General features: G+C 38.9%; 9 protein-coding genes across 25 annotated transcripts; 5 read left to right on the forward strand and 4 right to left on the reverse strand.

Moving 5' to 3' along the window:
* Window positions 1-1,977: 1,977 nt before the first annotated feature.
* Window positions 1,978-7,543, reverse strand: LOC135140834 (WD repeat-containing protein 19). The gene is made up of 15 exons (XM_064071535.1): window positions 7,042-7,543; window positions 6,786-6,940; window positions 6,516-6,737; window positions 6,259-6,469; window positions 5,924-6,210; window positions 5,633-5,876; window positions 5,236-5,481; window positions 4,911-5,183; window positions 4,712-4,859; window positions 4,453-4,660; window positions 4,025-4,405; window positions 2,752-3,974; window positions 2,398-2,693; window positions 2,273-2,349; window positions 1,978-2,226 (listed from the first exon to the last, which is right to left on the reverse strand). Exons 1-15 carry the CDS (start codon window positions 7,054-7,056, stop codon window positions 2,124-2,126), a joined length of 4,089 nt encoding a protein of 1,362 aa, XP_063927605.1. The 5' UTR covers window positions 7,057-7,543; the 3' UTR covers window positions 1,978-2,123.
* A 58-nt stretch (window positions 7,544-7,601) lies between these two features.
* On the forward strand, window positions 7,602-9,290 carry LOC135140837 (lipase 3-like). Its single transcript, XM_064071546.1, has 4 exons — window positions 7,602-7,958; window positions 8,005-8,194; window positions 8,259-9,007; window positions 9,060-9,290. Exons 1-4 carry the CDS (start codon window positions 7,833-7,835, stop codon window positions 9,228-9,230), a joined length of 1,236 nt encoding a protein of 411 aa, XP_063927616.1. The 5' UTR covers window positions 7,602-7,832; the 3' UTR covers window positions 9,231-9,290.
* Window positions 9,291-9,427: 137 nt separating this feature from the next.
* Window positions 9,428-24,454, forward strand: LOC135140836 (guanine nucleotide exchange factor for Rab-3A-like). 8 transcript variants are annotated; one of them, XM_064071537.1, is made up of 7 exons: window positions 9,428-9,538; window positions 16,423-16,589; window positions 17,479-17,943; window positions 21,425-21,960; window positions 22,109-22,208; window positions 22,261-22,327; window positions 24,181-24,454. In XM_064071537.1, the coding sequence occupies exons 2-7, from the start codon at window positions 16,470-16,472 to the stop codon at window positions 24,258-24,260; spliced, it is 1,368 nt and encodes a 455-aa protein (XP_063927607.1). In that variant the 5' UTR covers window positions 9,428-9,538; window positions 16,423-16,469; the 3' UTR covers window positions 24,261-24,454. The 8 variants fall into 8 exon arrangements, with proteins under 8 accessions (XP_063927607.1, XP_063927612.1, XP_063927613.1 ...); XM_064071542.1 differs by having other exon boundaries at window positions 16,423-16,526; XM_064071541.1 differs by lacking the exon at window positions 9,428-9,538 and adding an exon at window positions 9,953-10,085.
* Window positions 24,455-24,460: 6 nt separating this feature from the next.
* On the reverse strand, window positions 24,461-26,715 carry LOC135140835 (arginine--tRNA ligase, cytoplasmic). The gene is made up of 3 exons (XM_064071536.1): window positions 26,550-26,715; window positions 26,348-26,497; window positions 24,461-26,303 (listed from the first exon to the last, which is right to left on the reverse strand). The coding sequence occupies exons 1-3, from the start codon at window positions 26,601-26,603 to the stop codon at window positions 24,489-24,491; spliced, it is 2,019 nt and encodes a 672-aa protein (XP_063927606.1). The 5' UTR covers window positions 26,604-26,715; the 3' UTR covers window positions 24,461-24,488.
* Window positions 26,716-26,821: 106 nt separating this feature from the next.
* Window positions 26,822-71,875, reverse strand: Bap170 (Brahma associated protein 170kD). Of its 8 annotated transcripts, none has more exons than XM_064071837.1 (17): window positions 71,299-71,874; window positions 71,156-71,249; window positions 49,729-49,826; window positions 49,220-49,371; window positions 39,521-39,739; window positions 35,236-36,363; window positions 34,865-35,111; window positions 32,626-33,013; window positions 32,092-32,289; window positions 31,217-31,695; window positions 29,000-29,468; window positions 28,352-28,926; window positions 28,134-28,299; window positions 27,918-28,079; window positions 27,767-27,841; window positions 27,533-27,624; window positions 26,822-27,484 (listed from the first exon to the last, which is right to left on the reverse strand). In XM_064071837.1, exons 1-17 carry the CDS (start codon window positions 71,379-71,381, stop codon window positions 27,370-27,372), a joined length of 4,740 nt encoding a protein of 1,579 aa, XP_063927907.1. In that variant the 5' UTR covers window positions 71,382-71,874; the 3' UTR covers window positions 26,822-27,369. The 8 variants fall into 8 exon arrangements, with proteins under 8 accessions (XP_063927907.1, XP_063927908.1, XP_063927906.1 ...); XM_064071838.1 differs by having other exon boundaries at window positions 28,352-28,950; window positions 32,155-32,289; window positions 71,299-71,873; XM_064071836.1 differs by having other exon boundaries at window positions 28,352-28,935; window positions 71,299-71,873.
* Window positions 71,876-73,239: 1,364 nt separating this feature from the next.
* Window positions 73,240-74,692, forward strand: LOC135141035 (zinc finger protein 593 homolog). Of its 2 annotated transcripts, XM_064071849.1 has the most exons (5): window positions 73,245-73,357; window positions 73,417-73,661; window positions 73,716-73,822; window positions 73,873-74,337; window positions 74,387-74,692. In XM_064071849.1, exons 4-5 carry the CDS (start codon window positions 74,248-74,250, stop codon window positions 74,690-74,692), a joined length of 396 nt encoding a protein of 131 aa, XP_063927919.1. In that variant the 5' UTR covers window positions 73,245-73,357; window positions 73,417-73,661; window positions 73,716-73,822; window positions 73,873-74,247. The 2 variants fall into 2 exon arrangements, with proteins under 2 accessions (XP_063927918.1, XP_063927919.1); XM_064071848.1 differs by lacking the exon at window positions 74,387-74,692 and having other exon boundaries at window positions 73,240-73,357; window positions 73,873-74,136.
* LOC135141033 (serine--tRNA synthetase-like protein Slimp) lies at window positions 74,692-76,034 on the forward strand. The gene has a single exon (XM_064071846.1). It carries the CDS (start codon window positions 74,692-74,694, stop codon window positions 76,000-76,002), a length of 1,311 nt encoding a protein of 436 aa, XP_063927916.1. The 3' UTR covers window positions 76,003-76,034.
* LOC135141032 (dynein axonemal heavy chain 1-like) lies at window positions 75,969-105,152 on the reverse strand. 2 transcript variants are annotated; one of them, XM_064071845.1, is made up of 37 exons: window positions 104,853-105,152; window positions 104,688-104,795; window positions 104,473-104,636; window positions 103,966-104,295; window positions 103,672-103,795; window positions 103,486-103,618; window positions 103,217-103,437; window positions 102,527-103,170; window positions 102,108-102,477; window positions 101,000-102,054; window positions 100,821-100,953; window positions 100,545-100,772; window positions 99,767-100,087; window positions 98,558-99,557; window positions 98,211-98,321; window positions 98,068-98,159; window positions 85,823-85,977; window positions 85,455-85,773; window positions 84,551-84,764; window positions 84,011-84,498; window positions 83,667-83,829; window positions 83,416-83,576; window positions 83,137-83,361; window positions 82,865-83,098; window positions 82,330-82,492; window positions 81,895-82,273; window positions 81,745-81,847; window positions 81,449-81,698; window positions 79,329-81,103; window positions 79,085-79,280; window positions 78,478-78,671; window positions 78,276-78,430; window positions 77,263-78,214; window positions 76,920-77,188; window positions 76,644-76,870; window positions 76,417-76,598; window positions 75,969-76,372 (listed from the first exon to the last, which is right to left on the reverse strand). In XM_064071845.1, exons 1-37 carry the CDS (start codon window positions 104,877-104,879, stop codon window positions 76,028-76,030), a joined length of 12,210 nt encoding a protein of 4,069 aa, XP_063927915.1. In that variant the 5' UTR covers window positions 104,880-105,152; the 3' UTR covers window positions 75,969-76,027. The 2 variants fall into 2 exon arrangements, with proteins under 2 accessions (XP_063927915.1, XP_063927914.1); XM_064071844.1 differs by having other exon boundaries at window positions 77,263-78,229.
* Cnmar (CNMamide Receptor) lies at window positions 86,181-97,956 on the forward strand. Its single transcript, XM_064071847.1, has 6 exons — window positions 86,181-86,714; window positions 89,207-89,476; window positions 91,689-91,806; window positions 94,312-94,417; window positions 94,697-94,921; window positions 97,818-97,956. Coding segments are annotated over exons 1-6 (1,218 nt in total). The 5' UTR covers window positions 86,181-86,216; the 3' UTR covers window positions 97,819-97,956.
* Window positions 105,153-141,187: the final 36,035 nt, after the last annotated feature.

Raw genomic sequence — 141,187 nt, forward strand, 5'->3', positions numbered from 1 at the left:
AATAAAATGAAACCTCTGCTTGTAAACAGCGCGGTTCGTGCACGTAGGAAATAATTTTTTCGTTAATCTATCGAACAAAAGCACCCCCGCATTGTTTTCAATCAATTTATAAAATTAAATCATCGAGTTTTTTGTTCATTCGAAACTATACACGCTCATGAAGCGTGCACATAAAAGAGTCCATAAAATAATAAAATATTTAATTAATAACTTCGCTAATTGAAAACAACGGGGAAATAACGAAGCACGCTAAATCAAAATTGAAAATAATTGAAATAGTTTCTCATTCATTACAAGTAGATAGGTATTAAATTCTGACTCTGGAATTCTGCAATTTATCATTTTATGTACAGAGCAAGCAATAATTAAAGATAATTTAATTATTGCAAGCCACTCCGTTACCTAACCCGTCTTAATTCCGAGAAAAACGGTTGCTGCACAAAGGTGAAAAAAATCAAGTATCCTAAGCATCCCTCACCGCACAACCTACACACATATAACACGAGAACACTTCTCGAGCACCGGCTTAAATTATACCACTCAAGTATGTAGACCTTGGTATAACGCTGCACCCTTTACAACCCCAATTCCGTCGGATTCGTCGCTCCCGCGACGCGTTCTAAAGACGTACGTCGCAGACCACCGCCCGACTCACTTAATTTCGGTATGCCTTTAATTAATGAAATTAATTTGCACAAGTTTCCGATAACATCCGGAGCCAGAACGTGGGGACGACGGAGGATCCGGTGACGAAAAACCTCAGCAGCGGAAAAAAAATGACACAAATTAGATAACACAGCTACGACTATTATTATTAATGTTATTAATATTTCTACAATTAAGCGGAAAGCTTAATTTATATCGTCGTGATGAAAAATCAAAGTAAGTAATCACAAAAATTAATAGTTGACGTAGCTATTATGCACAACATATACATCCAACAGCTGTGTACTTATGTGTATGGAGATTAAATTAAAGACTGTCCAGTTTGTAACGGTTACAATTTAACTTTGGAAAAAACGTGCGAAGTTAATTGACGTTGAGAGGACGAACGAAATATTGTGAAGTAAAATAACGGGCCATAATTATAGATTCGTTACTTTCGGGCCAAGTTTGTCGTTGCGCAGTCCGGAAACTTAGCGGGCCCCGATCCATTTTTAATGACCCCGGAACGTTTCCGGGTAATGTGGGGCCGCGAAGGGATCGGCCATTTGCAAATCACGGATTAAGAGGAAACTTGGCAAGTTCGAATCCCGACGGTGTAATCTATCGGGAAGGCCCTCGGAGCGGCGTCGCGGCGCCCATTACCAACTCCTGGGAGTGACCCTCGGATATCTCAAGTCTTCCGACGCATTTATCATCGAATTATAAGAGGCCGCAACTTCGGAATTATGCTAATAGTAGGAGGAATCGAATCCGACACCCTCTCCCGGGACCATCGACTAACCAAATGGCGCCTAATTCTTTTCCGATAGATGCGGCGTGCGACCGCAATATTAAAATGAAATTAACCTCCCAGTTGCGGAAACGGAACGTCAAACACGCATTTTTCCAGTTAAATTTCCTATTTTAAACGGTCGGGGATGCATCTGGATGTCGGGAGGGAATCGGGAAATAAATTATTATTGGAGACGGGATTTCTATTTCGGATTTTATCGCTCATAACATCGCTCGGAAGTTGGACACGAATGTTTTCTGCCAAAACAGTCAACGGGGGCCAACGACTCAGGAGTTTACGCGACGGCAGTAAATGCTACTGCATGCATGAGAGGGTAACAAAATTCGAGACGCCCAAGGAGGCGTGCGAGATCAGATTAGTGTGTCTGATACAGAAACGTATTCGAGTAAAGTAGTCTCTTCTTATACTCATTATGGCAATAATCGGATGTCTCAGTTAGTGTTTTTTCCTCGAATTTTGAGGTAAGCAATGATACTTCACATGAATTTTTCTTGTTTATTCGCAATAAAAAACATATGAACTTTCTAAAATGTATATTTCCTTCTTTTAACAGCTATTGCACTACACAAGGACGGCACTGGTTACTTATGGACGGATCTATTCCCTAAAAACTAATTGTACTAAAATAAATAAATAAATAATACTCAAACAATGAGATCAATGATTATTCAACATTTAAGTATGGTTTAAAATCGTCGATTTTAGGCAATCTTCGAGAATCCACTTTTTCCGAACACATGGGGCAACTATCTTCGTTGTCGAGGATCCTACAACACAACCGTCACCTTAACAACCACACCTCGAACGACTTACTCAATAAACGCAGGCCTCAAAGCCGGGAAATCGCATTCCGGACACGCCGTCAAGTCAGTCGTCACGATATGGCGACCCTACGCAACAACAATCAGTCGCAACGCACCCACTTATCCCCTACATACCGTCACTATACAAAACGGGATGTTATTCTTGCAGTTGATACAATTCACTTCTGTTTCGGGGAGCAAATTCTCGCAGTACGGACATGGAGTCAGCGGTTCGACCGGATCCCCGACGTCACCGTCTTTGCCGCTCTTCGGAGGCTTCCTGACCACCGCTTCGATTTTCTTCGCGTATTTGGCGTCGACGTTTTTGCGATACTCGGGGTTCATCAACATCGTAGCGTACTTGAAGGCGGCGTGTTTGAGGCCGGCCCTGTGACACTCGATGACTGTTGAAGTCAAAATTGGAACGATATCTACAAACAAAAAAAAAAAAAAAATACCAACCGAAAGTGAAAGTTTGTTGTGGCTTACGCGACGGAAACTTCGAGATGTTGTTGGCAACCCTGATCAACATCCGCGCCCCTTTTAGGTGGTCGCCCCGCCGAACATGCAGTCGTACCAAAATGTAACTGTGCAAGAGCATGAGATTGGCTTGCATTTCGCTGGGGATTTTGATGCCGTTCTGTTTTAGTTCTTGGTACATGGCGAAAAGCACGTCATGCGCGTTGCGGTAGTTCCCGTTGATTTGTTCTTCGTTGGCTATGATCAGCGCCGACTTGGATGCTTCTTTGTATTGTTTGCGCGCCATGTATAGTCGGAATAGGTATTTAGGGTCTTTGGGTAAGCCGTCGGCTTCTCCCAGAAGAAACTCGATCAGTTGCGCTGACAAGGCTTCGTCTTTTGAAGAAGCCACTACGTCTATGGCTGCAGTGATGGCTTCGTTTTCTTTCGAGTTCGATTTAGCGGCTTTTAGTAGATGTTTCATGGCTTTTGCGTACTCTTTGGCGTGGAACCAATACGTGCCGGCTAGCAGACTGTTGCGTTCGTTCTCGAAATGCATGGCTACGCTGTTGAAGTCCTGCGGACGCAACTCATCCGGGGACAGTGTATTCAGAAGTATTTCTCCATAGAGTTGCATTTTTCCGTGTTTTCGCGCCAGATCGAACGCTTCGTCGTTGCATTTCGACAACACCAAGAATTTAATAGCGGACGTGTAGTCGTTCAATTTTTGGAAAAACTTCGCCACGAGTTTCGCCCCTTCCACACTTTTCGTTTCTTGGACGAGTTCCACCGCAATCTCGGGATTGTTCAAGTGTTCGAGTTGTAGTCGAATCACCGAATCGAAGTCCTTGGCCGTGTAATACGCCCCGACTGCCTCGTCATACCTACCTTCGTTCTCCTTAGCAACCGCGTATTGCAAATGAATCTTATTCGAAGATACTTTCGGTAAAATGTCGCCGACTTTCTGCCAGTTTCGCAATTTAATGTAAGCCATGGCTGCCCGATCGTAATTGTGACACTTCTCGAACAACATGGCGGCGTCGTTCAACAGTTTGTTCTTTTCGAGGATCTCCGCACACTCCCGTAGGAGTTGTTTGTTGTCTAACTCTAAAGCTATACTGATACCGTGGCGATGATTGTTACAGTGGAGAGCGGTTCTCGCTATCCCCGCTTTACAAATGTAGGTGTGTTCGCGGCTTAAGTTCTCCTGTAGACCTTTCTCGTAGTGGATGTGCGCTTCCGAGTAATTCCCGCTGCGGAAACACCGTCATCAAAAGAACACACAAAACGTGCTGGAAGTTACGTGAATTCGAGCTGTTGGGCGTACTCTCTCGAAATTAAGGCGATCTGCTCGGGCGCCATTTTTTTCGCCAGTTGTAGAGCTTGGTCCCACTGGAGCAGATCGCGGCGCATTTCAAGAGCGGCCACTGGGTAACTCGACTCCAGGAACCACTTCTGCGCTAAGTCGAAGTCCTCAAGGAACATGGAAACGTAGCCGCAGAGTAGCTTGGAATCTTCCACCCCGGAGATGCTCTCCAAAGACCACACCATCGAGACGTCCTCCAGCATTTTATAAACACGAATGGCCAAGTCGATTTCTAGGTGTTTTATGGCTTCGACGGCCAATTTTCGCCAGGAGTCGTCCGATTTAAGAACTTCGCATGTGTTCCACGCAGCGGAAAACCTAAGAAGTTATCACGGGATTTCCGTAAAACGAAAGTAGTTATTTACCTGTGCAAAGCTATCTGTTTGTGGAAGTTGGATTCTAGAATGGTGTGCTCCCGTTCGCTTATACCGGCTTGGTGCGAGTCGTGGGTGTTGAGCATAAGGCGACTGATTTGGCCGCCAGATGTCGCTGATATCACTTCGCCGGAGTACATTAAAAGCGGGGTCTGTTTGGAAACTAGAGAGGTTTGACCGATTTTCTCAACTGAGGGACCTTTCAATAAAATAGTGACTTTTTAATTGAATTTGGTGCGACATAACTAACCGTGGACTGAATATTTCACGTACACGTACGTAAAGATGTCGTGTTGGTCGTGAACTAAAAAAATATTGCGGTCGTTGATGTTGCTGTCCCACGTAGCTCCAGACACTTTATTGGGTAGGTTTGGTATGGCAACAACTTCATTTATCACCTTGAATACACTATATTACAGTACAAGTGGCGCCACCTATCACCTACTCACAGCATTGTAGACGTACCCCAGCCCCTTAATATCCACAAAAATGATCCGACTGCCCGCCGGATCGCTAAAAATATTCGTTATACCCACCGAGTGCGAGTACTCAGTCGCCACAGCCCACTCTTCCACGTGAAAATACACAATGTTTCCCATATCCGTCCCGTAGATTAAAAAGTCAGTCGTCAGAGCATGGCAAGTTATGAATAAATTCGGCGAATTCGCATCGGGAAACATGATGGTCTCGCGATCTTCGTGACAAACTTCGGGCTGTTCGATCTAAAAACACAGAACGAAAGTGTCGAGGAGTTGGCCCCATGCTACCATATACCATATGCAGCTGGAGTTTTCCCTCGAACAGAACCGACGCATATTCCGGGTTTAATTTAATACTAGTGACGCCCCCAAGGTACTGTCTATCTTTAAGCATCAAGGGAGCGTCGTCGGCCCCCGGCTGGGGCCGCGTCAAATCGTAAAACCACACTCTGTTGTTCATACCGGCCGCTATGTGATAAGGACCCACTGCGATAAAGCTCGGCTCCGTTTCCAAAGTGATAGCGATGGGCTTAAGCTTCGCCTAAAACGGCAAGAACGTCAAGCGGAAAGTTACGGACAATTTAATAAGAGTACTGTAGTGAACAAAACTGACAATGAATGTGCTCTCTGAAATCAACAGCTAGCCCCGCCCACCAAAGTCAGCTCCGCCCACTCTCACCAATCATAATTACTTTCTCAGACGAGTAATTGTACAAGCTTATCTCTGTCAAGCTCGACAGGATGGCTATCCTGGGGGCACAGACTGAGGTCAGTAGAGGCACGTGAGAGACGTATACATTCAACGAGCCGCCTCTGGTGCACACCGCAAACAACTGGCCATCAACACTCCAACTTATTCTCTCTAGACCGGCCTCCTGTGATAAAGACAGAACGCTAGAAGTTTCCTGAAGGTTACTCAAGTCGTGGATTTTAACGCTAAAAATTTTTAATCAAGTTTGGAAGTTTGACCGCCGATTTAATACTTGTTGTCGCCGCAAGAGGCCGCCTTTCCTATTTTTTCGCACACCGTAATGTCATTGAGTGTGCTTTTGTGGTTGCGTATTTGAAACAATTCCTGTCCCACTTCTTTGATGTGAGTGGAGATCGCTATGAAATACCCACCTGTGAAACCTATGAGAATGTAGCCGTCACCGAACCACTTATAAGTGACGAGGTTGCCGTAATGTTGTTGAAATGCGAGTTCTATAGGGTTGTCTGGATCTAGTAAATTGTATAGATAGAGGGTGCGTTTGCCTACAATGACGCTGACCTGTGGAAGAATCATTAGTGGTTGTAGAAACAATAATGTGATTATTACGGTGTTTTCGCCCCCCATTCGCTCATCGAGCTTCATTTCAGAAAAATGTATCTCAGAAGGTTCAGCCCTCAAATTGATCACTCTCAAAGTGTCTCCATCTAGGTTACTAATTGATATTGTTTTATCTTCGGAACCAAGGGCGAGTAAATTTTCGGTGTTCCACACCCCACAGGTTATTTTTTTGGTGTGTTTGCCTATAATAGGGGTGCGCCTAAAAATTTTGATCACTTATGGTTACACTGAAAGTGTGAGCTTACTTTGACGTGTTGTGATTATAAATAGAGACGTTGCCTTTGCAAGTCCCCACGGCCAACATTGGGGTAGTTTTCGCCCACACTAAACACGACATCTGGTCTTTTAATCGCACGTCAATTTGTATTTTTTTTTGAGTATTGGCGTCCCATAGAGTTAACTGGGGGGCTTGACAGATGACGGCTAAGAGATCGCCGTCCGAGTCCCACCCGAACCCAGTACACAGACTGCAACCGCGTTCGTTATTACGGAACTGCAAGCTCGTGGAAGCCTACCTTGGTAGTCTAATCCGGTCCTGTATTTGCCCATACCTATCAAAAATATTAACCATTGAATCTATTCCAGTTGTTGCTAGATACATTCCAGATCCTTTCTGCCATGCTATGTAAATATCACCGGTCCCATGGGGCTGTTCCAAGCGAAATAAAAGCTAGAAACGGGACGTTTTTAGGTTAGCCGGTGGATTGTGACTTCGGGGTGCGTTGTTGCGCTAATTTCGAGTTGTGAAGGAAAATTTAATGGTTGACGTACCTTTTCGCTCCCCATTTTTCGTAAAATCGATGATGTTAATTATTTATAATGCGATACAAACATTGTTGTTGTTATTGGAAAAGCATTTTGACAATGACAGCTGTCAAGCTTCAGGGTGGGCAACATTACGTAAGTTGGCGGCACTGATTAGCGACTTTTTACCCACGCCTTTCTAGGTGGTGTTGCTTTTTACATAATGGAATTCGAATTAGAATATTTCAACCATGGCATGGATTACAGATTTGGCTAGCAATGTTAATGAGTAAACGGATAAATGGGTTTTTTGACAACGACGGGTCAAGCTTCGGGTCGCAATTAATTCTTTATGTTGGCAGCCCTGCTGGATGATTTTTCGAAAAATCACCCGAATCAATATTTGAGTCATCGAGGTTGCTAATATTGACCAACAAACGAATAAGTGTTTGTTATTTAAAAATAAATGTAATTAAAGAGTGTTATTTTCCACTCATTCGCACACTATTATAAATGTATAAATATAAATATTCACGTTTCAATATACGCAGATCGTGTTCTTGTTTTTCAGTATCTTTGACTTTGCCCCTTGCATCATCGATTTTTAATAACACCGATAAGCGCAAGCTCCGGTTTGACTCATTTATTTATTATTCCCTCGTTAATAAAATCCCGCATGCGAATTAAACACAAGAGCACCCACAAAAACCTCATTAGCGATTCTAATTTCGAAACCCAGACCGTAACACTTCTCCTCCGATAATCTACGTAAAACCGTTTTTCGGCACCGAAGTTAGGTTATCCGAGAGCCGGCTGCGATGCACTTCCTCCTCGTTGTGCTGCTTCTGCCGGCCATCAAGTGCGAAATTATTCCGTCGAATTCCACTTGTTCTATAGAGTCGTTGGAAAAGTGCCCCTACAACCCCGACGCCGACTTGACCACGGTAAGCCACAATCTCACCATCGTTCACGTTCTCACCCCTTTGTCAGCCCCAAATCGCCAGACGCCACGGCTACCCAGCCGAGACCCATTTCGTGACGACCGACGATGGGTACATTCTTGGGATACATCGCATCCCGGGGCCTAAAACGGGGGTGAAAGGGGGACAGCCCGTGTTTTTGCAACATGGCCTCCTTTCGAGCAGCGCCGACTGGGTCACCGAGGGCAACAACTCGCTAGGTGCGCCTCGACTTTTATTATTATTATTATTATTATTTAATTTAATAAATGGTAACGGTAACAGCGTTCTTGTTGGCGGACGCCGGCTATGACGTCTGGATGGGTAACGCCCGCGGCAACACGTACTCCAAAGCCCACGTCAATCTGTCCGTCAATAGTGCACAGTTCTGGAACTTCAGTTGGCACGAAATGGGGATTCATGATTTACCGGCGGCCCTTTACTACGTTAGTAACACGACGAATAAACCCGGCGAAATTATCTACATTGGGCATTCCATGGGTACCACTATGTTTTTCGTTTGTTCGTCTATTAAGCCACAGGTTGTTAAAAACGTCAAGGTGATGGTAGCGCTGGCACCGGTGGCGTACATGACCCATGTGAAGTCGCCCATTAGGTATCTATCGCCTTTTGTCAACGACATTGAATGGTTGGCGAAGTATCTAGGTGTGAATCAGTTCCTACCCAATAATAAAATTATGAAGTTTTTGTCGTATGACTGTGATTTGTTGAAGATCGACGAAACTATATGTAAGGACGTTATTTTTTCGCTGTTCGGTTTCGACAAAGACGAATTTAATATGGCGCTTTTGCCGACCGTTTTGAACCATGATCCGGCGGGAACTTCCACGAAGACGGTTTTGCACTTTGCGCAGGAGATTAAAAATGAGGGGAAATTCCAACAGTATGACTACGGTCCCGAGGGAAATATGGTCAAATACGGAAGGTTGACACCGCCTGAGTACAAGCTACTTAACATCAAAGCGAAGATTTACATTATATATGCGCAAAATGATTGGCTGGCTAGTTATATTGTGAGTTGGTTTAGTGGAGGCATTTTTTTTTTGTTTAACTGATGTGTTTTAGGACGTCATTCGGCTGTCACACAACCTAACTAACAACATCGGGGTGTATAAAGTGCCCCTTGATGCTTTCAACCACGTGGACTTCCTTTTTGGCAAACACGCCGCCCAACTAGTCTATGCGCCACTTATGAAAGTTATCCAGAATTATACTGACGAAGTGGATGATCTTTAATTTAAAACTATACTGTCAGTTATGTTTTACTTACAATAAATAATAAATTATAAAGAATAAGTTTTAAAAAATGTGCACGTAGGCAAACAACAATACGCTAAGAGTCGATTCCTGTCGCGAAATTTGAATGTTTTGCTACTCGTTCCTAGATGGCGCCCCTCGTTCCACATGTCACATCCCGTGTTCCCATTGTAGTATATGTGTCAAACCGATCCAATCAGTATGCTCGTGCAGAAGCGTGTAAACCATAGAGTGTAAACATTCCATCGCAGTGTCCGCAGAGAAATCATTGTCTCATAATCCTCAAGGTAAGATCCACGTCTCTAACAAAAACCCGGTTGTGCTCAAACAAAATGCCCCTCGTTTTCTGTCAGCGCGTTTTTACAATTCGAAAATTGTCGAGCGCGATGACCTCCGTTGCGTGATTCCAATTTCTCCCTTAAAAACGCACAAGATAAGCAGATCTCCGTTTCCGCCGCCTCGCATTCCACCCGGATTAAAGCCCGACTCCCACTTGTGTAAAAATTCCTTGCATGCATGATTGTGGCGCACGTCACGGCTCCAAGGCCGGAAATTTCGGCCGAAAATAATTCGAAAAATCCAGCCGAGATCAATTTGCATCGGCCAAGGTTAGACGCTAGAAATTCGAAGAATCGTGTGTTTATTCGTAATGTTTACAAATAAACTTTGTTTGCGGATGATTATCAGAATGATGTTTTCCAGTTTCGGGGGATCGGGAGCTCGATCGTAATGCGATTTGGCGTCGGGGCGCGATAATGGGATTAGAGTGGATTTGGTGGGCTCGGGTCTAGTTGGAATTGAAAATTTTTGCTTTTGGAGTGGTTTAGAATAAAGGTGATTTTGTGGGAAAGACGGATGCATGGGTTCTTTGTGTTCGTGGTGTTACAATGAGGATGATTGACTTGGAGATAAAGGACGGGGTTATCAGTGATTTGTTGATTTAGAGTGAGTCAGTACGAGTTTCGTGTGAAAATAGTGGAGTTGACAAGGTACTATCTGGTAGCTTGGTACGAGTTTTTTTCATCGCGTTATTGCGGAAATGTTTGTAAATGTCAAGGTTGCATCCTGTTTCGATGCAACTTCGCGAGATGGAATCCTGGGATGCGGAGAGTGGAGGTCACACGTGGAGCTGGATTTTTCATACTGCAACTAGTGTTAAATGTTATTTAAATGTTACTTAAGATTTGGTTCAAATTAGTTCGGTAAATTCCTTATGCCGTCACCGCAATGTCGTCAATTGTTCGGTATCCTGTGTCGTAATAATTACAAATCCTAGCAACCGAAAAATGTCCAACCCGTAGTGGGGTATTATTCATCGAGCTGATTATGCGGAACACCATTATGCATACTCGCCACCCATCGGTTTCGTAGAAAATGACAGCTTGACTCGAGTCGATTAATGTATTTAGAAAAAAAAAGGAAGTTGGCAAGTTCTTATGTTATGACTCACGCAAATTACAAGAAAATGAGTGTCACTTTAATATTGATGCTTTTTTCTAAAAAAAAATGAACCGAAGAATTTGCATGCCATGTCGTCAGTACGTACATTCACTCGTTTCCAATATTTTAATTAAAAAGTGTGTTCGTTTCAATTAAATTTTCCTTTTTCGCTCGAAAGTGCATGACTTCCGTAATTAGCATTTTTTTTTTTATTTTTAAATTATACGTTTTCAAAATGTCGATTATTATTATTGGGCTTTGAATAGTTCGGTTTTTTTGGGGCCATTACATTTCGCAGTGAAGAGAAATTGTGTGATTTTGCACAGCTACAGCTCTTTTGCTTTCATGAATTTGCGATTCATCAATTGAAAGCGATGTTATAATTGAGCATTAACTCTCCCACCCGGATTCAATGGTATAATTTAAGGCTTTAATAACCTTTGTCCAGATAACAATATTGATTTTTGGGAAAGCTCATTGTAATTTTTGTAACGGATTTAAAATTACAAACGTTAGTTTGTCAAAGTCATTTAGATAAAAAATTGGCCGCAGGGGCGGGAATCGAGGGCAAATTTCAAGGAAAAAATGAACTATATTTAAAGTAGATAATCAACGGGAAAAATGTATTCTCAGTACATGCTTAACTTCAATTGTTTATGTTTATATTTCGACATTATTAATTATTAAGCTACAGTGGAGTAAACTGTCCCGAGTATTATTTTGGATGAGAATTTGGTTTTGCGATTTCAAAGCTAAAATGTTACAAAATTTTCATTTTTCCCCAAAATTCTGGATGCCTCGGGTAAAAACTCAACACGGATTCATAAACCACAAGTGAAGGGTGTCAGGAGAAAGCAATGAATGTCACATTGCTTAAAAATCGAGATATATAAAATGTAATCTTTGAAAATTTTTTTTTTTTAATTAACGCACATTATATTTTGATAGTTTACACAAAAATTGTTGAAGTCGAACAACACTTTATTTTGTATGAACATTGAACAAGAAACAAAAGGTTAACATAATAGAAATAGAAAATGAAATTTGAACGAAGTACCGACACGGTTGGGAAAAAACTGTGAATGTCCAGGTCCCTATTCTGTTCAGATATTTATCTATAGGAAAACGTCAAGATTGCACTGTTGTTCAATATAAAATGCACTTTTCGTCCAATAAAATGAGTGACCAAAAAGAAAACCCGGTAAAATGAGAATTTGAAAAATTGCAAATCAAAAATTAAAGAAATCTCCATTTTACAACATTAAAAAAAAATGCTCACTGAATTTGTGTAAAATTATTAATAATTAAAAAAACAATAAAAATGTGACATTAATTGTTTTCTCCCAACAGCCTTCAAGTGCATTTTATAAAATTTAAATAAAATGTACTACTGTAATGACTACTATCACCTGTCTAATAAAAGTCTGGACAATCAACAGACTGGTGTTTGAAAAGACGAAATTTTACTTCATTTAAATATATGTATATAATCTAGAATTTGGATTCGGGCATCGGCGTTCTGCTGTACAGCGGCTACTGGCGCCTTTGGAAAATTCCCGATTTTCAAATGGTTCCATCGGTCCTTGTACATGGTTTTTGAAGTAATTTGAAAGAATCTTCGAGACCCTTTCTGTTTTGTTTTTGCAGCAAGAATCTCGGGGACCTTTTTTGTTTTGTTTTTGAAGTAATTTGAAAGAATTTCGGAGTCCCGTAATCAACGGCGGATGGAGGAGACCGGTTGAACCAGCGCGGGAAAAATTTAGATCAGCCCCTGAAAAGCCGAAATTTACTTAATTTAAAAGTATATAAAATTTGGAATGGGGCGCCAGCGCTCTGATTTCCTGAAAAATTCCCGATTTCCAGATGCTCCAATCAGACGGATAAACGGACGGAAATGGGTGACTTATTGTATCGTACTGTAGAGGTCTTGACACGTCGAAAAAACATGAAACTAGCCTTTCGTCGGATGGATCCTTAGCTTACATTCGGGAAGTAAACACAGTTCTCTGGACTAGTGTATACTCAGAACATTATTATTGTTTCCGTTAAAATTCTATGGCGTGATTGAGGGATTGGACGTTGGATATGTGACAACTCGTTTTTAAGTTATTCTATTAATTATAACTGGAAATGTTGTCCTTGTCCTATATTGATCGATTGAATTGGATCGCCTTCTATAAATTCAGTACGTGTTTTCGTCGACAAGACGTTATAGAATTGTCGAAACTGAAAATGATGAGAGCAAATTTGCTCTATTTAAAAATAAATCTGTATAATTTCTGTAGAACAAAGAACTAAACCTACGAAGATATTCTGAGAAAGACCACTGTCCGCTAGTTTCCTTGAAAACGCAGATGTAAACATTATTAATACGAAAAGAGATAAGCGAAAGGAAGCTTTATCACATTTTCTTGAAGCCAGACTTTGGGTCAAACCTCTCCCCAGTTTCAATAAAATTAGCTTATTTGCATTTGAAAAAGTTTGTGACCTTGATGTGGCATAAAATGGCGGCTTATTCTACTTGTTGCCTATTTTTTCCTTCAATCGCGTGACATCTTATTCTATTAAGAACGACGATGGCCATATTAACAAATGCAGGAACCTTCAAATAACACCAATCTCATCGTTTAACATTCCAAAAGATCCATCTTCGTTTTAATCCACATCGTCTAAAGCATTTAAGTACATCGGCATTATACACCCAATACTTAATCACAGCATTTAAGCACTGTTATGTCATAATGGAATCCCCACTTTTTGCCATCACGCAGTGTAATTATCAAGGGGTATTCCCATAATTTTAGACATGCAAAAAACGGTAGATCTACCAAAACCCAAAATTATAGTTGAAACACTTCCTGCAACATCATTAGACTTTTCTCTTTTACGAATCTCCGAAAAAACGATCTCATAAAATTCGAAATTGTAGCCCTTCCCACACCAGACCTACAGTCATCCACAATGTGGGTTAATTGCGTCCGATGTGTCATCGCCAAACACTCCGACCGTGGCCTTCCTCGTCTTTATTACTTCATTATCACCACCGTTCCTCCAAATACCAAAGTTCACTCGAATTTCCCCCTGGACCTCCACCGACGCGTTACCATGGCTTCCATCTCGTGAACCTTCACGTGCCTGCTCCTCGCCATCATCATCACAATGCCTACCTTTCACTAATCGCCGGTACAGCGCTGTCAGTGCCAGGCACCGGATTCCGCTATCTAGGACAGCCGATTTTGCGTTACATAGCATTGGCGCGATAACAGATTCAAGGTACACGAGAAAAAAAAACATCCGATTAATTAAAACGTAATTCGATCCACCCCGAAACAAAAAAATATTCGCAATAGGAAACAGCAGCGGACCCGGTGCTCCCCCTTGCGCGTTGCCAAGCAACGGGCGTTCTTCGCATCCCGTGGAAAGCGCGAGACGCAGTGAGAGTCGAGCCGTGTTTGAGAGTGTACACTGTCCCGGAGCGCGTCTACTTCGATTGTATTTTCTTATACAGGGTGAGTGTCCAGAGGTCATAATAATGCCAGAAATGTGTGCTCGGATGATGGCGGACGTGCACGGAATGCGTTGATGGTGTCAGTGATTACAAAATTGTGCCCTTCCGGCCAATTCCTTGAGTTATAATAAATACACACGCCGGAGATAATCCAAATATTTTGCGCTGGGTTTATGAATTTTACAGAGCGATGTTTACTCGGCGGTTTACGATGGGGCTCGACGTGACCAGAAAATGAAAATTGGCATTCGAGGAGGAGAAAAGGCACAATTGCGGAATTCCATTCAACTTTTTTTTGTTTGGTTTATCAATTTTACAATGGTTGCGTTTTTCTCTTTCGTTGCGGCGTCACGCTCCATATTATCTATTACAAACGGCATTTTCACACCTTTTTGCCGTTTCACTATTAAATTGCGTTAGGTGTCTATTCGGGAGTCGGTTACGTAATATCCCGAAGGCACTCTTAACCTTTCCCAAATTTGTCGAATCGTTTCGAGTTTGTGAATTACGAGCCAATGCCGAGGTCGGGTTTAATGGAAAACGGGGGAGGTTGCCCTTTCGGGTGTTTTTTTTTTAAAGAGGATGGTTAAGGTCAACGGGGTCACAGCGACGCCACTGACATTTGTGTGTGCAGAATCTTGTCTCATTAGCGTTTTCATGCTGATGGAATTATTTACGTTGGAATTTTCACGGTCCGAAAGTTTGTTCACAAATAGTAATTTCGAGTGGATTCGAGTTTTGAAAGTTCGCCCATTTCCGTGCCAGATAAACAAAAATTAAAGAGCAGAAATAACATTATTGGTGGCTAAAGTCCAATGCAGATCACTGGCGTCCTTTGTATATGCGAATTTGTTCTAAGGTAAATATGTATGTACCAAAGTAATTACTGTTGTGAGTGTGTTTAGGTCGTTGGAACTCGTGAAAGGGGTGTATGGATTAGGGTCGTCTCAGTTTTTCTTTTTAGAAATTTGATAAATATTAATAGCGATAATTGATCACTTGGTCAGATGTTTGAACTACCATTCTCTTAGAGAAACTTTCTTTGGAAGTAGGTTGATGCCATTCGCGCAACTTCAGAGATATTCACAAGAAATGAAATAAATAAAATTTTGTAAATACATACATACAAGTACGTAGAAGTTCGCATCAAGGTTTATGAGCCGTCTTCATTTTTATTAATAGTCACTTTCATCTGGCGTCTATCAGGTGTATAATTTAGAAACTGATAAACCAAGGAATAATCCTTGAAATAATTATATTTTGACGTTTTCGTAGTGCCATTACTTGTCAATGGCGTATTTTGTTTCAAGAATTTCGGGTGTCAACATCTTTTTTGCACTCACCTTCATATCAAAGGACTACTCCCTTTTCTAACTGGTCTATTTGGTTATGACGCAGTAAACTAGAGAACTTTACAAATTTTGTCACAGAATTTCGTAAAACACAAGCTAGTTATATAAGGACTCCATGTTATATTGAAAGCCTGTATGTTTTTATATTTGAAATTTTCATTGAAATTAAATCCATACAGATTATCCAGAAGGTTTAAAATTCGATTAGATAAAATTAATCCTCAGCGATCGATTTTATCTGGACGTCCGGTCGTCGGTCTCCCTCGACGAAACCCTTCATCTGAAACTAGGTTGACATGATTCACGCAAACCTCTAAAATATTCACGTTCAAGAATACGACAAACATCCCAAAATCGTATTTCTGACGTCAGTCTGGTCTTTCCTATTATAGAATAATCAAGTCGCCTGAGTCGTTATCGCATTAATTATGAATAACAGCAAGTCCGCGTAAATAAAACCGTTACACGGTGGGCTAAGCCGGTCAAAAGTCGCTCCTTAAGGTCGGTAAGTGTAATTTTAAAAACAAGACTACGCAGAAAAACTGCTTCTTCGGGCAAAAAAAGAATCTGAGGCGTCCACAAACTCGAGTTTATGTTATCTTATTTTATGAGATCTTATAACCGCATTATGAACGTAAAAACTACTTCGAAAGTCCCCCTGTTTTTTTTTTATTTTTTAAATTATCCTTCACGTTTGTTATTTTTATCCAATTTTTCATTTGACGCAAACGAGAATCGCTATTTTCGTCCAGCTCAATGATGTGCGTCAGTTTTCTCCAACGTAGAAAAAGAATCCGTGTCGAAACAATTAAACCAAAACTATTAATTCCGAGTGAAATCTGCACAATCTCAGCGTGTTCTTTTCTTGCAGAGCTGGCCGGACAATGAAGTGACTTCCTCCATCGAGTCCGGTCGACGATGAAAGAAACGGCGGCGGTGGCGTCGCCCAGCTCGAAAAAGAGCCCCCTTAGCAAGGTACTCACTCACTTTTGGTCACCCGTTCACAGATTCACGACTCACGAAAATCGACAAGGTCCGGTAAATATTTACTCATAAACACATATTAGTTTACGAGTTGCAAACTGTTACCATATTTTGGTAAATTTCGGTAATTTCCACAGTATGTGTATTGTGAAACCTTGGAAAGCAAAACCGGCAGTGTAAATAACGGAAGGTATACTTTGGATTGTACTAAACTGAAGTGGTGAAGTTAGATCGAAGATAAACCGAAAAAGGGCGAATTCGAATTAGTTTCGTCGAAGCTAAAAAATGAGAACGGATTAATAGACCACGAGTACATAAACATTTTATTTTATAAAATTTTTAAATGACGTCAAATCGTTGGTGGAGATGATCACACAAATTTTGGTTCGCATTTTACCATCTACCAGGCACGGAAATGGGCGATCTACTTTTTCATACTTCAGAAGTTATTTGACGTCGATAAAAGATGAAATCGGCAATTAAATGGATCCTGTTACAATACTTCCCTATCTTTACGCTCGGAAAATAAAAACACCTTTTTTATTGAAACATTAAATTCCGTGGTAAAGGTTGCTCAGTTTTGTTTGAAAAATCAATTTTGTCGTGTGGGTAATTCCCACCTGTAAATAAATTCTTAGTAACATGTACAATGCATGTTCTTTAATGTTTGGCTAAAACCCTAATTAATATGTGGCTGACGTTTAATAAATACCGAAAATTAATGAGTCTTTTTTTGGATGAGAGATAAGCACCCAGTATTGACTGAAAATTTTCCATCCACTCGTTGCTGCTATATTTAGAAATTCTATTAAAAAAAATCCTGCAGAATTGTCCATTTTTGCTTGTTTTATGTATAGTGCACCAACGAAAATAGTGCTTTTGCGACTTTGACTCACCCGCATTTCATAAATATTTCGTTTCGTTATACTCACCTTATCTTTAGGGTCTCCTCATGGTCCCCAAAACCGCCGGCATCCTCAACCACCGCCGCGCCGGCTCGACCGGCACCACCGGCGACGAGTCCTACACCACCGACGAGGAGGACAACGTCGAGATCGACGAGCCCGACCTCCGGGTCACCTCCAACAAGCTCTTCAACCATGACAGCAGCGACTTCGGCTCGTTCTCGGACATCGCCACTATCACCGACAAGGTGATGCACCGGAACAGCTCGGACAGCTCGGTCTACAGCGACCTGGGGCTGGACAAGCTCGACAAGGGCGAGGACCAGGGTGACTGGGCCCGCCAGGTGGTGGGCGCCAAGGAGCAGACCTTCGCCCGCCTCCAGGACGAGCTGCGCGACGCCCACCAGGAGCTCAAGCTCAAAGACGAGGAGGTCGCCCGCCTCTCCAGGATACGGCAGGACGTCGAAGCCGAACTCGAGGACCTGACGGCGAGCCTCTTTCAGGTGAACTTTGAATCAAGTATGCGGATAATGAGCGGAACCGGTCGTTCACCCGCAAGGTTACACAGGAACGGACCGACGTGTGATCGTGTTTTGTTATTCACGAGTTCGCTCGACTTTCACCGGGGGATTTAAAGAGACGAGTTCACAATGGCGAAATTCGAAAGTCGGAGTTTTGGATTTTTCGGGTTCGGGGAAAGTGAAGATGGGCGAGGAATTGGGATTCTGGACTGAATTCGGTTATGTCATGGGGGATTTTTTTGTCGGGCTGGAGTTTGTCAGTGTTGCAAGTCGAAAGTTGGGTAAATCGCGCTACTCGACTTATTACATAGGTACGTACGTTGAACGAATGCTAAATAATCCGGCATTAGTGCTGCAATTTCACGTGCATAACAGAATTAAAATTACCTATAGTCCGTTTACCGAACAGATGGAGTGATCGCGTGGAGATCACGCACTTTTACAACTCCATCTGTTCGGTAAACGGAGCCGAGGGTCGTTTTCCCACGAAATTCGCGTCTAGAAAGCGAAGATGACATTGAGTATCGACACAAACAGAGTGGAAACCCCCCAATTAGGCGGTGGAGAAATTTAAGAATTTGATGGGTGCAATTGAGCGCGACGTCCGTTACCCTTGACACGGATCGGAAAATACCGATCATTTCCACTTTTCGACGCTATTTTCGTATAATACCCACAGGTGGGTCAAGTCGCGTTTCACCTTGGTCGTTATTATTATTCCTGCCATTGTTTCTCTTCATGATGTATTATCCATTGTTTTTTTCATTATAAATTTTTCTCTTATCGACTGGGTGACCGCGTTTCGTCGAGATAACGAGCCACTTTTCTAAATGTGTAATTAATTCGAAATTTCCGGCATTCAGGCCGTAGCTTTGTCGCTGGTTTAATTGCATGCATTACGCGAAATTTATTAGGCAAGACCGCCGCATGGCAGACAACGAGCGATATTTTTTTAATGCGATTGCGTAAACATAAAACATAATGTTTCGGCGTACGGTTAGTTCCCGAGTCGTAAAAATTTCTGCGTGTTAATTGTTGCAGTGTGAAGTGTCGGGCGTTTATGGTTTTGTGGAATTACACTTTATGATGGTCGTCGACATGCGAAATACTTTTCGTTTGTAGTAATGCTCCCGAGAAAATCAATAATGTGGCGTTCCGTGCAGAAGATACGATAACAATGTTTGTCTCGGAATGGGCACGTTCGAGTATATTGCATGATTGTGGAGAATGGCCACTGCGAAATTGCTTGTTTCCCGTGGATATTGCGGTTCCAGCCGGGGCATAAACCACAATCTGGACCACTTTACACTCCGAGAGAGAGAGAGGAAAAAAAAAAGATGGAGATTATTTCGACAAAACTTTCGTCGCTCCGAAAGTGTAGCCCAATATATCCCGCTTTCCTGAAAAATTATAAAAAAAAATTGCGATTTTTGTTTTCTGATAACCTCTATAACGTAAAAAAAAGTGGGGTAAATAACACTCCCGCAGTTCTTTAATTTTTCTTTTTTTTTCTTCCATTTTTCAGTTTTCGAACTTTTGAATTTCGTTTTTTTGATATTGTCAATTTTTCATTTCTTGAATTTTTCGGTTTTTCAATTTTTGGATTTTTCAATTTATCCGTTTTCTGTTTCAGATTTTTTAATTTTTCATTTGTTCACTTTGCATTTTTTTTAGTTTCCATTTTAAATATGTATCTAATAATTAGAATTTTAAAATTTGTTCACTTTTTCAATTTTACGATTTTCAATGTTTAATTTTTCAGTTTTTCGATTTGCTATTTTTCGTTTAGGTTTTTTATTGTCTAATTTTTTCAGTTATTGGAATTTTCAATTTTTCGGTTTGCGATTTTTCAATTTTTCGATTTTTTAATGTTCCAGATTTTCGATTTTCCAACTTTTGTATACATATTTCAGTTTTAGATTTTGCAACTGCAATTTTCCGATTTGCATTTTCACGAGTTTGAATTTTTTAATTATTCGTTTTTTTAGATATTGTCAATTTTTCGGTTTTTTAATTTTTGGATTTTTCAATTTATCGGTTTTCAGTTTTGGATGTTTTAATTTTTCGTTTTTTCAGTTTTAGATTTTTCAGTTTCTCGATTTTTCAATTTTTTGAAGGTAAATAAAACCAGATTTCTCTAAAAATTATAAAATTTGATTTTGCGAATTCTATTTTTTGATGATAAATTGTAAATTAAAATAAAGATATGCAGCATGTAATGTTAATAAAGTAAATGTAAAGAAGCCCACTACACGTTTGTCTCAATTTTTTTTCCGATTACAAAATTTTGAAATGTCATAAATTTCTTGGGAGGGGAGAAACGAATAAATTTTGATGAACGATTTACCGTGCTTACGATTACCTTAAAACATTTGCAAGATTTCAGAGGATACGCTTTTGCAGTTTCAAAGTTAAATTGTTGTTACACAATTTTGATTTTTTTTTCCAAAAATTTGGATGTAAAAACTCGACACGGATCCATAAACTACAAGTGGAAGAATATCTTATTTTATAAAATAAAAACAAATTCACCGTTGTAAATTTTGGATATGACGTCATCAAATTTTCAGTGGGGATTATTAGCCAATTTTTGGTTGGCGCTTTACCATCCACATGATTGTCGTAGATAGATTATATATCTAATAAAAATCAGACAGATAGACCAAGACAGTATACATTTTTTGTGTATTCGGTGCATGGCGAGCCAGCAAGTCATGCTCAGTTTCATTGAACCATTTTAATTATACAAATAATCAGGTAATTGTAAAAACACCTAGCGTAAAAATGCACCGTCAATACTTTCTTTTACTTTCAATAAATAAGTATAATTTCGTATGCACGCATTCATTGCGTAGAACATGCACTTATTACTAACTAGCGTATGAAATAAAAGCACACATAATTTTTCCGTCTTTAATAATAATTTCTGAGGCATAGAGACCCGCGCTTAGTGATTCACCCTGTATATTTATAAGTGTGACCCCTATCTATAGAAGACATAATGATCAAAGAATGTATCTCTCGACATTAAATTAATTACTACTTTTTTCCACGCAACAACGGACATTTTTCCTATCAGTTTAAACGATAAAATGTCGACAATGGGTGCTGCTCATGCATTATAATGGATTCTCGCACTAAAACAACAACACCCTCGAGTATACATACATACATACCCATGACGCGCCAACCTCTAACATTTACACGCTAATTTGATTAGTCGCGCAGCGTATCTGCAGCGGTTTAAACAAAAGATTATCATCTTCCTGTCCCCTCAGTCGAATTTCGTCGTTTAAACCCATTCGAATCCGATGGCAAACAAACCGTTGCCGCCCCTCCGGAAGGGGCTAAGCCGAAGTTTGCTCGAACTCAAAGCGGAAATCGAGAAAATTTCCACAGATTGGCGCGACATAGTAAGATAAAACCCTCCACCCGTCTCACTCTAACCCGCATTTCGTCGCAGGAAGCCCACAACATGGTCCGCGAAGCGAACGAGAAGCAAGCGGCTGCCGAGAAGTCCCTCAAAGAAAGCCAAATGAAAGTGGACGTGCTGACGGCGGAAGTGGCGGCTCTGAAGACGCTGGTTTTGACGTCGACGCCGAGCAGGCCGAACCCGCACCTGCACCCGCAGATCGACAGCCGCATGAAGGAGGAGAACAAGAAGCACCGCAGGTCGCCGAGCCACTTCAACCTGAAGTACGGGCGCGAGAATTCGCCGCCCGAGTCGCCGGTGAAGGAGGTGCACCATATTCCGTGCGAGGTCGAGAGCAAGGAGGGGCTGGAGGTGGACCCGAATTTCCACAGGGAGTTCCTGGCGTGGAGGCAGAAGCCGCGTTTGGATAAGGAGGATCCGTTCGTGAGGAGGGTCTACGAGGAGGATATAGATCTGTGTTTGGCTTTTAATAACGAGGAGCTGTCGAGGAGGGTGAAGGCGGCAGTGGAAACGGGGACGATACTCATTGAGGCTGTGGGGGACAGAACGAAGGCTATGTTTCCTAAGTAAGTGTTTGTTTTATTGGTCGTTGTTTGTAATTGGCTTTAAAGTTTTCGGATTACTTCGGGTTTTATAGATGGTAAAAATAATTGGAAATTTAATGAAGCCGGTTTTTTTATCGTTTTGAATATTATTGTTATTTTTTGTTTGCAGAAAATGCGCTTTACTCGAGGTGCCAAGGCTGTGTTTCTATCGAATGAATATTGGTGAGCCAGACAACTGGTACAGCATATCACAGATATGTAGGAATAGAGTAAGTGGATTATTATGTTTCAAGGTTGAGGGGTAACGATTTTGTTTTTCAGATAATTGCCGTTTGTGATTTTTTAAACTATCTCAAATACATCGAACGCGGTTTAGTGAAAAGTTCCGGTAAGTTGTTCTTTGGATTTTTTTTCAAGTTGTGAAGCTTTGTACAAATAGCTGCATCTACGCTTTGAACAAAGTCGGTTTGAAGATGGCGACCGATGATGATTGATCGCTCTTTAATGCGATAAGTGAAAAGCAAGGGGAAAGCATGGCACGTTTCTGTTTCATTCAGTTTTAAAGAGACGAACAATCAATACAAAGCATTCTGGAAAATGGGGGCTAAAAATTAAATATTTGTGTTCGAGGAAACCGCAGAAAACAGTGAAGTAACTGAACAATGTTTGTGTAACTTGATTCTAAACAAAAGTAATACATTGCTAAGCACTTGTAGTACGGAAGTCCTAGAATGCCGAGGCTAATAACTTTCGGAGACCCAAAAAGCGCGGCGTTTGTACATAAAGTTACATTAATTCGGAGTGTCACAGCTGAGAATTGAATGGTTGAAGCTGAATTTTTCGATTTTTCAATGTTCTGATTTTATAATTTGTTTCGATTTTTCGATTTGCAATTTTTCAAAATTTTGGTTTTTACTTCCTGAGCCACTCGGACGAATGGCCACTTACATATTTTCTCGACGTTTCATGACCCCTAGAGCACGAAAAAAGTATAGTCTCTGGTTTCCGTCCTAAATGTCTTTTTTTAATGTTAAATCTTCTCGGTGGCCCCAAATATATATTTTTAAGAAAGTGAAACCGTCTCGCGAGTCCCATTTGTCATTTTTTAACAATGTAAAACCTGTTCGGGGGTGCCAAACTTTTTTTTTTTAGAATGTGAAACCTCGGGACCCAACTGTCTGTTTTCAAAATGTAAAGCTTGGGGGCGGCAATGTGGAAGCTTCTCGGAGGCCCGACTGTCTTTTTTTTTTCAAATGTGAAACCTTTTCGGGGGTTCCAACTGTCTTTTTAAAAAATGTAAAACCTTGTCGGGGGTCCCAACTGTCTTTTTACGGTGAAACCTTTTTTCTATTACACTGTGACTAACACCTATATTGTTTTTTCTCCATAGAGATTTTCACGAAAAAGTAAAATTCCGCAAAATAAAATTTTATAATTTTTCATAGAAGTAGTATTTGTTGGGCTGTACTGTAGAAGCGAGGAAAGTTCTGTCGAAATAATTTTGGACCAATTTTTTCAATTTTAGACTTGAGTTTCTCGATTTTTCAATTTTTGGTTTCTTCAATTTTTTATTTGCAATTTTTCTAGTTTTCATTTTAATTACTTTTTAATAATCGTTAGAATTTTTAAGGTTTTTCTTTTTTACGATCTTAGAATTTTTTACTCCTAAATGGAGATTTTAAATTCTATTAATATACATACAAAATTTGACAACAATCGATCCATTAGTTTCGAAAATTATCTGTCTAATAAAAATCCGGATATACGGCAAACGGAAGACCTATTTCTTCCTATTCTAGGGGTCATAAACGTTCGATTACCGTACTTCTTTGCTTACACTCTGGTAGTAAAAATGAAAAATATGCGTTTCAACTTCGTGTTTGTATTCAAGTTCGGCAAGATCAACACAAACGGGCGATTCATTGTTGACGGAGACAATAAGTAATTTATAATTTGCGTAGATATGTATCTCGCGTCACTTACGCGTTCGAACCAACGAAGGACTTGAGATGTTTTAGCTGCGCGTCGTTGTGAGGTAACGATTACTGTTGCCAAGTCAATAGCAGAAAAAATCAACACACGACATTAATTACCGGAAATGTTTTCGCAGAAAACCCCAAGGATGCCATTAAAGCTCATTATGAAAGAAAGTCTGTTTTTGACTCACTTCCGGCATAACTGGGAATTTCTAGGTACATATAAGTAAATCACATAGCTTACAGTTGAATTTTTCTGTTCCAGCACATGACGTCTACTGGGAGATCATACGATTGCGAAAAGATATGGTTTTAGCAAGACTCGGACTGAACCTGAGCTCCTGACGTTAGTGTTTTCAACATAACGACGTGCCAACAAGATCTGACAACTCAAGCCAAAGACTTTATTTGTACATACAAGTAGTTGCTTTTCAGATATTATATTTTAGTCTTCCCCAGATTTTAACTGTAAATAGCAAACCCAAATGTATCTAAATGTTGACTCTTCTTTTTTAATAAATTCTATAAGAAAAAATAAACCATCGTAAAATACAAACAAGTTTATTTCAACAGTTACATCCTCGACACGGGTTTCAAACCCAAAATATCGAAACACTTCTTCATAACACGTGCCGTCGCCTCCGTTAACAGAATCCTCCCGTGATTCACTTTGACCACGTCTCCCGACGAATCTTTCTCGACGCAGTAACACGAATCGTAGAATTCCGTAAACGTGGTGGCTATTTCGTAAACGTACTCGCACAAGTGGTGCAGACACAAATCTTTCGTGACTTTGATTAGTTCTTCGGGGAACCGCAGCAGGACTTTCGTTAGTTTCCATTCCTTCTCGTGGTCAAGAGAAATCGAGTGGTTGTTAGCCAACTCCTCGATTTTCGCCTCGTCGAAGTTGGCTGTGCGCGCGATCGACTTTATCCTAGTGTAAGCGTACAATAAATACACAGCAGTGTTGCCTTTGTCCTCCAACATCTTGTCAAAACTGAAGACGTACTCGTGGTTACGATTGTGACTCAAATCTGAGTACTTGATGCAACCGTAGGCGACGGATTCTTGGGCACGCTGCAACTCCTCGGGACTCAACACCTCGTCGCGATTTTTCTCCTTGAGTTTGTCGAGGGCGCGTTTTAAACCTTCCTCGAGGAGGTCGATCAAGCGAACGGTGTCCCCAGATCGCGTTTTGAATTTTTTTTTGTCTTCGCCTAAAACCACACCAAATGGGACGTGGTCCACGCGAATTTTATCAGTGAGGAGTCCCGTTCGACGGGCACACTGGAACAAAATCTGGAAATGGGTGGCTTGGCCGGCATCCGTCACGTAGATAATCCAGTCGGCTTTTTCTTCCTGAATGCGTTGTTTTATCGTGGCTAAGTCTGAGGTGTCGTAGGTGTAACCACCGTCAGACTTCACCACAGTGAAAGGTATACTGCTAGCAGTTTTATCCCCCCACATCACCTTCCGACCTTCATCCTCCTCCAAATAACCCCCTTCTTCCAACTCTTTGACGACTTCGAGCATCCGAGTCTGGTAAAAGGATTCACCACGTTCGATTAACTTTATGTCCAACCGGTCGTAAATCACCTGGAATTCTTTACGCGACACGTCGCAGATTAATTGCCACGCTTTTGTGTAGTCAGGGTCGAACGACTGCAATTTAACAACACACGAATACGCCCGTTTTTTAAAATCTTCGTCTTCGTCGAACCGTTTTTTCGACTCTTTGTAAAAACTTTGCAGATCGGAGATGGGGGGCGAACGCTCCAAATAATCAGGAAACTTATCCTGAAGGTGCGCAATCAACATACCGAACTGAGTCCCCCAATCCCCCACATGGTTGATCCTCAAAACATCGTGCCCCAAAAACTCCAACAAGCGACAAATACTTTCCCCGATAATAGTGGACCGTAAATGTCCCACGTGCATCTCCTTCGCGATATTGGGCGACGAAAAATCTACCACGATCCGCGATTTCGTTCCTTCGGGAGCCCTAACCCCGTGCGAGAAAACCGTGGAGAGGTTGCGCAGCCCGAAACTTTTACTCACGTATACGTTAATGAACCCCGGCCCGGCTACTCCCAGTTTCTCGATTACCTCATGTGGGGCGACGTTTTCGAGAATTTTGTTCGCGACGTCGCGAGGAGTGATCTTTTTGCCCAACTGTTTGTAAATGTTGGCGATTTGCATGGCGGAGTTGCACTGGTAGTCGCCGAACTTTGGGTTGTTACCTAGGGTGATGACAACTGGCGGGTCTGTGATGTCCGGACAAGCTGATGCAATCGCCTGGCTGAACACCTCAGCCAGGATTTCCTGGATGTTTTGCATCCTGGTTGAGTCCCGTGGAGCTGGGGATGAATGGCTCAGGTTCGAAATCGCCTGGAATTGGGTGTTATTCACGTTTTGGTTACATTGTGACTTACTCTTTGCAAGATGGTGAGGCGGTGTTTGAGCTTCGTGTTTTCGGTGAAGAGTGTTTGCAAGTCGGGGTCGAGCGATGCGTCGACGGTTTTACTCTTGATGTTTTGTTGTAGTTGCAGGATTTGTTGTTTCAGGAGCGCGATTTGCTCCTCCTGCGAAAGGGCAATATGTGTGAGGAACTTAACCTAGTTTGGGTGGACTTACGGCATTCGTGGCCTCTTTGTTGTAAAAGTTGACCGTTTCGGTGGTGACACTCATTTTGGGGCGGTTTTTCGGCGACAGTTGCGTAATGTTACGCAAAAATACTGTTGTTTCACGTGTAAGGCTATGAATTTTCAAAAAATGGCCGCGGGGCTACTGTTGGCACGAAAGTTCCTAGACGTCACCAGACGCGCCAATTTTAAATTTTAATAGATAGAGCGTTATTCTGACTACGCCCAACTTGGAGATAATGCAAGGTGCAATAAATGAATAAGTCCACATTAAATGCATTTTATTTTCTTTTATAATAGTAAACATTTTACAGAGTTTTACTGGTAAGTTAAGATGTGGATATGCTAAGCACATGAAAATTAGTACCTCACACTTCTTCTCATGTTTAACACAAAATCAGTCAGCTAGAGATTCTGTACCTCACAGAACTTCGAAACAATACCGAGTTACAGTTTCAGATAATACTGATAAATAAACGATGTGCTTTATATATCACAAGTATGGACAAAACTAAATAATGATCATCCACCTTACATGTTTGGAATTATTTACAGTAGCTACAATTCGATCAAATTGAATAAATTGCACAGATAGAAAATTGTTTATTTACGACGATGACTGAAATCAAATTTGCATAGTTCAGAAGCTTGTTTACACTAGTAAATAATATAAAAATAACAATTATTAGGCTTTTAGTACCTATCAATCTAACATTTGTACACTTCCACTTAATAATTTACAGACAGTTGTTTTTCTATATTCACACACTTTCACTGGGCGTCCGTAAACACTACGTCCTTTTGCGTACAGGTCACCTGTGATTCGATCCTTCATTCATATCATACAAAACTTGTGCTATCGTCCTCGACGACTCTACGTTGCTAAGGGCTACATTCGCTAGATGAGGCTCATAGTGCTTTAAGTACCTTTAAAAACCACCAATCAGACCGCGCCTCGCTCCCCGCCGTACTCACCTTCTACAATTACTGCTGTAAATTACGAGATTCCTAAGTATTAGAGACGCTGTCAACCTTATGCTCTTCGTCACGGGGCCCTCATTGTCATCCTAAAACACCACCCAATCAAAACACCGTCCCCTCCACTTCCGAAACAACAAAAAAATCATGCAAATGGAGTACCATAGGCAAACATAACCTAACAAAATAAACAAATCCAAAACTACTCAAGCGCACGCACAAACACCTCACCTGCTCCACCACAGCGGGCCCAGGTCTGGGCGGCGGCGCAGACACACTCGGTGTGCCTTGCTTTACCGTAGCTTTCTGCGATTTACAAAACAATTGTCACCCATCGCCATTTTGTTGACACCAACGCATCACAAAAATTAAATATACTCACTTGCAACTCCTTGGGGTTGACGAACTCCAGGGCGTGTCGCTTGATGGCGTGCAGGGCGGCGTCGGGGGCGTAGCCCGGGTGCGTCGACGGTGCGGGCGGCGGCGGCTCCACTTTGCCCCCTTGCGACACCTGCTTCCGCCGCGTCAGACTCTGTTTCATAACCTAACAAAAACAACGTTATAGTCGGTTTAGCGAACAGATGGAGTGACCACTCACCTCCGTGTTGCAGTGTTTATCATGAAGATGTGTCATCAAAGAGAACCTTTTTCTCTTCATATTATCACAACGGTCCCATTGACAGACGATCTCTTCACTACCTTTAGGAACGTGCGCTTCGCAGACGTGCAAATACACCTGGTTGGCCGATTTGAACTTCGTGTCACTATGGAATGCACCAATGAAAATAGAGTCACCCTCGGCGACGAATCACTTACACGTTACAATCCCCCCACTCGCAAACGAAAGGAGTGGTTAAATCCCTCACGATCTTCGGCCGCACTTCCTCCTTTTTTTCCACGACTCCGTTGCTCGCCGTTTGCGTGACAGCCGTGGTTTTGATGACGGAACTCGCCGGAATGATGTTATTCGTTACCGTAGAGCTCTGTAATACCGGCCGGTGCACTTGCGTCACCACCACTTGTTGACCTTGCGGTAGTACGACCTTTTGGTGGTGCGTCGTCGACGACGGCTGCTGCTGAAGAATTATAATCGTCTTGGTACCGCTCCCTTGTTGCTGCGCCGTCTGCGCCACCAACACGGTCTGGGGTTGCCCGTGGACGACGGCCGTCTGCGGCTGCGCCACCATGTACGTCGGTTGGGCCCCACTGGTCTGCAGCAGGTACTGCCCCGGTTGCGTGGTACTCGCTACCAGTTGAACCTGCCCTTGCAGCCCCTGTGACAGCAAAATCTGCCCCGGGTTCTGCTGCAGCACCATCTGCGGCCTCGCTTGACCGGCGTTTTGTACTATCACGGGCTGACCGGTTTGGGTCTTCGGCTGCGACACTATAATCTGACGAGGCTGAGTCAGCAAAACCTGGCAAAATTCGACAATCACCATTTTCCCTCGTATGATCGACACCTACCTGTTGGTTGTTGTCCATGATGAGCTGTTGGACGGGGGCGGGCGGCGCCACGGGCGCTTGTTCGACAGGAGGTGGCGGCGCGGGCGCCACCGCCTCCTGCAGCAGCTGCTCCTCGTCTTCCCCTTCTAGGATGTCGGCCGCGATGTCGGCGAACAGTTTCGCTGCCGCCGTCGACACCGTCGCCGTGCCCTCGTCGCCGTTCGAACTCGACACAGAATCGGGGGCGGGCGAGTCCGCCCCCGCCGATCCGTTCACGTTCACTTTGGCCTTCTTCGGTTCGCTTTCGACAATCTCGTCGCTCGCGGGCCGCTTCAACGTCTTCTTTTCGTCTTCGTGGTTGTCCGTTTCGCGGCTAAGGGCCTTCTCGATGTGGTTCTCAACCAAGTCTAAGCGCAACTCTTTGCCGAGGGTGCCGTTCATCATCGGCGGCGGAGTCTTCTCGACCTTTTTCTCGAGCAGGTCGGCCAATCTGCGGACAAAAAATGAACAACATGAAAAGATGCGGGGTTTTGCAGCCGCGCAACTATCCCAGGTGTCTGCAAAATGGCGGAAAACAAAAAATCCTAAAAATCCATAAAATCTAGAATATTCATTGAAAAATCCAAAAATATCAAACATTAAAAAAAATAATAATAATTCAAGAAATGTAACTCAAAAAAGCGAAAAAACTACAAAATAATCCAAAAATAAAAAAAAAATCCAAAAAATTGAAAAACCCAAGAACACACAAAATCTAATTCTTAAAATTAAAAAATCAGAAAACAAAAAACACAGAAAATTAAAAAATAAAAAATACCCAAAAAACGCAAGAAACTGAAGAATACCATAACTCCAAAAATACTATAAACAATTGAATAAAACCAAAATTTCAAAAATTCTAGAATACGATAAAAAAAATAAAAAGTAAAAAAATTCGAAAATCAAAGATTCAAACGATCCGAAAAATCGAGAAATTCTAAAAATATAAAAAAAAAAACCAAATACATATTCCAAAAACTCATAAAATCGAAGAAACTCAAAAGATCCTATCTCAATTGTGATGATTTTTTTTAATTGTCGAGAGTCAAAGGAGCGGAATTTAATTGCAAAATCCTTATCATTTTTCTACAAGAAATTACCATATAAGACATGTTTTTGAGTATCCTGTTATTCAAAGAATACTATGTATATTAAGAAAGAATTAAAGCCAAAGATTAACCCACCCACAGCTGCTGTGATCTAAATAGTAATGAAGTTTTCATTCGTTGGTAGACCTAGGGGGGCAGCCTAATTGCAAAAATCCATATTTCCTTAAAAAAAATTACCATTTTAAACGTGTTTTTTGAGTTTCTAAGAATAAAAAAAAATCATTACAATTGAGACGGGGTGCGTGGGCGGGGTTTATATTTTGCCATTTTTTCTTAATGTACATAGTATTTTTTGAACAACATGATACTCAAAAACATGTTTTTAACTTCTTGTAAAGAAATAAGTATTTTGCATTTAAACTCCGCCCCTTGATTCACGGCGAATAAAAAAAAAATCATCACAATTGAGATAGGGCGGGTGGGCGGGCCTTACCTTTTGCCTTTTTATTTTAATGTATGTAGATTTATTTTCACAACATGAAACTTAAAACATGCTTAAAATGGAAAATTTGTATAAGGAAATATCGATTTTGCAATTAGGCTTCGCCCCATAATTGCAAAAATTCATATTTCCTGGTAAAAATTTACCATTTTAACCATGTTTTCAGTTACTTGTTGTGAAAAAATGGCTATGAATATTACGAAAAAAAAAAAAAAAATGCAAAATATAAGCCCCGCCCACTCACCCTATCACAATTCTGATGATTTTTTTATTCGTCGTAAGCTGAGGGGCGGAGCCTAATTGCAAAATCGATACTTTCCTACAAAAATTTACCATTTTAAACATGTTTTACCTTTCTTGTTGTGAAAAGAAGAATTTCTAATTGAAATGAAATTAAATGTGGTCATGGGCGAGAGAAATTTTAACTAAAAGTTTTATTACTAGTTATTTTGATAATGAATTTAGTTGCTAAACGTATCAAAAGAACCAATCATTATAACTCCACGAAGATGTGAAAAGGATTTTTTTTACTATTTTTCCCAGATTCCTCAGTTGATTGTTAAGAGCGTAGCGCCATTTTCCCAACACCCGCTATTTTTAAATTAATTTAATTTTAATTTAACACTAATAACTGCACGAAATACCTACCTCAAAGGTTTGTTCTTCAGTATCTCCCCGCCCACCTTCACCGAGTCCTTCGAATTGCTGTCCTCGTTCAACGGATTATCTAGATTAGGAATTCCATTCAACAGCCCTTCGAAACTCGTGAGGGAGTTATCCCCGTCTTCCGTCGACGAGATGCCCCCGATCCCTATAGTCCCCATCCCCGAACTCGAGGCCAACGAATTGTTACCGGTGGAGTCGCTGTCTTCGTTGTCTATCCTCGACGTCTTCTTCGCGTTGTTGCTCAAAGGGGCGAGCGGGGGTGGCGGCTGAGGCGGCTCTTTCTTCCCTTTCAGCATGTTGGTGAACTGGGTGGTCGACGAGACCGACGGGTCGCCGACTTCCCCGTCGGTAAACAACTGCCTAGCGCCGTTCAAACGGGACGCTTTTGTGTCGTTTTTCGTGGGGGTTTTGTTGGCGTCTGCGGTCTGCTGCGCGAGGAGTTTCTGCTGACGGGCGACCACCTGTAGAAGACGGGCTCATTCAAAGTCGAAAAGGGGCATCACCAAAGGTAGGATTTGCCTTTGTGATCCCGCTGAGAGTGACAACGCACTAATAAAAAACCGTATCGCTTGGAAATAGAAGTGTACATAATTGCACAAACCGGGTACCGCCTCGTCGTAAATAACAATTAAAAAAATTATTAACTACGAAACAGTAAGCATTTACGTTTATATTAGTAACAAAAAGTATAAAACACATGATTAAAACTGTTAGTAGTTTATTATACAACGACAAAAACATGCGATTGACGCAATTGAAAATCGCGTGCGAAAAATTTACAAAAACGTTTATGATCATCGCTTGGAAAGAAAGGAGAATATAGGGTCGGACCGTAGCTAAGTTGATTAGTGTGTTACCTGAGCTACATTTTGGCAGTCTGTTGCAGTCCTCATGCTCACTGTAGTCATGCAATCGTTTACCTTTGTGGCCAGTAAGCTTTTGATGAGGGACGTGTTGCTCTGACCTGCCTGATTATCTTTGCTTGAACCGGCTGTCGCCTGTCCCGAGGAGTTGCTGCCTAGTAAAGCTTGGCTCAAGTGAGGGTGCGCCATAACCTTAACACACAACACGAAAAGTCAACCCAAGCTACCACTTCACACCAAAATCAAAAGGGACGATCCGCGCAGTCCGGCTCCGAGCCCCCAAATCCCCACTTCTCGACACATCGGATTTCGTGGCTCGGAGCCTCACCAAGCGTTCGGCGCTCGAGGCTGCCGCTGCAGCCTCGAACGCCGCCCGCCGCCCCACAAACCCAAACTAATGCCTCTCATTGTTAGGGGAAGGTTAGAAAATTAAAGGAAGAAGAGCGGTAGAATGAAATGAAAAGTACGTCCGACAGACAGATCCCGTTCCGCCATTTTTTTTTCCGAAATGTCAAAAAAATCAATTACCTGACTTTTCATATCGCCTTTACTAGTGGGCGGCGTAGCATTGGCGTCCCTCTGTTTCGGGGGAGCACTCAGCTGCGCCTTGAGGATGGGTGAGGCAGGAGAGACGGGTGGGTTATTCGTGTCGTTGGAAGAATTACTATTGTCAGCCATGACCGTCAAACTAGATGCCGTTTGTGAGCTTGTTGTTGTCACATTTGATGGCTGCTTAGTTCGTCTGTTTGGTCCTTTACTGGGTGGTGTGGGCTGTGGTGGTGTGACGGGATTGGATGCCGGTTGGATATTAATAATGAGAGGTTGTGCTCGCACCTTTATGCCTTCGTAATACTGTGGCTCGTTCGCACTGGACGGCTTCATCGGGTTCGGGCCCACCGTCCCACCAAATACTGACCTGGAAGCGGAAACGCCGGGTTATTGGGACGGAGTCGCTGCTTGGCGGTGACGGCGCCACTGGGGGCGTCGGAGGCACCTCACACCATTTAAATGTGCTTAGGAGGCCATTTTAACACGTATTTCTAGGTTATCGAGCTCAGCTTTAACGCATTATATAAGTGGTGACCTGACCACTTCACTGACTTATTTCATCTACTGTAAAATGGGAAAATTCTGATTTGACAAGCGGTAGAAAATAAGATTTAAAACAAAGTAGGAGTGGCCCCACCCACCCATGCCTCTTCCGTTTTGATTACTCATTTTACTGGTTCTTAGACGAATGTTGGATTGTAAATTGACAAATAACAGAATCTAGGACCACTTTTTTTTTTTTAATAAAATTTTGTTTTTAGTTCAAAAACGACTCCTATCGTCAACGTTTACATTGAAGTACAAAAAAATTATATAATATAAAGCAGACACAATGAGATACAATTGTAGACACCACCCCTCTTCGTAATGGAATGACTTATTAAGGTGGAGTTTGTGCGAGTGGGAGGAGCATCCGTAATATTGAGTTTTACATATAATTCTCACGTCTGGTAAATTTATTTAACACCAGCTTAACAATTTTTAAGTACTTTGTAATGATCTATTTTCTCACCAACGATTTAGCAGATTTGTCTAAGATTCTAATAAAATGATAATGTTGTTATTAATTATCAATATTAACAGTAGTCATTAGAAACAAGTGTGGGGCGGGTAGGCGGGGATAGTGCTTGCAAAGAAGATTCTGTAGAAAAAAGTTAAAATTAGCTCGGCCCACTTCCTTTCTCCACTTTACTGACTTATTTCATCTACTGTAAAATGGGAATTGAATTCTGATTTGACAGGCGGTAGAAAATACGATTTAAAACAAAGTAAAAGTATCGATCGCCACCCACCCCTCCTCAGTTTTGATAACTATGTTTATTGGCTCTTAAACGAAAGTTTGATTGTAAATAGATGTTAATAGAATCTAGGACCAATTTTAATAAAATTTTGATATTTATTCAAAAACGACTTTGCCGTCAGCGTTTACATTGAAATAATTAAAAAACATATATAGTACACAGTGAGATATAATTGTAAACGCTATTCCTCATCTCCTGGTTAATCAAATTATTTATTAAGGTGGAGCTTGTGTCAGTGGGAGGAGCATCAGTTGTCATTATTAACAACAATAAGAGTAGTCACTAGAAACACGAGGGGGGGGGGGAGCTATTGCGAGCTTATAAGACTCTGTAAAAAAAAAACTAACCTTAGCTCCGCCCATCCCCTTTCATTATTTCACGGACTTACTTTATTGACTATATTCTATTAAATAGAAATTGAATTCTGATTTGACAAACGGTAAAATTTAAGATAGAAAACAATATCAAAAATCTTAATTTCAACAATGAATGACTTAATGTTAAAGCGAAGTTTCAACGACGTTAGCCATGAACTGCCTGCCATCTTCCAGGCGTCCTCTAGTGAGTGTTAATCATACTAACATCACCAATCTTATTCATTCCTATTTAACAAAATACGAACAAAACAAACCAATAAAAGTGAAGCTAAGAATCATTAATGTGCCGTTTTAACTAAAATGAGAACTGTCAAATTACAAACTAAACTAGAACTTCTAGGGTACATTACCTACCTCAAAATGGTACCAATATACAAAATAAAATTTCAAAACAAGCATTTCTAAAATTAGAATTAGAACTAAAGATCAATTCTAGAACGAATTATGATTATAACAGTATCATTATTCATTTTCTCCGTACGTAAGTATTTCGTACAAAACTGCCTCCACGCCGTCACCGCGCTCAACAACCAAACTCACCGTACGCATCTAGGAAAATGCAGTGGCGATATCACCCCCCTTCTCCCTATCTTCGAACACGAATTTAAGTAGTGTTTGTACAACTCCTGGTTATCCACCTTTCCGTTGGCACATGGCTCGTACGTCGCCCTCAACCACGCCAAAGCGAACTGCTCGTTTTCGTGTATTGCCTGCTGATGCGCGTGCTGCTGCTGAATGAGCTGCTGTGGAGTCATGGTCTGGGCTTGCGTCGTCACCGTCGTCGTAACTAAAGGAGAAAAACAGTCAGAGAGCACGCCGATAGACACATTCTTGAAAACAAAACGATCTTCGGAGAAATTAAATGCCGCAGGTTGCCAGCTAATCTTAAAAAAAATCACTTTTTCGCTTACCGGTGGCTGAGGAACTCGGCGATATGCTCAACAGTCTCTGCGGTGCGATCTGCACCGCCCTCACCGGTGTCGTCTGCACCAGCGACGTCTTTACGGCCGCCGCCATCGTCGACAGCACCGTGCTCGTCGTCGTCGTGGTCATCGTCGCGATGCTCGTCGTGCACGTGCTCGTCGTGGTCGCCGGCGTCGTCGTCTGTTGGGCCGTCGTCGCCGGCGTCGTGCTCGCGCCTCCCGGCAGCGTCTCCACCAGCTTCATCCCGATGCACGCTTTCGGTCCGTAACTCTTACCCTCCACCGTGACCAGCGACACCAGCGTGTCCACCACCCCGTGATTGCACACGATCAAGTTACACGAGCGCTCGCCGAGCGACGAGAGCGAGTACAAGCACTCCAGCGTGTAAATGAGTAACATCACGTCGTGAATAGTCAAAAAGGAACAAACTTTCTCGTAGACGTCGAGTTCCAGGTGGCGCAGCAGCGTGTCTTCGTTGGCCTCGTTCTGGCTGAGCTTGTTGAGCACCTCCAGCGAGGATATGCACAGCGCGCGATCCTCGCTCTTCAGTCCCTTGATGACGATCTTGAGCAGGATCGCCGCCAGTCGGTCGGTGGGGTAATCCTTGACGAGGAAGTCCATCGCGATGTTGCCGAGCATGTCCAGGCCGAGGTTCTTGAGGTAGCCCCATCGCGAGGACGAGCAGAGAAGGAGGAACCGGAGGAACGTCTTGTTCTGGAGGAGGATCGACACGTTCTCTTCGATGAAGCTGAGATTTCTTAGGATTGTCGTCACCTGGAGCACGCGCTGTCCGACGTACTCCTGGGTGCCGAGGCCGCGGCCGAGACAGAACAGTTCGCGGTCACTGGGGGTTAGTTTGAAACGTTTTTTGGTCGACGAGGAGTCTGTCGTTTCGGTTTCGTCACATTCGCACTCAGAGTCACTGCTTGCGCACCAGAGAGAGTTCGTGCTGGGCGACGGAGGTGATTCGAAGGATTCGGTTTTGACGGTGAGGGGGGCTTTTTCGTCCGTGAGATCCAGGAATTCTTTTGATTCGAGTATGTCCGACCAGAAGGTGTGGATCGGCTGCTTCCGGATGGTGGAGTAACAGTGGATGAAGAGGTGGCGGAGAGAGCCTAAAACGTATAATTTCAGTAACGCAAAAACAAAATTTGTCTCCAATAGCAACCAAGTCAATGTCGCAACTAATCAGTACGGCATTGATTTTTTTAAGTGTTTTATAAGGCCATTATCGCCCCTTGTTTACATATAGATTTCGCTGCGTCGTGTTTTCATTTTTAGTACAGAAGGACTAGAAGAAGGGCAGACTGTTTATTTAGAAGTCACCAACCTTGGATAACAATAGTGTTGTTATTAATCGGTTCACTGAAAAGCGATAACGATGTGGTTTGAGCATGGTAGGCTGATATAGGTCAGTGGTTGTCAATATTTGTAGGTACGCTGGTGCGTGTTCGTTCTTACGGTTTGTAAATACACCCAAGTTTCCTTTGTGTACAATTAGTTATGTGATACGTTTTAAAAGAGTAAAATAATTAACTTATGCAAATAAACGTACAGTGTGTAGGTTTAATGTACAGATAACCATATAGTGGTAGGTAGTAACAAAATGGTGGAAAACCACATTCAAAGAAAATAATTTGTTCACAATTTATTATATGTATATGTAATTTGAAAACCGTCATGATGCAGAAGTAAATTACAATACAAACAATTGACGTAATAGAATAAATAAGCGTCTTATTAATTTTATTTTTACTACTAGTACTCTGCCGAGTTTCAGGTTTTTGTTGCTTTTGCGATTGTTTGCTGTAAAAAATTGAGCATATCTTAACTCTGAAATCCTCCAGTAAACGAAGCATAAAAAAAATTATTAATACGACATAACAAGAACAAATAATTAATAAAAATTTGAAGTAATTTTAAACGTTTTGTATCAAACACGGTTCTTTTATTTTTGTGCAACTCAACCAGTTAATTGTTTTTACCCCTTTCAAGACATTTGTTTCTTTTTTGGTCTGTCGGTTTCAGTCAAATTGACAACTTTTTGCAATTTCCTGTTGTTTTTCTATTTCATCAATATCGACCTTGTCCTTTTAAATAATGTTTCTCTTCGCTTTTTATTTAATCTTATTGCAAAACTAAAAAAAATCCTAAACAATTAATACATTATCAAAAAAGAACACTTTTCATTCATTTTTCTCGATATTTTATTACTCCGACAGTACCAAAAATTGGTCTCCTGTTTCCGTCTGTCTGTTTTTTGTCTGTATCGATGTCGCAGATAATTTCCGAAACTATTGGACCAATCATGTAAAACGCTAAGCAAAATTGAGCTACCAGTATAAAAAAATTGTTTTTTTCGACAAATTTCCCCCGTCCTTGAAGTAACGCTCTATAATAAATCCCGCATTTTTAAAAAATCATAAAGTTTGGTTTTACGATTTTTGTTTTGCGATAACCTCTATACAGTAACTCCGAAATCTCGAAAATCGGAAAAGCCGAAAATCAAAAATCGAGAAACCAAAAAGTTGGAAAATCAAAAAATGGAAATGTAATATGTTCCCAAAATTTTCTGAAAAAATGGAGTGAGTCGTTCCTGATTTAATCAATAAAATAAATTGGCGCAACCATTAATTTTTTGGGGGTCACCTGTATAAGCATTTCTAAAAAATACATATGCAATGATAAATCATAAGTATAGACTTATCATATTTTAGATGGAATTCATTAGGCAAAAATTTTTTAAATTCGAATATCGAAAACTCGAAAAATAAAAAAAATTGGAGAAGTCTAAAAAAACTGAAGAAAGGAAAATTCGAGCAATCAAAAATTTGAAAACAAGACTTGAAAAATTGAAAAATCGGGAAATCGAAAAAGAAATAAACTGAAAATATCGAAAATATTGAAAATTCGATTAATCAAAGATTCTCAAAAATGGAAAAATTGAGAAATCTAAATTAAAATAATTGAAAACTCGAACATCTAAAAATCTAAAATTTGAAACATTGAAAAATCGGGAAATCGAAAAAGAAACAAATTTAAAATTCGAATACCGAAAAATCGTTTGATTAATCAAATGCATATTCGAAAAACCGAAAATTCGAAAATCTACACATCGAAAATCCGAAAAATAAAAAAATTTGAAAACAAGATTTCGGAAAAGCGAAAATTCCAAGAATCGAAATTTAGAAAAACAAAATATCGAAATTCGAATGATCGAAAAAGAAAAAATTGAACACTCTAAAAACTGAAGAATGGAAAATTCGAAAAATCGAAACAAATTGGCAATTCGACTATCGAAAAATCGAACATTCGAATAATGAAATAACCGAAAAACCGAAAATTCGAAAATACAAAAATCGAAAAACTGAAAAATCAAAAATTCGGAAAAAGAGATTTCGTCAAATCGAGAATTCTAGAAAATGGAGAAATTAAAAAAATCGGGAATTTCGAATCAAATACACATTCGAAAAATAGGGAAATTGAAAAGGGGAAAAATAAAATATGTAATTGAAAATTCGAAATGCGAAAAATGAACATTCTAAAATCGAAAAACCGAAAATCGGAAATTCGAAAAACAAATGTAATAAATACAATTTTGAATTTTTTGTTTCCAAAAATCTGGACTTCTAGGGTAAAAAGTCAACATGGATTCATAAATCACACATACAGAGCATGTAATTCTGTAAAATTTAAGGAACATTTTATTCGACAAAATTGTAAAATGACGTAAAACAAGATTTCAGAACATTCGGTTTTGCAGTTTCAACGTTAAATTGGAAAACATAATTTTGTTTTTTTTTTCCTCGAAAATCTGGATGCCTAGTGTAAGAGCTAAATACGGAGTCATAAGCCATAAGTGCAGGAGTATTTTAGTTTACAAAATTTGACAACAATTGCTTCGGAGATTATCTGTCTAATAAAAATCCGGACAGACAACCGACAGACAGACACGGAGATCTATTTTTTCGTACTTTAGATATCATGAAACGTCGAGCTTACGCTTACGCTCTTAAAGTAAAAATCCTGGCCCCACTTAATTTAAATTTTGAAATGCAAAAACACACCTCATTTTGAGTAAACTCTAAAACCCCAAACACGCCGCCCACAACCTCGCCAAAAATTCGTGTTTCGCTAAATCGGCGCGTCACTTTAACAAAAAGTAATTTCCTGCGCCAATTTTAGTACCAATCCTAAATCACCGCCTATAATTAAATCCCACCTCGAAATCCGCACTTCGGCGGCGCGTTCTCCTCCCGCGCCGATACTTACTATGACTGAAAACACCTGCATGTGCCAGAAGATAATCAATGATCCTCGGATGCTTGTCCAGTTTGAGCGTGTGCTTTCCGTCGTTCGAGAGCAGCGTGCACACGTTTATGGCGAAGTCCTGTTCGTTCGGTAGCGGCGATATCAGCGATAAGGCCAACCTGTCGTAGTCAGACGGTTTGTACAGGTTCGTCGACAAATGGTTGTACTCCCTATTAGCATCTGAAACCCACAAACAAGCCAAAAATCAATCGACTTTCCACGACGTCAACCAATCATCATAAATCAACAAAAAAAATCAATACGGACGCGGTCAGTCTGCGCGCATTCCGATATAATATCACCATATTTTCTCTCGCACAGTTGCACAAATGCAGCGCGCGAGAGAGGAGAGGAGAAAAAAAAACAACACAAACCGACACGAAACAAGGATCGTTTATCTCCCTCGAATCAATATTTCACCTGCACGTAAAAATGCGCAACATATCCACGTCGAGGCGTGTTCGCGGAGAAAGTCGGCTACTTTTATGAAAAAATTTTCGGGCTCCGGAATTCCCGGAAAAATCGCCGGCTCGGAATCGATACGCCGGCCGGCTGCTGCCGATAGATCCCTACCTCAAGTTATACCGCGAGTACAGGGGCGGGCTTGAGTTGTAGTAGTATCTAGTTGCCGACTATAATTAACGCTCTATACTATATAACTACTTCGTCACAGTATGCAACTAAGTAAACTCGATAATAATTACTCCGTTAATTACACGTCGACCGACGAGTTCCGCTGGCATAGTAACAAATTAAAAAATGTATATTCTAAATACTGTACTGCGCTGAAGAAAATAAAGTGCAAACTTCCTTGGCGACTGATTTTCAAAAATGTAAAGGCACCATTCCACGGTACGCGGTGCGGCACACGGCACGTTGTGTTTGGCGCTTTTCTAACACTATTTTAAGAGCACTAAAATCTGTTTTATCGTTTTGCATTACGCGACGACTTTTTTATTACAAATGAGGACAATTAGCTCGTTGCGTAACCGATCTAACCTGGAAACTACGTCGAATTATTGAGTTTTGCAATTTTTTCCTGGTTTCTGTTCGTTTATGTACCGCCATGTTTATTTAATTTTTAATACAAGATTATTGCCCAACCCATGTACCCACCCATATGTTACTCTGCGTATTTATTAAGGTGCAATATTTACGACTGCTCGTTACTTTAATAACAAATATAATAATAAATGACGTTATGTTGTATTACGGATCTAGAGAAAACGATAATTTATTGTGCACTCTCAAATCTTTCATTTGGAAAATTTAACTCAAACATATGCTAAGAAAAAAATTACATACATATATAAATGACAAACTTCGTGTAGATGTACAAAAGTCAATAGAACGGTTTTAGTAATCTCCATGTCAACGCCCATAAGTATAATAATCCTGTATGTTTCATATATCACTCAGGGACTAGTAAGAAAATTTTCTGATGAAAACCCAAAAATTACCTACAATGTTTATACCAGAGGTATTATGTAAAACCTCTATGAAAACCGAAACAAATTTTATTTTTGTAAAGTGTTTCTCTACGTAAAGATAAACCTTCATATCCAAAGCGACAGGAGAATTGGTCCAAAATTATTTACAGGCGTTTCTTTGCCCCTGAAGTATATTTCAAGAATTCCGGTAAAAAAAATCAACAAAAAAAGCGATTGAAAAAAAACTAAAAGCCACAAAAACCAACAGAGAAAAACGCTTTCACAAAAGAATATATAAACCATGACAAATAAAAAGGTCACCAAAAAGGTTCACGAAAAAATGCAACAAAACCTAAAAAAGTAGCCTAAAAAAAAAAAACGACCAAAGAGAAATTTGAAAAAAAGGGACAGAAAATTAAAAAAAAAAAAACCAACAAAAAGAAATGAAGACGAAATAGGGACGAAATAGGGACAAAAACGCGACCAAAAAAAGACGCCAAACACGGAAAAAAATCTTCAAAAACGAGATTAAAAAAAGCCACATAAAAGAGCCCATTAATGCTCCAAAAAAACGCCAATAAAGGGCTATAAAAAAAGGGGAACAAAGAATGGGACAAAAAGTGGCAAAAACAATTGAGAAAAAACACGCCTAAAAGGTAAGAAATGTCTAAAAAAAATCGACAAAAAACAAGGCGTCAAAATATACAAAAATATAACAAAAAATAACACCAAAGAAAGGCTCCCAAAAGGACAAAAAGCAACCAAAAGGCAATTTTAAAAGAATGGGATAGAAAACGTGAAAAAAATAACATAAAAAAAAAAAATGTTTCAAAGAGTTTAGACAGTACTTCTCTCGCTGTCGGGAACGTGACGACTGCAAGCCTATTATGTCTTTTTTCGTATTACATTTTTGTAATTCTTGATTTAATCAATAAAATTAATTGACTCAGTCATTAAATTTTTTCGGACACCTGTATAAGCAAATCTAAAAAATATGTATTAATGCAGTGATAAATCGCAAGTATAGACTCATCATTATTTACACATTTAAGCATTTTTTCAGAAAAATTTTGCGGTGGCGTCATCAAATTTTTAGGGAGGATGAGCAAATACATTTTGATCAAAATTTTACCATGCTTATGACAAATTTAAAACATCTTAAAGATTTCAAATCATTCGGTTTTGTAGTTCTTGATTAAATCGGTGAAATAAATCCACACTTTCATTAATTTTTTTTTTGAGTCACCCTGTACATGCAGATCCAAAAAATATGAGTGGAATGATAAATCACAACCACAGACTCATCATATTTTGTACATTTTAGACAGGATTTATTCCGCAAATTTTTGAGCTGACGTCATCATTTTTTTGGAGGGGATAAGTAAATATATTTTGATTAAAAATTTGCCATGCTTGTCATAACTGTAAAGCATCTGCAAGATTTCAAAGCATTCGGTTTTGCAGATTCAAAATTAAATTGCAAAATGTTGTTTCATTTTTTTGATTTTTTTTCCAAAAATCTGGACGTTTCGGGTAAAAACTCTATTCGGAGTCCTAAACTACATGTGTAGGACTATGTTATTTTATACAATTTGAACCCCATTTACTATGTACAATTTTGAACAGACGTCATCGCTTTAGTGGTGGGGATGATTCGACAAATTTCGGTTAGCGTTTTACCATCTACATGATATTCCTAATATAAATACAAAATTTCGCAACAATCGGTCCAGTACTTTCGGAGATTATTTGCTTAATAAAAATGCGGGACGGCAGATAGACGGATAGACAGACGGAAACGGGAGACCTATTTCTTCGTCCTTTAGGGGTCATGAAAGGCCGAGAAAACGTAAAGTAGAGAATCGGCCGACGGACTCGATTGCAATACATACTTCCTTTGCTTACGCTCGGGAAGTAAAAACACAAAAAGGAGCCAAAAAATTGCCATAAGAAAAAGCTGACAAAAAAAGGAGGATACAAAAAAACGAGAAAGGAAAATGCAAAAAAGTGCCCAAAAAATATTTTGAAGTTAAATAGTAAAATGTTTTACAAATTTGATTTTTGGTCCAAAAATGAATACGTCAAAGGCAAAAACAAAGGTCGATTCATAAACTGCAGTTGTTGGTTAATTTATAAATTTAAATAGGATTTATTTTGCAAGTTGTTTGTTTTGTTGAGCTGACCTGACTTGACCTAACCTGACTTGGCCGGAACTGACTTGATCCAACCAGAGACTTTTTCTGTCTCAAATAATATTATATTTTTTCTACGGTTTATACATAATTAATTTGTGGTGATTTTACCATAATAGCTTGCTACTTTTTGTACCAAATCTATTTTTGTTTGCCATAATTCTTTATGAATAATATTAACAGAAAATTTTCATTTTTGAAAAAGTTATCTAAAAATTCTTAAAAAATTCAGGGGCGTAGAACTCGACGCGCTGATTACAAAAATATAGCGTCATGGGTAAATATTTTCAAAATATTCGGTGTCAATGAGAATTTTTTGAAATTTCTAAAAATTTCAATACACCAATGGGCGATTCTGAAAAAACGGTTGGAGTTATCGAAGAAGTGACTTCTACGGCCCGAAATCTACAAGAAAACATTTTCAGTTAAATTACGAAAATCGTCGAAAATGGGTCTAATTTGCATACATTGTCGAAATTTTCATTTTTGAAATTTTCAAAAAATTCAGGGATTTGTAAAAATCAATACCTCAATTATTAAAGGAAATTTCAGAACACGGTTTTCAACACTGTTTTCAGCTTACAAAACTCCAGAAATAACGCCAGAATTTTTGTTGTGATATGTTTAAAGTATATTTTTAATATTTTTATATTATGTTGTATATTGTGATGATGTCGATGTTATATACAAGTATTTGTATTTATTTTCTGTACCTACATGATAAAGGAGAACAATCGCTCCGTTTAATAAATAAATTATAAAAAATTAACTATAAATTAAGAAAATATATAAATTACAGATATATCGTCGATTTTTTTGATAGAAACAATACACAGTAAAAAAAAAAGCTTGCGTCGTAGAAGTTGCTAACTTTTATTTTTACTATAGGTATCTCAGTCCCAACAAATAAAGTCACAAATTAACCAAAATTTCCATAAATAACCCAAATATTGATTTTTTACAATGCGTGATGCAAAAATTTCAACAAAATTAAAAAAAAAACTATATATGATAATAAATTGTTTAAAAAAAAAACCGCCCTCGCAGTTATGTAGCGGCAGTTATGTAGCGACAGTTATGGATAATAAAATTTTGTAACAATAATTGGTGTTAATAATGGAGATCGTCAAACGTAGCGACTTCTCTTACCTCGTGCTCATTTGAAAAAGCCATCAAGTTGGCCCTACTTTTTTGAAAGAAGAAAATATAACGGAAAACGCATGTGTTTTATTAATCCATACTGTTGTGTATAACTGACCTTTACGATTGGCAGCTGTGATCGATTAAATTTTAGTCCCTCCCACACACCCTCTTTTTTTCTTAAGAGAGTACCTCATTTGCCAAAATCAGTTTTATCTTAGCAATTACAAAAATATAGCCACGGACAAATATTTTCGAAATCTTCGGTTTGAAATTCGAATTTTTTGAAATTTCTAAAAATTTCGGTATTATATACAATGTGCGATTCTGGAAAAACGGTTGGAGTTATCACAGAAACGAAACCGAAAATGACTTCTGAGGCCAGAAATCTACAAGAAAATAAATTTAGTTAAATTTCGAAAATAGGTCGAAATTTGAATAAGGAATTTTTTTGTTTTAATTTCGATAGTTATGAGACCTTTTCCCTAGTGTCTATAAGTTTCCTATACACGTTTTAATGCCTCTGTCTTAGACACAGTCACGTCATAGGTCAGTTACTATGTAGATACTACTTTCACATTTTTCTTCAATAAAGAACTAGGGTCCCTTATTCAATTCATCCTGAATACAACCGGTACAAAACACACGCATCGTGGTCAAACTCCCCGCCTCAATCATCAAGCATCACCGCCTTCCAGCCTCCACATTCCCGCCGTACACACGCACATTTCAACCCATCGATAATCCTGACGTTGCGCACGTTCCGCGCTAATTTACGCTCTCGCATCTTAATTCTTCCCATCCACTCTATTTATAATCGCGCCGCGTTACCGCCCGTAGTACGCATAGGGGCCTGCTCCCCCCAGTCCCTCCCTGCCCGTTTCGGCTGTTCCGCCGCCTCTATCGATCACACACGCCACATTCGCGCCTGTGTATCCTCCGATTAGATTTGTCATCGCGCAAGCACCTACCTTTTTGCGCAATCACAACAAGCGACGATCGCATTGTTGATCCATAATTTGTCACGGCGGCGAACGCAACACGTGACGCCACCACAGGGAGGGGGGCGGCGCGGAAAATTACCGCACGCAACGGAAGCCCGGAATCAGCGGCCACACGTGCTCCCGACGCCGCCGCCGGAGACGAATTCGCCGCTCGGCGAGAGTTTCGCGGAATTCGGAATTGGATATTTTTATGGCATTCCTCGGCCTCGTGGTGGAGAATAAATTCGGTTTGGACGGAATACAAATATTACGAATGGTTGGGATCGCGGCTGGGTTGTGCATTACGCGGAAAGATAATAATAACCGTTAGGTGAGGGAGAGCGTATGGCGGTGGAAGGCGGCTGCCAACGGGAGGTGGCCTTGGGAATTTCTAATATTTTGCATATTTTCAAAGATATTTCGCTTTCGGTTTGAACTGTGAACTTTGGATTGTCGACGACTGGAACGAATTTATGCAAAAAGAGGCGTCTTTTGAACAAAAAAACTGCGAAAGCGGACACGGTTTACAGAAACAAGTACTCACGAGAGAGTTTCGTGAATTAATTTTAGCACTCATAAATCTCCTTGATGTTTATTTCCAACAATAAGAGAACTATTTTTGAAAAAAAAAAAAAAAAAAAGAAAAGTGCGACGGGAAACGTATTCCCGTCCTTTTCATTCAACCAGTTTCCATCTTATTACAGCAGTCGATGTTTTTAAGTTTTCCTTAGTAACAATAATAGCCGACAATAAGTCGTCCTCGTTAAAAATTTTGTCAAGGTTAATTGCATTTTCTATCTCGGACATTACATCACCAAAGGTTGTCGATTTGTCAAATAAAAAATCGTGTCCGAGTCCAAGTGGCAGTGACATTATTATTTTTAAAAAGCGGCAAATTAACTTTTCAAAAAGGTTAATTAATGCTCTCAAGCGCTGCATTTCTTTATTCTTATATAATTAAACGAAACGCTTGAGAAACAACAAATTACAAATGCTTTCTTCATTGTGCGTTTTTGTTGACGTAAACGCACAATTACGTTTGGTTCTCACAACTGTTTAAAAATTGGTCGGGATATTTAAGACACAACAGAAAAACCAGAAAAAACTAATTAATTATTTCCATTCAGGTTTTCACAGTCTATTCTTGGAGCTTGAAACAGTTGAAGATCGATTTTTTTACTAAAAGCACATCTGTTGCAAAAATAGCGTCCGTAGACCACGCGGGAAGTACTTTCCGAATGCGTGTTTTCGTAGGAACTCGGGGGGCTTCGTGCCGTAACTTACTCGTTGGTAAAGCGGTTATTCTAGACGAGACAAAGGTCTTATCGTAAATTAATAAAATTAAACAGATTGAAATTTCAAAGATATAATGCGTCAACGTAATCACAGGCCTCGCAGTTTTGACGCAATCTTTAAAGTTCGTAACACCGAGGGGTCGAATCGCTTATGATAAGATAAAAAAATTATCAACTTTTGTTGTTGCAAAAATATATTTTTATTATTTTTTAATTCCGAAAAGAATAATGACAATGCATTCATTATTTGATATGGTGATATATTCTGAAAAATAAAGGCAATAAAGGAAACGTCCGGAATGCTATGTATATGCATATAAAAGAACGAAAAGAGGCGACAAACAATCTTAAAAAAATGACGACTTGTTTACAATGACACTACTACTGTGACCTCGTGAAATTTTATCTGACAATAAAGATATTAAAAAAATTATAATAAAGAGAAACGTTAATAAAAATTGAATTTGCAAAACAAAGAAAAATAACAAAGCAACAGTAGATTTCACAACCAAGATTTTTTTAGTCAAATACGAGTTGGTTTGGTGCCACGCTGAAATACGAGATTTTAGTTGCAATGTACAAAAATAACGTTCTTAGTATACATAGATAATTTTCAAACTGATCGTGTAAAAAACAGACATTTCAAAATGAAAATATCACAGTATTTTGATTACCTAGAATTTTTTAAATTCTTTCATTAGCCTTGTAAAAATAACGCACCTGGATTCTCGTAAATTCCTTAAAAAAAAAACACGAATATTATTTCAAATTAATTATAAAACAAAACATGACGGGCCTCCAAGATTTTTCAATTTTTTCAAAAAGAGAGCGCCAAGAGCATCTAAGTCTTCCTAAAGCAAAACACCGGATTTCTCCAAGACTATTTCAAAAACAAAACTCCAGGGTTTCCTTCCAAAGTAAAAGTCTGGAATTCCCGAAAATTTTTTCAAACATAAAACACCAAGTTTTCCAAAAATTGTTCAAATTTGTTCTAAAACAAAACACCGGGACACCAAGATTTTTCCAAATTCTTCTGAAAACCAAACATGAGCCCCAAGATTTTTTATTTTTTAAGAAAGCTCCAATAGCGTCAACTCTTTGTAAAACAAAAGCCCAGATTCCGTCAAGATTTTTCCAAAAACGAAATTCCAAGATCTCCAAGATTTTTTCAAATTGCTTTAAAAACAGAAGACCGAAAGCCAAACAAATTTTTTCAAATTCTTGTAAAAATAAAACCCCAAGGCCCCTAAAACATTTTTAAAACTTTCAAAAATAAAGCACCAATTGTTCTAAAACAAAACACGCGAGACTTACAAGATTGTTTCAAATTCTCCCCAAAACAAATACCACGAACACCAAGATTTTTTCATATCCTTTTGAAAACCAAAGATGAGCCCCAAGATTTTTCAAATTTTGTTTGCAAAAAAAAAAAAAAAACACCAAGAGAGCTTATTTTTTCAATATTTCTTTAGATCTTATCATTTAACATTGAAAAATCGAAAAATTTTCAGAGCCAATAAGAATGAATGATGAAAACGCAATACGGGTGGGTGGGAGGGGCAGCTTTTCACGTTGTTTTAAATCTAAGATTCTACCGCTTGTTATAATAGAATTCAATTCACATTTTACAGTAAATAAAGTAAGTCAGTGAAATGGGGACAAGAAGTGGGCAGAGCTGAGTTTCGGTTTTTCAAAAAAAGAGTTTTATAAGCAAGCAGTAGCTCCGCCCACCGACCCCCTCTTCATTCAAATGGAAAAATTAAAAGATTAAAAAAAAATTGAAGACACGAAAAACTGAAAAATTTTTGTGAAAACTGCCACCCTAAAAAAAAAAGTAAACCCGACAATTTCCTAAAGATTTTCCGAACAATTTTTGCTGGATAAAATAATTTTTGACATTTAACAGTACGACGTTCTCCGAATAAATTTGAGTGTAAATGAAAATGTGTTACAAAAATACTAAAGGTAGAAAAAATTAGTTCTTATACCTACAACAATTTTTAACCAGACATTTCACAAATTGTAAACAGACGGTTTTTTTCCATACACCCTAGATCGGTCAGATGTCACTATAATGTCACGCGCGATCTTATAACTTTTTTAGGAATGTTCTAAATTGGAAATGCTAGACAGTTGCTGTTTTCACGATTATTACAAACACATTTTTTGTTTTTCCCTTTAATAGAAAATTCTAATTTTTGCTTATTGCCTCTGTAACCATTTTTTAAATAATTTTAAACGTATATAAATGTAAATTTTATTGAAACTTCAGCCACCACCACGATCGTTTTTGGATTATCAAACATCTTTCTTTCCTTTTTTAATGGGAACGAGGACTAGTTTAATATAAAACCCACGGTTTTAATAAAGTTCTCATTAACTGACAAACCCGTCACATTCTTAAGATTCCCAAAAATAAAATCACTGGATTAATTAAAAAAAAATCAAGAAAGTCATTGGCTTAAAAATTATACACAGTGTCTCTAAATGATTCTGGTATCAAGGGTGGTTGCGGAATTTATTTTAATTATTTTTCAAAGCCGCCCTTGATACCACGATAATTCATAGCCACGTTGTATAAAATATGTAGCACCCCGTAAATCCGCCGCCCCCAACTCACCTGCGATCACGTGCTGGTTGTAGTTATACGTGAGCGGCACCGAATGCAGCGCCCTCGCCGACCATCTCTTGTGCCTGCTCTCCTCGTCGTCGTCGCTGCCGCGGTCCGCCTCCTCCCCGAGGAAGTGCACCTTCTCCCACCGATCCAGGTACCTGTCGACACACAGAGAGACGCGGTGTGTTAGTGCTGTCCCGTCCCGCCACGGCGACGGCCTGGTGCATGCAGTCGGCGATAGTGAATCGAGTCACGGCGCGGGTCACGCCGGAACCGTCACTGACCTACGACACGCGGACACACAACAACACTCGGAACCACGTGAACGAGCGCACCACGTGAGCGGCGAGCGTCTCGCGGCGCCCGCCGTCACACCGATCCGCGGCGAGAGGTTGCTGCATGCCGTACTCGCTGGCAGATAGTCAGTAGGTGTTGGGCCGAAAGGGGGAAAAGAACGGCTCGCGGCCGCCGAGGCGGGAGATGCGGTGCACCAGGTCGACGGCGGTCACACTTACCGTAGGTAGATTTGTTTGAGGGCGACGCTGCCGTTGACGCAGTCTTTCGAGAGGCGGAGTTGCTCCAGGATTTCGGACCAGCCATTCTTTGAGTTTACCTGGAACGTTAACGGAGGGTTAAGGTTTCGAACGAGAAGATAAGGGTGAACGATGAAATCTTGGTGTGCGATAACGGGAAAATTCCAAAAAAAAATTCAAATAAATTGTTTGCATCTAGAATTAAAAAAAAAAAAAATTGAGTTAATAATAATCGAACCATGCCATTTGTTACTGTTATTAGGTTATTACATCTAGCAATAAAAACGAGTAAGATACGGAAAACGCTTTCAGTAGATCACATCTTATCAGCAATTGCTGATAAGAAAACGACTACAAAAACCGAAGGACGCCTATTTTTTGCTGAACCGTTTGCGAGATTTCATCAACTTTTTTCTAATCGAGCTGTGACGAAAGTATTCCTATTAACGTTAAACGATCTAATAAAAAAAGACAAAAAAAAGTTGACGTCACAGAAACAAAAACAATTTGTCCTAGCAGTCTTTCTTTCTCTCTAAATTCCACAGCCGGGTCTTCTATGTATTTTTTACGACTTCTATTCTATGTTATGTAGTTTATTTCATGGCTTTATGTTTATTAGATCAAAAGTAATATAACAGATCTTGTTTCATTCGTTGAATAAATTTTGAAGGTCGACTAGTGTTTGCTCTTAGAATCAGTAAAATACAGTTCGTTCCTCCCGCTTGAAGAATCCTAGGAGACCACGTTTCAACTTTTTCGCTCGCCGAAAGACTATGAACAGCTCGGGTTTTATTTTTTTGTAAGTGAATAATCTTAAGGGTCGATCGAATTGCCACTGCATAACTTTGCTCGTTTCTCTCGTCGATTAGATCGTGTTTCGACTTAGAAGTGCATAATCTAGCTCGTTTCGCGTGCTGAAACATAATTTTGAAAAATAACTTGTGTTGCATAAGTAACTCACTGTAATCGCGGGAAGAATCTTGAACACAGAATTGAGTTTTGGTTTAGAAATGAAATATAGCTCGCTTCGCTCGCTAAAAGAGCTTTCGGACGAACGATATAGTGTGTTTACGACTTTCAGTTGACTAGCATTACATGTTAATCCCTCATAAAGTTAAAATTAAAAAAAAAAAAAAAAACACAAAAAAACCCACAAAAAATCATTGACATTTGGTAGTTTTACGACAGAAGAAGGTCTTGCCAGGCAAGCGGATTTACTGCCCCCCCCCCCGACGAACTCGTAAAAATCATCACAAGTCGAAATTTTGTACATAAATGGTATAAATACATCATTCGGAGATAAAACTGAGTTAAACATCACAAAAAAAATTCGTCGAAGCTTGGTTCGACAGAACTTTCTTCGCCTCTGAACTGCAGCCGAATATATCTCACTTTTATAAAAAAATTATATATTTTATTTTTTTCGATTTTTGTTTCTGTTTTCTGATAACGTCTATATAAAGTCAAAACTAGTGGTCTAAATAAAACTAACGTAGATTTTTTTAACTTGAATTTTTCATTTTTTTTTGTTTCTTCAGTTTTTCGATTTGCAATTTCGTTTCGGTTTTTAATCTTCTTTATTTTTCAATTATTCGATTTTTCAACGTTTGGATTTTCGATTCTTTGTTTTTTCAGATTTTAATTTTTTCAGTTTTCTTGTTTCTTTAATTTTCAGATTTTGTAATTTTCCGCTTTAAAATTACTCGAGTTTTCAGTTTTTAATTTTTCAAGTCTTAAGTTTTTCATTTCTTCAAATTTTCGATTTGCAACTTTTGGTTTCGGCTATTTTCTTTATTTTTACATTTTGTCGATTTTTCAATGCTCCGATTTATCAATTTTTCGGTGTTCAATTATCGATTTTTCAACTTTTAGATTTTTTAATTTTTCGATTATCTAATTTTCGATTTTTCAATTTTTCGTTTCTCCCATTTTTGATCTTTCAATTTTTCGTTTCTGCCATTTTTGATTTTTACTTTACATATGTACCTAATAATAATTACAGTTTTTAAAATCTACAATTTTTCAATTTTACGACTTCTCCATTTTCAATTATTGGATTTTAAAACTTTCAATTCAATTTCTCAATATTTCATTTCTCAATTTTTGGGTTTCCCAATTTTTCGATTCGATTCGTTTTTTCTTCTTACCCGATTTTTAGTTTCTCTTTCAGTGTTTCGATTTTTCGTTTCTTCAGTTTTTCAATTTTCCACTTCTTCGATTTTTTCGTTTTTTCAATTTTTTGATTTTTCAATTATTGGATATTAAAAAAATTTTTCATTTATTCGATTTTTAAATTTTTCAATTTTTGATTTTTCAATTTCTCAATATTTAATTTTTCAGTTCTTCGATTTCCACTTTTTCAATTTGTTGAGATTTCCATTTTCAATTACATATTGGGTTTTAAAAAACTTTTTCATTTATTCGATTTTTCAATTTTTTGAATTTTGATTTTTCAATTTCTCAATATATATTTAATTTTTCAATTTTTGGGTTTTCCAATTTTTCGATTCGATTCGTTTTTTCTTCTTTCTCGAATTTTAGTTTTTCAGTGTTTCGATTTTTCAGTTCTTCAATTTTGTGATTTTTTGTTTTTTTTAGTTTTTCGATTTTTCAATTTTTTCCGATTTTCTAGTTTTTCGATTTTCAATTTTTCGACTTTTCAACTATTCGAAAACAAAAAAATGAAAAAATTGCAAAATTGAAGAATGAAAAATGAAAAAACGAAAAAGTATAAAATGAAAATTTTCAAAAAACTATAAATTGGAAATCGAGAACTTGAATTGAAGAAACGAAAAACTGAAAAATCGAATGATTAAAAATTGAGAAACTTAAAAATCGAAGTAACGAATTAAAGAAATCGGAAAATCGGATAATTGAGAAATCCAAAAACTGCAAAGTTTGAAAATTTTCAAAATTGGAAATTCGAGTAATTGAGAAATTGGAAATTCGAGGAATTGAAAAATTGGAAATTCGAGGAATTGAAAAATCGAAGATTGATAACTTGAGGAAAAAATTGTGAAAAGCAAACTTAAAAAATCGGAAAATTGAATAATAAAAATGAAGAACTTGAAAAATGCAGGAAACGGAAAATTGAAAAATCGAAAATTGAAAATTGAAAAAATGAAAAATTATGAAAAATCCAGATTTTTCGAAAAATTATCAAATTTGATTTTGCGAATTTTAGGATAATACTGGCAACAACAGAACCGTATTTTCAAATGTTCGGAAGAATGGAGTGAGCCCTTTAATCAAAACAATAAATTGCCTCATTCATTAATTTTTTGTAATCATCCTGTGTAAGTAATTGTAAAAACTATGAGTGCATTACTAAACCACAAGTATAGTCATAATACATATTTTGCATATTTTAAGGAGGATTTCTTTAGCAAAATTTTGAGATGACGTCATCAAGTTTTTGGAAGGAGATAAACAAATAAATTTTGATTAACGATTTACCATGCTTACGATAACCTTAAAACGTTTCCAAGATTTCAAGGCATTCGGTTTTGCACTTTCAAAGTTAAATGTTGTTATACAATTTGCATTTTTTTTCCAAAAATAAAAACAAATTTACTATTTTAATACTTTAGCATACACTCGTGAAGTAAAAACAAGCAAAATGTTCAGAAAACCCGATTATTGAACAAAATCGGTGAATTTTTAACGGTTTAAATGTGGTTTTGTGTTAATTTATTTCCACAAGGACTCCGCGTAGTTTTTCGACCGGTGCGAAATAAGGTTAAGCTGTTTATTTCAACTCTCAAATTACGAATCAAGATAAATAAATCCGAGACCTCAGATGTGTAACTAGGACCCGATTTATAGAAAGCGAAGTTAAAGTTAATTCGCGATTAACTTTTAACTGAGGCCCGTTGCTAGGAAACGTGCATGTTTCAACCAATCACGGGCTCATATTCCACATTTTAATTCTCTGTTAAACTAATCGAGGATTAAATATTTAACTCGCTGTTCTATAAACCGGCCCTAAATGTTATAAGTTCGTTTACCGGAGAGATGGAGTGATCACGTGCCTACAAAATGAGCGTCCAAGCTCACACGATAACATCAAAATTGAACGAATAAAAAAAATTCGGCGAAATGTTTTTGTCTGTCTATAAACAGACCTTATGTTCCTTATTTTTTTTATATTATTTTTATTTTATTATAACACAACATCGAAATAATATACGCATTTACATAAGGAATCCTTTCAAAGGTCACACCGCCAATTAAAACCGTTAAATGCCGACACCTCTTCACCTGGCGCCACCGAAAAAAAAAAACCGAAAAAAGTCCAATTACCACCTTCCTACTAATTATAATTACAATTTTTTCCCAAACGCCAATTAGCCCAAGAAACAGTTAACTCCTCGACGTCCTTCCTGTTACCAATCCCCCATCCGCCCTTCGACACCTCCCCCAACCTCATGCTCCTCTATCCGTTTTCCCCGCGCCGCCGCCTGATAACCCGCGATCGCCGCCCCCCGCCGCCCGCGCGGCACACTCCAAACACCTCCTCTTGTCATAGCGCGAACGTCTCGGCGACCTCCGCGGATTTTCTGCCGTCCTGCTAGCAGGATCGCATCTACGCATACCTGCGACAGCACGGGCAGGATTCGGCGCATCGTCGCCGCCGTCGCAGAATCCTAATGGCATCAGCGCGTCATTAACGGCACGACCGACGGACATCATGGGGAAAATGGATGCGGTGCGATCCCGCCGGGGATGATCGCATCTGCCGATGTCGCGTGTCGATCTATTGATTTTCGCGCGGATGCATGCTACGACAACGTCGCAATTAGCCGCGATACAACGGTGTCATCGGGTTTCGCTGCTGTTCGCTGGCGACGGCAGCGGCGGTGGCGTGCATGCAACCGGCTAAAAATAAAACGGTGGAAGAGGGTCAGTGTTCCAAACACCTTCGATATTCGGCATCGGCGGACGGTGAATGGGCGAAATGGGGCGGCGAGAGGGCGGGCGGCGGGGCGGGAATTTGGGGTGTTGATTGTGGGATTCTTGAAGGTAGTTGCGTTTTATGCTCGATTTGTGCTTGTAATTAATTCCGAAATTTCATTCACACCGTTGAAGAAGTTGACGATCTCGGCAAAACGTCAAGAATTTATGGATTCGAAATTCGAATTTTTCTCTGATGGCTATAAATTATCCCGAGTGTTACTAAGTTTCATTCATGGGAGACATTACAAATATCCGACTTAAAGTTCAGCAAGAATTTTGTCATTTTAGAAATCGGCACATTTGAGCATCTTTTACGATTTTCAAAACCACTACAATGATAAAAGTTCGAAACCCACCCTTTATATGAATATGCTTGACAAATTCGCGAAATTCTCGCACTGAAAAGTTTAACTTCGTTTAAAAACCCATACTCTTGTACTTGTGGTTTATGAATCCGCCTTGATTTTTTACCCATGGCATCAAAATTTCGCAAAAAATCTCATCTTTTAACTTACTTCAAGTTCTATCGAAATAACTTTCGATCATTTTTTTTTGCTTCTGTTATAACAACCAAGGAAAACGGCATCAGATAAGTATCAAAATGATTAAATATTAAAACTAAAAGTACGTTTATTGAAGAGAAAAACTCTTAAAATGGCTTTTCGGTAGATGAAAGTTCCACTGTACACACGCTTGTATTTTTGGTTTATGAATCCGCCTTGAGTTCTTATAATCGACGGTGAATACAACGATTCCATGTTTTCTCGATGTTTCATGACTCCTAGAGTGTACGAAAAAATTGGTCTAAAGAGTTTAGACAGTACTTCCCTCGCTGTCGGAAACTTGATGACTGCATGCCTATTGTGTTTTTTTTTCTCATTACATTTACTAAGAATAAAATTATTGTATTCCCAAATTTTCAGGAAAATGAATTGGGTCGTTTTGAATATTGATTTGTTATAATCAATAAAATAACGAAACAATTTACTCACGTATACGGCGCCGGCGTGTAATATGAGAGGCAACTGAAAATCGTTTATGTATAAGCATTCTTAATTTAAGATGACAAGCGTAACAGCATACGTGTGAGTCAAACAGAGAAACTGTAAACAAAACCGATGATCGTCTAGAAATTTTTATTGCTTCGGCTTGCGCTTATTATATAAAACATTGGGTTTTATTTTAATTTTTGACGGTGGAATTCACAATTAATTGATTATAAACATGTCTATTCCACATTCGCGGAACCTAGTCAGCGCACAAAACAAATGCACGTCTGTAATGTTAAAGTCGATGTAAATAAGCGTGCTACCCTATGTTTCAAACGAGTTTATACTTTACAAAATTTTGTGTCTACCAAATTGGGTTGGTCCAATGTAATACTAATAATGACTGTTGCCTTTAATTTAATCAATAAAATAAATTGACTTCATTACACCTCTTAAGAAAATCTAAAAAATATGAATGGAATGATAAATCACAAGTACAAACTCATCATATTTTTTGCATTTTAGATAGGATTTATTCAGCAAAATTTAAGGGTGACGTCATCAATTTTTTTAGGAGGGATGAACAAATACATTTTGAACAAAAGTTTACCATGCTTATAATAACTTTAAAATATCTCCAAGGATTTCAAAGCCTTCGGTTTTGTAATTCCTGATTAAATCGATAAAATAAATTCACGCATTCATTAATTTTTTTGAGTCACCCTGTATATGCAAATCCAAAAATATGAATGGAATGATAAATCACAAGTACAGACTCATCATATTTTGTGCATTTTAGATAGGATTTATTCAGCAAAATTTTGGAGTGATGTTATCAATTTTTTAGGGGGGGGGGGGGAGCAAATACATTTTGATAAAAAAATTACCATGCTTATGATAACTTTAAAACATCTCCAAGATTTCAAAGCATTCGGTTCTGTAATTCCTGATTAAATCAATAAAATAAATTGACGCATTCATTAATTTTTTTCAGTCACCTGTATATGCAAATCGAAAAAATTTGAATGGAATGATAAATCACAAGAAGAGACTCACCATATTTTGTACATTTTAGATATGATTTATTCAGCAAAATTTTGTGGTGACGTGATAAATTTTTTAGGAGGGAGGACATTTTGATCAAAAATTTACCATGATAATTTTAAAACATCTTCAAGATTTCAAAGCATTCGGTTTTGTAGTTCCTGAGTAAATCAGTAAAATAAATTTTGCGCATTCATTAATTTTTTTGAGTCACTCTGCATATGCAAATCCAAAAAATATGAATGGAGTGATATGTCACAAGTACAGACGCATCATATTTTGTACATTTTAGATAGGATTTATTCAGCGAACTTTTGAGCTGACGTCATCAAGTTTTTGGAGGGGATAACCAAATATATTTTGACTAAAGATTTATGATGCTCTTTATAGCCTTAAAACATCTGCAACATTTCAAAACATTCGGGTTAGCAGATTCAAAATTAAATTGCAAAATGTTGTTTTATAATTTTGACTTTTTTTTTCCAAAAATCTGGACGTTTCGGGTAAAAACTGAATTCGGAGTCGTAAACTACATGTATAGGACTATGTTATTTTATACAATTTAAGACCCATTTACTATGTACAATTTTGAAGTGACGTCATCGCATTAGTGGTGGGGATGATGAGACAAATTTTGGTTAGCGTTTTACCATCTACATGATATTCCTAATATAAGTACAAAATTTCACAACAATCGGTCCAGTACTTTCGGAGATTATCTGTCTGATAAAAATCCGGGACGGCAGACAGACGGAAATGGGAGATCTATTTCTTCGTCTTCTAGGGGTCATGAAAGATCGAGAAAACGTAAAAGTAGAGAGTCGGCCGACGGACTCGATTACAATACTTCCTTTGCTTACGCTCGGGAAGTAAAAATTGGTAGCCCATTTCCGTCTACCTGTCTGGTGTTGTGTGCCGGATGTCCGAATTTTTATGAAAACTACCACACCGATTGTTGCTAAATTTTGTATGTATATTAGGAAGATCATGCAGATGGTACAACGCTAACCAAAATTTCTCTAATCATCACCACCAACAATGTGATGACGTCATCTCCAAATTTTACAATAGTAAATGTTATTTAAATTTTATAAAATAACGTAATTCTCAATCTGTGGTTTATGAATCCGTCTTGAATTTTTACCTTCAACATCCAGATTTATTGAAAACATATAATCAAAATTGTACATCATTTTACAATTTAACTTTGAAATTGCAAAATCGAATGCTTTGAAATCTTGTAAACGTTAAAAGGTATCAGAAGTATGGTAAATTGTTGATCAAAATTTATCCGTTCATGAATTCTTCAATTTTTCGATTTTTCACGTTTTTGCTTTTTCAATTTCGATTTTTCGAATTTTCGATTTTTTCGCTCTTCTATTTCTCGATTTTTCAACTTCCACTTTCTCAATTTTTCGATATTTCAATTTTTCATTTTCTCGTTTTCAATTCTTTGATTACTCAATTTTCGACATTTCAGTGTTATGATTTTTCAATTTTCCGATTTCTGGATTAATCGATATTTTGACTTTTCCAACTCTCAGATTCTTCGATTTTTCAGGTTTTAAATTTTCGATTTTTCGCCTTCGATTTCTCAATTTTTCGATTTCTCGATATTTTGATTTTTCGGTTCTCGGGTTCTCAACTTTGTTGTTTCGATTTTTCAGTTTTTCAATTCCTCAATTCTTCAATTTTTCGATTTTTCAGGTCTTTGCCTTTTCATTTCTTGATGTTTCGGTTACGGGATTTTCTAATTTTTCGATGATTCTTCAATTTTTCTTCTTTTTCGATATTTCATTTTTGATATTTTTCAGTATTTCGATTCATTTTTTCGAATTTTAGATTTTTTGACTCTTTGATTTCTCGATTTTTCAACTTTCGATTTCTCAATTTTCCGATATTTCAATTTTGGGATTTCCCAGTATTTTTCTATTTCTCGATTTTTTGCGATTACTCATTATCCACATTTCAATATTGGTATTTTAAAATTTTTCGATTTCTCAATTTCTCGATTAATCGACATGTTGGCTTTTCCAATTCTCCGGTTCTCAACTTGTTGAATGTTTTGATTTTTGAGTTTTTCAATTCTTCAATTTTTCGGGTTTTTGATTTTTCAAATTTTTAATTTTCCATTTTTCGACTTCGATTTCTCGATTTTTTGATGTTTCAGTTCGGATTTTCAATTTATCGATTTTTCAATATTTCTTTCATTTTTCAATTTTTCGATATTTCATTTTCGGGATTTTGCAATGTTTCGATACTTCGATTTTTCAATTTTTAAATGTTTCGGTTTTGGGAGTTCTCAATTTTTCAATTCTTTAGTTTTTCTTCCATTTTTCGATATTTGATTTTAGAATTTTTCAATATTTCGATTTTTCAATTTTTCTTATTTCCGATTTTTCGGCTTTTCGATTTCTAGATTTTTCAACTTCCGATTTCTCAATTTTTTTGATGCTCCAATTTTTCAATTTCTCGATTTTCAATTTTTCGATTACTTAATTTTCGACATTTCAGTGTTGGGAATTTTCAATTTTTCGATTTCTCAATTAATGGAAATTTTAGCTTTTCCAATTCTCGGATTCTCAACTTTTTAATGTTTCGATTTTTCAGTTTTTCATTTCTTCGATTTTTCAGGTTTTTAAATTTTCGATTTTTCGACTTCGATATCTCAATACATATTTCGATTTTTAGATGCTCAGTTTTGGGATTTTTCAATATTTCGATTCTTCATTTTTTCCGAGTTTGCAGTTTTTCCAATTTTCGATTTTTTGGCTCTTCGATTTCTCCATTTTTGAAATTACGATTTCTCAATTTTGGAATTTTCCAGTTCTTTTATTATTCAATTTTTCGATTTTTCAATTTTTCTAAACCTCGATTTTCAATTATCGACATTTTAGTGTTTAGTATTTTTCAATTTCTCAATTTCTTGATTAATCGATATTGTGACTTTTCCAATTCTCGGGGTCTCAACTTTTTGATGTATCGATTTTTCAGTTTTTCAATTCTTCAATTTTTCGATTTTTAGATGTTTCAGTTTTGGGAGTCTTCAATTTTTTAATTCCTTAATTTTCTTTCCATTTTTCAATATTTAGATTCATTTTTTCGACTTTTCGATTTTTCAATTTTTGCATTTTTAAATTTTAGCATTTTATTTTTTTTTTATTTTTTCGATTTTTCAATTTTTCGATATTTTAATGAGCAAATTTTTCAGTTTTTCAATGTTTATTTTTCAATTTTTCAAATTTTTAAATTTTCGATTTTCACTTTTTTGATGTTTCGATTTCTTGATCTTTGGATGTTTCGACTTCTATGTTTTAGATTTTTCGGCTTTTCAATTTTTCAAATATTTGATTTTTCGATTTTTCAATTTTTCGGTTTTTAAACACATACACATGTATTTCTAGTTTTCGATTGACCTAAATACTTTCTTATTTTCTAACTTTTCGATTTTGGCTTTTTTGGATGTCTCGATTTTTCGAATTTTCTTCTTAACTTTCCGATTTCTCAATCTTTTGATGTTACGATTTCTCGATTTTTTAAATTTTAAGATTTTTCGATTTCTGGGTTTTCTTTTTCCATTTTTAAATTTTAGATTTACCCATTTTTGATGTTCCGATTTCCTGATATCTAATCTAATCTAATACAAATCCGGGACGGCAGACAGACGGAAACGGGAGACCTATTTCTTCTAGGGGTCATGAAAGGTCGAGAAAATGTAAAAGTAGAGAGTCGGCCGACGGACTCGATTATAATACTTCCTTTGCTTACGCTCGGGAAGTAAAAATGCCATTTTATATTTATTCCATTCAAAATCGAAAAAACCTTGTTATAGTTCCGGTTTTGAAATAGCGAAAAAGCAATACTTCACGAGTTACTTGATAGTGTCTCCTTACGGGAATTAAAGACTGTCTCCAGCGCAAAGTTTCAGATGATTGTCGTGAACTGAACACCGTAAACTTCCCCTTTAAGAGGTCAACGTTCATCGTTTCAAAACCACAACTATATCCGAAGTTAAACCAATGATCTTGATTAAAGTGGCGGCAACCAAGGGCCGCCTTATTATCTTTCAATTCATTGGCAACGTTACAATCATTTCGGCGTCCTTTAATCTGTTGTATAACAGACTTGTTGTCCGGCACTGTATTATCAAAGTTAATTCGTGATATCAACAATGAACTAAATTCGAGTTGGCTGTAATCCATCTCTGTCTTAAATTATTATTACTATTAGATTATTGACACAATGAATACTGTGATGGGCTAAATATGTTTGAATTATTTTTAAGTTCCATAGAAGAATTGACCCAGAAATGAAAAAACATTTTGTTTGCGTCAAAAAATATACGAAGATTCCAAAAATTGTTTTTAAAGAAAGTTTAAAAGTTGGTAATACATAGAATATAATGAATGTGTGGGAATCCCCGATTGCGAAATTAGTCCCGAGATCCTTCACCCGTACGCTTACCGTGACCGTCCCCCCGTCCCCCCCCCTCCAGTTCGCAAAAAACCCTCATACTCCAAAACCGACACCGCCCCCACGAATCATCCATCAAAAAAAAAAAAAAACCTTCAGCACCACTTTTCGCCACCTCCGCGCAACAGATCCTCGAAAATCCCCGCCTAGATCGACATCCGGAAGAGCCCGACCCCGAAATTAACGGTCCGAGGTCATGTTCGCGACCCGCTCGCGCTCTCGCGAACCCCCCACCTCGCGCGTCCGTTTTTTCGTCGAAACAATAGAACGTCGTCCTCCCGTCACATGTAACTCGATCGTATCGTTCCAGCTCTCGGACGAGTTTCGCCGCCGCTCGGCACACAAACGGTCGGTCGCTGAACTTGGCCCAGCGTTGCATGGTAGCGCGCTGCGGGTGTCGGCAAGCCTTCAAACCGATGTTTATTGTGTGCCCGTCGTTTCTCGTCGCATCTCCCCTTCTTGCGCTGGGTTCCGTTGCCGGCGTCCTCGTCTCGCTCGTCACGAGCGCGCGTCCCTCTCCGTCGGCTCGACAAGCCGGTTGTGTAAGCGGCGGCGGCGAAGCCGATGTGAGCGGCGCGGCGTTGCCGCGATGCCGGCCCGCGACTGACTCAGCGCTTATGCGGCACGTCAAGGACGGACGGTGGGTCGTTTTTTGGGAGGATAGGGATTTTTGGCGATTGATTGGGTACCGGGGGGAGGGTTGGGTGCGGAAGGAGGCACGTGGTGGGGCCGACTGAGGGTCACGTAGCGCACCGAGCGAGCGAGTCATGTGGCCGCCGGGAGGGCCTCGACGGGCTTCTTTCGGAAATTCGAGGAAGGAATCGATGATGTGTAAAAACTGGATTCGCGAGATCACCTTTGTGTCTCACGGTGTTGACCAGGTCTGATTTCCTGGGAATACATCAAGCTTTAGAATCTGGATTTCACAATAAAAATTCATTCTTTTCTTCCTCTTCATGCGATTAACAATTTTTTTTTAATTTTTATTCTAGAAGATTTTTTTTGAGTTCATGACCCTATATACAACCGGGCGAAAGGGCAGCCAATATCGCTTATTTTATTCACGTAATTCTCGAAACTTATAGATAGTTCATTATCATAAAAATAACACTAATATTAAATTTTTGAAGACCCTTGTCGAATTTCATGTTGTGGTTTTTGAAAATATTTTCAGGATGTTGAAATTATACCTGGATACTTTGTATCAACATTTGTTATTTATTAAGAGTGCTGACCTTCATTGCTACAATGTAATCTCGTCAAACCTGTAGGAGATATAAACACATTTAACGGCAAGATATTATATTACACGGTGATTAATAAAAATACATGAAGGTATTATGACACGACAAGTAATCAACCGAACGACAGAAGGCGACCGCTACGTTTCAATGTGGACTAAAATCAACTTTGTCGAGTATTTGTGATGCAGCTTTTTATATTTTATCGAGATTTGAGGATTCAGTAACGATTCCAAGAGTTGTCAATCCACTGTAAAACGATTTTCCACGTATGAGAAATTAATATGTACAGGGTGTCAGTAAGCGCGGTTCTCGATATCTTATTAATTATTACGAATACAAGAAAAATTAATTAGTCGACGGTTATTTCGATTGCAGTAAAGCCTAATAAATCTCGCGTCTTTGAAAGACCATAAAATCCAAAATGAAAATTTGAAAATCGAGAAGTCAAGAATTCAAAAAATCGAAAAGTAAAAAAATTAAGAGAGGAGTCTAAAAACTGAAGAATGTAAAAAATGAAAAATCCAAAATTCGAAAAATCAAAAATCGAAAGGCAGAAAGTTGACAAATTCGAATATCAAAAATAGAAAATTCGAATAATAAAAAAATCCAAGTGAAAAAAAAAACGAAACACTGAAGAATGGAAAAATTGAAACATCGAAAATCAAAAAAATCAAAAATCGAAAATTGGAAAAGCCAAAGAACTGAAAAATCGAAAAAAAAAAACCAAGAAATCGTAAAGGAAACAAATTAAAATTTTTCGGGTTTTTGATTGTTGAATTTTTCGATGTTTCGATTTCTCGGTTGTTGGTTTTTCGATTTTTTGGTTTCTCGATTTTTCTTTTTACAATTTTTTGATTTTTTGATTTCCTAATTTTTCAGTCAGAGAAATAAAAAATTCGAGAAGTAAACCAATTCAAGAGTTAAAAAACTGAAAAATGGAATTGAAAATTTCAGAAATCGAAAAATTTATGAGAAGTCTAAAAACTGAAGAATGTAAAAAATGAAATATCGAAATACCGAAAGGCAAAAAATTTGCGAATTCGAATATCAAAAAAAGAAAACTTGACAAATGAAAAAATCGTTAAAAAATAAAAAACGAAAAACTGAAGAATGGAAAAATTGAATACGGAAAAGTTAAAAAATTGAAAAGTCGACTACAAACTGAAGATGGGAACAATTGAAAAATCGAAAATCAAAAAAATCTAAAATCGAAAATTGGAAAAATCAAAGAAATGAAAAATGAACAAATTGAAAATCGAAAACTCAACAATCCGAAATTTAACAATTTTTCGATTTTAGACGTCCTAAATTTTCAATTTTCTTCTCTATTAATCGATATTTTGACATTTCCAATTCTCGCGTTCTCAACTTTTTAATGTTTCGAATTTTCAGTTTTTCAATTCTTTAATTTTTCGGTTTCTGATTTTTCAATTTATAAAATGTTCGATTTTTTCGACTTCGATTTCTCAATTTTTCTTCCATCTTTCAAGTTTGCATATTTCAGTTTTAGAATTTTTCAGTATCTGAATTCAGTTCTTCAACTTTTCATGTTTAGATTTTTCAATTTTGCGGTTTTTGTAGTTTCAATTTCTCGATTTTTCGACTTCTAGGTTTTAGAGTTTTCGGTTTTTCAATTTTCCAAATTTTTGATTTTTCGATTTTTCAGTTCTTAAATTTTTCAATTTTTTCGATTGATGTTTTTGATTTTTAACTTTTTGATTTTGACTTCCTGAGATTTTTCAATTTTTCGAATTTTTGACTTCTCGACTTTCTAATTTCTCGATATATTGATGTTACGATTTCCCGATGTTTCAATTTTTGAATTTTTCAATGTTTCGATTTCTCAGTTGTTCGATTTTTCGATTTCCTAATGTTTCAGTAAGAGAAATCAAAAAATCGAAAATTAAAATAATTCAAGAGTTGAAAAACTGAAGAATGGAATTGAAAATTCCAGAAATCGAAAAATTAAAAAACCGAAAGGCAGAAAGTTCGCAAATTCGAGTATCAAAAAATTGAAAAGTAAAAAAAGACGAAAACCTGAAGAATGGAAAAATTGAAAACGGAAAGAAAATTAAAAAAAATGAGAGGTACAGAAAGAAAATTCCATGTCATAATACTGTAACAAGTCTGGGTGTTACTTTAGATTCGAAATTGGAATTTTCTCAACAGATTTCCCTTCTTTGCAGAATGTGTTACTTTAGGCTAAAACAACTAGCTCCGCTTAGAACAATTTTGGATGAAGGTTCTAAATTAGTTTTGATTAATTCGCTTGTTCTTTCTCACTTGACGTATTGCGACATAGTTCATGGTCCATGTTTGACGGGAAATCTTAAATACAAATTACAAAAAATCCAGTATAATTGTGTGAGGTTTGCGACTCATGTGCCACGGTTTAATCATGTAACACCCTATTTGCGATCTTTAGGCCAGCTTAAACTTAATGAACAACGTTTTATTCATTATGTGTCTTTTGTGAGCAAGGTGATGGTTAAAAAAGTGCCGGATTATTTATTCTCTAAACTATCTAAAAGAAGTGATTTCCATAGTAGAGAGCTTAGATTTGTTGATAAACAATTGACTATACCCACTCATATGACTGCTGGTTTTGCATCATCTTTCTCATATCTGGCTCCCTACATTGTGAATCACTTAGATCAATTTCTTGATATGTCCAGTCAAGTCATTAAAAAGCGGCTAATTTTTGATATTTTACGAGGTACCGACTTAGGCATTTCTTTTACTAAATTTTAAATTTGTGTTCCTTTTTTATTGTGTTTTCTTAAGTTTGTTGTATGATTTTATTTGTTTTATCCTCAGGTTAGTTAAGTTAATTATCAGTACGTATACACTGTTAATTAACCGTTTGTACTGTTCTGCAATAAACTTATCTATCTATCTATCTAAGTTTACAAACTGAAGAGGAACTGAAGATGAAATGAAAAATGGAAAAATCAAAAATCCAAAAAATCTAAAATCAAAAATTCCAAAACTCGAAAGAACTAAAAAATCGAGTAATCGTAAGGGACACAAATTAAAAATTCGAATATCTAAAAATAGAGAAAACGAAATATCGAAAAAATCTAAAATCAAAAATTCCAAAAATAAAGGAATTGAAAAATCGAAACATGGTGAATCCGTAAAGGAAACAAATTAAAAATTCGAATTTCGAAAAATAGTGAAATCGTAAAGGAAACAAATATCGAAAAATAGAAAAAACGAAATATCGAAAGCCGAAAAATCGAAAAATCGTTAGTCGAAAAATGGAAAAATTTAAAAATCCAGAAATCTAAATACATAAAAAAATGAAAATTCGAAAGTCGAAAAATTGAATATTCGATGAATCAAATATTCGAAAAATCGAGAAATTGAAAAAGTGAAACGTAAAAAAATTGACAATTCAAACTCTGAAAAATGAACAAATCGAAAATCGAGAATTCGGATAATCGGAAATTTCAAAAATCGAAAAATCGAACAACTGAAAAATCGAGTAGTCTAAAATTCGAAAAGTCGAAATATGGAAAATCGAAAAATTCTTCCTACAACTTTAAAGTGTTTATGATTTCAGCAGAGTAGGAGGTTTTACAATTTCAAAATTAATTTTTTTTATTTTTTTCCAAAAATCTGGAGGGTAAAAACTCAACACGGATTCATAAACCGAAAGTGCAAGATTGTGTTATTTTATAAAATTTAAATAACATTTACTAATGTACATTTTGGAGAAGACGTCATCCTATTGTTGGTGGGGATGATTAGCCAAATTGAGACCTAATTTTTCATACTCTGGGGGTCATGAAACATCGAAAAAACATTAAAATGGCACAAAAATGGCCAGTCGATATGGAGGAGGATCGCTTAGTGATTCACCTTGTACATATGTAAGCCAAACCTTATTTTAGTTTCTAAAATTTTTTTATTTTTCTAAAAAAAAAAAACATTCTAATTTTCAACTTTTACCGAATCTCGAGCGATAGAATTATTTTTAAACAGATTCAATCCATACAAAATCATATTCATTTCGCTAAATATTTGTCATAAATTCATCATTTTTCACAGAGAATCGACGATTCCAAGACCTATCGATCTATCGAAAATGGGTTTTCCGCATCTTACAGACGCATTTATGAAGCCAAATCATAGAACTTTCCTCCATTTTTTTCTAATATTTAATTTAATCTGATTTTTTTTTTCAAAAATTAAAGAAGTGTTTGTGTTCAACTAAAAAAAACGTAAGGTCGCATTTCCACTCTCATCAATTACCAAAACCGCCCAACTGCATTAATTAATATGTAACCGTAACAACAAACATTTCTATGTCGCTATCACCCTTATTTGTTTAAAACCAAATTAAACCGCACCACACAGCCGAACACACTCAAAAAACCTTTATTAAAAAAAAATTACAATCGAACGCCACCACGAAAAAATCACCACTCACACAATCCAAAACCCCGCCGAATCTTAATTAAAATCCACCGCCCCCAATTTTCCGCTTCTCCGAAACCCATCGCCTCGGATCGATCCCGACCCACATAAAACCGCATCCAGTTTAACTCGCCGCCGTTGTCGAGTTGTAAAAAAGTCCATACACCCCCCGTGGGCCGCCCCCGCCACGACGACACCGGTAATCCCAGAAGCGAGCGAGAGTCGCCGCAGCGACTCGATCGCGCCTCGCTATTTCGGTGCATACGCCGCCTCCGCCGACACCGACCGCACTGACGGCAGGACACGGCACGTTCTACTAGGTCAGGGTCTGTGTGTTCCTATTCTCTGGTCTCCCGCCTCCTCCCGCCCCCCGATTGGAGGACATACACACATCGTACGCGCCGCTATCGAAGGAGGAAGGCCTCGGTCACGGCGTGTCATCACCCCACCACCACGGGCGGCAGACGAACGCTTTCGCTTTTCGGTGGACGCCGTCGTCGGCGATTTGCGGATTTTCGGGAGGGATTGGGTTCGCCGAATCGAACGACGGAATAATGTGATTGACGGGTGACGGCGACGGACGGAGATGGATTGGATTTTTTCGGGGGCTGGGGTGCGTTGGGGGCTGGATTTAGTTAATTATGTCGGGGGAAGTGATGTGTGATTAAATAAATTGAGTCATTACGTGAAAGAGTCCGGAAATAATGAGCTGCTTATGAGGAAAAATTGGTGCAAGCTGAAGTTTGATCTCGTTTTTTCCCATATTTTAACTATACATAGGTTTATAAATATTTAATCGACCGCATTATAATAAACGAACATACCCGAGTGGTTTAAATTTTTTATTTCGTACGAAACGGTCACAGGCACTGGGAATCAATTCGTTTTACTGCCACCCGTAGGCGCCAAAAATTAATTAAATTGCAAAAACATCCAGCCAGGTTCAAAGGGTACCCACTTTCCGAAGGCAAAATTCGTTTTTTTTTACATATAGGATATTAAGTCTTAACTGAGTGATTGCCAATTAACTTCAAAAGACTGCACAGGAAATTGGGCACTTCCAGTTTTTCAACGCGACAACACAAAATTTTCAACTGAAAAATTGCTTTCAAAAGAGCTGGCGAAATTATAACTTTAGAAACCTTTTTTTTTTTACTATAACAATCATTTTACAAAGTTGCACACATTCTTGACACGACTCACTTTACAATCGTCACTAATCCCGCTATTTTTTTTGTGTCATCCAACCCCTAATAATTACGATGAATTTTTGTGGATAGCAGACGTTACCTTCTGAGGTTGTACCTTTCAAATGACTAAAATACGGGTGTCATTAAAAAATTTTCACATCTATAGGCCATCCCCCGAAAATAGTGGTTTTACGACTTTGACTCCTTCCTCCTATCAAACATCACCGCCTTATCTGTGATGATCTTTATGGGAGGTTTGGAAAAGCTAAAATCATAAAACCACAATTTCGTGGATGGCCTGTATGCAACTTTCACAACAAACGAACTGAAAAATTCAAAAAGTCCTAAATCATTAGACCAGGATTACGCTATTAAATTTTGAAATCCTCACGTATCTACTTGGGGAAAACAATTTTTGGTCGACTTTTAGCTGCAATATATTTAATTTGTGTTATTTAACGAATGCAGCCCACGCACAAAGGAGAACATTTAGATAAGCAAAATTACATTTTCGCTCAAGAAATATCCTTCAGAACTTTCCCACTTCTGCACAGTCTGAGAAAGTTTTGTAGTTTTTTTTTGGCACAGCAAAAACTAATTCTCCAATAAATTTATACTAAAAATATACAATTATATTTATCTGTTTTTTTAAATCTTGATTTTCTGTTAATGTATATGCATGGCTAGTTTTATAAAAAATGCAGTTGTAGAATTCTACAATAAAAAAAATCGTTGAATTTTTATTATTATTATTATTATATTTTTAATAAAACAAAAACTCCAACAATGCAACTCATACCGATAAAAACCATTATTTTTTTGTAACAAGCGTATCGCTCGGACTTTTTCTCTTTCAAGTTCTGCAACAATGAACTCGAAATTTTACTACTTCATGTTTATTTAAATCAAACAATGTGTTTTTGTAATAATTGTTAATACATTCTATCGGCTACATCGCATTTGCATCAAACTATGTTAAAACCTACACAAAAAATTCGCATTATTTCTTGCAACAAATAATTTTACTGTTTAAGACGCCACATACAAAAAATATTAATGATAATCAAGTCAGATTCATAAACTGTAAGTACGGAATATGTCGTTTTATAAAATTTAAATACCATTTAGTACGCAAAATTTTGAGATGACGTTATTAACGTTGACGAAGCGATGCAAACGAAAAAGTTTGACAATGAATTCAGTCGGAGTAAATAAATATCTTTCGACTGTATTAATTAATGAATTAATAAAATATGACGAGATCGTTACGCCTTCAAATAACAAAGATCGATAAATAAGCAACAGCTTTTTCTCCTCCATGAGGCAAAACCTCGGCAGCTCCACTTTTTACTCAAACTTTCTAAGAAATATTTTTTAGAATTACGTACACACACCAGGCTTCAAAAAGTTGTCTGACCTGATTTTATTTATCGATTGTCTCAAAAGTACACACATGACAACAACTAAATTTATTACTCCACCGAAGCGAGTACGTTTAAATAACTTTTTAAATTTTTTACGGTAGCGACTCTTCGGAAAATATTTCAGCAACGACAACACTTACTTGAAAACCTATTCAATACTAATAATAAAAACAATACATTCCCAAATAAAAGAAACCGGTAGCGGCTACCCGACGTTCCTGGTTAAAGTACCCTTTTTATCTAAAATGAAAACGGTTCTTCCGTAATTAACTGACAACAGGTACAAGCACGCCGAGTAATTTATCGACGATTATTCAATCATTTTTCTAGTGCAGTGAAACTCGCCAATTAACGCGGACTCAAAACTACGCCAGATCTCGGTATTTCACATCGAAAGCCTCATTGTCTTCACTCCAATCACACAAAAGGAATGGCAGGCCGTAACTCAGTGAAAAATGTGAAATATTCATCACTCGTGTTTATTTATTTAACACGAATCGATCGACACCGGTGAGCACAAACTATCGATATTTTCAAACTTCCACCGTTGTGTATGGGGTGATCGAAAGATATCAAACCCTCACACGCTGTACTTCCACGTCGCGGTTTTTCTATTACGATCAAACACGTACTCCCGACTGAACAAAAGGCTGCTACTTGGAGAAAAAATCAAATATTCATTACTCGTATTTATTTATTTATTTAAAAGCGGTATCGATTCGCGCCACCGAGTGCAGAAGCATTATCGGTTTTTTCTCGATATTTTTCTCTGAATTTATTCCAACTAGTGTAGAATACAAGAATCCTGACAAAAGAATTATTGAGTGGGGCCAGATAATTGTCCCTTCTAATTGAATTAGTGCAGCGGATGGAGCCGCTCTAAAATTTTTGTGCCGGCCGTAATTATGCCGAGCTAATGACGGAATGATATCCACTATAAAGTTTTAATGAAACGACATCGATTGAAATAAAATTTCCACGTCGTGAGTGATGTGGGAATTGTCGGTCCCGACGCCAAAATAAATAGACAAACGCACGACTTTGCTGAATTCGTAAATCTTGAATTCACTGTAAGCCCGAAAGTGAAACCACTTCGCATTATTTTGGAGGTTCGTCATTGAATGTTGCCTGAAAACACAAAGGTTCCATGAATCAGAAGAAGCAGAAAGTCAACGTTCACTACTGGGCGGACTCTACTATACCAATATATATTTTTTTTAAATGTGGATTTCTCAAAATAAGACCTCGTCAAAAGGGGTTAGTTAAATGTATCTTGGATTCGACGTGAGAATAAAGAGGAATATTGTTTAAAAAAATTGTAGAGAAAATTTGTAGAAGTACTAAAATCGTGGTGTAGCAATTTTAATTAATTCCAACCTCAAAGAACGTGAATAATCCTCAGATCGAGGTGGTTTTCCGTCCGTTAAGCTGAAGAGAGCATTAAAAATTCGCGCCGTTAGTCACCTCCTCGACCGGGATTATTGAAATTCCGCGGAGGTCGGAGTTTAGTTCGCGTAGTGGCGGCTTCCTGGGGGAGGGCTCCGTGACCGGTCCGCGCGGGTGGTGCTTGAGCCAACCCTGACCTTGCCGCCTTGGTGCAGTCGGCACGGCGCGGTCGGCGGAGCCGCGTCTGCTCCGCCAGCGCGCCGAGCACATGGTGCACGTACCTTGATCCAGCCGCCTTGGCCCGTCACCAGGGTGTAGAGCAGGTGGAGGTCGACCTCGCGGCCGCCGAGCACGGGGGGCCTGCGGAACGGCGTCCTGAAAGAGGGCGGGGTGAGCGTCGGAGGGCATGGGGGCAGGGACTTACCCGCGCGTCTCGTGGAAGAGCTGCAGGTCCCGGAGGAAGGCGTCGCGCTCCCTGGGGCTGGCGCTGTCGGGGACCCTCGCCATCGCGCCGTCACTCTGCCGTCATGCTCGCCGCCCCCGGGCTGCTCCAACAGTCGACTCCCTGCGCTACGACGTTGCACTCGCTGCCGCAATAATGCGCAGAACCATCGCACAACGCTTTCGACGACGACGTCCCGGGTGCACGGATTGGGGCGATTGCTGCACAGAGACCGATTGAATCGCGATTTTCGGGCGCAACGGCTGCACTGCTAACCCATGATGCCCGACGAGACTGCTGCCAACATGGCCGCCGGTTCACAGTTACTGTAAGGCGCGAACGAGGCCCTCTCCAGCGGCACGCGCGGAGGGATCGAGCCCCACGGAAGCCGCCCAGGGCCGCCGACACGAGCCCACCACTGCGGAACACTCTTACGCGCCCCGGATCGCGGAGGACGCGCTGCGTTCACTAGAAAAAATCGCAAAGTTTTGACAACACAAAATATTAGTTCAAATGCCAAGTGACAGACGGGGCGACATCTGGTCGCTCAATGGGAACCATGGCGGACGGTCGGTAATGCAGGCAGCTGGCGCGCCGCACGCCGGGCGGATTGGGTTTCAATTCGAAACGCCGGGCCCATACAGGGCAGGCCTTCAAGTTTTTCTCGAATTTTAAAACCAATTTGAGTGGAACAGAGAAAAAATAAACTTTTTTGTAGATTTGTCACAATTTGCGCCTTTTTTTTTTACAAAAACTGCATTTAAAATCAACTTTTAAATGAAAACTCAGTACTATTTAGATAGTATTTTTTATTCTATATTGACAAAAACTGACACCTGAAGTGACACTCAGGTATTGCAACTATAATACGTCCATTTTAGTTATAATCTAATAAGTAATAATGCTAATATAAGGACTTTGAGACCTACATACATAGGTGGTCATTCTCTCTTGTCGTCTTGTAACGCTCGTTCTAATAACTGAGACGTCAAGAACGATGTTTGATTAAAACCAATAATGTCCTATATTCTTACTAGTTCCATATTTACAACCTGTAACTTGTTATATTTTATCTGAGTTATAATCACGACTGAGTAATTATACTGGAAAAATGTCATCCTTGAAATTTCTTACATTTTGAACACCCTTGTATGTTTCGTTGCTTGTAATATCGAGTGACTATTAATGATTAAAGTAAATTTTTGAGTTCGCAGTTCTGAATTATTGGCAGCAGTATTAGCATATCAGTTCATGTATGTCAATTTTAACGTGAACGCACCTAAAAACCAATGATAAAATATAAGCTACTGAATTGGTGGCCAAAATTTTAAATATGTTGCGAATTTTACAAAAAAAAAAATACAAACATTAATGGTTACTCATGGGTCACTCAGTACTTTTAACGTCTATTAAAATAAAAGTGCGATTTTCGTACACATTAACTGCTTTTTAGTGTTTGAAAACTAGATGAGAGTTAAAATGACCACAAATATTCGTTCGATATTTTTATTTATACTAGTCATTTACATTTAAACGGACTTTATTTTATTCTAATGTTCTATTTTACTTAGTACGACAGAAAATTCAACTTATTTTTGGTTGGTGGTAACTTTAAGCTAACTTCAGGTCTATCAGCTGTTTCAAAATAGTTTTAGGCGGGATTTTAGTTAAATTAACCATCTCTCATATGATTTAAAGCTTTTTGCCAAAATTTTTCGGGATTATGTCATGTCGATGTAGCAAATTTAAATTTGCTATATTTTAAATTTATCGCCTTTTTAGTGCTACTTGCGAGTGCTACTTATTTGGAGACACTCTGTATACCACGTTACTAAAAGAAAATTCGCACCACAAAATTTAAATTCGAACTTTAACCGGCGTCGTTCGCGCATGCGCATAATGTGTTCGTCACCGTCGACGCATCTGGCGCCATCTACGCTATCCAAAACCTATCAAAACAACGTCAAATCGAAACAAAATTTATATTATTATCACACAATGGACCTGATAAGGATAAACCAAACCACAACAACGTATATCTGTGAGTAATGTGCATAAATAAAACGGTTTATTTTAATGACCAAAACATTGCGATTTCAGAATTGCGAACTGCCGTTTGGCACTTGGGTGCCCCAAGTTCGCAACCGAATCCTTTTGGTGTACTTGTACGAAATACGACGCCCAGGATGCCAAAGCATCGTCGGAAGATTTTGAGAAGAACGGTGCCCATTAAAGTGAACAGAGACATTTTGCAAAGGCAACTTACCTGTGTTCAAAAAGACAAGGAAAATAGTCTTAGCACGATTACAGAAGGGAGTGGGAATGATCCTCTGCTTAGTTATATGGTAAATAGCGGGTTGGTGTTGTTAGAGTGGTGGGTTTATTGTTGTGTGTTGCAGAAAATTGAGGTTAAAGAGGAGCTGGATTCTGACCAACAGCTCGAACTTAGTGAAGAGATAAACATACCATTGAAAATAGAAGAGTTTGAGACTTTAGATTATGACAGGTACAGTTTTCATTGATGTTGGTACACCTAACTTAAAGTGCCTTTTCTAGTATTAATATTAAACAAGAAGAATCACCTGAATCTGAAAGGCACTTAACGCCTGGAACAAGTAATAATGATTTGAATATACTGATAGAGTGGGCTTTAAACCTACAATACGATCACTCAAAACATTGCAAGGGACGCCTCTACCCGTGCAAAGAAATATTCGATAATTTTAGGTGTAAGATAGTCGTTCTGTACTGCACTGTTTGTAAAAAACGGATGTTACACACGCTCAAGGATTGGGCCATGTAATTATATAAATAACACAACTTTAATTTTTCAAAAACCCCGCCTGTCCGCCATGTTGACGATCATCTTTGACATTTCTCCAATGTCAGCAGCGGAACGTCACCACAAAAAATAACTTTTTTAACATTTAAATGGTTTATAAACGCAAGAAGTACCACTACGGTGACACCCACTTGAAGAAAAAGTGGCGAACGAAACGGAGAACTAAAGACTTGGACCAGGTAATTAAATCTAACCTCAAACCACCACGTGCTAATTACGTCATTCCAGATCGACGAAGATCTCAAACCCGAAAATGCCGAACAACTTGTGAACCAAGTAACCGACCACGACAAACCCGGCGCTGCTCAATTCTACTGTGTGCATTGTGCGCGCTACTTCATCGATAACCAGGCTTTGCACGAACACTTTAGGACCAAAGTGCACAAACGAAGACTCAAAGCGCTGGAGGCGGAGCCCTACAGCATCGAGGAGTCCGAACGGGCCGCCGGCTTCGGCAGCTGGAAAGCCCCGCAGAAGCGAAAAATCGAAACCATCGACCCTGACGAGTCAAACAAACGTATAAAAACGGAGTGATGGCGGCAGTGCGCGTTCTTAAAACTGTTATAAAACGTCGGTTTTCGTCCGCTTTGTACATCACGGGCGATAAAGCGCAAAGTAATTACGTTGTTTTGACTCCGCATATTGATTTCGATGAACAGATCAAACGCAAAGACGATTTAGTGAAGAGTATCAAGGCCCGGAAATTAAATATCGATTTGGACAAAATTGAGAAGCGGTGGGCGTTTTTTAAAATGCTTGACGACCACAAGACCGTTCTTGAGGTTACTAGGAACGAAATTAACGTTGTTATCGGCAAGTTGAAGCAGGAGCCCCAGAAAAATGCGGCGGATATTGAAAAGTTGCAACTGCACGTGAAGCTAGTCAAAGACGATTTAAAAAACATCAAGGATTACTCGTACGGGATTGACGAGAACGCGAATTTGGGGGTGCTGAGTTTGCCCAACCTTTTGCATCCTCAAACACCAATCAACAACACGGTGACCTGCCACGAGTTTTTAGACCAACCAAAACGCGTCGATAAAAGTCACGTGGATGTTGCAAAATCGCTGAATTTAATTGTGTATGTGAACCCCACTTGTTGTTTCTTGAAATCAGACGCCGCGCTTTTAGAATTCTCACTGACAAACTACTTTCAAGAGAACTTGTTAAAAATGGGGTTCACTCAATTTTCTAATGCGGATTTTGCACGAAGTGTTGTAGTGGACGGTTGTGGGGATAGAAAAATTTTTACTCTTGAGGGATCAAATGATGAGTTGAATCGTCTACATTTGGTTGGAGGGGGCTCCTTGCATTCGTTTATGGCCTATTTTGCTAAACACTCGCTACAAGCGGCTGCGCTTCCGCTGAAATTTTTTTCATTAGGTCGGAAGTACGTCTCGGGAGATACGGGATCAGATTTGTTTAACTTGAGTCAAAATAGCGTGGCGCGAGTTTTTGTCGCTTTTGAAGATGACCGTCAAATGGACGAAACGTTGCACGCTCTAACGCAACAAATCATTCAGTTGTATGAACCTTTAGGTTACCATTTTAAGTTAGTTTATGTTCCAGCTAGTGATTTAGAGAAAGGGGAAAGTTTGAGGGTTTCTGTTCAAATGTTGTCAAATTTTTTGCAAAAATATGTCGAAGTTGGAAGTTTGGGGGTTTACGACGACTATTTAAGTAAACGCTTGTTGTTCACTTGTATGGTCAACAAGGAGCGAAGATTTCTTAAAATCATATCAGGAGAAGTGTTGAATGTTCAGCGATTCCTAGCTTGTGCTATAGAAAACAACTGTCTTTTGGAAAAACCTCTAATACCTGACGTTTTAAAAAAATATCTGTAATAAAACTTTGACAAAAAATTGTGTTTTAATAATCTAGAGCGCATATTAAAGCCACCCCTCGCTTGATCCAGTGCGATTCCGGTTTTTCGCTCGGAATCTCGATCGCTACGACGTAGTTCGTCGAGTGTCCAGTCGTCGATAAAACTCCGGCTCGTTTCAGTGTCTTGTAAACGGGACTTTCGTAAACCCCTTGCGGTTTAACGTGGTTTTCCTCCGGTACCATCCACACGACTGACATTTCCGTGTACAGTTCTTTGGGGTTGGACTCATCTAGGAGTTCGATTTGAGGATTCCAGCGTGCCCCCTCTAGGAACAAACCCCAGATGCAGCAACCGTCGGCCGGTCGCGTTTGTGGTGCCTTATCTAGAACCTACTCAGATTCAGTTAAACCGAATCTGAAAAAATCTGAAGTACTTTGAACGAGAAATTGATGGTGTCGATGGAGACTACGTATTTTCGGGCGAAGTTCTGTAAAGTGGCGGTGAGGAACGCCTGAGGGAAGTAGAAACCGGAGATCCAGAAGACCGGGGGAATGCCTTGTTGTATCCACTTGATGAGGAAGTCGCATCTGGCGTTCAAATCGGCAACCCACGAACCTACGAAACATTGATGGGACAAGTTTTGTGCCAGTTTTATCGTACCTAGAGGTTTAAGAGAAGGGTAGGCCTTGCTAGCCCATAAGTCGGGCACCAAGTTGCTGTACAAGCTAAGGGACATCTTGTCGAGGGCTTCGGACATGACCACTAGACCTTTGATGGCTTTAAGGAGGTCCTTAAGGGTGCTTTGTATAACAGCAAGGAGTCGATTATAGCGAATAGCTTCTTGTATAAGAACGGTGTTAAGAGACTCTTCGTAGAGTACCGGATATCTAAAGAAACGAACGATTAGATTTGGTGATGGTGTTTCTGAAGACGCACTGTGTTGAAATATCTTCGAGACTGAAAAGTTTGGGTATGTTGGAAAGAATGGAAGACGCGCTACTGGCGATAATTTCTTCTTGACTGGCTGCTGCACCTCCGACTTGCTTTGGTTGTAGTGCTAGCAACGTGGACAAACAAGAGTATGTTTGGGCCTGTGCATATGTAATGTCAGCGTTCGGGTGCATTCCAAATAAGTCTGGATCGTCATTGATTGGAAAGGTTTTAATATAATCCAAATATTCGTAATAAGTTGACTCGGCGGGCAACTAGAACAGGCAAAATTAGATCAATTATTGGCTCAATATCTGCTCTTAATTAACTTGCCACAAAGCATACTTACTTGATGATAAAGCCCCAAAACATCAAAGACGTATCCAGGATCCACCACTTCCGGCTTGTAATAATCGGCTAAAATATTCATCAAGCATCTCCGATCCCAGTCATCCGTCACCCTCCCCCCGTAATTAATATGCCCCGCCGTGTACGTCAGAACTTTAAACGGGATTTCCGAATACTCCCACAGGAACATCTTCAACTGCGAAATACATATCTTCAAATCCCCGTCCGTATACTCATACGGTATATTAAAACCCAACGGGCCGAACTTCCTCCTCTCCAGCAACACCCCGTGAAACAAAGTCAGTGAGAACAGCAGCCACTTAAACGTAAAATTCTTGTCCCCTTCCCCGTGCAGCACCTCCAACAAATCCGACACCTGATTCGTGAAAGCTCGCAGAATATTCGCCTTGATTCCTCTCGGCGGCTCGATCGTCATCTTGCTCCCATTCTGGAGTATAGACACCGGGAAGAAGGGCGACGGCGTCGACGTCAACCAAATCCGGAAGTCCCTGTGGACGATCTCGGGCGATATGTTCTCGACGAGGCGCTCCAGCCGCGGCATCCAACTAGGCGCCAAGTGGCAGTTCTGGAAGAAAATCCACGAACCGAGCTCGGTCCCGTTGTGGAGCATCTTCTCGGCGATGGGTCCCTGTCCCTGACCCAGCGATATCGAGAACATGCGTTTGCCGAACTTCATCTTGTCGGCAAACTTGTAGAGGTCGGCGGCGGGGTCCGTCCCGGTCGACAACACGAAGATAAGAGGGGTAGTGGGGCCGGAATCCTTGAAGACGACGGCGAGGTCGGCGGTTTGGGGCTCGATGAAACGCTGGCCCATTTGGGCGGAAATATAATCCTGCATAGCGTTTGTTACCTTGTCGGCGCGGAGGCACTTCAAGACCATGATTTTCTGGAAGCTGGAGAATTTCTCGTCGAACGGCGAGGGGAGCTCCTCTCTAAACAAATGCGAACTAATTTAGGAATTTTCTGTCTCATTATAAATGAGAGAAATGGTACCTGTGGGGTTCCTGCGAGTCGAAGATCTCGCGATAATCCTCTTCGTAATCGGCGAACGTCTCGACGAAAGGGGCGAACTTAGGAAGGGTTTCCATGGCTAGAATTTCTTTCCAGGCTTTAGCAGATAGCCAGCCGGAGGCGGGATTGGGTTCGTCCTACAATAACATTACAGCTAGTGGTGTGCAGATATTAAAAATTGTACAGATATTGGGTTCCCTCCGGCTAGAAAATGATGCCATTCGTGGGCATCAATCCTCCCCTCGTCCATTAATATCCTGACGCACATCAAAAACGCAAACTGAAGTTTGTGCTTTTCGAATAAACTCCGGCAGACGTTGCTGTATAAGCTGAACGTGAAGTGTTCATTAATTATCTCAACTCTTTCATCGATATTCTCTGAAAATGGGCAGATGCATGTGGAGTTAATCAAACCGTCGTCTGATTATAAACTGAAACAGCGGATATTCATTTGCAGAGGACGTGCAGGGGCGTATTTACGCTTATCTTTTAATATCGAAAGGGATTTTTTTTAATAATTCATTGGTCGCATCTGGGTGTATCGTATCGTACGATTAATAAAAAATGATCTTGCTTTCGATGTAAAGAGATATATGTATACCTATAGTATTTCCAAAGAGCTATTGAAAATAAAAACAGGAACAAGTAGTATGAGTTCATAAAAAATTTAAAATAAAAAAATATTCAAAAACATGTAAACAGGAAATCAAAACGTATGAAATCGGGATCTAACTCGACGTCATAAATACGCCCTTGTCCCTATAGATTTCGATTAGTTATCCAACACCCACCCGATCGTTCCGTCTCGGCCATGCTCCCCGTAAAAATGCTAACAAACCATTCCAGCGAATATTGATACATGGGGTCGACGTTTGATAAATCGGACAAACAGAAAAACAATATTTGCGCCCTGTTTGCCACCGGAATATATTGTGCACGTGTGTTGTCGATATCTATCTGTGTAATTTCAGCAGCAACCACTTTATTCTGTGTATACAACAAATATAAATCCGAACATTGTAACAACAATACTACCTTTATGTCGTCGCTTTTAATCTTCGACGCCTCGAGTGTTATAACGAAGTCGAGATCGTCTAAAGGCGAACCTTCCATCGAACTCAACTTGTACAAAATTCGGTCTTCGATCTCTTTAAGTTCCTGCTTCATTTGAGTACTACCTACGATAAGTTGGCTTCTTTGGTCTTCCAAATCCGGGCGTTCTTGCATCACGACTAACGCTAGTAGTTGGTCTTGTAACCCGCTGGGTACTAGCGTAAAATTGACCAAAAGTACCTTCACGGACACCTCTGGAGTATAATGGGGGTTAGGTAGCTTCGTTGTCATATATAAGCGAAAATCGTCGTCGTAAGGTACCACCACGTCCCCCAGCTTCAGCATCCACGTCCCAGCCTGTTTAAATTTCTGACGCAACAAAACCGGATCTAGAGCCGGATCTAAATCTACCCCGATCCCTTCCACCAAAACAGGCTTGCCGAACCTCACAGCCGACTCCAAGTTCCTCTGCAGTTCCTTATCGGCCATTTTGCAAGTGGTCAAACCTTGGCTCTTTTCCGTGTTCTTCACCCACTTGTTAGCTTGTCCCTGTGGGTCGATAAACAAAGGCCAACGTTTCGAATTCGACACCAAAACGGCATTCTCAGTGGAGAAGTAGTCGCGCGGTAAACCGTCCAGTTGCCAGGCTCGGATCTGCACCGGCTCCGCCAAAATAGAAACGGGGTTAGGATCATGAGAACACGGAATCTTTTGTTCTTGGATAGCTTTAAGCCACTCAGACAATAACCCCCGTCTGTACTTGTCAGTGAACGGGGTGAGGTAAGCCACCGCGCCGGCACTTAACAAAATGTCGCCTGTTACATTGACCATGCTACCTTCGATACTTGAAATAGTGTTCAACCACCTGACTCTTTCATCCGACAGACCTGTGATGAGACGAACCGCGCGGCTCATTCTTTCCAGACAAATCTGAATACTAGCTTCCTTTTCTTCGCGGAAGGCGATTTTCGCCGCTAGTTTTTCCTGAAGCGAGCGCAAATTGTCCAACACCGCTTGCATTTTAGCCCTGGCTGCCGCCAGCGCCGCCTCCGTGACCGCCAAGTCTGCCTTAGCCGCCGCCAGGGCCGCCTTCTTCGGCGCCACTCTCTTATTCACGAAATAGTATTTGAACATCGCGTGCACCCACATGCAAAACGACTTGCAGGCCTTCGACACCTTCGCCACCTTCGCCGGCTGGAACTGCGCGTTCGTTACGTAACTCCGCAGCTTCTCGATCATCTCCTCCGTGATCGACTCCTTGTCGAAGTTCATCAGCGACGTCAGGAAGACCCCCGGGTCGCTCAGCATGTTGCGTCCCGGTTCCCAGTAGTCCAGGATCTTCTCTCCCGGCATCTTCCCGGGTAGTTTGTTCGGCTTGATCCCCTTGATTATGCAGATGGACTCGATCACGTAGATCACTCCGGCTGGTGGTCGTTTCATCGATCGCACCTCCGAGATGTCGTTTTTGTTGAGGGACTTGAGGCTGGCTTCGGCCGCTAGCAGATCGGGCATTGCCTCGTCTAGGTCGCGCTGAGCGTCTTCGGCGATGGTTTGGGTGTCGAGGGCTTTCTTGGACGCCTCGATCTCCTCCTTTTCTACTACTTCTTTGGTTTCTTCGGCGACGAGTTGGTCGCGAGCGATTTGCTCTATCATGGTCTCGGCGTCCAGCTTGGCGGCCTCGAGGGCGGGCTTCATCTCCTCGAGGCTGGCTTGGAGGATTTTCACCTCTTCGGCGGTGCTTTGGAGCTTGCCTAAACCTAAGCGGAAAGACGGAGGCAGATAATGAGTTATATTGGATTTAAAGGCGCAGAATAACTTTGTCTTTATATACGCAGTCTTCTTTTCTCAAAAAGAAAAAAAACTTAAAACATGTCTCAAATGGTATTTTTTACGGAAATATGAATTTTGCAATTATGCTCCGCCCTTCGGTCTAACAACAAATGAAAAATTTATCACAATTGAAATCTTTGACTTTTTGTTTACTTAATGCATATAGTTTTTATCTGATCTGTCAAAAGCCATATATATATAGCGTCCATTTATTCACTTAAGACTTTTTTGTGCTATTATAAAATTTAGTTATAGAGGATAACCATGCATACCGGTAGATAATCTCGTGACTCCTTCCGACAACGCCGTCCGTTTCTTTATCATCAAATCTGTATAACTCGAAAGTAGCTCTAGATAAGACGTGGGCGTCACATAATTATGCCTCGAGAGTTCTTGTTTGTATAAAACACTTGCATCGACGACGCTTGCGTGCATGAACTGACAAACCATGACGATGCCTTCGATAGTTCTCCGGTTTAAATTTAACTCAGAAATTTCCTCCAGGAATTGCAACGCGACGGACTACAACAGATTAAAAATTGAAGTTCCACACAAGTTCGAAATCTACCTGCAATGCTGTGTCCGGCCACTCACTGAACCAATCAATCGTGCAACAGTTCACCAGCGCCGGAAACTGCCGCAAACGCGCCCTAAAGATGTCACCTATAGGACTACAAAACCCCTCGCAATCAAACCAACTTTACAAAACCAGCCAGACCTCATCGTCACGACCGTGTGCAGATTGGCCCTCACCGTCTTCTGGTACGCCGCGAACAAATTGGACTTCGTAGCGGTGAGTCCCAATTCTTGGACTACCCCCTTCATCTCCTGGAAGATCTTGTCGAGTTCGTCCGGCTGGTAAATATTGGGCACGTCGCCCGAATTAAGTACGTTGTTCAAATCTTCGAGAAAAGTCTCAGTTTTTATTTGCGTGTCGGAGAACAAGAACACGGTTTCTCGCCGGTAGACTCCCGAGTTTAACATTAGTCCTTTGATGTCGTCGCGCCACTCGAACATTCCGTAGGTTTTGGAGATTTCGATTTGGAAGCAGAAACACTCGGCCATGAAGGTCGCCAGACGCGTCAGACTTTGTCGTCCTGGTGGAGTTATTTTATTAAATTAAGGGGTTAATTAAGGGTCGAGGGCTAATTACCCGACCCGCCGACTCCCAGAAGGAGGGCGTTCCCTAGGGGCTGGCGAATGACGCGGGAAATGCGGCACAGGTGCGAGATGGCGTCCAGGAAAAGGACGAGCTTCATGGGACGGGTTGATTGGTTGTTGTATTCATTGAGGTAGTAGTCGAGGACTTGGGACAGCTTAAATCGAACAAAACTGCGCGTAAGAATTTGCTATCGCGAAAAGGACATTTCAATGAGATCAGAATTGTGAAAGAGGAGCGATTTTTATTTTATTTTGCATCGAATGCGTGTATATTAAGACACTATTTCTGCAATTGTGTACCTTATGAAGCCAGGGTCTGGAAGCTGTCGATAGATACTTCAAAGCAAAGTTAAAACGTCGTAATTGAAATAAATCGACACGCTTCGTACCTATTTAATAGATTTAAAAGAAAATGATGAAAATGTAAATTTTTTTCTTCTTAAAGCTCAACATCATCACTTTTCTTTATCTCGCGAGGGTTAAGGGTCAGTCGAAGAACTTTTCACAATGAAGGAATTAATTCTTACCTTCGTAGTATCCGTGATCTCGTCGTACTCGCGATAGTCCGTCGTGGGGTCGATAAAATCGCCGAAAAACAGTATCTGACTCCCCAAAGCCTGCCCAGAATCCAAATTAAACCTCGTCTTAATTTTCTCCTTCAATAAATCAGCAAACCAATGTCGATCATCGTCGTTAACTAATCGATCTTGGAACACCCGACAGCACTCATGATACCACAGACGCACCAACAAATTAACATTCTTCACCCACAATAACGTCACCCTTCATCCCTACTCACCGCCATTTTCTCCGGATTGAACATGAGCATCCCCTGAAAAATCTTACTCAAGTCCCGCAAATTGAATGTATAATGCGTCTTGGCAGGCGTCGGAAGCAGCTCCCTCAGAATTGTGTTATAAACATTCAGCGTCGCATCCAGAATGGGCGAATACAACCCACCCAGGTCGTTATCAACGGGAATACGATCCATCCAAAATTTCAGTATCGTCCCGAATATTTTCCTCTAAACACACAAACCATTAATCTTAATTCGCCCACTCGACGCTAAATTAATTACTTGACTGTCGTCCTCCATTTCGATGAAAGCCAAGTAATGGAAGTGTCGCAGCAATCGAGCGGTTACCGGGTTCCTGCCGCCCCCGGGAGGACCCATCGCCACACAGAAGTTGGTGTCGATGATACTGCGGAAGTCGCCGATGTTCTTCCGGTCGTACCAACCTTACAAAGTTGTTAGAAATCATTCGGTTCAGTGATTCATTCTTTGTGTCGTGTACCGGAGAAAATGCGACAATATTAATAAATACTCACCACCGAAATCCATCCACTGTCGGATCAGTTCGATGGGAGGCTGCGCCCCGAATACCTCCAGAGCCGGCATATTAAAGTCGTCGATGAAGAAAACCTGACGTTTCAGGACGGGAGGCCCAAAGACTCCTTTACGTCTTCTGTCCAATTTCGCGTCGATCAGATCCTGCGACAATATTAGAAAAAAAATTCCGTTGTAGGAAAATGAGGTCGTTTGAAATAATTGAATGAGGATGGTATCGTAAGGATTCGTTTCTAATTCAGTGAGTATGGTTTGGTATTGCGCGACAACTGTATTTGGAGCACGGGAACGAAGTTCAGAGAAATTTTGTACGTTTGTCATTTACCTGCGTCTGGTTGGCCGAAGTCCTCGCCGAAAAACTCATAAAATCGCAGATAAACTTCTTATGCATACTCCTGCTCAACTTCCCCACCACCGTGAGCGACTTCCCGGTCCCCGTCGGGCCCACACACATCACGTTATCGTAGTTATTCAAAACGATCTCCATCATCTTCGCATTCCTCACGTTATCTATCGTTGGTACTTCGATATCTGGGTAGCTCATGTCGACCGTGATGACGTACTGCTCCACGTTGTCCATCCATCCGTACCACCGCGGCGGCATGGGGTTCCCATCGTCGGTGAGGTCCGTGAACCCCCCGTCATGCAAACAGTAATCGTACACCAGCCCATGTTCCGGGAACTCGGGTCCGTGTTCGAACCCTTTCATCCTGTCACGAATCCAACGGTCCATGATCAGTCGGCTACGATTATCGCAGGTGGCGCCGATGGTCCATATCACCGAAAAAACGACCCACGGTACCAGCAAACCGGCTGAAATGGTACCGTGTATTTCTTGTGAAAAATCGAAAACGACAAAGCGTACGTATTAGTTCTAGGAAAGGGGCGGCTGGGGGAGGTTTGTTGTCGCGCCCCGAGATGGGCGTAAGCCAGTAGTCCATCAGTCGGAGGAATTTGAAAAGGAGGGCGGAGTCCACGGAGGTGAGGATCTCGCGGAGCCGGCTCCGGAGCAGCTCAATTCCGGGGATGACGTAGAAGTTGATGAGTTCTCTGAGGGTTGCGATGTACGGGAACGCCAGCTTCCAAAGTAAATATATTGTTTTTCAATTCAATGGGCGATTTTTCCAACAACGTGAGGTTTATTTTAGGTCGCGAATATATTTCACATATGACGCCGTTGGTTAAATAAATCCTGCATAAATCTGTTCGTTAGTTAGTTTCGAATTTATTTGTGCTACGGAGTTCCATAAATCACTCGGATCGCGCTAAATCATGTGTAATTGTAAAGTGCATCTGAACGGATAACTTGATACCTATGCACGATGATTTGGAAAGCTAACCGGGATTGTCCTGTCGGACTATAAATAAATTTAACAATGTTGTTCGTATGTTCGTAGTGTGAGCTGAATGACGTTTAATAAATTGGAAAACAGTATAATAACCGATATTGTGGAAGCGGAACGTCTGACAGCTTCAAATTAATTACTTTTCCCTTTCATCGAGAGAAATTTAGAGAAATAAGTTCGGAGAAACAAGAGAACCGGGACAGAGACGGACTTGCCACCACCACAATCCATAAATTTCTTCCTAAACGTGCACCATTTTACTTTGATAATAACCCCAATCCTACTTGCTGCGCCAACCGATAAAACTCAAAATCGTAGAAAACCTACACAAGTTTCTCGACCTTCGCTCAAAGAGCGTACTACGACCCTGATTCTTACACGCCTACTTGAGAACAAATTGCCGCCCCCACAGCAATTTCTTACCTGCGGCAACCGCCGCACCCAACAATTAACGAACGGCTCCAATCCCAAAACCGCCGGTTCTAAATAAACCATGCCGCATCTCGAAACGGTGGCGGGCGAGGCGACCGCCAAATCCGCAACCTCGAACATCATCGTCATGGTATCCCGAAGCTTGATGATTTCCCCGCTACTCAAACACAACTTCTTGTTGTCGTCGAGGACGCTGTTCATGTTCTCGATCCAGATGGCGTCGACGGGACCGTCAAAAATGTACCAACGTTTCTCGGGACTCTCGGCGGCGACGCCGATGCGCACCAGGCACGGGAGGATCCCGTCCGTCCTGAGGGACAAAGGGTCACTTAAAAAAACAAGGACCTCGGAGAAGTTACCATTCGTGGGTCTGCAAATCGAATTCGCCGTACAGCTGACCCATGGTGATGGACTTGGGGTTGAGAACGTAGCTGTAGACCGTCCGGAAGGGCTGGCCGCTGGGCTGGGGCTCGCCCTCGAGGGAAGTCATGGCGGCCTTGAGTACCTCGTAGCACTAGACAAACATGCTAGTTGTATAATTACGTAAACGCCACCGTTCTTAGTCTAAAAGGTGCCCTACAGAATAAAATACTTTATGTACGGAATTATTATTATCGCTTGAAAACTTCCTCGTCCGCTTCTGCGAGCAATTCGCGCGAGAACGCCGCCCCCCGCCGCACGCACCTGCCGCATGTTGCCCGTCGCCGCCGCACGAGCGTGCGGCAGTTAGTGCGCGTCGCGACGTCGTGCACGATGCGCCACCTCCTGCAGCTCGCCGGCAACTTGTCCGGCGAGTTCGTCAACTCCACGTTCCCCCACGGCTACTACTGCGGCGCCTTCTTCTCGTACCTGCGCCTCCTCCACACTTACTACATTCCGGTGATCATCGGCGTCGGCTTCGTTGGCAACCTGCTCTCGTGCGTGGTGTTCTTGAGCAGCCACCTGAAGATGCGTAGTTCGAGCTGCTACCTGGCGGCGCTGGCCGCCGCCGACTTCGGCTTCCTGTGCGTCGTGCTGGTGGTGCACTGCAGCTTCAACGACGTCTTCGACTTGTATAACACGGACGGCTGGTGCCAGTTCTTCGTCTATGTGAGCTCGGTGTGCGCCTCGTTGAGCGTCTGGCTGATCGTGGCCTTCACGGTGGAGAGGTTCATAGCGGTGCAGTGGCCGCTGCAGAGGCCGCACATCTGCACGGTGTCCAGGGCGAAGGCGGTGGTGCTGGGGCTGACGGCGCTGGCGATGGTGTCGCAGGTAGTGGCGGTTTTACGAAGGTTGTTTTCGTTATGGAAACCACGAGTTCAAAATTTTTCAAAAATGAAGCGTTTTGGCTCAAAAGCCACTACAAAAGTGGCGGGATTAGCAATTTGAAAATTATGAAAGTATGGGGTGATATTTTCTTCTCGATTGATCTGTAGGCACATAACTGCCAAACTATTTTTGTTTACAATCATAACTGTAAAGATTTAGTATCAACAAATGTGGCCAATTATTTTTTCCTGATGTTTTTTACTTTCTACGATGCGACGCAAAAGAATCGAATGCTTGTTATTCTTCAGTTCGTAAGAAAAAAACTGAAGGTTTCACGTTTCCGTCTGTCCGTTTCTACGCCATTTTTTAGCAATTTTATTAAAGACATTGAAATACCAATTGATGTTTGATCATATTAAAAAAATTTGACGTAATATTAAAATATTTTTAAGGAAAATTATTCCAAATACCTGTCTGCTTGAATCTGTGGTTTACCAATACTTCTATTTTTTTAACGCTACGTATGCGATTTCAGTCTTGACCATAAAATATTGTAAAATTTTTACTTCCGAGCGTAACCTTAGGAAGTATTGTAATCGAGTCCATCGGGCGATTGGCTACATTCTTATTTTTCAGACGTTTCATGACACCTAGAGTCTGTCTGTCTGTCTCTCTGCCGTGTGTTTGGAGTTTATTAGTAAGATAATCTTCGAAACTACCGGACCGATTATTGTCAAATTTTGTACGTATGTTAGAAATGTTATGTATGTGATAAAACGCTAACCAAAATTTGTTTGCTCACCCCCACCAATAATGGAATGACGTTATCTGCAAATTTTACAACAATAAATGTTATTTAACTCTTATAAAATAACGTACTCCTCCATTTGTGGTTTATGAATCTGTGTTTTTACTTTAGGCATATAGATTCTTGAAAAAAAATAAAAATTAAAGATGTATAACAACTTTTCGAATTTTTTATTTTTCGGCTTTTCGATTTCTCGACTTTATAACTTTCGAATTTTCCATTTCTCGATATTTTAAAATTTTTATTTTTTCGAGTTTCTAAATTTGAGATTATTCAATTTTTTGAATTCGCCATTTTTTGATTCTTTAATTTTACAATTTTTTAAATTTTAGATTTTTCGATTTCTCGGTTTCTACATTTTTCTCAATTTCACGATTGTTCGTTGTTTCGATTTTTCGATATTTCTATTTTTCAGTTTGTCGAATTTATAAATTTTTGATTTTCCAGTTTATTGATTTTTTAGGTTTTTTTACATTTTGTTTTAAATCTTACATTTTTCGAGTTTTGATTTTCTAATTTTTTGATTTTTTAAATTTTCGATTTTTTGCGACTTCGATTATTTGACTTCTAGATTTTTCAGTTTTTTTTACTTTTTGGACTCTTTGTTGATATTTTAATTTTTAATTTTTAAAAATTTTCAGTTTTTCGAAATTTTAAATTTTAAACATTTCAGTTTTTCTATTTTTAACTTTTCGATTTTCGCCTATTTCGAATTCTCGATCTTATGATGTTTCATTACATGAATTTTTCAATTTCTTCATTTTTCAGTTTTTCGATTTTTCGATTATTCGATTTTTTAAATTTTGGATTTTTTGATTTCTCGTTTTTGAATTTTAGGTTTTTCGACTTTTGAATTTTTAATTTTCTAATTTTTCACTTTTTCGATATTTTGATGTTTCGATTTCTCGATTATTCAGTTTTTCAATTCCTCAATTTTTCAGTTTTTTAAATTTTAGATTTTTCGATTTCTCGATTTTTCGATTTTTCAGTTTGTCGAATTTACGATTTTTTTATTCGATTACTTGACAGCAAGATTTTCCGATTAAAATTTTTTTTTTACTTTTCAGTTTTTAGATTTCTGTTTTCCAAGTTCTTGGAAGCTATTTGGAATTTGCTGGATTTGTTGGCCCGCACTTCAAGGACGAGGGAAGTTCTGTCGAAATAACCTGTCACCAACTTTAACAAAAGCTGCCTTGATTAAAACTTATTTCTTATCCACTTCAACAACTTCATGACGTTATCTCAAACATTCATTAAGTCTTCATTAATACTTCCATCATATTGAACACTGCTGTAGGTACTATTTTTCATCAAATAATGATAACATTTGTAAATTTCCAAATTTATGTTTCTAAATCAAAATTTAGAATCGTGATTAAATTTTAACCGAAACTCGATAGAAGTTTACAGCATCAGCCAAACACGGTTGTACATTATATTTTTTCTACGACCACCAGTTTATCGATCCAGTGCTTGGTTAAAGAAGGAATTTAATCACCAGTGGCACAAAAATATTTAGTTACGGTATTATTTTGAAAAACTTTTGAATTCGTTGGTTTTTCAAAATAAATTAACAAGAATTGTCAAAAAGCAACTTTTAAAGACCTGAAGATGGCCAATTAATTGGCTGAAAGGGCTCGCCAAAAGTCACAATCGCGATTTAAATAACACACACAATTCCTCGCAGGTGTACCTATTCTGGATCGCCGGGGTCATCCAGAAGGAAGACGATAAACCCGAATGCGAAATGAGGCCTACCTATTTCGAGTTTATGAAGATAGTTAATTTCGTGGACACCGTGGCGACGTTGATCGTGCCCTTTGTGCTCATCGTTACGATGAATATGATGATTGGAAGAAATTTGTTGTTGTTTAGGAGGCGGCTCCAGGCGAGCTCGATTGACGAGTATCTGGACACAGAAACGGACAAAACGGAGTTGCAGCACTCGAACGCCCAGGTAAATAATAACTAATCTCTGCGATTATTTGAGCGGAAACTCGATTAAAGAACTCCGAGAGTGAGTTTATCGTTGTGGATTTGTGCAGAGTTTATACGAGGAAGTTACTAATGCTGTATACATGTCGTACTTAATGGTAAACAGGAGTCATACAATTTAGCCAAAAATAACAAATTTCGTTGTGTAAGAGGTGTTAGTCAAGTTTAGGGTCGTTTATTTGCGTTCGAAGTGGTAATAAACATGGGTTAAAAGTACTATTGACGTTTCCAGTTTGAAATGTTTGGGGCGTTTTAGGTTCGAACTTGTGGGTTGTTTGAAATGTCATCATAATATAAAAACCCAACACACTATCTAATGCAATCTAATCTGATTCTTGATCGGATGGTAAACAAATTGATTATTTCCTGTACACACAGCGGAGATCACATCTGTTCAACTCCATCACGACTTCACGAGTGTGATGGATTCTTTTCTCATAGTTATGGTAGTTGGTGACAGCTGAGCATTTGTTGCGATATAAACTGTCCTCATTTTCGCTACGTCCGTGAAAGTCTACCGCCCTAACGAAGTCAATCCCATCAAAGCCTTTTACGAGTTCAGTCCTCTAAAATTGATCTCAATTTTCTCAATAAAACTCGGTAATACTTCGCTTTTCCACAAATCAAATTTACTCGAAATTCAATCAAAAGTAGCTTCGTCTTTGTCAGTGTTCATCACAAAGCTTATTTCAAGTGCGATCCTTTTGTAAGTAATACGCGTCTAAAAGATTTACTCCGGACCGTAAATATTTACACTAATAAATGGCCGTGGCGATTTTACCATCAAAAGTTAACGTGTTTGCGCAAGGACCAACTTCCCAAATTGATTCAAAACAAAGAGCAGCGGCGCGTGAATTTTTTTCGCCCAAACTCCGGAGATTATTACTTAATGTAACAGAAAATCCGGCGCTAATCCGCCCCTTGTCACCATCGCGTCGTAAATTTGATACACTAATAATCGCCAAAGTAAATTCCGAGGCTTAATGTCGTTTTTACGATATCTATTAATGAACGGAATATTCACACACAGTGGGTTGAAGTAATTTTTTAGTAACAATTTAGTCGACGAGGCGGCGGTCGAGTGGCCGATTCGTCCGAGCAAATTAAATTTCTCGATTTAAATCTGCGTTCATGTGACGCACCCTTCCAATTTTCTTATCGATTTTTACCCCCCCGCGAACCGTCCATCAATTCGACATCGAATTAGTCGGCTGTTTTGAATGCCCGCGACGTAGGTGTAAAGGATGATTAATCAACCAGCATTACAAGGACTAGTTTATTTTTTTCGATCGGAATCGTACGGGTTCCGGAAAAAAAGCCATTTTTCCGTGTTGTTTTGCGCGCTTTTATTATCAAATCACATTTTGTTTGCGTTGTATTAAAATTAGAATCTTTTAAACACTTCGCGGATTGTTGAGAGTTTACGCAGCAAAAATTGATACGAATATCCGTTTGATTTATGTGGTGAGTCATGGGAATGGTGATTTTGTGAGCAGTTTTGTTGTGACTAGGAGCTAATTGCTTAGTGGAAGTTGGGGCAAGTTTAATCATAAAGTTAAGCCGAGATTAACTCGTGAAGTCGAGTAGGTTTTTATTAAGGGATAATTTAGAAAAAGGGGCAAGTTTAGAGTAACAGAATCGCTTATAAACACATGCTGTTAAGTGACAAATATTTCTGTGTCTAGTCCGACCAACAACATGTTTGTGTCACTCGCAGTCATACCAACTGAATAACTGAATAGAACAAAACGCTGCACTCCTGCAAAGGATGTATAATTAACTCCTTTTTAAAACTAAGCGATCCTGCGTCTAATATCGTCGCAATCTTTGCCCTCAAACCTAAAAGCTCATTATGTGCGAAAAGCTCTCGTCGGACAAAAGCTCCGACAAGTCTTTTAAAATGTAGATTATTGCAAATACGCCCGGAATTTTAACGAGCTCTCGTCATTTTTGTGCCCCTTATCGCGAAAGCTCAAGCTGCCTAAACCGCGCCAACTTTTCAATAATCCTAATCGCCGTCGGTACTCACGCGTAATTACACGAGTGCATTTTTACATAAAATGCGGCCATATGGATGTGACGCTATTTATCAGTCGAAACAACACTCTACTAATGGAAAAACACGTTAACGTCACGACCCAGAAAAACGCTAAGAAATGTGCTTTATTTTCCAGAGCGGAAGTTCCAACAGACGGCAGGGCTCCCAGCAATCCCACATCTCGCAAAAATCCAATCCGTGGCGGTCCATCAAGAAATTCAACAATAACCAGCTGGAGAGGTGTCCTTGTATACGTGAGTGTTTTCAAGTTTAGTTCGAGTTATTGGAATTTTAGACTCTCGTTATGAAGTGATTAGAGGATAATTGAAGGTAGGACGGTATTGCTTTCTGTAGTTCAAAGCTCGACGATATTTGTTGTGTAACGTGGTGAAGTTTTCAACCAAATATTTGACGGCTCACCGCAGGATATTAAAGCGGAATTTCTGGAGGACGTAATTGTAATAACGTGGCGTCAAATGGAACGTCCACGTACGGTTATTTTATTCGATGCAAGTGGGTGGTCTGATTAAAATTTGCCTAACCGGTGTGTTGATTTTGTTAAATGTGAGTGCTTCGGTGCTTTCTCTTGTATTCGCTACGGTGCTTGCAACACCGGCTGCGTTTTATTGTTTTATGAAATCTATAAAGCATGGATAGTTTGACTCCCGAAAATTTGAAAAATCGAGAAATCGAAAACTTGAAAAATCGAGAAATCTCAAACACCGAAAAGTGGAAAAATGTAAAATTGAGAAATCGGAAAATTAAAAAAAAATTTTAACTCAAAAAATTGAAGAATAGAAATATTGAGAACTAAAAAATGGAACAATCGAGAAATGGAGAAATCTCTAAAATTTAAAAAATTTAAAAATTATAATATCAAAAAAGTGGTGAATCGAAAAATTTTAAACATCGAGAAATCGAAAAACACCAAAAATCTAAAAATTGAAAAACCGATCGGAAGATCCAAAATTTAAAAAACCGGAACAATGGAAAATCAATAAACGGAAAAATCAAAAACTTTAGAATTCAAAAAAATTGAGAAATCGAAAAATCTAGAATTTTAAAAATTCGAAAATTAAAATTTCGAGAAGTTAAAAAATCGAGAAACTGAAACATCGAAAAATCGAAAATTTGAAAAATCCAAAATTTAAAAATCGAAACATCAAAATGTCGAAAAAATCGAAAAGTTGAAAAACCGAGAAATCGAAAAATCTATAATTTAAAAAATCGAAAAACTGAAAATTTAGAAATTGAACAATTTAAAACTCAAATGACGAAAAATTTGAGAATCGAAAAACTGAAAAATCGGGACATCCAAAAATTGAAAAACTGAAACAGGGGAAAACGAAACAAAAATATCGAGAAATCGAGAAATCGAAAAGTCGAAAAATCGAGAACTCGAAAAAATCGAGAAGTTAAAAATTGAAAAATTTTAAATATTATAGAAATCCAGCAATCGAAAAATTCAATAATCGGAAAATCGAAACATCGAAATCTCAATAAATCGGGAACTCGGAAGATTGAAAAATCGAAAAATTTAAAAATTCGAAGAGTTGAAAAACTGAAATATTGAGGAACTGAAAAATCGAGAAATTAGAAAATCTAAAGTTTTCAAAATTGAAAAATTATAATACGTATTGAACAATAATTGTACAATCGAAAAATTGAAAAATTGAGAGTTCAAAACACAAAAAAATCCAAAAATTGAGAAACTGAAAAAACTAAAATTTAAAAATCGAAACATTGAAAAAACGAAGAAAAATTGAAGAATCGAAAAATTGAAAAATCCGAAAACTCAAACATTGAAAAATTGGGAAATCGAATAATTGAAAATCCAACAATCGAAAAATTCCAAATCCTAAAAATCGAAAAACTGAAGAACTGCAAATTCGAAAAATCGAGAAATCGAAAAATCGATTAATCAAAAAATTGAGAAAACGAAAAAATGTAAAAATTGAAGAATCCAAAAATTGAAAAACCCTAAAACTGAAACAACGGAAAATTGAGAAATCGAAAAATAAAAAATCGGGAAATTGGAAATTTTAAAAATCGAGGAATTGAAGAATAAAAAATTTCAAAAATCCCAAAACTATTTTTTTTTTTCAATAGAAAAATTGACTAATCGATAAATTGAAAAATTAAAGAAAAAACTGAAAAATCGCAAAACTGAAATATCGTAAAACTGTTATACCCCTACAATTTTGATTTTTTTTTCCCAAAAATCTTGATGTCTAGGATCAAAACAGACTGACACTCAGACAAACGGAAACGGGAGACTTAAATTGAAACCAACTGGTTTGAGGAAAATAATAGTCTCAATGGAAATTCCCAGTTAAAACTTTTCGCTTGAAACTGACGATTTGAAACGAGCTCTTTGCATGTTTAATAACTGGAAGCACTTCTGCAACAGTTGAAACAGAAAACATGAAGTTGAAAATTAAAATTTACTAATAAACTTGCGGAAATACGAAATGAAACTCTTATTAAACAAAGAGTTCAACTTTTGCATGGATATTATACCTCAAGTTTGCAGCGTATATTATTATTTTAATATTTATTATATCCATACATCATTTGTTACGTTTACACTGTCGGCACTGTGCGTAATAATTATAAAATATGTATTCTTGTTGAACAGATCGGATGTTATCGGAGTTAATTCCCCTTAAGAAAACAAACTAACTAACAAATAAATAAAACAAATAAAATCTAAATTTGTACAAGTCTGTAAACCCCATTAACGTTCTCCTTTCTTTCAGATATAAAAATGTCCGCTCGGAACGTGGCGTCCGCGAAAAGCCAGCAGAACATAACCAAAATGCTTCTTCTGATATCTTCTGTGTTCGTAGCACTCAACTCACCCAGGTGGGTGTCACCTAATCACCGAAATTACCACCAAACCCCTCATTTAATTGCCAATCCGATAATTATCCAAAGCGGCATCAAAACGAAACCTGAACCTCTCATCCCATCATCATCATCCTCGATTTTTATGCCCGTGTTTAAATCGAGATGTTTATAAAAGTCTCCAACATCAACATTAGAATATTTGAGATTTTTTCTTACGCAATCACTGTCATTTTCATGAGAAATGTGCGTTTAAATAGAATCGCTTTTTTATAATTCGTAATTTCTCTTTTCCAGTTATGTAATCCGCCTGTCGGTGTATTTCGGTTTCACGCTCCAGGAGAAGGAGCCGCCTGAAACCCTCTACTGCGTACAGCAGTTGGCCATGTTGCTTTATTACACCAACTTCAGCATAAACTTCTTGCTTTACGCCATGTGCGGGGTGACGTTCCGACGTTGTTTATGGCAACTTTTGAGGAGCAACTTGAAGAGATTAGCGGGAACACCGTTTTATAGTAAATGGTAAGACAACAATCTGGTTGAGATGGCTGTAGTGCTTTTACAAAACGTCGCCCGGAATTATAAACTGCGACGCAAGTTAGGGAGTTTTGGTGATCCAATGCGGGTTTCGGGCCACACTGGCGATGTAATCGGTGCTTTCACGGCAAAGATCAAAGGCAAAATGTTGAATCAAAGCCGTTGCACCGATGCGATTCACTTTAATCAGGGTCATATTGTGACCAAATTACCTCAGCTCAGCGACATCGCGGTTTACTTTGCTTTTTACAAATCTAGTGCACGTGTTTTTTTTTCTTACTTCCAGTGGGGATGTTTTAACACTAATAACAAGTTCCTTGTTCATGCTAATCAGTTTGACATTTCTGGTTATTTTTTTTTATGTTTTAAATAAATTAAAAATTAGTCGAAGGTAATTTCAACTGAATTTAGTGGCAGAAACGAAACATCAAAAGAACGAGAAACCGAAAAGTCGAGAAGTCGAAAAATTCAGAAATCCAAATGGCCCAAAATGGAAAAACCGAAAAGTTAAAAAATGATAAATTAAAGAATTTAGAATTAAAAAAAAACGATTAATTGAAAACGATTAATTGAAAAATTGAAAAATAGAAATCTCCATAAATCCAGAAGTCGAAATATTGAAAAATCGAAAAACTAAAAAATTTAAAAACCGAAAAATTGAAAAATCGAAAACCGAGAAATCGAAAAATCAAAAATTTAAAAAATCGACAAATTGAAGAATCGAAAAACTGAAAAATAGACAAATTGAAAAATTTCAAAACTGAAATGACGAAAAATTGGGAAATCGAAAAACTGAAAAACTCGAACTTCAAAAATTGAAAAATCGAACGATAGAGAAATTGGAACATAAAAAATGAAAAATCTAATATTCGAAAAACTGAAATATAGAAATATCAAAGAAATGAAAAATTGGGAAATTCAAAAATCTAACATTTTAAAAATTAAAAAAAAAGTCGAGAAATTAAGTCGAGAATTCGAAAAAATCAGAAAGTTAAAAATTGAAAAACTGTAAAATTTGAAATTAAAAACAATTTTAAATCCAAAAATGGAAAAATTGAAATTCCGAAATCTCTATAAATCGAGAACTCGAAAAATTGAAAAATCGAAAAATTTAAAAACCGGAAACTTGAATCGAAAAATCAAAAATTTTAAAAATCGAAAAATTGTAAGATCAAGAAACCGAAACATTAAAAAACTGAAAAATCTAAAATTTAAAAATTCGAAAAATTGAAGAATAGAATTGTCGAAGAAGTAAAAAATTAAATCAAGAAACGGAGGAATCTAAAATTTAAAAAAATAAAAATTAAAATATCGAAAAAGTGAAAACGAAAAATTGAAAAATCGAAAAATCTAAAACCGAGAAGTCGAAAAATCGAAAGAACGAGATATTGAAAGATTTAAAAACTGAAAAATATAAAGTTTAAAAATTCGAAAATTTGAAAAATAGAAATATCGAAGAACTGAAAAATCGAAAAATTAAAGAATAGAAATCACAATAAATCGAGACCTCGAAAAATTGGAAATTCGAAAAAGTGAAAGATGGAAAAATTTAAAAACCGTAAAATTGAAAAATCGAAAAATCAATCATAAATTTCAGAAAATAAAAAATTTAAAAAATTCCGAAAATCTAAAACCCACAAATTGAAAAATGGAAATCTCAATAAACCGGGAATTCGAGAGATTGGAAAATCAAAAAATTGAAAGATCGAGAAATAGAAACTTCAAAAAACTGGAAAGTCTAAATGTTTAAAAATTCTAAAATTTGAAAAATGAAAAAATAAAAATCTCAGTAAATCGAGAACTCGAAAGATTGGAAAATCGAAAAAGCGAAAAATGAAAAAATTCTGAAACCAAAACATTGAAAAATCGAAAAATCAAAAGTTTAAAAATTCGAAAATTTCAAAAATATAAATATCGAAGAACTGAAGAGTCAAGAAATCGAAAAATCTAATATTTAAAGAATTGAAGAATCGAAAAATTGAAAAATTGAGAAATCGGGACATTAAAAAATTGAAATATTGAAAAATCTCAAAACTGAAATATCGAAAAATTGAGAAATCGCAGAATTAAAAAAGTGGAAAGTTCCAAAACTGCAGCATCGAAAAATTGAGAAATGAAAAATTTTGGTTAGTGTTTTAGCATCTGCATGATATTCTTAGCATACATATAAAATTTGACAACAATTGGTCCTATAGTTTGGAAGATTATTTGTCTAATAAAAATCCGGGCAGACGGCAGGCAGATATACAGACGGAAACGGGCGACCTACTTTTTCGTACTCTAGGAGTTATGCAATCGCAAAAGACATAAAAATAACCCGATGGCCTCGATTAAAATACTTAGCTTACGCTCGAGAAGTAAAATGTAAAAGTTGTCAAATAACTGCAAAACAAACATTTTTTTTTAATAAATTTCACATCTTACTAGACGACTTTTTATCGATCATATGATGTGGTATTTCTCGAGGGAAACAAATCTAGTCGTCTACACAATGTAACCGTCCAACTATAAGAAAGGTCAATGGCAGATCTTTAAATTTAGCCCCTCACATAGTCAAACTAAACTAAACTTAAGTAGCGACTTTAAAAACGCAAAAGTAAACATAAACTCTTTTAACATCAGGTTACACAAAAACCTGACGCCGACATTTTAAATATAAGCATCAAACTTTTTTTTAATTACGATGATGGAAATGTAAGTATAATAACGACAAACATAAACAGCGTTATTTTTAGGGTCTCCACTTCGCTTGAATGACCAGTTCGGAAAGACCCCTCGCAACTTAGCTTTATTAACATCCCGATTATTATCACTTATCCGTTATGATGATTCAAATCTATTTTTATTTAACACTAGTCCATCGCTTTTTTTCCTTTTCCAGAAAGAACTGACCGAAACCAGAGGGTCCACACCAAGCGTGATCAGCGAAGAATTTTGATATTTTTTAACCTTGTTGAACGTTGAACGTTCCACCACAAAAATGTATGTCCTCGATGTTGGAATAAATGATTTAAAAATTGCTCCCCGACATTCATTATTCACTCGTTTTTATTGACGGAGGCGAGGCGAAACGAATGAATTGCGTAAATAAATTAACGTGGAAAGAATGTTTCTTACATTTTGTACCCTACCTTTGTTTTCCCGGACGCCGTCGGTCCGACTAACATTAATCCATGTCGGACTATTGTGGTCTCGTATAATTGGATTACTTTACGGACGAATTCTGCAATTTAGATTGACAACATATGCGGGATCTCTTGGCTGGATCACTCACCGTCGACGTCCTGCAGGCCCTTCTGGAGGGCACAAGCGCGGATGGATTTCTCGAGGGCCCCGTAGTCGACCGCCTCCTCCACCATCCGGGGAAACAGGTCAGACACGATGCCTGAAAAAAATGATGTAAATAGTCGTCCCCTAATTTTTTTAGATTTCCCATAATAACTTTTTATTATTAACGCTACTTGACAAAGTTGTTAACAAAAGTTGTAGATCATGGTATCACCTATAAAAATGTTCCTTACAATTTTCTTTTTGTCAGACTTACAGTTACGGAGTTAAACGAAAAAATAGTTGCAACCCGATTTTCAAAATAGCAGTTCCTGGTGTGTTGGTCTGTCTTACCATTAAACAGCTTGAGGTCGTCCTTGAGGAACTTGGGCACGTTGACATCTCTCAGCGCTCTCAAACAAATCTGGCTCTCGTGCATATTCGGCTTTTCCCTCTTCAGATTCCCGGCTACCGCGATCACCGTCTTGACCGCCCTCATCCCAAAATCGTAATGATCCTGCGTGCTCAACTGCTCTGAGCTCAACTTAAAAGTCGTCGTGATTTTATTCGCCAGCAACTTGGCGTTACTGAACCCAAACGAGAACAGCGAAATCTCCGAAATCAAGCTATAATCGGGCACCATCATCGACACCGGCCTGAATAGCGCTTTCAAATTATCCGGAAGCTCGGTCCTTCCGGCGTACCCCGGATTCATGGTTATGAAAACCGCGCACGAGTCCTTCAGCACGATCTCCGACCCCTCGAAGATGAAGACGTCCAGTCGCGCTTGTTGCGCCTTCTGGATCGTGGTGATCTGCTGCGCTACTACCGACAGGACTTCGATGTCGATCCGGTTGAACTCGTCGAAGCAGGCCCACGCGCCCGAGCTCGCCAATCCTTTGAAGAACTTCCCCATTGCCATGAAGTCCAGCTGGTCGGAACAGTTGAAGACGACGCACTGCAGCGCCATGGCTTTGGCTAGATCTTTAGTGGTCTCGGTCTTGCCGGTGCCGGCGGGCCCGGCGGGCGCGCCGCCGAACTTGAGGTGGAGGGCGCCGGTGAGGGTGAGGTAGCAGCGGTCGGTGAGCGGCGTGATGACGAGGCGGCCGCTGTTCCCGAGGTACTCGTAGCCGTACTGGAACTCGGCGTTGACGGCGCGCACCTTGAGTTCACCCTCGACCCAGTAGTACCGCAGCTGACTAATCCAATCGAAGTCGTTGATGTTGGTGATGGAAAGATTGACGAGGTTCTGGGTGACGTCGCGGGCGTGCACCTCGATGACGATGAGGGCGGAGAGGACCTCGCGGTGGAGGAACGAAAGGGCGCCCTTGACGAGGCCGCGGAGGGCGTCCAACTAAAAAGAGAAAGTATCTACCGAAAACGTTCCGATAATAAAAATAATCTCCAGCAAGAAGCGGCTTAAATTTTAAGCCCAGAACAAACAACTCGACTTTCCGAACTCATCGATCTCATTTCGAGTATCAATTAGTCAACTTAAATTAACCAAGGACCGGAATCTCTTTTCGCCATAACGACTTGAATTCGAGCAAAAGTAATATTTACATTAACCAGAACAACATCCTGCAGGAACTGGTCTAAAGCGTCGTCGATGATCCCTTTTTCGACCCCCGCTGTCCAGAACGTCTGGCTTCCCGCAATCACTATCTGTCCCGGCCACTCCAGGACCCAATCCGCCCTTGATCGCTCATTTATGGTTTTCAAAGCATTTCCCAGAATAGTCCTGATTGTGTTTCTCATACTCTTTTCAACCAAAAGCAGCCAATGTTCGACGTTCGCAGTAGGATACAACGTCGGGGTTAAGTCGACGCATTCGTCCTCTCCGGAGAACATTTGGGTGATACAAAGGTCCTCCTCGAATTTGAGCTGGAAATACCTTGATTAACAATAGACGAAAACATGTTGTTTTCCTTTCAAAACAAAGAGTTACGCAATGCCAGGTTTATATTTTTTGTAAATATTTAATTTTATTGTTCTTGAAAAAAAAATGTTTTCATGCAACGTTTGTTGTTTACGTCGGTGCAAAACATGGTAAGTAGGACATCGCGATTTGATCGATGGAAAAAAACATGTGACATCTTTAATTCAAAGACGGATATGAAAAAATTGAGAAATCCTGAATACATATTTGTCTAACGTGCTCGATGAAGTTGGACATTTCGTTCGACTGGACGGAAATGAAATTGCCGTCGCGACGCATCAAAATAACAAGGCGAAAGTAATGATGCAATTATATTGAGGTGGATGGCGTTGTTGTGTTGATTGCCAGTGACGGACTAAGGGTGTGGACAAAGATGGGAAACTAATAAATAGTTTCACTTACCCTTGCTATATTTTCGAAACATTTACGCAAATGAGGCTGAACCGCCAACGGATTCTTCGCGTGGGAAAGAATCTCCAACAATTCGTCATCACTAAGAAAGTAGAGACGTGGGAACACCATCCGTTTGGTTTCCAAGTAATCAGTCAGACCTTTCTGAACTATGTCCAGAATATGGTTGGCATCTTTCAAACTCTCGTACAATTTACGATCCGCGCAGTATTTTATAATCTACAAAACTATAATGATCGACGCCAAACCAAACAACAACGAATTTACGTATGGATTATCACGAGCCCCTCTCATAATCCTGCGCCAGGTCCTCTCCATCGAACCGTACTTCTTGCTTTCGGCCGGAAGCTGAACCCTTATATCCTCACTGGTCAGAATAGGCTCCAAATACATCCACTGCCTGTAAAACCCAATGAAACGACTACCTAACCTCCAAAAGTGCATACTTTTGCACGTCCATCCACTCCTCGATCACGTCCGAAGTAGTCTTCAAACTCTCCTCCCATTGATTTATTTCCGCCTCGAACGGTCCCTTAAACGGACTAAAACTGATCTGCTGCGTCAACACCAAGTGGTCATCCAGCATCTGCTGAATATCTTCCGAAATCTTCATAATATAAGTCCCCGTATCTTTATAAGGCGTCAACTCCATCTTACAATTCTGCCACTCTTCCATCATCTTCTCCAAAGTATGCTCCACGTTATACTCCTTGCTCGCCTCGTCCCCGATATCCACCAGCTTGTCAATGTGCTCGGCGATCCCCATGTTCAGACAATCCTGGAAGGTCAAAATCGGCGTCATCACGATGTCCATACCCGTCGCGTCCTTTAGAGCATCCCAGTGCCTTTGGCGCATCCCCGGGTTTCTCAAACTCAACAACAGCGGAATCAATGGCCTGAACTCTTCTATTTGCTCTTTGATTTGAATTGCCACCTCTTGGACGGCTTCGATCTCCGCGAAGACCCGCACCGACTTGACGATCGTCTTGTACATGTCGGTGACGGTGCGTTCGACGCTGTCGCCATCGACGTTTGTCAGAGGGTTGTCCACCCACATTTCGTGCGCGCGGAGCCAGTCGGAAGCGGTGATCCAGAGGGTTTTGTAGGGTTCGAACTCTTTGATTAACTTGGTAAGGTGGTCGAAGGGTACCACCGGAACCCCGAAAAGCTTTTGCCTCTGGTTCAAGAGCTGGCCTTGCTCTTGGGCGTCCTTCAGAGTCTTCCACAGACGTCGCACGTCGACGGCTATCTCGTGCACTTTACTGAAGTCTTTTTGTTTGGACATTTGCACGACTTGGCTGGTTAGAGTTTCGATCTTGTCTTGGAGGGTGTATTCATCGTTGAGTTGGATCTTGTAGAATCGCTCTTCTTCTTCTTTGAGGTACTGCTCGATTAGTTCGATTTCTTTGGTGAGGCGATGCGGCCAACCGACTGCTTCCCACTTGTTTTCGAAGTCTTCTTGGGGGAGGTTGTACCAGAAGTGGTCCAGCACGTCGTACTCCTTTGAGAAAGTTTTTGACAAGAGATAGATTTTTGGTGACAAGAACCACTCACGATTAGATAGCGTCGGACTAAATCCTCCTGGGCTCGTACCATCATGGGTATGGTCTCCATCCAGTCACGCATTTCAAACACAGCTTCTATATTGTCCGGTTTTTCGTTAAGTTTTTCGTAGATTCTGTTATATTCTTCTAACACGTCTAAAAAACACTGCTTCATTCTCGCACAGAACATGTCCAAGAGCTTCGATGCGATGTCTTGGCGTTTATTGATTAAAAAACTGCGAAGCTGCTCTATCGTTACAAAAAACGGTCCGACAATGATAGTCGTCGGTAAGGTAGCTTCCAAATTCGCTTTCATTCTACAATGGAATGAAATTTCCTCCTTCACTTCTGACGCTGTGTGGTTTTCGTCTCTGAATTTCCTGCAAACACCAAATCCTTACAAGCTCTAACTTAAAACCACCTAGCTACTCGACGTATGCTTTGACGTCCAGAACCAGAAGCTCTATGTAGATTTGAAACTCTTTCGCAAACGCTATTAAAGGTATTACGGCTTTGGCGTAGGCGAAGATGAATCTATCCCTCACGCTTACTACCTCCTCTGCCAATAAACCGACGGAAGAAAGAGTCAAGTCTTTGGGGAAATTCAAGTTGGTCAAAAGGAAGGGGTGCACCTGCTTGACTTTGTGGGTTAAAGTCAAACCATTGTCGTACAGTTTGAGCAAAACTTTTGCGAATTGTTCCAAGTTCGTTGAATAAAAGGCACCGTTTTCGTCCATCTTTAACTGCAAAATAAAAATGGCGGATGCTCTAGACACGAAAGGACTGTCGAGTAAATTGGGCCCCCACACGAAGTCGTCTTCCACTTCAAGACAAGGCAAACACGGAGTCTCGACCAAATCTATAAACATTTCAATCGAATTTAAAACTAGGATGCGCAAAGTATACTGCATTCGGTATTTGACCAACTCCATGAAACGACTGAGTTTGGAGATTTGGTAGATGAACGAGTTGTAGACGTTGATGTCGAACCAGCCTTTGCCGACGTCCCTCAGGCACATTCTGATGTTATAAACGATAGTTTCTACCCACTGGACCTGCAGATACTGGATGACCTGAAAGCGTGTGTCAAACTTTGAGGTTTCGGGAGTTTGATGTTACGTTGTTGGTGCACTGGGTTTGAACACCTTCGAATTCGTCAAGGGTTATGTGTTTGATTCCGTAGCTTTTGGTGAAGAGGGACATCTTCTCGACTTTCAGACATTCTCCTACCACTAAGAACATGGCTCGGAAGGTTTCGGGGATGACGTAGATGCTCATCCATTTGAAGTAGTTGGACATTCCTGTAAAGGATTTCATCCCGGTTTTGATTTTCGAGATGACTGAAAATTTAACTAATAGAACGTCGATTTTCAAGAATAAGTGGGAACCTTTGAGGCTCTCCTCCCATTCTTTTGTAGCTAGATTTGTATAATGAAATAATCTGGGGTCTTTTAGTGCGTCTAGTCGAAACTGTAGATCGCAGTGGATTTCTTGATAGCCAAATTGCACTTGTTTCACGAGCTAGAATTTAGTTAAGGTACAAATTGGTCTAATGAGTCTCTCTAAGTACTAACTTGACCCCAAATTGGAATTTCTTCGTCTTTATTTCTAGTCACCAAAACATATATTTTCTGCAAGATCTCGTCTCCAACTTTTGGAATATCCACAAGGAGCATCGTATTCAAATAAAACTTGTATCTATAAAAAAAAAAATCAAACTAATTTCTTCCCGGCGCATCCACCATTTTCCCGCACACAATCGAAACCCCCAGTTCGTAGAAATCCGATCGCAAATTCTTCAAACACGCCACTTCATCCCCTTTTCTGTTTTAATAAGCCACTTAACTTTCGCTTCGCCGCTTCCTCACCTGAGCGTCGCTTCCGCCATGCGCCTATTTTCAACGGCCGCTCTGATCCTCTGGGCGAAATTTGCGGGGTCTTCGGCTTTGAACATGACGTAAATCCGCGGCAATTCGGCCTCTCGCCGTGTACCATCCAGAGTCAATATTTTCCACAGTTTGGTCTCGGGGTCGTAATCCATCACGGCCACGTTCACCCATTGACACAAGTTCGCAAACACGTCGTAAACTTCTGTGAAGTGCTCGATTTCGTGAGGCTCAACAGGTACGAAAGCTTCGCCGGGGAGAGGGTTGCGGGTGCCTTTGATCACGCCGAGCTCCAGCCAGTTCTCGGGGGTCCTTAAAGAGAAAAAAAATGTTTATTCGTTTATTTTAAATTTTGTGACCTGGATAAAATTTTCCCGTTTAAGCCAGAGGTATTTTCGTAATTCTATTTATCCAATAAATGAAAGCAAACAAGTGGCTCCTGATTAAAGCAACCCGAGATGAACGGTCTTAATAAATCGCTGTGAATACCTGCAATCGTACTCCTCGTCGTCAAATAACTGCAGAGGCAGATAGTTCGTGGCTATACCATCCTTAGGGACTTTGTCTGGGTAAAACTGCTGGAGTAACTGCAGCGAAACCATGTCCTCGGGCTTTATCCCGATCGTGTCCAGCAGGATTTTGATACTTTTAGCCTAAATATACAGCGTTGAATTGTCACTAAAACCGTAGTGGAAAAATCGCACCTGGTAGGCTCTCCGCAGTCTTTCGGTCGCCACGGGTCTGGTAACTTCCAAAGGGTAAACTGACAGTTGGAGCTGCACTTTGGGTTTGAAGGTGTCCACGGAGAACTCCTAGAAGGTAAGTTCATCGTTTTATAACGCTACCGTGAGGCGCATTTTTATACTTACGATGAAGTCGTCGTCGTCGAAGGTCATCCATCTTTCAGCATCTTTCAAGTCTAGGTGTCTTTTCGGCGGTCGCAGGCTTTTGATAGTGGGAGCGTGTTTCTCGGTTTTAATTTTCCATAAAAAGTTAGTTCGTTTTGCGCCCCCGTATAGAATTTCCCCTCCATCTTCTCTGTAGTCGACTTCTGTTATTGTTTCAGAGTAATAGCCTCGGCAAGGGTTTTCGACCCTCGCGATTTTCGCTTTCGCTTCTTTTGCATCAGCAATTGAGAGTATATCTACTTTTTCCGGTGGTTGATCCGATTTCTTCATTTTTGTTTGACGTTTGCCAAATCGAGCGCTTGTTTTCTAAGCCTGCTTGAGTTAAAATTTGAGAGCCAATCAGATTTTCGAAATAACGGGAATTTAGTGAGTTTGCTGTCCCAATGAAGTGCTGCTGTTTAAACTTTTGAATGAAGTTTTTTTGTGCGCCTCCGTCATTTTTCATAGCGTTCGTCTTATTCAATTGGGGTAAGAAAATCATCTTTTGGAAGTCTAGATAATCAAACGTGACATTTAAAATATACTATAATATAAGTTAGATTTATTTTGCCGATTGGCATCACTGTTTCATTGTCAGTTTTGTGTCAAATGTGTTTGGAATTTGCAAGTAGTGGAACTGTTTAGTGTGCTGTTTAGGTCGTTGTGGGGTTGTGTGCTAATTATTGACCTCCGAAAATATGTTTGGGAGTATGAGAGTGTATTATTAATTATTATGCTAAACGAAAAACTAAAATAAAATTTGGACAAGGACAAGGCGTGCGAAGCATTAATTGATTAATTAATTTTTTTGAGTCACCCTGTATATGCAAATAAAAAAAAATATGAATGGAGTGATAGATCACAAGTACAGACTCATCATATTTTGTACATTTTAGATATGATTTATTCTGCAAATTTTTGAGGTGACGTCATCAAGTTTTTGGAGGGGATAACCAAATATATTGTGACTAAAGATTTATGATGTTCTTTATAGCCTTAAAACATTTGCAACATTTCAAAGCATTCGGGTAAGCAGATTCAAAATTAAATTTCAAAATGTTGTTTTATAATTTTGATTTTTTTTCCAAAAATCTGGACGTTTCGGGTGAAAACTCAATTCGGAATTGTAAACTACATGTATAGTAATATGTTATTTTATACAATTTAAAACCCATTTACTATGTACAATTTTGAAGTGACGTCATCGCATTAGTGGTGGGGATGGTTAGACAAATTTTGGTTAGCGTTTTACCATCTACATGATATTGCTAATATACGTACAAAATTTCACAACAATCGGTCCAGTACTGTCGGAGAATATGTCTAATAAAAATCCGGGACGGCAGAAGGACAGACGGACAGACGGACAGACGGACGGACAGACGGACAGACGGACGGACAGACGGACAGACAGACGGAAATGGGGGACCTATTTCTTCGTATTCTAGGAGTCATGAAAGATCGAGAAAACATAAAAGTAGAGAGTCGGCCGACGGACTCGATTACAATACTTCCTTTGCTTACGCTCGGGAAGTAAAAATATTGGGTGTCGATTGTCACGGAGCAACATTTTTGAAAGAATCGATTCGATATGCGAATTTTTGAGATATTCAAAAAATTTCAATATTTCAAAGGACGATTCCGGAAAAACGGTTGCAGTTATCAAAGAATCGAGGGCGGAAGTGAGTTCTAGAGCTCGAAATCTACCAGAAAATGTATTCAGTTAAGTTTCGAAAATGTCAAAATTTGTCCGAAATTTGAAGAAGGGGGGAACCACTGGGAAAAATTTCACTTTTAAAATAGTCGTCTAAAAATTCTGAAAAATTTCAGGGACGTAGATTTCGACACGCTGATTACAAAAATATTGGGTGTCGATTGTCACGGAGCAACATTTTAGAAAGAATCGATTCGAAATGCGAATTTTTGAGATTTTCTAAAAATTTCGATATTTCAATGGACGATTCCGGAAGAACGGTTGCAGCTATCAAAGAATCGAGGCCGGAAATGAGTTCTAGAACTCGAAATCTACAAGAAAATTTACTCAGTTAGGTTTCGAAAATGTCAAAATTTCGGCGAAATTTGAAGAAGGGGGGACCATTGGAAAATTTTCACTTTTGAAAAAGTCGTCTAAAAATTCTGAAAAAATTCAGGGACGTAGATCTCGACGTGCTGATTCCAAAGATATGGCCTGTTGATGGTCGCGGAGCGACATTTTCGTAAAAATCGGTACGAAATGCCCAATTTATCGAATTTTCAAAAATTTCGATATTTCAACCGTCGATTCTGGAAAAACGGTTGCAGCTATCAAAGAATCGAGGCCGGAAGTGAGTTCTAGAGCTCGAAATCTACAAGAAAATGTACTCAGTTAGGTTTCGAAAATGTCAAAATTTGGCCGAAATTTGAAGAAGGGGGGACCATTGGAAAATTTTCACTTTTGAAAAAGTCGTTTAAAAATTCTGAAAAAATTCAGGGACGTAGATCTCGACGTGCTGATTCCAAAAATATAGGCTGTTGATGGTCGCGCAGCGACATTTTCGAAAAAATCGGTACGAAATGCCTAATTTATCGAATTTTCAAAAATTTCGATATTTCAACCGTCGATTCTGGAAAAACGGTTGCAGCTATCAAAGAATCGAAGCCGGAAGTGAATTCTAGAGCTCGAAATCTACAAGAAAATGTACTCAGTTAGGTTTCGAAAATGTCAAAATTTCGGCGAAATTTGAAGAAGGGGGGACCATTGGAAAATTTTCACTTTTGAAAAAATCGTTTAAAAATTCTGAAAAAATTCAGGGACGTAGATCTTGACGTGCTGATTCCAAAAATATAGGCTGTTGATGGTCACGGAGCGACATTTTCGAAAAAATCGGTACGAAATGCCTAATTTATCAAATTTTCAAAAATTTCGATATTTCAACCGTCGATTCTGGAAAAACGGTTGCAGCTATCAAAGAATCGAGGCCGGAAGTGAGTTCTAGAGCTCGAAATCTACAAGAAAATGTACTCAGTTAGGTTTCGAAAATGTCAAAATTTCGGCGAAATTTGAAGAAGGGGGGACCATTGGAAAATTTTCACTTTTGAAAAAGTCGTTTAAAAATTCTGAAAAAATTCAGTGACGTAGATCTCGACGTGCTGATTCCAAAAATATAGGCTGTTGATGGTCGCGGAGCGACATTTTCGAAAAAATCGGTACGAAATGCCTAATTTATCGAATTTTCAAAAATTTCGATATTTCAACCGTCGATTCTGGAAAAACGGTTGCAGCTATCAAAGAATCGAGGCCGGAAGTGAGTTCTAGAGCTCGAAATCTACAAGAAAATGTACTCAGTTAGGTTTCGAAAATGTCAAAATTTCGGCGAAATTTGAAGAAGGGGGGACCATTGGAAAATTTTCACTTTTGAAAAAGTCGCTTAAAAATTCTGAAAAAATTCAGGGACGTAGATCTCGACGTGCTGATTTCAAAAATATAGGCTGTTGATGGTCGCGGAGCGACATTTTCGAAAAAATCGGTACGAAATACCTAATTTATCGAATTTTCAAAAATTTCGATATTTCAACCGTCGATTCTGGAAAAACGGTTGCAGCTATCAAAGAATCGAGGCCGGAAGTGAGTTCTAGAGCTCGAAATCTACAAGAAAATGTACTCAGTTAGGTTTCGAAAATGTCAAAATTTCGGCGAAATTTGAAGAAGGGGGGACCATTGGAAAATTTTCACTTTTGTAAAAGTCGTTTAAAAATTCTGAAAAAATTCAGGGACGTAGATCTCGACGTGCTGATTCCAAAAATATAGGCTGTTGATGGTCGCGGAGCGACATTTTCGAAAAAATCGGTACGAAATGCCTAATTTATCGAATTTTCAAAAATTTCGATATTTCAACCGTCGATTCTGGAAAAACGGTTGCAGCTATCAAAGAATCGAGGCCGGAAGTGAGTTCTAGAGCTCGAAATCTACAAGAAAATGTACTCAGTTAGGTTTCGAAAATGTCAAAATTTCGGCGAAATTTGAAGAAGGGGGGACCATTGGAAAATTTTCACTTTTGAAAAAGTCGTTTCAAAATTCTGAAAAAATTCAGGGACGTAGATCTCGACGTGCTGATTCCAAAAATATAGGCTGTTGATGGTCGCGGAGCGACATTTTCGAAAAAATCGGTACGAAATGCCTAATTTATCGAATTTTCAAAAATTTCGATATTTCAACCGTCGATTCTGGAAAAACGGTTGCAGCTATCAAAGAATCGAGGCCGGAAGTGAGTTCTAGAGCTCGAAATCTACAAGAAAATGTACTCAGTTAGGTTTCGAAAATGTCAAAATTTCGGCGAAATTTGAAGAAGGGGGGACCATTGGAAAATTTTCACTTTTGAAAAAGTCGTTTAAAAATTCTGAAAAAATTCAGTGACGTAGATCTCGACGTGCTGATTCCAAAAATATAGGCTGTTGATGGTCGCGGAGCGACATTTTCGAAAAAATCGGTACGAAATGCCTAATTTATCAAATTTTCAAAAATTTCGATATTTCAACCGTCGATTCTGGAAAAACGGTTGCAGCTATCAAAGAATCGAGGCCGGAAGTGAGTTCTAGAGCTCGAAATCTACAAGAAAATGTACTCAGTTAGGTTTCGAAAATGTCAAAATTTGGCCGAAATTTGAAGAAGGGGGGACCATTGGAAAATTTTCACTTTTGAAAAAGTCGTTTAAAAATTCTGAAAAAATTCAGGGACGTAGATCTCGACGTGCTGATTCCAAAAATATAGGCTGTTGATGGTCGCGCAGCGATATTTTCGAAAAAATCGGTACGAAATGCCTAATTTATCGAATTTTCAAAAATTTCGATATTTCAACCGTCGATTCTGGAAAAACGGTTGCAGCTATCAAAGAATCGAAGCCGGAAGTGAATTCTAGAGCTCGAAATCTACAAGAAAATGTACTCAGTTAGGTTTCGAAAATGTCAAAATTTCGGCGAAATTTGAAGAAGGGGGGACCATTGGAAAATTTTCACTTTTGAAAAAATCGTTTAAAAATTCTGAAAAAATTCAGGGACGTAGATCTTGACGTGCTGATTCCAAAAATATAGGCTGTTGATGGTCACGGAGCGACATTTTCGAAAAAATCGGTACGAAATGCCTAATTTATCGAATTTTCAAAAATTTCGATATTTCAACCGTCGATTCTGGAAAAACGGTTGCAGCTATCAAAGAATCGAGGCCGGAAGTGAGTTCTAGAGCTCGAAATCTACAAGAAAATGTACTCAGTTAGGTTTCGAAAATGTCAAATTTTGGCCGAAATTTGAAGAAGGGGGGACCATTGGAAAATTTTCACTTTTGAAAAAATCGTTTAAAAATTCTGAAAAAATTCAGGGACGTAGATCTTGACGTGCTGATTCCAAAAATATAGGCTGTTGATGGTCACGGAGCGACATTTTCGAAAAAATCGGTACGAAATGCCTAATTTATCAAATTTTCAAAAATTTCGATATTTCAACCGTCGATTCTGGAAAAACGGTTGCAGCTATCAAAGAATCGAGGCCGGAAGTGAGTTCTAGAGCTCGAAATCTACAAGAAAATGTACTCAGTTAGGTTTCGAAAATGTCAAAATTTCGGCGAAATTTGAAGAAGGGGGGACCATTGGAAAATTTTCACTTTTGAAAAAGTCGTTTAAAAATTCTGAAAAAATTCAGGGACGTAGATCTCGACGTGCTGATTCCAAAAATATAGGCTGTTGATGGTCGCGGAGCGACATTTTCGAAAAAATCGGTACGAAATGCCTAATTTATCGAATTTTCAAAAATTTCGAAATTTCAACCGTCGATTCTGGAAAAACGGTTGCAGCTATCAAAGAATCGAGGCCGGAAGTGAGTTCTAGAGCTCGAAATCTACAAGAAAATGTACTCAGTTAGGTTTCGAAAATGTCAAAATTTCGGCGAAATTTGAAGAAGGGGGGACCATTGGAAAATTTTCACTTTTGAAAAAGTCGTTTAAAAATTCTGAAAAAATTCAGGGACGTAGATCTCGACGTGCTGATTCCAAAAATATAGGCTGTTGATGGTCGCGGAGCGACATTTTCGAAAAAATCGGTACGAAATGCCTAATTTATCGAATTTTCAAAAATTTCGATATTTCAACCGTCGATTCTGGAAAAACGGTTGCAGCTATCAAAGAATCGAGGCCGGAAGTGAGTTCTAGAGCTCGAAATCTACAAGAAAATGTACTCAGTTAGGTTTCGAAAATGTCAAAATTTCGGCGAAATTTGAAGAAGGGGGGACCATTGGAAAGTTTTCACTTTTGAAAAAGTCGTTTAAAAATTCTGAAAAAATTCAGGGACGTAGATCTCGACGTGCTGATTCCAAAAATATAGGCTGTTGATGGTCGCGGAGCGACATTTTCGAAAAAATCGGTACGAAATGCCTAATTTAACGAATTTTCAAAAATTTCGATATTTCAACCGTCGATTCTGGAAAAACGGTTGCAGCTATCAAAGAATCGAGGCCGGAAGTGAGTTCTAGAGCTCGAAATCTACAAGAAAATGTACTCAGTTAGGTTTCGAAAATGTCAAAATTTCGGCGAAATTTGAAGAGGGGGGGACCATTGGAAAATTTTCACTTTTGAAAAAGTCGTTTAAAAATTCTGAAAAAATTCAGGGACGTAGATCTCGACGTGCTGATTCCAAAAATATAGGCTGTTGATGGTCGCGGAGCGACATTTTCGAAAAGATCGGTACGAAATGCCTAATTTAACGAATTTTCAAAAATTTCGATATTTCAACCGTCGATTCTGGAAAAACGGTTGCAGCTATCAAAGAATCGAGGCCGGAAGTGAGTTCTAGAGCTCGAAATCTACAAGAAAATGTACTCAGTTAGGTTTCGAAAATGTCAAAATTTCGGCGAAATTTGAAGAAGGGGGGACCATTGGAAAATTTTCACTTTTGAAAAAGTCGTTTAAAAATTCTGAAAAAATTCAGGGACGTAGATCTCGACGTGCTGATTCCAAAAATATAGGCTGTTGATGGTCGCGGAGCGACATTTTCGAAAAAATCGGTACGAAATGCCTAATTTATCGAATTTTCAAAAATTTCGATATTTCAACCGTCGATTCTGGAAAAACGATTGCAGCTATCAAAGAATCGAGGCCGGAAGTGAGTTCTAGAGCTCGAAATCTACAAGAAAATGTACTCACTTAGGTTTCGAAAATGTCAAAATTTCGGCGAAATTTGAAGAAGGGGGGACCATTGGAAAATTTTCACTTTTGAAAAAGTCGTTTAAAAATTATGAAAAAATTCAGGGACGTAGATCTCGACGTGCTGATTCCAAAAATATAAGCTGTTGATGGTCGCGGAGCGACATTTTCGAAAAAATCGGTACGAAATGCCTAATTTATCGAATTTTCAAAAATTTCGATATTTCAACCGTCGATTCTGGAAAAACGATTGCAGCTATCAAAGAATCGAGGCCGGAAGTGAGTTCTAGAGCTCGAAATCTACAAGAAAATGTACTCAGTAAGGTTTCGAAAATGTCAAAATTTCGGCGAAATTTGAAGAAGGGGGGACCATTGGAAAATTTTCACTTTTGAAAAAGTCGTTTAAAAATTCTGAAAAAATTCAGGGACGTAGATCTCGACGTGCTGATTCCAAAAATATAGGCTGTTGATGGTCGCGGAGCGACATTTTCGAAAAAATCGGTACGAAATGCCTAATTTATCGAATTTTCAAAAATTTCGATATCTCAACCGTCGATTCTGGAAAAACGATTGCAGCTATCAAAGAATCGAGGCCGGAAGTGAGTTCTAGAGCTCGAAATCTACAAGAAAATGTACTCGGTTAGGTTTCGAAAATGTCAAAATTTCGGCGAAATTTGAAGAAGGGGGGACCATTGGAAAATTTTCACTTTTGAAAAAGTCGTTTCAAAATTCTGAAAAAATTCAGGGACGTAGATCTCGACGTGCTGATTCCAAAAATATAGGCTGTTGATGGTCGCGGAGGGGCATTTTCGAAAAAATCGGTACGAAATGCCTAATTTATCGAATTTTCAAAAATTTCGATATTTCAACCGTCGATTCTGGAAAAACGGTTGCAGCTATCAAAGAATCGAGGCCGGAAGTGAGTTCTAGAGCTCGAAATCTACAAGAAAATGTACTCAGTTAGGTTTCGAAAATGTCAAAATTTCGGCGAAATTTGAAGAAGGGGGGACCATTGGAAAATTTTCACTTTTGAAAAAGTCGTTTAAAAATTCTGAAAAAATTCAGGGACGTAGATCTCGACGTGCTGATTCCAAAAATATAGGCTGTTGATGGTCGCGGAGCGACATTTTCGAAAAAATCGGTACGAAATGCCTAATTTATCGAATTTTCAAAAATTTCGATATTTCAACCGTCGATTCTGGAAAAACGATTGCAGCTATCAAAGAATCGAGGCCGGAAGTGAGTTCTAGAGCTCGAAATCTACAAGAAAATGTACTCAGTTAGGTTTCGAAAATGTCAAAATTTCGGCGAAATTTGAAGAAGGGGGGACCATTGGAAAATTTTCACTTTTGAAAAAGTCGTTTAAAAATTCTGAAAAAATTCAGGGACGTAGATCTCGACGTGCTGATTCCAAAAATATAGGCTGTTGATGGTCGCGGAGCGACATTTTCGAAAAAATCGGTACGAAATGCCTAATTTATCGAATTTTCAAAAATTTCGATATTTCAACCGTCGATTCTGGAAAAACGGTTGCAGCTATCAAAGAATCGAGGCCGGAAGTGAGTTCTAGAGCTCGAAATCTACAAGAAAATGTACTCAGTTAGGTTTCGAAAATGTCAAAATTTCGGCGAAATTTGAAGAAGGGGGGACCATTGGAAAATTTTCACTTTTGAAAAAGTCGTTTAAAAATTCTGAAAAAATTCAGGGACGTAGATCTCGACGTGCTGATTCCAAAAATATAGGCTGTTGATGGTCGCGGAGCGACATTTTCGAAAAAATCGGTACGAAATGCCTAATTTATCGAATTTTCAAAAATTTCGATATTTCAACCGTCGATTCTGGAAAAACGGTTGCAGCTATCAAAGAATCGAGGCCGGAAGTGAGTTCTAGAGCTCGAAATCTACAAGAAAATGTACTCAGTTAGGTTTCGAAAATGTCAAAATTTCGGCGAAATTTGAAGAAGGGGGGACCATTGGAAAATTTTCACTTTTGAAAAAGTCATTTAAAAATTCTGAAAAAATTCAGGGACGTAGATCTCGACGTGCTGATTCCAAAAATATAGGCTGTTGATGGTCGCGGAGCGACATTTTCGAAAAAATCGGTACGAAATGCCTAATTTATCGAATTTTCAAAAATTTCGATATTTCAACCGTCGATTCTGGAAAAACGGTTGCAGCTATCAAAGAATCGAAGCCGGAAGTGAGTTCTAGAGCTCGAAATCTACAAGAAAATGTACTCAGTTAGGTTTCGAAAATGTCAAAATTTCGGCGAAATTTGAAGAAGGGGGGACCATTGGAAAATTTTCACTTTTGAAAAAGTCGTTTAAAAATTCTGAAGAAATTCAGGGACGTAGATCTCGACGTGCTGATTCCAAAAATATAGGCTGTTGATGGTCGTGGAGCGACATTTTCGAAAAAATCGGTACGAAATGCCTAATTTATCGAATTTTCAAAAATTTCGATATTTCAACCGTCGATTCTGGAAAAACGGTTGCAGCTATCAAAGAATCGAGGCCGGAAGTGAGTTCTAGAGCTCGAAATCTACAAGACAATGTACTCAGTTAGGTTTCGAAAATGTCAAAATTTCGGCGAAATTTGAAGAAGGGAAATTGGAAATTGGAAAATTTTCACTTTTGAAAAAGTCGTTTAAAAATTCTGAAAAAATTCAGGGACGTAGATCTCGACGTGCTGATTCCAAAAATATAGGCTGTTGATGGTCGCGGAGCGACATTTTCGAAAAAATCGGTACGAAATGCCTAATTTATCGAATTTTCAAAAATTTCGATATTTCAACCGTCGATTCTGGAAAAACGGTTGCAGCTATCAAAGAATCGAGGCCGGAAGTGAGTTCTAGAGCTCGAAATCTACAAGAAAATGTACTCAGTTAGGTTTCGAAAATGTCAAAATTTCGGCGAAATTTGAAGAAGGGGGGACCATTGGAAAATTTTCACTTTTGAAAAAGTCGTTTAAAATTCTGAAAAAATTCAGGGACGTAGATCTCGACGTGCTGATTCCAAAAATATAGGCTGTTGATGGTCGCGGAGCGACATTTTCGAAAAAATCGGTACGAAATGCCTAATTTATCGAATTTTCAAAAATTTCGATATTTCAACCGTCGATTCTGGAAAAACGGTTGCAGCTATCAAAGAATCGAAGCCGGAAGTGAATTCTAGAGCTCGAAATCTACAAGAAAATGTACTCAGTTAGGTTTCGAAAATGTCAAAATTTCGGCGAAATTTGAAGAAGGGGGGACCATTGGAAAATTTTCACTTTTGAAAAAGTCGTTTAAAAATTATGAAAAAATTCAGGGACGTAGATCTCGACGTGCTGATTCCAAAAATATAAGCTGTTGATGGTCGCGGAGCGACATTTTCGAAAAAATCGGTACGAAATGCCTAATTTATCGAATTTTCAAAAATTTCGATATTTCAACCGTCGATTCTGGAAAAACGATTGCAGCTATCAAAGAATCGAGGCCGGAAGTGAGTTCTAGAGCTCGAAATCTACAAGAAAATGTACTCAGTAAGGTTTCGAAAATGTCAAAATTTCGGCGAAATTTGAAGAAGGGGGGACCATTGGAAAATTTTCACTTTTGAAAAAGTCGTTTAAAAATTCTGAAAAAATTCAGGGACGTAGATCTCGACGTGCTGATTCCAAAAATATAGGCTGTTGATGGTCGCGGAGCGACATTTTCGAAAAAATCGGTACGAAATGCCTAATTTATCGAATTTTCAAAAATTTCGATATCTCAACCGTCGATTCTGGAAAAACGATTGCAGCTATCAAAGAATCGAGGCCGGAAGTGAGTTCTAGAGCTCGAAATCTACAAGAAAATGTACTCGGTTAGGTTTCGAAAATGTCAAAATTTCGGCGAAATTTGAAGAAGGGGGGACCATTGGAAAATTTTCACTTTTGAAAAAGTCGTTTCAAAATTCTGAAAAAATTCAGGGACGTAGATCTCGACGTGCTGATTCCAAAAATATAGGCTGTTGACGGTCGCGGAGCGACATTTTCGAAAAAATCGGTACGAAATGCCTAATTTATCGAATTTTCAAAAATTTCGATATTTCAACCGTCGATTCTGGAAAAACGGTTGCAGCTATCAAAGAATCGAGGCCGGAAGTGAGTTCTAGAGCTCGAAATCTACAAGAAAATGTACTCAGTTAGGTTTCGAAAATGTCAAAATTTCGGCGAAATTTGAAGAAGGGGGGACCATTGGAAAATTTTCACTTTTGAAAAAGTCGTTTAAAAATTCTGAAAAAATTCAGGGACGTAGATCTCGACGTGCTGATTCCAAAAATATAGGCTGTTGATGGTCGCGGAGCGACATTTTCGAAAAAATCGGTACGAAATGCCTAATTTATCGAATTTTCAAAAATTTCGATATTTCAACCGTCGATTCTGGAAAAACGATTGCAGCTATCAAAGAATCGAGGCCGGAAGTGAGTTCTAGAGCTCGAAATCTACAAGAAAATGTACTCAGTTAGGTTTCGAAAATGTCAAAATTTCGGCGAAATTTGAAGAAGGGGGGACCATTGGAAAATTTTCACTTTTGAAAAAGTCGTTTAAAAATTCTGAAAAAATTCAGGGACGTAGATCTCGACGTGCTGATTCCAAAAATATAGGCTGTTGATGATCGCGGAGCGACATTTTCGAAAAAATCGGTACGAAATGCCTAATTTATCGAATTTTCAAAAATTTCGATATTTCAACCGTCGATTCTGGAAAAACGGTTGCAGCTATCAAAGAATCGAGGCCGGAAGTGAGTTCTAGAGCTCGAAATCTACAAGAAAATGTACTCAGTTAGGTTTCGAAAATGTCAAAATTTCGGCGAAATTTGAAGAAGGGGGGACCATTGGAAAATTTTCACTTTTGAAAAAGTCGTTTAAAAATTCTGAAAAAATTCAGGGACGTAGATCTCGACGTGCTGATTCCAAAAATATAGGCTGTTGATGGTCGCGGAGCGACATTTTCGAAAAAATCGGTACGAAATGCCTAATTTATCGAATTTTCAAAAATTTCGATATTTCAACCGTCGATTCTGGAAAAACGGTTGCAGCTATCAAAGAATCGAGGCCGGAAGTGAGTTCTAGAGCTCGAAATCTACAAGAAAATGTACTCAGTTAGGTTTCGAAAATGTCAAAATTTCGGCGAAATTTGAAGAAGGGGGGACCATTGGAAAATTTTCACTTTTGAAAAAGTCGTTTAAAAATTCTGAAAAAATTCAGGGACGTAGATCTCGACGTGCTGATTCCAAAAATATAGGCTGTTGATGGTCGCGGAGCGACATTTTCGAAAAAATCGGTACGAAATGCCTAATTTATCGAATTTTCAAAAATTTCGATATTTCAACCGTCGATTCTGGAAAAACGGTTGCAGCTATCAAAGAATCGAGGCCGGAAGTGAGTTCTAGAGCTCGAAATCTACAAGAAAATGTACTCAGTTAGGTTTCGAAAATGTCAAAATTTCGGCGAAATTTGAAGAAGGGGGGACCATTGGAAAATTTTCACTTTTGAAAAAGTCGTTTAAAAATTATGAAAAAATTCAGGGACGTAGATCTCGACGTGCTGATTCCAAAAATATAGGCTGTTGATGGTCGCGGAGCGACATTTTCGAAAAAATCGGTACGAAATGCCTAATTTATCGAATTTTCAAAAATTTCGATATTTCAACCGTCGATTCTGGAAAAACGATTGCAGCTATCAAAGAATCGAGGCCGGAAGTGAGTTCTAGAGCTCGAAATCTACAAGAAAATGTACTCAGTAAGGTTTCGAAAATATCAAAATTTCGGCGAAATTTGAAGAAGGGGGGACCATTGGAAAATTTTCACTTTTGAAAAAGTCGTTTAAAATTCTGAAAAAATTCAGGGACGTAGATCTCGACGTGCTGATTCCAAAAATATAGGCTGTTGATGGTCGCGGAGCGACATTTTCGAAAAAATCGGTACGAAATGCCTAATTTATCGAATTTTCAAAAATTTCGAAATTTCAACCGTCGATTCTGGAAAAACGGTTGCAGCTATCAAAGAATCGAGGCCGGAAGTGAGTTCTAGAGCTCGAAATCTACAAGAAAATGTACTCAGTTAGGTTTCGAAAATGTCAAAATTTCGGCGAAATTTGAAGAAGGGGGGACCATTGGAAAATTTTCACTTTTGAAAAAGTCGTTTAAAAATTCTGAAAAAATTCAGGGACGTAGATCTCGACGTGCTGATTCCAAAAATATAGGCTGTTGATGGTCGCGGAGCGACATTTTCGAAAAAATCGGTACGAAATGCCTAATTTATCGAATTTTCAAAAATTTCGATATTTCAACCGTCGATTCGGGAAAAACGATTGCAGCTATCAAAGAATCGAGGCCGGAAGTGAGTTCTAGAGCTCGAAATCTACAAGAAAATGTACTCACTTAGGTTTCGAAAATGTCAAAATTTCGGCGAAATTTGAAGAAGGGGGGACCATTGGAAAATTTTCACTTTTGAAAAAGTCGTTTAAAAATTCTGAAAAAATTCAGGGACGTAGATCTCGACGTGCTGATTCCAAAAATATAGGCTGTTGATGGTCGCGGAGCGACATTTTCGAAAAAATCGGTACGAAATGCCTAATTTATCGAATTTTCAAAAATTTCGATATTTCAACCGTCGATTCTGGAAAAACGGTTGCAGCTATCAAAGAATCGAGGCCGGAAGTGAGTTCTAGAGCTCGAAATGTACAAGAAAATGTACTCAGTTAGGTTTCGAAAATGTCAAAATTTCGGCGAAATTTGAAGAAGGGGGGACCATTGGAAAATTTTCACTTTTGAAAAAATCGTTTAAAAATTCTGAAAAAATTCAGGGGCGTAGATCTGGACGTGCTGATTCCAAAAATATAGGCTGTTGATGGTCACGGAGCGACATTTTCGAAAAAATCGGTACGAAATGCCTAATTTATCGAATTTTCAAAAATTTCGATATTTCAACCGTCGATTCTGGAAAAACGGTTGCAGCTATCAAAGAATCGAGGCCGGAAGTGAGTTCTAGAGCTCGAAATCTACAAGAAAATGTACTCAGTTAGGTTTCGAAAATGTCAAAATTTCGGCGAAATTTGAAGTAGAGGGTACCATTGGAAAATTTTCACTTTTGAAAAAGTCGTTTAAAAATTCTGAAAAAAATTCAGGGACGTAGATCTCGACCTGCTGATTCCAAAAATATAGGCTGTTGATGGTCGCGGAGCGACATTTTCGAAAAAATCGGTACGAAATGCCTAATTTATCGAATTTTCAAAAATTTCGATATTTCAACCGTCGATTCTGGAAAAACGGTTGCAGCTATCAAAGAATCGAGGCCGGAAGTGAGTTCTAGAGCTCGAAATCTACAAGAAAATGTACTCAGTTAGGTTTCGAAAATGTCAAAATTTCGGCGAAATTTGAAGAAGGGGGGACCATTGGAAAGTTTTCACTTTTGAAAAAGTCGTTTAAAAATTCTGAAAAAATTCAGGGACGTAGATCTCGACGTGCTGATTCCAAAAATATAGGCTGTTGATGGTCGCGGAGCGACATTTTCGAAAAAATCGGTACGAAATGCCTAATTTAACGAATTTTCAAAAATTTCGATATTTCAACCGTCGATTCTGGAAAAACGGTTGCAGCTATCAAAGAATCGAGGCCGGAAGTGAGTTCTAGAGCTCGAAATCTACAAGAAAATGTACTCAGTTAGGTTTCGAAAATGTCAAAATTTCGGCGAAATTTGAAGAGGGGGGGACCATTGGAAAATTTTCACTTTTGAAAAAGTCGTTTAAAAATTCTGAAAAAATTCAGGGACGTAGATCTCGACGTGCTGATTCCAAAAATATAGGCTGTTGATGGTCGCGGAGCGACATTTTCGAAAAGATCGGTACGAAATGCCTAATTTAACGAATTTTCAAAAATTTCGATATTTCAACCGTCGATTCTGGAAAAACGGTTGCAGCTATCAAAGAATCGAGGCCGGAAGTGAGTTCTAGAGCTCGAAATCTACAAGAAAATGTACTCAGTTAGGTTTCGAAAATGTCAAAATTTCGGCGAAATTTGAAGAAGGGGGGACCATTGGAAAATTTTCACTTTTGAAAAAGTCGTTTAAAAATTCTGAAAAAATTCAGGGACGTAGATCTCGACGTGCTGATTCCAAAAATATAGGCTGTTGATGGTCGCGGAGCGACATTTTCGAAAAAATCGGTACGAAATGCCTAATTTATCGAATTTTCAAAAATTTCGATATTTCAACCGTCGATTCTGGAAAAACGATTGCAGCTATCAAAGAATCGAGGCCGGAAGTGAGTTCTAGAGCTCGAAATCTACAAGAAAATGTACTCACTTAGGTTTCGAAAATGTCAAAATTTCGGCGAAATTTGAAGAAGGGGGGACCATTGGAAAATTTTCACTTTTGAAAAAGTCGTTTAAAAATTATGAAAAAATTCAGGGACGTAGATCTCGACGTGCTGATTCCAAAAATATAAGCTGTTGATGGTCGCGGAGCGACATTTTCGAAAAAATCGGTACGAAATGCCTAATTTATCGAATTTTCAAAAATTTCGATATTTCAACCGTCGATTCTGGAAAAACGATTGCAGCTATCAAAGAATCGAGGCCGGAAGTGAGTTCTAGAGCTCGAAATCTACAAGAAAATGTACTCAGTAAGGTTTCGAAAATGTCAAAATTTCGGCGAAATTTGAAGAAGGGGGGACCATTGGAAAATTTTCACTTTTGAAAAAGTCGTTTAAAAATTCTGAAAAAATTCAGGGACGTAGATCTCGACGTGCTGATTCCAAAAATATAGGCTGTTGATGGTCGCGGAGCGACATTTTCGAAAAAATCGGTACGAAATGCCTAATTTATCGAATTTTCAAAAATTTCGATATCTCAACCGTCGATTCTGGAAAAACGATTGCAGCTATCAAAGAATCGAGGCCGGAAGTGAGTTCTAGAGCTCGAAATCTACAAGAAAATGTACTCGGTTAGGTTTCGAAAATGTCAAAATTTCGGCGAAATTTGAAGAAGGGGGGACCATTGGAAAATTTTCACTTTTGAAAAAGTCGTTTCAAAATTCTGAAAAAATTCAGGGACGTAGATCTCGACGTGCTGATTCCAAAAATATAGGCTGTTGATGGTCGCGGAGGGGCATTTTCGAAAAAATCGGTACGAAATGCCTAATTTATCGAATTTTCAAAAATTTCGATATTTCAACCGTCGATTCTGGAAAAACGGTTGCAGCTATCAAAGAATCGAGGCCGGAAGTGAGTTCTAGAGCTCGAAATCTACAAGAAAATGTACTCAGTTAGGTTTCGAAAATGTCAAAATTTCGGCGAAATTTGAAGAAGGGGGGACCATTGGAAAATTTTCACTTTTGAAAAAGTCGTTTAAAAATTCTGAAAAAATTCAGGGACGTAGATCTCGACGTGCTGATTCCAAAAATATAGGCTGTTGATGGTCGCGGAGCGACATTTTCGAAAAAATCGGTACGAAATGCCTAATTTATCGAATTTTCAAAAATTTCGATATTTCAACCGTCGATTCTGGAAAAACGATTGCAGCTATCAAAGAATCGAGGCCGGAAGTGAGTTCTAGAGCTCGAAATCTACAAGAAAATGTACTCAGTTAGGTTTCGAAAATGTCAAAATTTCGGCGAAATTTGAAGAAGGGGGGACCATTGGAAAATTTTCACTTTTGAAAAAGTCGTTTAAAAATTCTGAAAAAATTCAGGGACGTAGATCTCGACGTGCTGATTCCAAAAATATAGGCTGTTGATGGTCGCGGAGCGACATTTTCGAAAAAATCGGTACGAAATGCCTAATTTATCGAATTTTCAAAAATTTCGATATTTCAACCGTCGATTCTGGAAAAACGGTTGCAGCTATCAAAGAATCGAGGCCGGAAGTGAGTTCTAGAGCTCGAAATCTACAAGAAAATGTACTCAGTTAGGTTTCGAAAATGTCAAAATTTCGGCGAAATTTGAAGAAGGGGGGACCATTGGAAAATTTTCACTTTTGAAAAAGTCGTTTAAAAATTCTGAAAAAATTCAGGGACGTAGATCTCGACGTGCTGATTCCAAAAATATAGGCTGTTGATGGTCGCGGAGCGACATTTTCGAAAAAATCGGTACGAAATGCCTAATTTATCGAATTTTCAAAAATTTCGATATTTCAACCGTCGATTCTGGAAAAACGGTTGCAGCTATCAAAGAATCGAGGCCGGAAGTGAGTTCTAGAGCTCGAAATCTACAAGAAAATGTACTCAGTTAGGTTTCGAAAATGTCAAAATTTCGGCGAAATTTGAAGAAGGGGGGACCATTGGAAAATTTTCACTTTTGAAAAAGTCATTTAAAAATTCTGAAAAAATTCAGGGACGTAGATCTCGACGTGCTGATTCCAAAAATATAGGCTGTTGATGGTCGCGGAGCGACATTTTCGAAAAAATCGGTACGAAATGCCTAATTTATCGAATTTTCAAAAATTTCGATATTTCAACCGTCGATTCTGGAAAAACGGTTGCAGCTATCAAAGAATCGAAGCCGGAAGTGAGTTCTAGAGCTCGAAATCTACAAGAAAATGTACTCAGTTAGGTTTCGAAAATGTCAAAATTTCGGCGAAATTTGAAGAAGGGGGGACCATTGGAAAATTTTCACTTTTGAAAAAGTCGTTTAAAAATTCTGAAGAAATTCAGGGACGTAGATCTCGACGTGCTGATTCCAAAAATATAGGCTGTTGATGGTCGTGGAGCGACATTTTCGAAAAAATCGGTACGAAATGCCTAATTTATCGAATTTTCAAAAATTTCGATATTTCAACCGTCGATTCTGGAAAAACGGTTGCAGCTATCAAAGAATCGAGGCCGGAAGTGAGTTCTAGAGCTCGAAATCTACAAGACAATGTACTCAGTTAGGTTTCGAAAATGTCAAAATTTCGGCGAAATTTGAAGAAGGGAAATTGGAAATTGGAAAATTTTCACTTTTGAAAAAGTCGTTTAAAAATTCTGAAAAAATTCAGGGACGTAGATCTCGACGTGCTGATTCCAAAAATATAGGCTGTTGATGGTCGCGGAGCGACATTTTCGAAAAAATCGGTACGAAATGCCTAATTTATCGAATTTTCAAAAATTTCGATATTTCAACCGTCGATTCTGGAAAAACGGTTGCAGCTATCAAAGAATCGAGGCCGGAAGTGAGTTCTAGAGCTCGAAATCTACAAGAAAATGTACTCAGTTAGGTTTCGAAAATGTCAAAATTTCGGCGAAATTTGAAGAAGGGGGGACCATTGGAAAATTTTCACTTTTGAAAAAGTCGTTTAAAATTCTGAAAAAATTCAGGGACGTAGATCTCGACGTGCTGATTCCAAAAATATAGGCTGTTGATGGTCGCGGAGCGACATTTTCGAAAAAATCGGTACGAAATGCCTAATTTATCGAATTTTCAAAAATTTCGATATTTCAACCGTCGATTCTGGAAAAACGGTTGCAGCTATCAAAGAATCGAAGCCGGAAGTGAATTCTAGAGCTCGAAATCTACAAGAAAATGTACTCAGTTAGGTTTCGAAAATGTCAAAATTTCGGCGAAATTTGAAGAAGGGGGGACCATTGGAAAATTTTCACTTTTGAAAAAGTCGTTTAAAAATTATGAAAAAATTCAGGGACGTAGATCTCGACGTGCTGATTCCAAAAATATAAGCTGTTGATGGTCGCGGAGCGACATTTTCGAAAAAATCGGTACGAAATGCCTAATTTATCGAATTTTCAAAAATTTCGATATTTCAACCGTCGATTCTGGAAAAACGATTGCAGCTATCAAAGAATCGAGGCCGGAAGTGAGTTCTAGAGCTCGAAATCTACAAGAAAATGTACTCAGTAAGGTTTCGAAAATGTCAAAATTTCGGCGAAATTTGAAGAAGGGGGGACCATTGGAAAATTTTCACTTTTGAAAAAGTCGTTTAAAAATTCTGAAAAAATTCAGGGACGTAGATCTCGACGTGCTGATTCCAAAAATATAGGCTGTTGATGGTCGCGGAGCGACATTTTCGAAAAAATCGGTACGAAATGCCTAATTTATCGAATTTTCAAAAATTTCGATATCTCAACCGTCGATTCTGGAAAAACGATTGCAGCTATCAAAGAATCGAGGCCGGAAGTGAGTTCTAGAGCTCGAAATCTACAAGAAAATGTACTCGGTTAGGTTTCGAAAATGTCAAAATTTCGGCGAAATTTGAAGAAGGGGGGACCATTGGAAAATTTTCACTTTTGAAAAAGTCGTTTCAAAATTCTGAAAAAATTCAGGGACGTAGATCTCGACGTGCTGATTCCAAAAATATAGGCTGTTGACGGTCGCGGAGCGACATTTTCGAAAAAATCGGTACGAAATGCCTAATTTATCGAATTTTCAAAAATTTCGATATTTCAACCGTCGATTCTGGAAAAACGGTTGCAGCTATCAAAGAATCGAGGCCGGAAGTGAGTTCTAGAGCTCGAAATCTACAAGAAAATGTACTCAGTTAGGTTTCGAAAATGTCAAAATTTCGGCGAAATTTGAAGAAGGGGGGACCATTGGAAAATTTTCACTTTTGAAAAAGTCGTTTAAAAATTCTGAAAAAATTCAGGGACGTAGATCTCGACGTGCTGATTCCAAAAATATAGGCTGTTGATGGTCGCGGAGCGACATTTTCGAAAAAATCGGTACGAAATGCCTAATTTATCGAATTTTCAAAAATTTCGATATTTCAACCGTCGATTCTGGAAAAACGATTGCAGCTATCAAAGAATCGAGGCCGGAAGTGAGTTCTAGAGCTCGAAATCTACAAGAAAATGTACTCAGTTAGGTTTCGAAAATGTCAAAATTTCGGCGAAATTTGAAGAAGGGGGGACCATTGGAAAATTTTCACTTTTGAAAAAGTCGTTTAAAAATTCTGAAAAAATTCAGGGACGTAGATCTCGACGTGCTGATTCCAAAAATATAGGCTGTTGATGATCGCGGAGCGACATTTTCGAAAAAATCGGTACGAAATGCCTAATTTATCGAATTTTCAAAAATTTCGATATTTCAACCGTCGATTCTGGAAAAACGGTTGCAGCTATCAAAGAATCGAGGCCGGAAGTGAGTTCTAGAGCTCGAAATCTACAAGAAAATGTACTCAGTTAGGTTTCGAAAATGTCAAAATTTCGGCGAAATTTGAAGAAGGGGGGACCATTGGAAAATTTTCACTTTTGAAAAAGTCGTTTAAAAATTCTGAAAAAATTCAGGGACGTAGATCTCGACGTGCTGATTCCAAAAATATAGGCTGTTGATGGTCGCGGAGCGACATTTTCGAAAAAATCGGTACGAAATGCCTAATTTATCGAATTTTCAAAAATTTCGATATTTCAACCGTCGATTCTGGAAAAACGGTTGCAGCTATCAAAGAATCGAGGCCGGAAGTGAGTTCTAGAGCTCGAAATCTACAAGAAAATGTACTCAGTTAGGTTTCGAAAATGTCAAAATTTCGGCGAAATTTGAAGAAGGGGGGACCATTGGAAAATTTTCACTTTTGAAAAAGTCGTTTAAAAATTCTGAAAAAATTCAGGGACGTAGATCTCGACGTGCTGATTCCAAAAATATAGGCTGTTGATGGTCGCGGAGCGACATTTTCGAAAAAATCGGTACGAAATGCCTAATTTATCGAATTTTCAAAAATTTCGATATTTCAACCGTCGATTCTGGAAAAACGGTTGCAGCTATCAAAGAATCGAGGCCGGAAGTGAGTTCTAGAGCTCGAAATCTACAAGAAAATGTACTCAGTTAGGTTTCGAAAATGTCAAAATTTCGGCGAAATTTGAAGAAGGGGGGACCATTGGAAAATTTTCACTTTTGAAAAAGTCGTTTAAAAATTATGAAAAAATTCAGGGACGTAGATCTCGACGTGCTGATTCCAAAAATATAGGCTGTTGATGGTCGCGGAGCGACATTTTCGAAAAAATCGGTACGAAATGCCTAATTTATCGAATTTTCAAAAATTTCGATATTTCAACCGTCGATTCTGGAAAAACGATTGCAGCTATCAAAGAATCGAGGCCGGAAGTGAGTTCTAGAGCTCGAAATCTACAAGAAAATGTACTCAGTAAGGTTTCGAAAATATCAAAATTTCGGCGAAATTTGAAGAAGGGGGGACCATTGGAAAATTTTCACTTTTGAAAAAGTCGTTTAAAATTCTGAAAAAATTCAGGGACGTAGATCTCGACGTGCTGATTCCAAAAATATAGGCTGTTGATGGTCGCGGAGCGACATTTTCGAAAAAATCGGTACGAAATGCCTAATTTATCGAATTTTCAAAAATTTCGATATTTCGACCGTCGATTCTGGAAAAACGGTTGCAGCTATCAAAGAATCGAGGCCGGAAGTGAGTTCTAGAGCTCGAAATCTACAAGAAAATGTACTCAGTTAGGTTTCGAAAATGTCAAAATTTCGGCGAAATTTGAAGAAGGGGGGACCATTGGAAAATTTTCACTTTTGAAAAAGTCGTTTAAAAATTCTGAAAAAATTCAGGGACGTAGATCTCGACGTGCTGATTCCAAAAATATAGGCTGTTGATGATCGCGGAGCGACATTTTCGAAAAAATCGGTACGAAATGCCTAATTTATCGAATTTTCAAAAATTTCGATATTTCAACCGTCGATTCTGGAAAAACGGTTGCAGCTATCAAAGAATCGAGGCCGGAAGTGAGTTCTAGAGCTCGAAATCTACAAGAAAATGTACTCAGTTAGGTTTCGAAAATGTCAAAATTTCGGCGAAATTTGAAGAAGGGGGGACCATTGGAAAATTTTCACTTTTGAAAAAGTCGTTTAAAAATTCTGAAAAAATTCAGGGACGTAGATCTCGACGTGCTGATTCCAAAAATATAGGCTGTTGATGGTCGCGGAGCGACATTTTCGAAAAAATCGGTACGAAATGCCTAATTTATCGAATTTTCAAAAATTTCGATATTTCAACCGTCGATTCTGGAAAAACGGTTGCAGCTATCAAAGAATCGAGGCCGGAAGTGAGTTCTAGAGTTCGAAATCTACAAGAAAATGTACTCAGTTAGGTTTCGAAAATGTCAAAATTTCGGCGAAATTTGAAGAAGGGGGGACCATTGGAAAATTTTCACTTTTGAAAAAGTCGTTTAAAAATTCTGAAAAAATTCAGGGACGTAGATCTCGACGTGCTGATTCCAAAAATATAGGCTGTTGATGGTCGCGGAGCGACATTTTCGAAAAAATCGGTACGAAATGCCTAATTTATCGAATTTTCAAAAATTTCGATATTTCAACCGTCGATTCTGGAAAAACGGTTGCAGCTATCAAAGAATCGAGGCCGGAAGTGAGTTCTAGAGCTCGAAATCTACAAGAAAATGTACTCAGTTAGGTTTCGAAAATGTCAAAATTTCGGCGAAATTTGAAGAAGGGGGGACCATTGGAAAATTTTCACTTTTGAAAAAGTCGTTTAAAAATTATGAAAAAATTCAGGGACGTAGATCTCGACGTGCTGATTCCAAAAATATAGGCTGTTGATGGTCGCGGAGCGACATTTTCGAAAAAATCGGTACGAAATGCCTAATTTATCGAATTTTCAAAAATTTCGATATTTCAACCGTCGATTCTGGAAAAACGATTGCAGCTATCAAAGAATCGAGGCCGGAAGTGAGTTCTAGAGCTCGAAATCTACAAGAAAATGTACTCAGTAAGGTTTCGAAAATATCAAAATTTCGGCGAAATTTGAAGAAGGGGGGACCATTGGAAAATTTTCACTTTTGAAAAAGTCGTTTAAAATTCTGAAAAAATTCAGGGACGTAGATCTCGACGTGCTGATTCCAAAAATATAGGCTGTTGATGGTCGCGGAGCGACATTTTCGAAAAAATCGGTACGAAATGCCTAATTTATCGAATTTTCAAAAATTTCGATATTTCAACCGACGATTCTGGAAAAACGGTTGCAGCTATCAAAGAATCGAGGCCGGAAGTGAGTTCTAGAGCTCGAAATCTACAAGAAAATGTACTCAGTTAGGTTTCGAAAATGTCAAAATTTCGGCGAAATTTGAAGAAGGGGGGACCATTGGAAAATTTTCACTTTTGAAAAAGTCGTTTAAAAATTCTGAAAAAATTCAGGGACGTAGATCTCGACGTGCTGATTCCAAAAATATAGGCTGTTGATGGTCGCGGAGCGACATTTTCGAAAAAATCGGTACGAAATGCCTAATTTATCGAATTTTCAAAAATTTCGATATTTCAACCGTCGATTCTGGAAAAACGGTTGCAGCTATCAAAGAATCGAGGCCGGAAGTGAGTTCTAGAGCTCGAAATCTACAAGAAAATGTACTCAGTTAGGTTTCGAAAATGTCAAAATTTCGGCGAAATTTGAAGAAGGGGGGACCATTGGAAAATTTTCACTTTTGAAAAAGTCGTTTAAAAATTATGAAAAAATTCAGGGACGTAGATCTCGACGTGCTGATTCCAAAAATATAGGCTGTTGATGGTCGCGGAGCGACATTTTCGAAAAAATCGGTACGAAATGCCTAATTTATCGAATTTTCAAAAATTTCGATATTTCAACCGTCGATTCTGGAAAAACGATTGCAGCTATCAAAGAATCGAGGCCGGAAGTGAGTTCTAGAGCTCGAAATCTACAAGAAAATGTACTCAGTAAGGTTTCGAAAATATCAAAATTTCGGCGAAATTTGAAGAAGGGGGGACCATTGGAAAATTTTCACTTTTGAAAAAGTCGTTTAAAATTCTGAAAAAATTCAGGGACGTAGATCTCGACGTGCTGATTCCAAAAATATAGGCTGTTGATGATCGCGGAGCGACATTTTCGAAAAAATCGGTACGAAATGCCTAATTTATCGAATTTTCAAAAATTTCGATATTTCGACCGTCGATTCTGGAAAAACGGTTGCAGCTATCAAAGAATCGAGGCCGGAAGTGAGTTCTAGAGCTCGAAATCTACAAGAAAATGTACTCAGTTAGGTTTCGAAAATGTCAAAATTTCGGCGAAATTTGAAGAAGGGGGGACCATTGGAAAATTTTCACTTTTGAAAAAGTCGTTTAAAAATTCTGAAAAAATTCAGGGACGTAGATCTCGACGTGCTGATTCCAAAAATATAGGCTGTTGATGGTCGCGGAGCGACATTTTCGAAAAAATCGGTACGAAATGCCTAATTTATCGAATTTTCAAAAATTTCGATATTTCAACCGTCGATTCTGGAAAAACGGTTGCAGCTATCAAAGAATCGAGGCCGGAAGTGAGTTCTAGAGCTCGAAATCTACAAGAAAATGTACTCAGTTATTTTTCGAAAATATCAAAATTTCGGCGAAATTTGAAGAAGGGGGACCATTGGAAAATTTTCACTTTTGAAAAAGTCGTTTAAAAATTCTGAAAAAATTCAGGGACGTAGATCTCGACGTGCTGATTCCAAAAATATAGGCTGTTGATGGTCGCGGAGCGACATTTTCGAAAAAATCGGTACGAAATGCCTAATTTATCGAATTTTCAAAAATTTCGATATTTCAACCGTCGATTCTGGAAAAACGATTGCAGCTATCAAAGAATCGAGGCCGGAAGTGAGTTCTAGAGCTCGAAATCTACAAGAAAATGTACTCAGTTAGGTTTCGAAAATGTCAAAATTTCGGCGAAATTTGAAGAAGGGGGGACCATTGGAAAATTTACACTTTTGAAAAAGTCGTTTAAAAATTCTGAAAAGATTCAGGGACGTAGATCTCGACGTGCTGATTCCAAAAATATAGGCTGTTGATGGTCGCGGAGCGACATTTTCGAAAAAATCGGTACGAAATGCCTAATTTATCGAATTTTCAAAAATTTCGATATTTCAACCGTCGATTCTGGAAAAACGGTTGCAGCTATCAAAGAATCGAGGCCGGAAGTGAGTTCTAGAGCTCGAAATCTACAAGAAAATGTACTCAGTTAGGTTTCGAAAATGTCAAAATTTCGGCGAAATTTGAAGAAGGGGGGACCATTGGAAACTTTTCACTTTTGAAAAAGTCGTTTAAAAATTCTGAAAAAATTCAGGGACGTAGATCTCGACGTGCTGATTCCAAAAATATAGGCTGTTGATGGTCGCGGAGCGACATTTTCGAAAAAATCGGTACGAAATGCCTAATTTATCGAATTTTCAAAAATTTCGATATTTCAACCGTCGATTCTGGAAAAACGGTTGCAGCTATCAAAGAATCGAGGCCGGAAGTGAGTTCTAGAGCTCGAAATCTACAAGAAAATGTACTCAGTTAGGTTTCGAAAATGTCAAAATTTCGGCGAAATTTGAAGAAGGGGGGACCATTGGAAAATTTTCACTTTTGAAAAAGTCGTTTAAAAATTCTGAAAAAATTCAGGGACGTAGATCTCGACGTGCTGATTCCAAAAATATAGGCTGTTGATGGTCGCGGAGCGACATTTTCGAAAAAATCGGTACGAAATGCCTAATTTATCAAATTTTCAAAAATTTCGATATTTCAACCGTCGATTCTGGAAAAACGGTTGCAGCTATCAAAGAATCGAGGCCGGAAGTGAGTTCTAGAGCTCGAAATCTACAAGAAAATGTACTCAGTTAGGTTTCGAAAATGTCAAAATTTCGGCGAAATTTGAAGAAGGGGGGACCATTGGAAAATTTTCACTTTTGAAAAAGTCGTTTAAAAATTCTGAAAAAATTCAGGGACGTAGATCTCGACGTGCTGATTCCAAAAATATAGGCTGTTGATGGTCGCGGAGCGACATTTTCGACAAAATCGGTACGAAATACCTAATTTATCGAATTTTCAAAAATTTCGACATTTCAACCGTCGATTCTGGAAAAACGATTGCAGCTATCAAAGAATCGAGGCCGGAAGTGAGTTCTAGAGCTCGAAATCTACAAGAAAATGTACTCAGTTAGGTTTCGAAAATGTCAAAATTTCGGCGAAATTTGAAGAAGGGGGGACCATTGGAAAATTTTCACTTTGGAAAAAGCCGTTTAAAAATTCTGAAAAAATTCAGGGACGTAGATCACGACGTGCTGATTCCAAAAATATAGGCTGTTGATGGTCGCGGAGCGACATTTTCGAAAAAATCGGTACGAAATGCCTAATTTATCGAATTTTCAAAAATTTCGATATTTCAACCGTCGATTCTGGAAAAACGATTGCAGCTATCAAAGAATCGAGGCCGGAAGTGAGTTCTAGAGCTCGAAATCTACAAGAAAATGTACTCAGTTAGGTTTCGAAAATGTCAAAATTTCGGCGAAATTTGAAGAAGGGGGGACCATTGGAAAATTTTCACTTTTGAAAAAGTCGTTTAAAAATTCTGAAAAAATTCAGGGGCGTAGATCTCGACGTGCTGATTCCAAAAATATAGGCTGTTGATGGTCGCGGAGCGACATTTTCGAAAAAATCGGTACGAAATGCCTAATTTATCGAATTTTCAAAAATTTCGATATTTCAACCGTCGATTCTGGAAAAACGGTTGCAGCTATCAAAGAATCGAGGCCGGAAGTGAGTTCTAGAGCTCGAAATCTACAAGAAAATGTACTCAGTTAGGTTTCGAAAATGTCAAAATTTCGGCGAAATTTGAAGAAGGGGGGACCATTGGAAAATTTTCACTTTTGAAAAAGTCGTTTAAAAATTCTGAAAAAATTCAGGGACGTGGATCTCGACGTGCTGATTCCAAAAATATAGGCTGTTGATGGTCGCGGAGCGACATTTTCGAAAAAATCGGTACGAAATGCCTAATTTATCGAATTTTCAAAAATTTCGATATTTCAACCGTCGATTCTGGAAAAACGGTTGCAGCTATCAAAAATCGAGGCCGGAAGTGAGTTCTAGAGCTCGAAATCTACAAGAAAATGTACTCAGTTAGGTTTCGAAAATGTCAAAATTTCGGCGAAATTTGAAGAAGGGGGGACCATTGGAAAATTTTCACTTTTGAAAAAGTCGTTTAAAAATTCTGAAAAAATTCAGGGACGTAGATCTCGACGTGCTGATTCCAAAAATATAGGCTGTTGATGGTCGCGGAGCGACATTTTCGAAAAAATCGGTACGAAATACCTAATTTATCGAATTTTCAAAAATTTCGATATTTCAACCGTCGATTCTGGAAAAACGGTTGCAGCTATCAAAGAATCGAGGCCGGAAGTGAGTTCTAGAGCTCGAAATCTACAAGAAAATGTACTCAGTTAGGTTTCGAAAATGTCAAAATTTCGGCGAAATTTGAAAAGTGGGGACCATTGGAAAATTTTCACTTTTGAAAAAGTCGTTTAAAAATTCTGAAAAAATTCAGGGACGTAGATCTCGACGTGCTGATTCCAAAAATATAGGCTGTTGATGGTCGCGGAGCGACATTTTCGAAAAAATCGGTACGAAATACCTAATTTATCGAATTTTCAAAAATTTCGATATTTCAACCGTCGATTCTGGAAAAACGATTGCAGCTATCAAAGAATCGAGGCCGGAAGTGAGTTCTAGAGCTCGAAATCTACAAGAAAATGTACTCAGTTAGGTTTCGAAAATGTCAAAATTTCGGCGAAATTTGAAAAAGGGGGGACCATTGGAAAACTTTCACTTTTGAAAAAGTCGTTTAAAAATTCTGAAAAAATTCAGGGACGTAGATCTCGACGTGCTGATTCCAAAAATATAGGCTGTTGATGGTCGCGGAGCGACATTTTCGAAAAAATCGGTACGAAATGCCTAACTTATCGAATTTTCAAAAATTTCGATATTTCAACCGTCGATTCTGGAGAAACGGTTGCAGCTATCAAAGAATCGAGGCCGGAAGTGAGTTCTAGAGCTCGAAATCTACAACAAAATGTACTCAGTTAGGTTTCGAAAATGTCAAAATTTCGGCGAAATTTGAAGAAGGGGGGACCATTGGAAAATTTTCACTTTTGAAAAAGTCGTTTAAAAATTCTGAAAAAATTCAGGGACGTAGATCTCGACGTGCTGATTCCAAAAATATAGGCTGTTGATGGTCGCGGAGCGACATTTTCGAAAAAATCGGTACGAAATGCCTAATTTATCGAATTTTCAAAAATTTCGATATTTCGACCGTCGATTCTGGAAAAACGGTTGCAGCTATCAAAGAATCGAGGCCGGAAGTGAGTTCTAGAGCTCGAAATCTACAAGAAAATGTACTCAGTTAGGTTTCGAAAATGTCAAAATTTCGGCGAAATTTGAAGAAGGGGGGACCATTGGAAAATTTTCACTTTTGAAAAAGTCGTTTAAAAATTCTGAAAAAATTCAGGGACGTAGATCTCGACGTGCTGATTCCAAAAATATAGGCTGTTGATGGTCGCGGAGCGACATTTTCGAAAAAATCGGTACGAAATGCCTAATTTATCGAATTTTCAAAAATTTCGATATTTCAACCGTCGATTCTGGAAAAACGGTTGCAGCTATCAAAGAATCGAGGCCGGAAGTGAGTTCTAGAGCTCGAAATCTACAAGAAAATGTACTCAGTTAGGTTTCGAAAATGTCAAAATTTCGGCGAAATTTGAAGAAGGGGGGACCATTGGAAAATTTTCACTTTTGAAAAAGTCGTTTAAAAATTCTGAAAAAATTCAGGGACGTAGATCTCGACGTGCTGATTCCAAAAATATAGGCTGTTGATGGTCGCGGAGCGACATTTTCGAAAAAATCGGTACGAAATGCCTAATTTATCGAATTTTCAAAAATTTCGATATTTCAACCGTCGATTCTGGAAAAACGGTTGCAGCTATCAAAGAATCGAGGCCGGAAGTGAGTTCTAGAGCTCGAAATCTACAAGAAAATGTACTCAGTTAGGTTTCGAAAATGTCAAAATTTCGGCGAAATTTGAAGAAGGGGGGACCATTGGAAAATTTTCACTTTTGAAAAAGTCGTTTAAAAATTCTGAAAAAATTCAGGGACGTAGATCTCGACGTGCTGATTCCAAAAATATAGGCTGTTGATGGTCGCGGAACGACATTTTCGAAAAAATCGGTACGAAATGCCTAATTTATCGAATTTTCAAAAATTTCGATATTTCGACCGTCGATTCTGGAAAAACGGTTGCAGCTATCAAAGAATCGAGGCCGGAAGTGAGTTCTAGAGCTCGAAATCTACAAGAAAATGTACTCAGTTAGGTTTCGAAAATGTCAAAATTTCGGCGAAATTTGAAGAAGGGGGGACCATTGGAAAATTTTCACTTTTGAAAAAGTCGTTTAAAAATTCTGAAAAAATTCAGGGACGTAGATCTCGACGTGCTGATTCCAAAAATATAGCCTGTTGATGGTCGCGGAGCGACATTTTCGAAAAAATCGGTACGAAATGCCTAATTTATCGAATTTTCAAAAATTTCGATATTTCAACCGTCGATTCTGGAAAAACGGTTGCAGCTATCAAAGAATCGAGGCCGGAAGTGAGTTCTAGAGCTCGAAATCTACAAGAAAATGTACTCAGTTAGGTTTCGAAAATGTCAAAATTTCGGCGAAATTTGAAGAAGGGGGGACCATTGGAAAATTTTCACTTTTGAAAAAGTCGTTTAAAAATTCTGAAAAAATTCAGGGACGTAGATCTCGACGTGCTGATTCCAAAAATATAGGCTGTTGATGGTCGCGGAGCGACATTTTCGAAAAAATCGGTACGAAATGCCTAATTTATCGAATTTTCAAAAATTTCGATATTTCAACCGTCGATTCTGGAAAAACGGTTGCAGCTATCAAAGAATCGAGGCCGGAAGTGAGTTCTAGAGCTCGAAATCTACAAGAAAATGTACTCAGTTAGGTTTCGAAAATGTCAAAATTTCGGCGAAATTTGAAGAAGGGGGGACCATTGGAAAATTTTCACTTTTGAAAAAGTCGTTTAAAAATTCTGAAAAAATTCAGGGACGTAGATCTCGACGTGCTGATTCCAAAAATATAGGCTGTTGATGGTCGCGGAGCGACATTTTCGAAAAAATCGGTACGAAATGCCTAATTTATCGAATTTTCAAAAATTTCGATATTTCAACCGTCGATTCTGGAAAAACGGTTGCAGCTATCAAAGAATCGAGGCCGGAAGTGAGTTCTAGAGCTCGAAATCTACAAGAAAATGTACTCAGTTAGGTTTCGAAAATGTCAAAATTTCGGCGAAATTTGAAGAAGGGGGGACCATTGGAAAATTTTCACTTTTGAAAAAGTCGTTTAAAAATTCTGCAAAAATTCAGGGACGTAGATCTCGACGTGCTGATTCCAAAAATATAGGCTGTTGATGGTCGCGGAGCGACATTTTCGAAAAAATCGGTACGAAATGCCTAATTTATCGAATTTTCAAAAATTTCGATATTTCAACCGTCGATTCTGGAAAAACGATTGCAGCTATCAAAGAATCGAGGCCGGAAGTGAGTTCTAGAGCTCGAAATCTACAAGAAAATGTACTCAGTTAGGTTTCGAAAATGTCAAAATTTCGGCGAAATTTGAAGAAGGGGGGACCATTGGAAAATTTTCACTTTTGAAAAAGTCGTTTAAAAATTCTGAAAAAATTCAGGGACGTAGATCTCGACGTGCTGATTCCAAAAATATAGGCTGTTGATGGTCGCGGAGCGACATTTTCGAAAAAATCGGTACGAAATGCCTAATTTATCGAATTTTCAAAAATTTCGATATTTCAACCGTCGATTCTGGAAAAACGGTTGCAGCTATCAAAGAATCGAGGCCGGAAGTGAGTTCTAGAGCTCGAAATCTACAAGAAAATGTACTCAGTTAGGTTTCGAAAATGTCAAAATTTCGGCGAAATTTGAAGAAGGGGGGACCATTGGAAAATTTTCACTTTTGAAAAAGTCGTTTAAAAATTCTGAAAAAATTCAGGGACGTAGATCTCGACGTGCTGATTCCAAAAATATAGGCTGTTGATGGTCGCGGAGCGACATTTTCGAAAAAATCGGTACGAAATGCCTAATTTATCGAATTTTCAAAAATTTCAACCGTCGATTCTGGAAAAACGGTTGCAGCTATCAAAGAATCGAGGCCGGAAGTGAGTTCTAGAGCTCGAAATCTACAAGAAAATGTACTCAGTTAGGTTTCGAAAATGTCAAAATTTCGGCGAAATTTGAAGAAGGGGGGACCATTGGAAAATTTTCACTTTTGAAAAAGTCGTTTAAAAATTCTGAAAAAATTCAGGGACGTAGATCTCGACGTGCTGATTCCAAAAATATAGGCTGTTGATGGTCGCGGAGCGACATTTTCGAAAAAATCGGTACGAAATGCCTAATTTATCGAATTTTCAAAAATTTCGATATTTCAACCGTCGATTCTGGTAAAACGATTGCAGCTATCAAAGAATCGAGGCCGGAAGTGAGTTCTAGAGCTCGAAATCTACAAGAAAATGTACTCAGTTAGGTTTCGAAAATGTCAAAATTTCGGCGAAATTTGAAGAAGGGGGGACCATTGGAAAATTTTCACTTTTGAAAAAGTCGTTTAAAAATTCTGAAAAAATTCAGGGACGTAGATCTCGACGTGCTGATTCCAAAAATATAGGCTGTTGATGGTCGCGGAGCGACATTTTCGAAAAAATCGGTACGAAATGCCTAATTTATCGAATTTTCAAAAATTTCGATATTTCAACCGTCGATTCTGGAAAAACGGTTGCAGCTATCAAAGAATCGAGGCCGGAAGTGAGTTCTAGAGCTCGAAATCTACAAGAAAATGTACTCAGTTAGGTTTCGAAAATGTCAAAATTTCGGCGAAATTTGAAGAAGGGGGGACCATTGGAAAATTTTCACTTTTGAAAAAGTCGTTTAAAAATTCTGAAAAAATTCAGGGACGTAGATCTCGACGTGCTGATTCCAAAAATATAGGCTGTTGATGGTCGCGGAGCGACATTTTCGAAAAAATCGGTACGAAATGCCTAATTTATCGAATTTTCAAAAATTTCGATATTTCAACCGTCGATTCTGAAAAAACGATTGCAGCTATCAAAGAATCGAGGCCGGAAGTGAGTTCTAGAGCTCGAAATCTACAAGAAAATGTACTCAGTTAGGTTTCGAAAATGTCAAAATTTCGGCGAAATTTGAAGAAGGGGGGACCATTGGAAAATTTTCACTTTTGAAAAAGTCGTTTAAAAATTCTGAAAAAATTCAGGGACGTAGATCTCGACGTGCTGATTCCAAAAATATAGGCTGTTGATGGTCGCGGAGCGACATTTTCGAAAAAATCGGTACGAAATGCCTAATTTATCGAATTTTCAAAAATTTCGATATTTCAACCGTCGATTCTGGAAAAACGGTTGCAGCTATCAAAGAATCGAGGCCGGAAGTGAGTTCTAGAGCTCGAAATCTACAAGAAAATGTACTCAGTTAGGTTTCGAAAATGTCAAAATTTCGGCGAAATTTGAAGAAGAGGGGACCATTGGAAAATTTTCACTTTTGAAAAAGTCGTTTAAAAATTGTGAAAAAATTCAGGGACGTAGATCTCGACGTGCTGATTCCAAAAATATAGGCTGTTGATGGTCGCGGAGCGACATTTTCGAAAAAATCGGTACAAAATGCCTAATTTATCGAATTTTCAAAAATTTCGATATTTCAACCGTCGATTCTGGAAAAACGGTTGCAGCTATCAAAGAATCGAGGCCGGAAGTGAGTTCTAGAGCTCGAAATCTACAAGAAAATGTACTCAGTTAGGTTTCGAAAATGTCAAAATTTCGGCGAAATTTGAAGAAGGGGGGACCATTGGAAAATTTTCACTTTTGAAAAAGTCGTTTAAAAATTCTGAAAAAATTCAGGGACGTAGATCTCGACGTGCTGATTCCAAAAATATAGGCTGTTGATGGTCGCGGAGCGACATTTTCGAAAAAATCGGTACGAAATGCCTAATTTATCGAATTTTCAAAAATTTCGATATTTCAACCGTCGATTCTGGAAAAACGGTTGCAGCTATCAAAGAATCGAGGCCGGAAGTGAGTTCTAGAGCTCGAAATCTACAAGAAAATGTACTCAGTTAGGTTTCGAAAATGTCAAAATTTCGGCGAAATTTGAAGAAGGGGGGACCATTGGAAAATTTTCACTTTTGAAAAAGTCGTTTAAAAATTCTGAAAAAATTCAGGGACGTAGATCTCGACGTGCTGATTCCAAAAATATAGGCTGTTGATGGTCGCGGAGCGACATTTTCGAAAAAATCGGTACGAAATGCCTAATTTATCGAATTTTCAAAAATTTCGATATTTCAACCGTCGATTCTGGAAAAACGGTTGCAGCTATCAAAGAATCGAGGCCGGAAGTGAGTTCTAGAGCTCGAAATCTACAAGAAAATGTACTCAGTTAGGTTTCGAAAATGTCAAAATTTCGGCGAAATTTGAAGAAGGGGGGACCATTGGAAAATTTTCACTTTTGAAAAAGTCGTTTAAAAATTGTGAAAAAATTCAGGGACGTAGATCTCGACGTGCTGATTCCAAAAATATAGGCTGTTGATGGTCGCGGAGCGACATTTTCGAAAAAATCGGTACAAAATGCCTAATTTATCGAATTTTCAAAAATTTCGATATTTCAACCGTCGATTCTGGAAAAACGGTTGCAGCTATCAAAGAATCGAGGCCGGAAGTGAGTTCTAGAGCTCGAAATCTACAAGAAAATGTACTCAGTTAGGTTTCGAAAATGTCAAAATTTCGGCGAAATTTGAAGAAGGGGGGACCATTGGAAAATTTTCACTTTTGAAAAAGTCGTTTAAAAATTCTGAAAAAATTCAGGGACGTAGATCTCGACGTGCTGATTCCAAAAATATAGGCTGTTGATGGTCGCGGAGCGACATTTTCGAAAAAATCGGTACGAAATGCCTAATTTATCGAATTTTCAAAAATTTCGATATTTCAACCGTCGATTCTGGAAAAACGGTTGCAGCTATCAAAGAATCGAGGCCGGAAGTGAGTTCTAGAGCTCGAAATCTACAAGAAAATGTACTCAGTTAGGTTTCGAAAATGTCAAAATTTCGGCGAAATTTGAAGAAGGGGGGACCATTGGAAAATTTTCACTTTTGAAAAAGTCGTTTAAAAATTCTGAAAAAATTCAGGGACGTAGATCTCGACGTGCTGATTCCAAAAATATAGGCTGTTGATGGTCGCGGAGCGACATTTTCGAAAAAATCGGTACGAAATGCCTAATTTATCGAATTTTCAAAAATTTCGATATTTCAACCGTCGATTCTGGAAAAACGGTTGCAGCTATCAAAGAATCGAGGCCGGAAGTGAGTTCTAGAGCTCGAAATCTACAAGAAAATGTACTCAGTTAGGTTTCGAAAATGTCAAAATTTCGGCGAAATTTGAAGAAGGGGGGACCATTGGAAAATTTTCACTTTTGAAAAAGTCGTTTAAAAATTCTGAAAAAATTCAGGGACGTAGATCTCGACGTGCTGATTCCAAAAATATAGGCTGTTGATGGTCGCGGAGCGACATTTTCGAAAAAATCGGTACGAAATGCCTAATTTATCGAATTTTCAAAAATTTCGATATTTCAACCGTCGATTCTGGAAAAACGGTTGCAGCTATCAAAGAATCGAGGCCGGAAGTGAGTTCTAGAGCTCGAAATCTACAAGAAAATGTACTCAGTTAGGTTTCGAAAATGTCAAAATTTCGGCGAAATTTGAAGAAGGGGGGACCATTGGAAAATTTTCACTTTTGAAAAAGTCGTTTAAAAATTGTGAAAAAATTCAGGGACGTAGATCTCGACGTGCTGATTCCAAAAATATAGGCTGTTGATGGTCGCGGAGCGACATTTTCGAAAAAATCGGTACAAAATGCCTAATTTATCGAATTTTCAAAAATTTCGATATTTCAACCGTCGATTCTGGAAAAACGGTTGCAGCTATCAAAGAATCGAGGCCGGAAGTGAGTTCTAGAGCTCGAAATCTACAAGAAAATGTACTCAGTTAGGTTTCGAAAATGTCAAAATTTCGGCGAAATTTGAAGAAGGGGGGACCATTGGAAAATTTTCACTTTTGAAAAAGTCGTTTAAAAATTCTGAAAAAATTCAGGGACGTAGATCTCGACGTGCTGATTCCAAAAATATAGGCTGTTGATGGTCGCGGAGCGACATTTTCGAAAAAATCGGTACGAAATGCCTAATTTATCGAATTTTCAAAAATTTCGATATTTCAACCGTCGATTCTGGAAAAACGGTTGCAGCTATCAAAGAATCGAGGCCGGAAGTGAGTTCTAGAGCTCGAAATCTACAAGAAAATGTACTCAGTTAGGTTTCGAAAATGTCAAAATTTCGGCGAAATTTGAAGAAGGGGGGACCATTGGAAAATTTTCACTTTTGAAAAAGTCGTTTAAAAATTCTGAAAAAATTCAGGGACGTAGATCTCGACGTGCTGATTCCAAAAATATAGGCTGTTGATGGTCGCGGAGCGACATTTTCGAAAAAATCGGTACGAAATGCCTAATTTATCGAATTTTCAAAAATTTCGATATTTCAACCGTCGATTCTGGAAAAACGATTGCAGCTATCAAAGAATCGAGGCCGGAAGTGAGTTCTAGAGCTCGAAATCTACAAGAAAATGTACTCAGTTAGGTTTCGAAAATGTCAAAATTTCGGTGAAATTTGAAGAAGGGGGGACCATTGGAAAATTTTCACTTTTGAAAAAGTCGTTTAAAAATTGTGAAAAAATTCAGGGACGTAGATCTCGACGTGCTGATTCCAAAAATATAGGCTGTTGATGGTCGCGGAGCGACATTTTCGAAAAAATCGGTACAAAATGCCTAATTTATCGAATTTTCAAAAATTTCGATATTTCAACCGTCGATTCTGGAAAAACGGTTGCAGCTATCAAAGAATCGAGGCCGGAAGTGAGTTCTAGAGCTCGAAATCTACAAGAAAATGTACTCAGTTAGGTTTCGAAAATGTCAAAATTTCGGCGAAATTTGAAGAAGGGGGGACCATTGGAAAATTTTCACTTTTGAAAAAGTCGTTTAAAAATTCTGAAAAAATTCAGGGACGTAGATCTCGACGTGCTGATTCCAAAAATATAGGCTGTTGATGGTCGCGGAGCGACATTTTCGAAAAAATCGGTACGAAATGCCTAATTTATCGAATTTTCAAAAATTTCGATATTTCAACCGTCGATTCTGGAAAAACGGTTGCAGCTATCAAAGAATCGAGGCCGGAAGTGAGTTCTAGAGCTCGAAATCTACAAGAAAATGTACTCAGTTAGGTTTCGAAAATGTCAAAATTTCGGCGAAATTTGAAGAA

The sequence above is a fragment of the Zophobas morio genome, unplaced genomic scaffold (assembly GCF_036711695.1).
Source record: "Zophobas morio isolate AGI-343-1 ecotype UQ-CSIRO unplaced genomic scaffold, CSIRO_AGI_Zmor_V1 ptg000041l, whole genome shotgun sequence".
NCBI classification, from domain to species: Eukaryota; Metazoa; Arthropoda; class Insecta; order Coleoptera; family Tenebrionidae; genus Zophobas; species Zophobas morio.

What these genes read in the sequence shown, in the direction of transcription:
- LOC135140834 (XM_064071535.1), bottom strand. An exon ending in GAATGGGGGGCGAAAACACC is followed by an intron (nt 6,211 to 6,258) that starts GTAATAATCACA and finishes ATTCTTCCACAG; the next exon opens with GTCAGCGTCATTGTAGGCAA. An exon ending in ACAATTACTCGTCTGAGAAA is followed by an intron (nt 5,482 to 5,632) that starts GTAATTATGATT and finishes TTGCCGTTTTAG; the next exon opens with GCGAAGCTTAAGCCCATCGC.
- LOC135140837 (XM_064071546.1), top strand. Translation starts at nt 7,833, where the DNA reads ATGCACTTCCTCCTCGTTGTGCTGCTTCTGCCGGCCATCAAGTGCGAA. An exon ending in CGAGGGCAACAACTCGCTAG is followed by an intron (nt 8,195 to 8,258) that starts GTGCGCCTCGAC and finishes TAACGGTAACAG; the next exon opens with CGTTCTTGTTGGCGGACGCC. An exon ending in ATTGGCTGGCTAGTTATATT is followed by an intron (nt 9,008 to 9,059) that starts GTGAGTTGGTTT and finishes GATGTGTTTTAG; the next exon opens with GACGTCATTCGGCTGTCACA.
- LOC135140836 (XM_064071537.1), top strand. Translation starts at nt 16,470, where the DNA reads ATGAAAGAAACGGCGGCGGTGGCGTCGCCCAGCTCGAAAAAGAGCCCC. An exon ending in ACGAAAATCGACAAGGTCCG is followed by an intron (nt 16,590 to 17,478) that starts GTAAATATTTAC and finishes CCTTATCTTTAG; the next exon opens with GGTCTCCTCATGGTCCCCAA. An exon ending in CACAGATATGTAGGAATAGA is followed by an intron (nt 22,209 to 22,260) that starts GTAAGTGGATTA and finishes TTTGTTTTTCAG; the next exon opens with ATAATTGCCGTTTGTGATTT.
- LOC135140835 (XM_064071536.1), bottom strand. Translation starts at nt 26,603, where the DNA reads ATGAGTGTCACCACCGAAACGGTCAACTTTTACAACAAAGAGGCCACG. An exon ending in ACAAAGAGGCCACGAATGCC is followed by an intron (nt 26,498 to 26,549) that starts GTAAGTCCACCC and finishes GCCCTTTCGCAG; the next exon opens with GAGGAGCAAATCGCGCTCCT. An exon ending in GCCTCACCATCTTGCAAAGA is followed by an intron (nt 26,304 to 26,347) that starts GTAAGTCACAAT and finishes ACCCAATTCCAG; the next exon opens with GCGATTTCGAACCTGAGCCA.
- Bap170 (XM_064071835.1), bottom strand. Translation starts at nt 71,381, where the DNA reads ATGGCGAGGGTCCCCGACAGCGCCAGCCCCAGGGAGCGCGACGCCTTC. An exon ending in CTCTTCCACGAGACGCGCGG is followed by an intron (nt 71,250 to 71,298) that starts GTAAGTCCCTGC and finishes GCCCTCTTTCAG; the next exon opens with GACGCCGTTCCGCAGGCCCC. An exon ending in TCATGGACAACAACCAACAG is followed by an intron (nt 28,951 to 28,999) that starts GTAGGTGTCGAT and finishes GAATTTTGCCAG; the next exon opens with GTTTTGCTGACTCAGCCTCG.
- LOC135141035 (XM_064071848.1), top strand. Translation starts at nt 73,503, where the DNA reads ATGCCAAAGCATCGTCGGAAGATTTTGAGAAGAACGGTGCCCATTAAA. An exon ending in ATCCTCTGCTTAGTTATATG is followed by an intron (nt 73,662 to 73,715) that starts GTAAATAGCGGG and finishes TGTGTGTTGCAG; the next exon opens with AAAATTGAGGTTAAAGAGGA. An exon ending in GAGACTTTAGATTATGACAG is followed by an intron (nt 73,823 to 73,872) that starts GTACAGTTTTCA and finishes TGCCTTTTCTAG; the next exon opens with TATTAATATTAAACAAGAAG.
- LOC135141033 (XM_064071846.1), top strand. Translation starts at nt 74,692, where the DNA reads ATGGCGGCAGTGCGCGTTCTTAAAACTGTTATAAAACGTCGGTTTTCG.
- Cnmar (XM_064071847.1), top strand. Translation starts at nt 86,217, where the DNA reads ATGCGCCACCTCCTGCAGCTCGCCGGCAACTTGTCCGGCGAGTTCGTC. An exon ending in TGCAGCACTCGAACGCCCAG is followed by an intron (nt 89,477 to 91,688) that starts GTAAATAATAAC and finishes TTTATTTTCCAG; the next exon opens with AGCGGAAGTTCCAACAGACG. An exon ending in GTAGCACTCAACTCACCCAG is followed by an intron (nt 94,418 to 94,696) that starts GTGGGTGTCACC and finishes TCTCTTTTCCAG; the next exon opens with TTATGTAATCCGCCTGTCGG.
- LOC135141032 (XM_064071844.1), bottom strand. Translation starts at nt 104,879, where the DNA reads ATGACCTTCGACGACGACGACTTCATC. An exon ending in AGGATGTTGTTCTGGTTAAT is followed by an intron (nt 99,558 to 99,766) that starts GTAAATATTACT and finishes TTCTCTTTTTAG; the next exon opens with TTGGACGCCCTCCGCGGCCT. An exon ending in GGGCCTGCAGGACGTCGACG is followed by an intron (nt 98,160 to 98,210) that starts GTGAGTGATCCA and finishes TCTAAATTGCAG; the next exon opens with AATTCGTCCGTAAAGTAATC.